The 144,179-nt window shown below is 44.9% G+C and overlaps 1 protein-coding gene across 1 annotated transcript; it reads right to left on the minus strand.

The window, feature by feature from the left end:
• Positions 1-23,065: 23,065 nt before the first annotated feature.
• On the minus strand, positions 23,066-104,836 carry LOC144720209 (troponin I, slow skeletal muscle-like). Its single transcript, XM_078596723.1, has 7 exons — positions 104,833-104,836; positions 74,639-74,677; positions 54,706-54,837; positions 40,003-40,092; positions 30,336-30,515; positions 28,743-28,822; positions 23,066-23,311 (listed from the first exon to the last, which is right to left on the minus strand). The coding sequence occupies exons 3-7, from the start codon at positions 54,829-54,831 to the stop codon at positions 23,305-23,307; spliced, it is 483 nt and encodes a 160-aa protein (XP_078452849.1). The 5' UTR covers positions 54,832-54,837; positions 74,639-74,677; positions 104,833-104,836; the 3' UTR covers positions 23,066-23,304.
• Between the last annotated feature and the right edge of the window lie 39,343 nt (positions 104,837-144,179).

The following is a 144,179-nucleotide window of genomic DNA, read 5'->3' on the forward strand; positions in this document are numbered from 1 at the left end:
TTGTGTTATAGTGCAAATAAATCACAATTGTGTTGCCATTAATCTCTTCACACAACTTTGGCAGATTCCTGTCTCTGTAGTGGTGTTGCATAACACATCAAGAGGTAGGTTTCCTTCCAATGAATTCCGTGTAAAAAAAAAACAGGAAAATACTTTCCCCCCCCGCCCACTATCCCCTTAAACTCACCAACCTCAATCTGCTGCCCTTTGTGATTACAGAGGTTGGAGAATAAATTCTGTTGAACGGTTCAGGCAAACCATTACACCGAGTGTAAACAAGGTAGCAGATGACATATTATCAATGGGAGGGTGTGGTAGTAAGGAAGAAAAACGTGCGCAGGCTGCACTGGCATTTCAACTAGGTCATGGAATGTGGTTTTAAAGGCAAATGTATTTGCTAATATTTCTGCATTTAGGTGCCAGGGAAGGTGCATTCAAAAATGTATACCGAAATTCACCGTTATTGCCCTATAACCGCGTGGGGTGGCGGAGGGGGTATGCGGAGGGACGTTTTTGAGAAGAAAAAACCCACTGTCTGTGGCTGGCTGTGCAATGCTAGATTAAGTAAATCATTTTATTGGCAATATAGCATATAAATTACATATTTATGTGAACAACCTGCATCGGCAAAAAAAATCTATTTTAAGTTTTCTTTCACCTTGCCGTGTTTAAGTACTGCAATTTAAAAGTGGGACCGATAGAGATGCCACACTCTGCCTCGCATTTAAATCACCTGGTACACGATGCATAGTGCACCATTTCTGCATGAAAAAACCTGGCATATTTATCGCCTAACAGGCTCCCATTCCTTTCGGCATCGGTTTTCCTGCCTCCAAAAGTTGTGATTTGCGAAATTTGCCACAACGGTATTTGCATATGTACAGATGGGCACTGTCTATTTAATGTCACGATCAAAAAAACAGAGGGGAAAATGTGACATACTGTAATGAAAAGGCAAAAATGTAATATCTAATTCATCCCCATTGCAAACAGTGCATTCCATTTGCTTAAAAGAAAAAAAGCCGATTTTTTTAATAATCAGAAAAAAATCAGGCTGAGATTTGACATTTAAAAACAACAATTTCAGATTATTCTAAGAAGGGAAGTGACATCACAAACATATATTTTACTTCGATCAGGTACGTGGGACAAGTGTTGTGGAAGTTGAATGTGTAAGGTGATGGTTGTCAGTTTAAAACTTCATCAGAATGTTCAGCCCATATTTCCCTTTGTTAATCTGGGGTGAGAAAAATGCTGCTCATTTGGGTTTTTTATTTATCCTTCACATTGTGACGAAAGTTCATTGGTTGTTCGACTCAGGGTTCATAAGTTTTGGCAGCTTACTCTACATCCTCAGCTTCTTTAATGACTTAGGTTACTACGTCTTTATTAGCAACACATTTAACCATTTTGTCTTTAATCTTGCAAACAGATGTTTTTATTTCGGTATTCTTGGATATATTTCTCATTTAAGAGCCTACACATTGCCTCTGTCCTTTGGGAAATTACATCCCAGATTGCATTGCTGATCCATTATTTGACATTTTCTTTTTATATACCCATGCACAGATGTTGCCGATTTTATAAAGAATGGATACTGTTTATGGTGGTGTTCCCCACATTTCAGTTTTCTAGGTATATTCTATGATATGACATTTTCAAATTCTTAGCTCCTTTAATACGAATGTCTTCTTGTCTATTGGCCATACTGTTGATAACAATATGGTTAACAATTAGTGAATGGCGTTACACTCTTAACTAAACTAGTTTTTATTTTAAATCTTGACTTTCGTGACTGCAGGAATTCATATTCTTTGGGTCTTTCAGTAAAGTCACGTAGAAAGGTTCAAAGAAATAACAAAAAAAACTACGACGTTTCGATCGCAACACAAGCGGTCGTCATCAGGAAAAGGGGGTGAGCTTCTAAAGACCACTGTCACCAGGTGAGGCCCACTGAGCTTATAGCTCTTTTTTAGAAGCGACCTGGCCACAAATGATAGCTCAACGAAGTGCCTTATCATGTGGAAATGTATAGCAGCCAAATAGTCTAACTGCACGTTTCTTAATGTGGATCCAGAGGACCCAGAGAAAAATCCATGCGACCACGGGGAGAACATGCAAATTCTAATTATACAGCATGCATCAGGGTCGGGATCAAACCCACGACCTTCTGTATACCAGACGAGGTAGTTAACATCTCACCACCGTGGCACCCCTTCACAGTACTCATGTAAAGGGAAGTTCAAACTTGATTTGAAGCTTTCGTGACAGCAGTAATTATGCTTTGGTTATTTCGGTAAAGTCACGTAGAAATAAAATAAATTATATAATAGAATACGACGTTTCGATTGCAACACAAGCAACCGTCATCAGGTAGAACTAAATTTGAGAAAGAGACAAAGCACAGACACGGAGACACACAGACAGACACACAAGCAGAGAGAGACAACACAGGAGACACACAGACAGACACACAAGCAGAGAGAGACAACACAGAGACACAGAGAGAGACACACAACATAGACACATAGAGACCCAATACCTCTGTGTCGAGATCTGTGTCGAGGTCTTAAATAGAGGGAGAGGTGGGGGGTGAGTAATGGGAGGTTACCAAATGGCTATTCTCCTCTTCTATTGCTGATTGTGCTTTGCCAGTATGTTCATAGCCTCGGATGCTTTCTTAGTGGTGTTGTTTTGAAGGGTAGGCTCAATATCGCGGTACTGCCTTCAGGAGTGCAGCTCAAGTCGTGCCGTTCACTTTCTGTTCTCCTACAGCTTTCTCTGTAAGAATATTAAAGTTTGTGCTCTTCCCTCTGGTCAAATATATATAACATGTTCTTGGATACATAAGGTGATGATGAAGTCTTCTTTGGTATGCCATACATTCTGTTGGTGACGTGTGTGATGCTTTACAGGGACTCCTCTACTTAAGAACATTTGACTTACGAACAAACAAGTCCATATGTCCAGCTCAGATCAAGAATCGTAAGTTTAACCGCTGTGCAATAGATGGCGGTGGTGTCATCTACATCTGCAGAACATGAAGTACCATTGTCATCTACATCTACAGGAGATTATACAACTTTTAAATCCATTCCCCGTATTTAGTATAGATGCCGTAGAGCATGTTTGGAATCGACAGGGGTAAAGTTAGACTTACAAACAAATCGACTTACGAACAGCCCTCTGGAACATAAACTCGTTCGTGAGTAGAGGAGTCCCTGTACTTGCTTTATGTAAGTCTGTGATTTATGCGATGTTGTTTATCAAAAGTGGGACAGATTTTCCACCAATCTTGGCCTGAAAGTTTGCCATCACCAAAGGGTCCTTTAGTTTGTCTGCATCATACTTGAAAACTCACCTCTTTAATCTTGCATTCACCTGCTCGTTCTGGCCTTTTATCCAGGTTTTATTTATTTCCTGATTTCCATACACAGCACATTGGGACCTACGAATAAAATGCGCCTTACAAATGTAATTTATTTTTTACTTCACTTCAGTAAATCTCTATGGCAACACCGAATAAGTTGAATTTCTTTTTGGTATCGATTCTGGACTTCAAAAACTTGGAGATTAGAGTGATAGACATTCAGCAATAATGTGTTGTTTACTGGGTGCATGCCACATTACTCTCCTGGTCAGCTTATGTGGATGGAATATGTTGGTCAGGATTTTTTGTTTTAGCCAGGACAACTACTCTAAACAGTGGCCTCAAGTAATTAATCTTACCCAGCCTGGTTTACCGGTGACTTAAGACCTTTCATGAATATCATTAAGTGTTGAAAAGTCCCAAGCCACTGGTGAGGAGCTTCATTGGTCAGAATTGATTAATACATTGGCACGTATAAATGTATTTGCGAACGTGACAATTTTGCCGGGTGGTTGAAGGTTATTGATATTAATTTTGACATAAAACTACCAAGTGGCCGAACCCAATATCATACATGGGTCATCATATGGGCTACAACAATCTACGTTGTAAGTGAATTTGTGTTGATATTTGTTGAAATTATTTCTTGCTCAAATGGACCATCCATAAATGACGTCACGCACCGAGTGGGGGGAGGGGGGTAAGACATTTGTGACGATGTGTGACGAGGGGGGGGGTTGAGAAATGTGACATCACATCAAAATGCGCAACTTTAAATGAATATTAATTAAATGTAATTGTTATAACAAAACACATTTTTATACATTTTCATTATTAACTATTTGATTATTTAAATTTACTATGGTCACCTTTTATTTATTCCATGAAGGAGCATTTTGCTTGAATATGTGATTGTTATAATTGTACTCTCCATTTTGCTTCGTTCTACTACTAAATTTCAAGTATTTTTCATAGTTATAATTACTTTTAATATTTTATAATTATAGAAGAATTTCAATATAAAATTCTGAACATCTGCTTTTTAGTTAGACGTTGAATATTTTGGAGTGAATTTTATCCTACATTTCAGCTTTCCAACGCCTCCTTTTTAATAAATGTTTTCTCCTACAACATCAGAGTGCAGCGCCACATTAAATACGCACTACAATGACAATAGTTTAACGTGATTTGAAGCATGTTTGTTTTCAATATGGCAATGGTTTTTTTTTTTTGGGGGGGGGGGGCAGAACTTTGTGACGTCATATTTGAGGGGAGTCTGACTTTTTGTGATGCCGTGTGACGAGGGGGGGAGGGGGGGTCAAAATCGGCCAAAATCGCGTGACGTCATTTATGGACGGCCCCATACTCTGTTTCTCCGCTGTAAAGAAACAATACCTTACTCTCTGGTTCTTTGAGTTAAGTCACGTAGACAGAAAAAATAATCAAATTAAAGTAAACACGACGTTTCGGTCGCAACACAAGCGTCCGTCTTCAGGTGTGAAAAAATGATCTGCTGTGTGGCTTTATTTAGGCACGGGAGGGGAGAGGGAAGTGGGGGGGAAGGAGTTTGGCTGTGGGAGTTCACATGGGAGAGGGGGGAGGGATTGTGGCGTGCAGGGACCGGTTGGGCAAGAGAAATTATCAAGTAAATGGACTTGTAGTACAAGTCGTAATCGGACGACGGCAACCGGGTGGGTGAGTGAGGACGACGACAACCGGGTGGGTGAGTGAAAATCATAGCAGTTAAAACTTGACGTGGTTTATCACAATGATTGCTCAATCTGAGTCCATCTTCTTGATTAAAGTTTTGTCTGTGTTTGTATATCTGGATGGCTTCATGAACAAATCTCTGAAGGTGGTCAGAGGGTTTGCAGAGCACCTTGGTCTCGGAGAAAACAATGTCATGTGTGCCCACAGCGTTATAGCAATGATCCGCCACTGCCGAGGAGTTGGTTCTGCCGTGTATCAAATCTGCTTTGAGTTCGCGAACCCGGTCTGAGACACGTCGTTTCGTTTCACCAATGTAACTGCTGCTGCAGACACAACTCAGCTTAGAGACACCAGGACATTGCATGTCCGGAATCGCATCCTTCACCGATTGGATAAAATAACAAATTTTGTGTATTGTATTGAACCGAACTTCCATCTTGAGTTTGTTTAAGATTTTGGCAATCCTTTTGGTGACCCCTGCTATGTATGGTAAGGTGATGGTTTTGATTGGGTCCTCAGATGGTTCGCTACCCATGGTTGGGGATGCAGCTTTCCGGATTGTGCGGTCAGAATATCCATTCCTCCTGAGAGCCTGGCATACTTGTTAAAGCTCACTGGCTAGGTGGACTTCACAGAGACATGCGATACACCTTAAAATGGCTTGCAGAATATCTCCTCCTCCTCGTTTGACTTATAAAGAGCTTACAAGTACCGTGGTGTAGACCTTTTTATTGGGGGGGGGGGGGGGGCAAGAAGAGAGCTTCAAGTGGATCTCTATGGGATGCCGAGGTAGTGTGGAAAATACTTTGAAAGAGCTTACACAATGCCCTGGGACCACGTGCATGCTCTGAAAGGGCTTCAAATAAACGGACTATATATATTGCAATGACACCATGCCATGATCTGTGAAACCCATGTTGATTTCTGCACAGTCTCTGATATAAAGCACGTGATATCCGTGTCACTTTTGTGTGAGTTTTTTTCCGTTCAAACCAATTGTTGCATATAAGTATCGTATTGACACTAGGGATCTTTAGCTGTTTCAGTTGAATGAATACGACACATTAACATGGCATATGAGTGTCTACGTAATATAATTGCATCAATACTTTTTGTAAAAAATGTATCACTTTGTATAGGCACAGATGGTCTTATTGCAAGTGCCTTGATAGTGTTTCCTGAGGTAAGTGTAAATTTCCTCTTGACAATTCTTAAACATTATTGGAAAATTCTAACGCTGTCACAGTCAGCACTGATGATGTATTTGACTTAAAAATTTAATTAAATAGTCCATTAGAATGTTAATCTTGGTAAATACGGGATCAGGGAGCCTCTTCCCAAGACACAGACTTAATATCATGGGCAAAATATTAATACTATATTTACTACTTTTCTATTTTACCAGGTTAAGCTCAATGAGCTGTATAGCTCTTTTTCAGAGGCAACTTGACTACAAATGATAGTTAAACAAAGTGGCTTATCACGTGGATATTTTTAGCAGCTAAATACTCTAAACGCATGTTTTTTTTTTTAGCAGCTAAATACTCTAAACGCATTCTAAATGTGGAGGGAAAACCGGAGGACCCAGAAAAAAACCATGCAACCACGGGGAAAACAAACAAACTCTAAATATACAGGAGTCAGGGTCGGGATGGAACCCACGATCTCCTGCATATCAGGCAAGGTAGTTAACATCTCGCCACCGTGGTGCCCTTATATGAGTGCCCTTAATAACTTCAGTTACGAATGCATTAAGTAGATCGCACACTTGTATTGCATATCATACACATTTTATCTTGAATATGATTATTACACACATATAGATGTTTGTTTTCCTTTCAAAATACCTACACCCTACCTACAATAGAGTTTGTAGTATCTACTGACTCTATCTACTGACTCTATATATACCTCAAAAGATTTGGTCCAGGTGATCGGCGTGGGTGCTAATATCTAGAGCCAATGTCAACATGATCTTCCTCACCTGAGAAATCACATCAATATCGACCACTTTATTGTATTTACATCTGCAGACACCGACGTTGACATTGTTTTGTTTACAGTGTTTTATATGATAGATATGAACATAAATCATCACGACACACCTTCGACTTACAAGAATTCACCAAACAATAAATTGTGAATCAGAGAAAAACGTGAGAATTGTTTCACAAAAGATTAATAAACCTTTATCATCGCACCTCCGATTAGCACAGTTGGCTACGTACGGTGCGAATAAGTTCAACATACAACATCTGAGAGTGCTGTTGCTGTATCACTTCCAACCATTGCAGTGCCCTGCATCACCAGGAAAGGGTGTGTGGCCCGATTTGAGAGGGATTGCTTACCTGCAGATTTGATTGAGTGTTCCATGTGTTACGCTATAAGTTCTGCCCATTTTTTTCACGGGCTTGCTGCACGTTCACTGCTATAGTTGAATCATGAGTAAGAGAGGGCATGCGTGACTGAGCCCCAGTACAGCCGGATAAGGTACATCGGGAAGGTTTAATAGATGTTTGATTGCGCTCGAAGGCAAGACGATCGCCGAGATTGTGAGTTACAAAACTCGGTTTTGTTAATTTTCCTGCTAAAAATGTGTGGTCACAATTACAGCTCAGTTGGAAATGTAGTGCCTTCTCCACGATGCCTGCGATGCCCGGAGTGCCACGCGAAACATTGATTATTTGGGGTGGCCATCAAACAATGCAGGGTCTGGCGTGGCAGAGGGACACAGGGTGGGTTTAGTCTATGAAAGGAGATTCAAATCGAAGCACGGTTCTGGAGATGTTATTGTTCCACCATCGGGGATGTCAATCCGTTACTGCGCACTATGACTTCACTATCGGGGAGTGATACCGGGAGGGGGTTATGTGTGTACATAATAAAGGGGATCACGAGTGGGTCCGTTTCGATTTAAAGCTTTCGTGACTGCAGGGATTCATCTTCTTGGTTCTTTCGGTAAAGTCACGTAGAATGGAAATAATAAAAAATAAAACATAATAAAATAATTCTCACGACGTTTCGGCCACAACGCAAGCAGCCGTCCTCAGGTGAAGAACACGTCTGTCAGAAAGACAGCATCTGAATGAACACCACCAGGCTTGGCAGCGTATATTTAAGCTAGATTGGAGGGGGAAGAGCGCATTAACAAAGGAATTTGCATATCAAGAGAAATTTTGCATATTTATGGGAAATGCAGGTATGTGATTAGTACTTCTTATGCCCGTGCATTATGCAGGATTAGCAGCATCAAAGGGAGGGGATATGGGAAATGCAGGTATGTGATTAGTACTACTTATGCCCGTGCATTATGCAGGATTAGCAGCATCAAAGCGAGGGGATAGGGTAGCATTAATAAGGTTTAGGGTGGTTTATAGCAATACAGTATATAATGTAATGTTGGGTTTGTCTATGGCAGTATATAGTACGGTGTATACTCGTGTGATGTAAGAGAATAAAGTTTAGATGGAAGCATATTATATTTTTTACGACGTAGAATTGTAATGTATTACTTACTGTTAGTAACTCAGCTTATTGTAGAGTATATTTAGTATACTGATGATACTATGTAGTTTATACTTTAGTTGTTTACGTGGTGGTTTTAGTTACTCCAGCTACATACTATTAACACTCCTTCCCTTTATTAATGCTACCCCTATTCCCTCCCTTTGATGCTGCTAATCCTGCATAATGCACGGGCATAAGTAGTACTAATCACATACCTGCATTTCCCATATCCCCTCCCTTTGATGCTGCTAATCCTGCATAATGCACGGGCATAAGTAGTACTAATCACATTCCTGCATTTCCCATATCCCCTCCCTTTGATACTGCTAATCCTGCATAATGCATGGGCATAAGTAGTACTAATCACATACCTGTATTTCCCATAAATTTGCTAAATTCCTCTTGATATGCAAATTCCTTTGTCAAGGCGCTCTTTCCCCTCCAACCCAGCTTAAATATACGCTGCCAAGCCTGGTGGTGTTCATTCAGATGCTGTCTTTCTGACAGACCTGTTCTTCACCTGAGGACGGCTGCTTGCATTGTGGCCGAAACGTCGTGAGAATAATTTTATTATGTTTTATTTTTATTATTTTATTATTTCCATTCTACGTGACTTTACCGAAAGAACCAAGAAGATGAGTGGGTCCGTGTTAATTTTTCCCATTTGTTTAAAAAACAAACTATATGATGCTGTACGGTGGCTGTATTGTCAGAGCACGTTTGTTTACATGTTGTGCCACAAGTGTGTGGTTAATGCAGACTTGATGCCTTGCAAAAGGTATATATTTGATGTTTGAACACCTTAACACCTGTTTTATTGCCAGAAAGGGTAAAACCTTTTCTTATTTTTTCAGCCGACCATTTCTATATTTGTTTCCTGTGTGCTGCCTACGCGAAGTGTCTAAAGCTTACGAGCCATGCCGTTGCATCCAAATTATAATTCAGAATGTGGTCTGAAGCTTCAGTTATTCCTTTACAAATACTGATGGCAAGTGTCCAACGCAACATATTTTTGTTAATCGTCAACCGTGTATTGTTTTGATCAACTGGCACAATCTTTGTCAGAGATAAATGTGTATTACTTCTTTTGGAATATTATTGCCCCATTAGACCACCAAGGCAAAGTTAAGTTGGTGTGGATAGGAACTCTGTTGTAATCATAATTTACTTATTTATGCAGAAGAGCCACAATGAGTCGTTGAACCCTCTTTCAGGAAACACCTGCATTGGGTTTTTATTTTAAGATGCTTTCAGCCGATTAGTGAAACCAGAGCACTTGGAGAAAACCCACAAAAGCAAGAGGGCAACATTCGATCCCCGTTCAGATGGAAACAGATGACGATTAGTCAACTTGTTGTACTGCCTTCTGCTGGCAAGCCAGGGCATAGCACATTGAGGCCCGCAGGAAGAGAGAGTTTCACAACATTTGTGCGATCCACCAACCCCCACCTGCCGCAGTGCTGGATCAGAGTCGTGTGACACCACTGAGTAGCGTAGATGAGCAGGCTGGCAGGTGAAATGTGGCGCATTAGTATGCAACCTTTTCCCCTTCCTCATCAATCTTTGTGCCACCGGGTGCCATGTCTCAAGTCCTCAGAGAGATTATCCGAGTTTAATTTTACCTTCGTACAGGCCCCTGCTTTTGTGAGTGACCCATTCCCTATAACTCTCACGCCGGTGACTGAATCACAGTACAACAGTGCCTCATAGTTCGGGATATTCAACTCATGAAAGTCATGGCCCAGGTAGTCATAATAAGAGTGACTAAGGAAGTGACTGAACGATGGTGAGAGATTAATTGGAGTGAATTTGAGACTAGGTACATCAATTAACTGAACTATTTTACATTGGCTTACATCAAACTGTTAGGTAGGAGCTAGGAGCCTAACTTTGGATGGTACAACAGAATTCAGACTCCAGCCAAATGTTTGCTTTGTACAACTGAAGTATTTTGAAGGCATCTGGCCAGCGCAGAAAATTAAACTATACTTTTGACGCCTCTTTAGCCAGATTAGTAACCTAGTCCACTCCATTACAGATAACATGGTCACATCAAGCAGATTCATCCATTCATTGTGGATGAGCTCATGATATCTTCGCGTGATATAAGAGGAACTGCGGTATTGACAACCTTAGATGTTACGTGTCGATTTTTCTTTCCTTTTGAACGTGACCATGATTGTGTTACTCCACTCAAGGATGTTTAAGAAAATATATAACAAAACATAAACAGCAGCGTTGCATTTGTGAGTGTCATACCTGTGCGTACATTATTGATGGTTGAGCTGCTTTCCGATGCCATGTTATTTGAGGCGAGTGGCTGCACTGGGATTGCCTGCGAATCCAGTTGTGTGAGAGGCTCAAATGCAGCCAATTTATTTATTCTCTATACGACAGTGTAGGGTTTGCAAGGACCTGGGCATTAGCTATGCATTTTTTGTAATTAAATTAAACTTGAAAAAAAAAGTTATTTCAATATAAATGTAGATTGCAGGTAGTTTTAAATCGTCAGACTGATCAGCAGACGTGTTGTCACTTGTTTTAGAGTCTGGCAATGCTGGGAGATGATGTTTGCCAATGTCACACCAGGTTAAGCAGTTTGCATGGACAGGCGACACAATTAAATCTGTAGAATTTTACATGAAAAAAAAAACAAACATGATGATTTTAACAATTACAAAATCCATCTATGTTAATTTCTCAGTCATTTAAGGGCCACTTGCTTTTAATTATTTCATTGTTGAATTTTTTGAAAGCTGTGGGTAATACATTGGCCTAAGTGTCCATCATGTGATTCTTTAGGCCATCGAGATAAAACTGTAAATATGTTTATCCTCTATGAAAGCCTAACCAAATTTCATGAAGATTTTTAGTCAGAATGTTTGGTGAGTTGTTTTTTTTTCAGTTTGTTTTGTCCAAAAGGGTTTCAATATCCCAGGATCACATTCCTAATTGGAAATGTATTTTAAAAAATATATATTTGCCATTCTACTGTATTGCCCAATTGCATATAAATAAATTATACTATATACGGTATATACTTCATTTCTTCACTGTGTTAATTAATTTCTAAAAGTGACACGACTTGTCCTTGGGGGGTGCAATTAACACCTACGAACAATACGCAAGAGCATTTAACCCTCATTGTTTCACAAGCACACATGGAGCAGTGTACCCTGTAATATGTTTCATGCTGCACAATGCAAAAACTGAGAAGGGCGTATATTTCAATGGTTATAAATAGGGACAATTCTGCAAAACTAAAAGGGTGCAACAGAATAAAGTTCAAGTCAACTCACCTGATAACTGCAGCATTGCCACTTACATTTTTAAACATCACCTGTGGGTACAATTATAACAATAGACAAAGATGAGAAATGCAACTTAAAAATGTATGCTGGCCAGACATGAATGCGTACGATATTTTGTCGAACTGTAATTACACCCAACAAGTGAACATTATTTTTTTCCCTCTATGATGCAAAAAGTTGAATGTACCGTATGCAATTAAAAATCATGCTCACGATTATATTTACTTGCAGATAGCAGTGTGAATGTTTAAGTCGTGTATTGAGGCATACAAGATCCCTTCTGCGGAATGACGATATGTCCAGTTAGCAAACGCCGAGGGGGAGCTGTCACGAATGATGCACCTAGAATGGCACGAATATCTTCCGTACCTTCACCATTAGTTTTTAAATGCCAGTCAGCTGCACATATGCCTGACAGGAGCCCCTGCTGCTACAGGCAAGTTGGCTTCTATTGTTTTTTTTACCATGCTTGCCGCCTAAGAAGTGACAGGGCCTTTTGCGCCACAGTAACAAGAATTGGACCCTTCCATTGACTTTCGGGGGTCCTAGCTTGGTGAGGAGCATATATCAGCCTTGCACACTGTCTGGAGCTAATGAAATCTTTTCTGGAGGACCAGTCTGCCAATGGAGGAGGGGGAAAAAAACTTTGATACAAAAAATAAAGATTCAAAAAGTACAGCAGTTTACAATAAGAAGATTTTTAAACAAAAAATTTAATATTCTGATATACATGTTGGAGTTTCAAATGTCTTATCGGTTGCATAAAACTGTAGTACATGCTATTTTTATCAGCAGCCCTCATGCAAATGCACAGAAAAGATAACTGCGTTGACAATTTAACATTGTGCTTTACCGCACACTTTTGTTACTCTCTGATGTTTTCTTTAAAGTGCTTTGCTTTAAACAACTTGCAACAGTTTGTATTTGTAGTCTTCTCACTTTGCATGTCAGTATATTACAGCTCGTGAAATGCGTTTGTTTGAACGTTCAGGATATTTCTGAACGTGCTCCTGTTGAGTTGTTGCAGCTCAGAACATGTTGGATAACTCACGGAAGAAATTAATCCCACTTGACTCTGGAACTGCCTTCCATTGTCTGCATTCGTGAGATCCTATAGCCTCGCTCAATTCAAGAAACATGTTCATTCTCTTATCTGCTTCCGCATAATCGGTGCTCACCATTGCTGGCTGCTTTGCACTGTAGGCCATTATAACTGTGCAAGGTAATCTAAAATTAAAAACACAAGTCTCCTGTTTACCACAGAGTCCAAGTTTGTTCATCACTATTCGTTTGGATCCCTCCTTGTAATCGGTCTGCGGTGTGTAGAATAGCTTGGGCGAATTATGTTGTCATTGGCATTATGATTCAAACAGATGCGCATGCAGTTTAACACGTAGGCTTTCGCGACCAATATTATCCATAATAGAGGTTTTTGGGTTCGATCACGTAAATATATAAATGTGTCATTAAACCCGCCACCACCCAACACATTCACACACGTGACTACCCTTTTTCATTGGCTGTGTCGAGTGGTGGCGGGTTTAACGACACATTTATATTTACGCGATTTAACCCAAAAAAACCCTATATTATAGATGCACAGGCATGGGTGGAGTTTTCTGGGGGGGACGATGGGGGGGGGGGGGGCAACTCCCTGCCCAAACTGGGCACGTTTATTAATTTATTTTCAGTAGTTTATAATTAAGATGAAAAAATACATTAATTATATGCACCCGCGATTCCTAATGTGAAGGACAAAGCGAATGCCCCTCCCCCTTCACCCCCAATTATAGAAGTCAAACTCCACCTATATGCACAGGTGATGAACTTAGTCGGGTGGTTCAGTGATCTGAGAACTCAAATCACAGCTTGGGAGGTTGCGAGCTCCAAATAGCAGTCACTTGTCAATGGCACACGTTGGCCCAGTGGTCAATTAGAACAAATCACTTGGGAAGTCGACAGGGGTTGTTGTCCTATGGAGGGACTGACCTCCTCTATAAAAATACGTTTTTGAAGTTTTCTCTACTGGCCCGAGGTTGCCAGCAGAGGGAAAACAACACTTATTTCTCGTGAGCACGTGGACACACTTTGACTTGCGTAGACATTAGGAACGGGACGGACCCCATGTAAGCGGAATCAGCTGATGCTCCGAATCCAACCAGAATCTGACCAAATCCAAAAATTTGCATTGATTGAATAAAAGATGTGTAACAATTAAACGCATTACAAAATCCAAATCAATCATGTGTGGAAGATACTGATACAAATTGCCAGCAATAGTTTTGAAAACAGTGAAATATATTCAACTTAACACGACATTTGAAAACATCATGTTTGGAACAAAAACACATTCAATGGAGCATTGCATTTCCTACTGCAAAGGGGCTTGATGACACGTTGACCATAGGAGGTCGCCTGAACAGTAACAGACTCAACAGACATGCCTGAGGAGAAAGGCCATGCTAAGTGGGTTCTCTTGAATCCTCAATGACCAACACTGTGTGGTGAGGTTTTATCACATGACCTTCGTGGCTTGCATGTCACAATCCGAGAGTAGCTTATGATGATTGTGATGATGATTAATAACAACATGTCGATATTTGGCAACCAGACAATAATGTTTACTCTATCACGACCATTAGCCATTCTCCATCCACGACTGGATGAAGGTTTCCCCAAATGAGCGTCTCCTCCCTTGATCCAGTGCTGCTGTAATCCACGACGGCTCCAAGAGCACGTTAGGAGTGAGATGGATTAGAACTCATCAGGTTTCATGAAAAAAAAACGAATTTGACATCGCCCTGGGAAAATTTCACCGCATAGAATTTCATGTCGATTTACACTGATCTTCAGTGAAGTAATCGTGAATTCACGACTAGTGATGGAACGGCAGTCAACAGGGGGACTGGTAGGAATAATGAAATGGCACCCAAGAGGGGGAACATGTCCTATGGATGACATCCACATAGATGGAACAATGTGATCAGGGTATATGCAGGAGTGAGATCGATTACAGTTGTTGATTACGCTCAAAGCCCAGTTAGCTGGACGAACAGAAGGCAGAACTGCACTCGGTAGCGGTATTTTCTGGAAAAAATGTTTAATGCCTTCAAAATATGTATAATGTGATCATATTTATCGTGAAAACCCTACTTTACAATCCAACAAATCTATCGACCCAACGTCACTACTTTGCTTCACTCACTCCTGCTCCTTACTTCCCGAGCTCCTGCCTCTGCCCTTTCTTCCCAATGAACCCCCCAACTTAGATCTCTTCCTCTCTGTCCAGCTGTGACCACACCACTTTGACCCATGACCTTGCAGGGCACATTGGGGTGCGGGGGGATGGATTCCTTCTCAATGCCACACTCCACAGTGCAACTCCACAGGTCAGCCAGGGCTGCTTCCCCTTGATCTAGGTCAGTGGTTCTTCACCTTTACTGCAGCCTTGCACCCCTTTGGTTCCTAATCGTCAAGAAATGTACGTGAATAAATTAACCTTATGGCGGGACCCCGGGGTTCCGAAAAAGCGGAAGTCAAAATCGTAATTAATGTATTTGTTTTTGGGGACTCCGTCTCACCGCGCACATGAACGCCGCGACCCACCAGAAATCAATCCTCTCGTTCTTCACCAAGCACCCGTCGTTGCCAAAATTGCTGTAGTCATAAACAAAACTTTGAAACTTTGGTTAGAGCATCGTGTAGAGCTCGTTGGGAGGAATGGATTTCCGTATCGTTCGCCTTCAACAGGCATAAAATGTCGTCGCAAAACGCAATTTATGTGAGAGCCGGGGGCTTATGGGACCCTGGGGTCCCGCCAGAAGGTTCAAATACGTAGGTTTGATTAAGCAACGTAGTTGTACTTACGTGCCCGTGCTTAATTTGTGTTTCGATTATTTATGGGCCATCCATTAAGTAGGTACGCAAAAATCTGTCAAAACTTGACCTCTCCCCCCTCCCTGTACGCACGCGTACGTTGTACACCCCCCCCCCCCCCACCTGCGTACGTCCACCGCCGCACTATCTAACTCATTTGAAGGCCAATGTTGACAAATTATTATTGAGGCTTCACCCCGCCCCCCCTCGTTTCCTTATACGTACGTACATTGTCAGTAGACCCCCCATACGCAAGCGTACGCATTTGGGTTAACCCCCCCTCCCCCCCTCCATGCGTACGGACTAAATGGATGGCCCCTTACCTTCTAAAACAATCTGGCCATGTCTTGCACCTCCAGGGGGTGCCTGCCCCCCAGGTTAAAAACCACTGCTCTCGGCAATGTTGGATCAGGTAGCATCGGCATGTTCCAGGCGCGCGTTTAACTACGACTCCATTGAGCGTGTGCTAAAAGGGCGTTGTGTAAACACGCGGTGTGTCACACGTGAGAGCTGAGTGTGTCTGTGCGTTAGGTGGTGTGTTGGGGAGCGGTAGTGTAGCGGTTTGCTACACTACCGCTCCCCAACCGGGGTTCGATTCCCGCACCAGGGCCAACACCAGGGACAATTATCTGAACCGGTCCCGAGCCTCCCCTAGGGAGACAAAGGCGGCCGGGCGTGGTGTTAGCCACCCACCTCCTTGTGTGCCGTGCCGGCCTTCATAGGTGCTCGCCAAAAGCACTTTCCCCAACAGTCTCTCAAGGCTACACGGGGGATCTTTGTATTTGTGTTGAGTTCATGCCGTGTGTGTGCACAGTGTGCGTCAGGAGTGGCGCGTGTGCTCTGTGCTTTCCGTTGTGGCTTTGTCTTGACCTCTTGCATAACAATTGAGGACATTTGGTAGTCGTGCCATTCTCATAGCGCACCTCCAATTAGCGCGGTTGGCTACGTACGGTGCGAATAAAGTCCAACACGCGTGCATACGTCGAAGATCCAGGCCCGTCTCGGTCTGTGCAGGCATTGGAGGTGTTTGCTTGGCCCTGTTGATATCCAAGTCTCCAAGTAACCCACGTGGTGCCGATTATTTTGGGTCGCGAATGTATGGCCTGCGCGTTCATTACATGCGTCCCAATGCGACAAAGAATCCTCCCACTTTTAGGAAAGATCTTGACGGAGTAACACTGTTTCTAATTGTATTTGTGCTCAGTGAAAAGTCTCTTGCAGTGCCATGAGTGGCTGGAGTGTGTGTCAATGTGTGGCCCACCAAAGGTATTTTGAAACCCGGTTTGACCCTCAGGAAAACAGGTTTCTCACTCCCGCTTGACACCATAGATTAAAATAAAAATGTCATGTTTAATTTATATATATTTCACAATATTAGACTGTGGAATGAAGCTCATATGTGTAGTTTTCCAGGTCGTGGTGGCTACGCACGCGTGTAATCCAGCACCGTAGAGGCAGCGAGGTTTGGTGGATCGCACAAAGGTTGTGAAACTCACTTCCTGTGGGCATCGAGGTGCCGTACTCAGCATTGTCAGAAGGCAGTACAGCAAGTGTGAATTCATCTCCCTCTGTTCCATCTAGTTGGCATATAGTGTTCTCTCCTCACAAGTGTTGGTTTTCTAAGGGTGTTCCGGTTGCTTTCCACACGTATCAATACTCATTATTTGATGGGAAAACATCTTAATACATAGAGGACCGCAGAGCTTCGGTAATTGATGGTTCTGGCTCACTGCCGACTACCTTTCCACTTGTCGTTGGCTCCTCTTGCCTCCGGGTTATTTTCTCTTTTCAAGAGTGAGCAACAACTATAAAACACTGTCGGCGTTATAAGTAGTGAATACATATAAAATATTTTAATATTAAACAACGCTCTCATTGTTTCTTAAGTACGAACTAAAGTATAATAATAATTTTTAAAATAATGAAGTCAATGAATAACATGCTTTTCATGAACAAATAATTTCATGAGATGATTCGATGAGTCGAAGGGAGAAAAAAATTCCTCAGTAAAAACAACACGAGAGAAGGTAATGTATTTAATCTTATCCTTTGCTGAATGATTAATCATCCTTCGGTGACCTCTCTGCCAAGGTGAAGGGGAGAGAGGAAGTATCCTCTTTAGTTGCGCCATTGGGGGTTCTCGCCACTGTCCTCTTGCCGCAAAAGAGAGGAGGTTCACATGTGGAAAAGGCAGGGTTGAGATAAAAGTGACACACCATCAGTCAGCAACCTTTAGCCTGCACAGCAGCAGCAGCCCGGGGGCTCTCCACCTCTCCTGGCCTCATATTCACAAGTGCTCTGGGGAGGATGAAACATCCTTGACAGGATGTTTCATTTGTGCGACTCGGGTTAAATAGATGGATATGTGGTGTAAATGCGGTCGGCGTCATTGTCTCGGGCGGTGGCAGCGCAATCGTCGACGCTCAGTGCGGTGAATCCGGCGGCCCGATTTCGTGACTCAATGTCTCCAACCATCTGAGTGATATCTTGAATCGGTCCCAGCCGCCATTCACATCCCACCTTCACCAATCCCTCATCACGGACGTCGTATGGGAGGGAGTCCCTCATCCAACGTAATACGGTGCAGGGCAACTTTATTTATTTATTTTGCGCTGCATCGGTGACTGAGAAAAAGCTTTGACGAGGACAACTGCCGAGATGGAGCGATGGGAATCAATTCATGTGCAGAAGTGAGATAGCTTGTGGCATTGCAAAATCACCAGGGATGGAAATGGGGTCAGGAGACCTACATCCAGCAGTGGATCGACAATGGCTGACAATGATACTGAATGTGATAATGTTGAGGATTATGATGGTGGTGGTGATGATGATGCTCATGGTAGTAATGAATGTGATCGTGATGATGATATGATGATGATGATGTTGTGATGATGTTACATCACATGACCTTAGTGGAAAATTGCTCCAATTATAATCAATGTTTGTCTGCTGCTATGTGCCACTGGGAAGTTACATCATGACTCGGCTTACCCGCGGCTGTTCTTCGCATATGAGTAGACAATTATAAGTACTGAAGCCATTGGCTTCAGTCTATGGCCAAACGTGGATAATAGGTTCCACGGACAGCACCCACTATAAGATCGCATGTGAGAAGCATGTAAACTGTTTTCTGTACAACAAATCTTGTCATACTACGTAAATAGGTTCATAAATGAGTGAGAAACGATTAAGTAGCCTGACACTTTATGTGCTTATGTTTAAACTGAGGAAGACGGAGGGGTTTTCTTTGGAGTTATTTGAGTCCGTTGGGTCATGGACGGAAAGAAATACTGTATAGTTCACAGGAGGAAAAAAAATCATTCAAAAGAGACCTTTGGGTATTCCGGTGATGAGATGATGTTGGTGTCCGAAATATCTGAGGGGAGTTGTGAGCAAAATTAAATAACATTCTAAAAATCCAAGAGTGTAAATCCTTGATTTAGACCCTTCATTAAAGTGGCATCTTAAGCTTGTTGAACAAATTAAGTTGTATTCTAATGTGGTTAAAACGAGCACATTGAAGATGCAGTAAACACGAAAACTTAATTAGATAATCTACAAGCTCACATTGCGCTGTTTCGCATCTTACTTGATTGCCAAAGCAAATGTGATGCGTTCATTTGCATTGCACACAGTTACATACACGCAAATTGTTGTAATACTGTCGATGGGAATATTTGAGGTATTTACCGAAATCATACGTGATCTTTACATACACATCGCCTTGGTAATGGTGCATATAAATTTTAAGTGGCAATGCATATGCGGAATGTGATCGCATTTAATTTGGCCATGCAATACAGCACAGTTAGAGCAAAATAATATAAGTGGTTGCCTGCTTGATACGAGCGCTCATTTGTTCACAACTCAGAGCCAGAGGTTTGTAAGTTCATCCCTTCTATGTGGCAAGCCAAGCCTATGTCCGTTGAACAAGCAGAGTCCAGTTTACGCTTAGTTATAAGCGTAAACTGTTTACGCTTAGTTATAAGCGTAAACTGTTTACGCTTAGTTATAAGCGTAAACTGGAACATAATAAAGAGACTGCAGCTGGTCACACTTGAGGTGAGAAGACTGATCCCGGTGATTTATGGACATTATTACCGGCGTTTGCAAGACCCATAGTAGCCATGATTTTGAAGAGGTCACCACGAGATAGCATTGCCTTCTCGGCCACTTGTCATCTGCATAGAGGTTTGCCATTTTCACTAATTAATTTAAGATAAGGTATTTTTTTTGCCATTGTTTATTGTGGGTATTGCTTTTCGAAACGCATTTCATGTGATTATGGAATGCAGTATTCATAGAAATGGTGCTCAATAAATGTATGTAAATATTCGGTTTCAAAATGCATTCACATTTTCTTGAAATTGGATAGAGTATTTAGGGGAAAGGTTTGCAACGCAAACTGATTCAAACAGTTGACATAAATCATTGCAATGTTTTATAAATCATTCCAATAATAAGCAATTGTGACTATTACACATAAAATACAGATACATATGAATAAAATGCATATTTTACGTAGAGTATTACTGGAACAGTAAACATGCATAAAATGTGCACGTTTTGCCAACTACAGTGCAGTATTTGTGAATTGTGGTTTTTGTGGCAAGTCACATTCATGCAACAATTCATGTTTAATACTACATTTGTAAATGAAATACAATGGCAGGATTCGTTATTTTTACGACAAAATAGTTTGCTTAAAATAATACGTGAAATATCTGAGGTAATATTGCATTTTGAGTACAAATTGAATTCGTTGCTCAATCCTTGCTTCACATCCTGCTGTTAATCGCACGCCTTAGATTTTCGCTGTTAGTTTTGGTGCCTCCTGCGCCCGCAAGGGTAGTCCCCACCCCCCCCGCATACCTCCCCCCCCGCATACCCCCCCACACCCTCACACGTACCTGCAGCCAATCAAAACGCCCGCTGCTCGGAACGCGGAGGGGCGGGGTGGGGGTACGCGAGGAGGGTCTCGGGACGCCGTGGGTTGTGGCGCGTATCGAGGGGGGTTCTCGGGAAGGGTGAGCAAGGTGAGGGGTGGGGGCTGAGGGAGGGGCTGCAGGTGTAGGGGGACCCTTCGTGGTGAATTTGCGATATTTTTGTGTAGTTTGTGGTACTTGGCGATAGGTTTTTGCGGTAATTAATAGGACTCGTAAAGTTGCGGTCGTTCGCGGTAATTTTTGCGGTAATTGTGCTGTGTATGTTATACTTCTTTCCCACCATACCTAGCCAACAGTTATGATTGGAGGTGCGCGGTGGGGAAGGACGACCCACTAAAACACGCCAGTGATCGAGAGACTCCAACGCTGGGCCCGGCTGGACAGAGCACTCTGTAACAGTAACCACCACGTTCTAAGACACGTTCTTAGACCACGATGGAACAGAGCACGTGTCCAGACACTGTGGCGTCCCTTCGGGCAATGAATACTTGGCATCACTGCAACGCCCATGCCCGAGGACCATTCTCCCGGCTCACACACGGAGGGTCTGTCCAGAGGTGGAGAGGGACGTAGCAGAACTCCGGAACTGAAATGCCCGAGCCCGTGATCCTTTGATGACCCATTGGTGATCGCCCCGAGCATTCCGCTCGCGGTACTCATATTGGCCACCCATGGCACGCAGTGCATTTGCATCTGGGGATTTAAATATTGCCGCCAATACGGAGCTATGGACTCGCACCACTCTCCCGTTTCTCCCTGGCTTGGCTCTCCTATGCTCTCCCCGCCATGTTTTTTTCTTTAGACACACAGGTAAAGGCACATCCCATTGTCCGAATTGCGATCCCAACTTGGAAACCGCTCCGGGCTCGTCTCGGTGTCACAGCGGACCCTACGGTGCCACACGCGTGCCGTAACCGTCCCCCTTGATCATTTACCGCCGTGCACGGCGATGAAATGCTCCAGCCTCTCCCATCCATACGCGGTAAAGGGAACCGTGGGGCACCACCCATTGAAGCTATCGGGCATATTGACCAGTTCGTACATGCTAACGCATGCCTGTCTGGGTTTGAACATGTATTGCGAACCACAATACCTTGCTGATATCGTAAAGGAACATAAACTATCACGCAAACTCCGGTCATCCTCGCAGCGGCTTTTGGCGAGCCACTCCATCGCACGCCTGGAACACTCTTATTTTTTGATATTAGGAAGCCACTGGAGCTCTGCACTTTTAAATCTCGATTTAAAATTAATTTCTTTAGAACTGCTTTTTGTGTTTAGTTTGTTGTCCTTCTGCACATCCGATTTGCACAGTTGGCTCCATACGGTGCGAAAGAATGTCAACACACGCAGTGCTCTCATGCATAAATGGACACTGATTTGTGCTCATGCACGACATGAGAGGCACATCTTTGAGAATAACTAAAGTTCACTCCAGAACATACTGGCTGATCCAGCCAAGCAAATGATGATGTTGACTTTGTGAAGTCGTGTGAATTTATGGGCCCATATTTTATGCTGAATGTAGCAGGCATAACAAAGCTCAGCTTTTGAAAAAATGCAGGTTCCGTTCGTCTACTAATTTTGCCAATCCACTGCTGGACGAGGGCCTCTGCCTGCCGTTTAGGTTGTGGGTGTCAATTGACCAGACCTCGCCTCTTTGGTCAGTTCGGGTTGAAGGTAGGGAGCATACACGTTGAGGCATCGTACAATACAACGAATTTGCTACACTCTCCTTTGTTGACAGAGTAGCCCCACAGCAGCCCACAGCACCTGTTTTACATACCGTGGGCAACCCAACCCAAGTACTATCCAGGCCTAACAATTATTCGCCTTCTTAGTGGATTCACCCTTCCTGTTTATTCACAATCTCAAAGGACAAGAGTAATGGCTCACTAGATTATTCCTGTTGTCCACGGCAAATAGGGACGGTAGTGGGATGATGTAACCTTGACTTAAGCAGTGATGACAGCATAGCTTCCGTATGAAGGGGGTGACGGTGATGTTAGCGGTGAATGATGGAGCAAGATGATTAAGATGGAGATTATCGACAAATATTGTAAATGACAGTAAAGTTAAAGGAAATGATGAAATTGGCAATGTTTGAATGATGTTTTTGACTTTGCTGTGGTTGCTGATGTCTCCGCAGCCACATGATACAATATTGCACGGTTGTAGCATGCTGAAAATTCATCATATCCACGGTTATCTGCAGATAAGAGATTAACATGCTGATGACAATAACGTTGATGTGTGAATGAACCTCCTCATCAGAAAGTCAGTCAAGGACAGTATTTAAAAGACGTAATGCACTTTTTTGGTGTATAAATGCACAAAGCCACAGATTGTGTGATCATGTTTTATTAAGCAGCGTTTTTAAAATGCTTTCTTACAAATGCAACATACTCCAGTTGCTTTTTCAAAAGGATAATTAAAAATATTAAATTGTAATTCGTACAGGAAACATAAGATACAACCTACTGGGCTAATGCTCAATTGCTTAAGGACTACCAAACACCAGTTATAAACATTGACTCCAGTCTTCCGCCAATCAACACAGGGTTGTTTTTCTTCTTCTTGAACTTTAAGCCCTGCAAAGTAAAATGATAATGTTCATAAAAATGAAGTTATTGCACGATGTAAACCAAATTCTTCACACATTTATATACTCATGTAAGTCTATTTGAAATACTGCCTGCAATTTCAAGATTCAAAAACGATATTTTACGGCGCACAAATAGCCATGCTTCCATCCAATTGCATTTGTTTCATAACTGGATCCGGGGTTCAAATCCACCCCATGAACCCCATAAACTCGAGTACTGCTATATGTTTGAAGAGGTCTACTGAATTGATGAAAATTGCAAAAACCTAAGAGTAGACAGAAGTGATCAAATTGAATCGTATTGGACTCACCTTAATGGTTCTTGCAAAAACCTCACAATCAATGTTAACTTATTTACATCTACTCACTCGGTCTTGCAAATATCACTGCAGTGGCTGGAGGAAGTGACATTATTCATTTTAATTAATTCAATCGCCTGACATCATTATGGCCTGGTACCCATATTCTACATTCAGTGAAGCCAGTGGTGCAAAATGCAATCAACCAATCAGGACGGAGTGAAGTGCGCTGGGTGTGAATCACCGCCCTCACTGAATTGAATTACAGTAGTCCAATGGAGTCCAAAAATAGCATCGGCTTAAGTCAAGTTCAAGGAATGACATGTTTGTGGTAATTTTAAAGGATGTGGAATGGATACAATTACGGTTGAAAGTGCGAATCAGATGTAAAAAAACAGCCATGTGCTTCAACTATAATCCACTTATGGATGGAAAACAATTTCAACCTCTTCAATTTACAGAATGTGAGATAAGATGCAGGGGCTTAATCCGATGTGATACCCAAACACATGTGGATCGAAGCACAGCCAGTAAAACACCAACACACGCTCATGCCTGTAACAGTTCATAAGGTTATCCAAATATTTAACCTACACTAAAATCCATACAAGAACCTTAAAAGCTTAATCTTAATCTAAAAAATATTGTACATCTCAAACAAATAATATTCCTGGCTATTGTTGGCTCGCAATTTTTTGTTATTTAAACCAATCATCTTCAATACCAATCATGTTCAATGTAGTCGACATAAAGTATGCTGTCATTAGAAAGGAACACAATAACTTTGTCAAATTAACAATTGTAAAGTATGAGGAATAATATGTTTCTAATTATGGACGATAAGTAAAAAAATACTCATGCGTTGGTGCAGAGTTGCACACAAATTGTGCTCAATATTGGATTGAGTGGAGCTGGTCTATGCGTTAATTATATTGCACTGGGGCATTTGGGGACATTGGTGCATTTGGTGAATGTTGATGAAATTGACACTTTGCTCTAGACGCATGTGTGACGCTGAGTAGCGTACTTTCACTCGTCGACCTAAAAGGGTTATAAATAGTAAAAAAAATCTACATTTAATTTTGTTTTAAATGTCACGTCTCCATATTTTGCCGATAATTCCTGACGGCGTTGGTTACTCGGTCGCGCTGCAACGGCTCGTGTCGGAGGAGCTACTGCGCCACGGGAGACTGCACTCCCCCTTCTCCCCTCGCTCACGCACGGAGGAGGGACTGCTCCGAGGTAGAGAGGGGGCGAGGCACAACTCGGGAGGCGAAGCCCCGAGCCCTCGATGACCCACGCCAGGACCCACTTACGAGCGCGCCCCGTCACAAAACGCCGCGAGCATTCGGCTCGTGATCCTCACGTTGCCCCAAAGGCACTGAGTGCGTTTAGATTTGCCAATTTGCATTTCACTGCCAGGACGGAGCGATGATTCGTACCACTCGTCCAATATTTATATCCTCCGATTAGCGCGATTAGCTACGTGCAGTGCAAAATAAGTTCGGACAAAGACGGTCGCTGCGTCGCGCGCTTTCACACGCACTTCTGCGACCGCTTGGAACACTCTTCGTTTTCGATGCTAGGAAGCCACTGGAGCTATGCACTTTTAAATCTAGACTACAACATCATTTCCTTAGAACTGCTTTTAATGTTGAATTTGTTGTTCTTTCCCCACATCTCCGATTAGCACGGTTGGCTACGTATGATGCGAAATAAGTTCAACATACCAACAAACAGTTAAACATACGGCTCCCCCTCGCTTGCCTCTCCTATGCTCTCCCCCCTCGAGATGGCCACGTTTGTCTCTGAGTCACAGAGACAGAGTCACTCCCATCGGCCGAATTAGGATCCTAACTGAGAAACAACTGTGGCTCGACTCTGGGCCACAGAACGGACCCTGTGCTCTTCCCCTTAACTGTTCCCCTTGACCCTTTCATCCATACACACCAGGATGAGATGTCCAAAGCCTTTCCCATCCACACGTGGTCAAGGGGAATCGTGGCACTCGAGTGTAGAGGAGTGTGTTTACGCACTATTGTAGAGAATTAACACCAATGCCTCGTAATTTCGGGCTTTGCTTTCGCTTGAGGAGAATCATCATCAGTGTGTATTTGCTCGCGCGCCTATGGTGGCCTTGAAAAATAAATCATTGCTAGTAATATTTTTAGAATGTAAATCGGTGGCTGATGTGGCAAATGGTAGGTTTCTGATTGATTGTTGAGTAAAAAAGGCAATTTTTCCAACGAACAATAACACAAACAATTAAGCCCTTTTTGATTGCACTGCTCTGTGGGCAGATACACAAAAGGCAGCGTACATCTTGATAACATGCCAGAACGCATTGACAATTTTCCTCCATTATAGGTAATTGAGATATCGCCACATAATAAAACTAAATATTCTCCACCAGATCTATCATGCCTAACGTCTCAACGCAACTCATGATCATCAGCCACAATCTTCGTTGCCATCTCTCGCGGTCTTGCGATGCCGTTAATCCATCTCGCTTCTGCACATTGCCTGATCGCATCGTTCTACCTCCGCGGTGGCTGTGGCGCTATAGGCATACTCTCTCTCTCTCCCTCCTCGGGCTGCCACTCCATCGCCGGTCTTAACCGTCAGTGATATTTTGGAGCGACGTGCATCCTGCCCAAGCCGACTTGCATTTTCACCATTTCATATAGTTCAGCAGTTCCACTGCTGGATTCTATTTTTTCCGCCTGAGGACGACCGCTTGTGTTGCGATCGAAACGTCGTGATATATTTTATTTTATGCCTACGTGACTTTACCGAACGAACCAAAGAGCACTGGTGTTCAGTATTGCGTTTCATTTTTAAATTCAATTCTCCAAAAGGCACTTCAACCTGCTCCCACTCACCTCTTAATTTGACCATTTTCATTCAAGTCCACCTTCAATTCATTCCTTAGATGTACGTACAATTTAAGAGGCTATTCATACATTCTAATCATGATCTCATTTTTCCTGAGTTACCATGGACGTGACAAATTAATAATTATCGTTTATCTTCAACTATTAGTAATGTTGTTTTACAATTTCGTAAAAAAAAAAATCCCGATTTTTTTTCTTTGATTATCAAAGTAGTTATACTGAGGTTTAATTGTTATATGGGTGAGAAAGTATAGCCTTCAACAGGAAATTATAAATAAAAAAATTATATAAATGCTGCCAAAATAATGCACTCTGTGAAGGTTGTTGGCCCATTGAGGTTGCGTAAAAGACTCATATTCTTATGTGGAGAGACAGATATATGAAGGAGACATTTAATACTGATCCATTTTGATAATTATAAGATAAAAATTAGCTGAAAGGTATCATAGGCATGGCACAACCAAGTTGAGGTCGTTATCCCCCAGTAGAAATACAAGGTGAATGAATCATGTTAGACCATAATAATCAATGCGATGATGATGATGAATGTCATGATGAACAGCGTGATAACATGAATGTTACCGTCGCTGATTATGATGTGTGATCACGAATTACAACAGCATTAAAGAGAAAACATCGCAGGAGACATTCCCACCAAGAGCGTATAAATAACGGCTGCTCATGGGCAACGGTGCTGATTGGGTTATAATTAGGTTACAATTGTAGATGTGCAAGAGGAAATGGGAGAACTGTAACATCGACACGAAATATGCACGGTCCCTGCTGGTGCAGCACCGTGTGTGTGGGCAAGACGACGTCAGTAAAACTGGCAAATGCGATGGGTAAAAAAACAGCAGCGCTCAAAATAGAAAGAGAATTGCAACCGATGTGTTTTTTTTTTTAAGTGTGCAAATAAAATATGATGGAGGGAAAAAAAGGAGACGACGCACTTTTTTGCATCAGGTTTTGTGTGGCGTTACAGAGAATGTGCAAAGTGAGTGCAAGCGCATTACAGATGTGCGCACGATCGTCCGTCTCCAAGTATACATGTAGCCTTCTGGCTGGCCATAAAACAAAGACGGTCACCGCCATCGCGCGGCGCTTTTGGATGCGCTCCTGCAGCCGTCTGGAATGCTCTTCCTTCTGATATTACAAAGCTACTGCAGCTATGCACTTTTAAATCTAGATTGAAAACGCATTGCTTTAGAACTGTTTTTTGTGTTTAGTTTGTTCTTACTTTTCCTGCACCTCCTGTTAGCATGGTTGGCTATGTACAACCACACCGCCAAACATCCCTTTGCAGAGTGATGCGTACATCTGCTCTCAAAATTCCATAATTGGCGTACAAATTGTGATTGAAATGTTTGCCCTTCTTTCATTCTTGCTCGACCACAAGACTCAATATGTCATGCCAAATAATGTTTTGCTTAAAAGACAACACGTATCTATTTGTATTGTTACACAGTAATAATATCCATATAGATAACCCATCGCTACAAAAAAACAAGGCTAACTCAAACGTGTTTGATTATAGTTGGAGTGGATTGATTGTGTGCTGTACTATGGTACTGTACTGTACTATGTACATCACTTTTGTTAATCCACTGCTGGATGAGGAGCTCTTGCTCACGACCTCTAGGTCATGCGGTTATATGTCCAAACTTCCCCACGCTGCTCAGAGGAAGTTGGTGAAGATGGGAAGCATAGATATTGCAGCATAGTACAGTACAACACTTGATTTTTCTGCACTACTGTCTGCTGACAATTTAGTCCAACAGCAGTTTACACCACCTGTTTTATACAGAGTGGTCTTCCATTCAAGCGCCATCAAGACTCAAACCTGCTTACCTACCTGTACCTGATGAGATCGGGGTCATTTTGGGCGTTTTAGTCATGGGGCATTCTATCGTGTAGAAAATCCAAGACTTAACGATTTTAAAAGAGCTCTCAAATGTGTGGACATTATGCACTCGCGATAACCTCGGTTATACGAGTTGCACGTTCATAAATGCACTTCTCGTTTATATTCAGTGCCGTTTACTCGCTCTTATGAAAAAAAAACTGTGTGCACCTGTAAAATGGCAACCCATTTTGTCGAATACGAAAGCAACCTTCTCCATCAGTCTCAGCAAGCTGAAACAGCCAGGGGGTTAAACTCACAAAATTACAAGTAGCCTAAGCCTCGAGGGCAGAGCCTCGTCCGAGTGACTGCCATGCCTCTTACTGTCCAGCGATGTCGAACATCTTTTTTCGACCCTCCATGCCGGACATAGCCTCCACGTTCTTGCGCCAATCTCCAACTTCCTGTGGATATATAAATTACATTTCTTTTTTAATGAAATACAGCAGTACAATGAGAGTCTCACAATCTTCCACACACTCATTCGTAGGCAAAGTACCCCCCCCCCGTGATACAGATTTGATCGGGAGGGATATGATGGCGTTGAGTGCCGGTGGACTAATCTGGTAACAAAAATGGCAGAGAATGGACAACTGATTCTATCGTGTCAGAGAATGTTTTATGTCACGTTCTCAACGCAATTTCATGACTAGTCTACTTATAGGACTTTTTTTCCTGCGGTGAAGCAACATATATTGAGTGCACGTTCGTTTTACAGTTTGTTCCCGATTAGAATAGTCTGTAATTTGATAGAATGAGTCAGCGTTATCTTTATCTGAATTAAAAATGTGTTCAATGCCTCCAGAAAGCATTTAATGGTATTTTAAAGAAAAAATATATATAAAGGACGCACACGTAGGCCTATTAATCTTGTTTGTGAGCATGGTCTCTTTTGGAAGCACAAATGCATTGTATCCATCCTATTTAATTTCGATACAATCTTCATTGAAATAAACAGCACTTATTTGAAGAAGAAACACCTGAAACCCAGTAAATGTTACCGTTGCACTTTCATACGGTGATAATGATATACATTCTATTGTAGAAAAAAATATATATACTTTTTAATATGCAATTACATTTACAATTGTGCTACATATACATTATTAAAATAGATTATTACAATGTTGACAAGTCATATGAATTCATGTATTGCTATCGCTATCCAATGTCAGTGTTTAAATGTACTTCTACGTAGATTTTTTTCTTCCAGACTTGCTAAATGTGTTACACGAGTCCATCATGCACGGCCAAAACACAGCTGAATTATCTGCACTCCAATGCAATTAAATTCGTTTAGCAGAAAGAAAAAAGTGGACTTCACTTGCCCTGTCCGTGCATTTATCGCAGAATAACAACAGTGGCAGGAGGTCATCATCACCATGAGAAAAAAAGCCTTCATTTGATTTTAATCACACCAGTTGGAAATCTTAATGAAATGTCAAGCTGAGCATTGCAGTGCAAACTGGACATAGATGAAGATAATTTGTGAGCTGGAATTCAGGACCAATGTCCAACCCACACGTTTAAGCTTTCCCACCGTCAGTGTTGTTTCTGGTGGAAGAAGCACAATTGCCTAAAGCGGTTATTGTAGGCGACTAAATTTTTATTTTTTTATTTTACCAGGTAAGGCCCACTGAGCAATATAGCTCTTTTTTCAGAAGCCACCTGACCATAAATGATAGCTCAACGAAGTGGCTTATCATCACACGTAAATGTATATCAGCCAAATAATCTAAAGGCATGTTTCTAAATGTGGAGAAGAAAAAACCAGAGGACCCGGAGAAAAATCCACACGACCATGGGTAAAGAGAGAGACGCAAACTCCACATATACAGGTGTCACACTCGGGGATTGAATCGACAACCTCCTGAAAACTAGGCGAGTCAAGTGAGCATCTCGCCATCCCTTCCTTACCTTCTCCTCCTTGTCGTCCTTCTTGACAGACTTGAGGTTGGCACGCAGGTCCATGGACACCTTGTGTCGGGAACCCAGCAGGGCACGCAGCATGGCATCGGCAGACATGCGCACGCGTCGCAGCGGGGGGCGCTTGAACTTCCCACGGAGGTCGTATATCTTCATTTGCAGCTCTTTGATCTGGAGGAGGATTAGGAGGAGGTGGTAGGGGGGGCAGTGCAAGGTAAATACGCCAACGCAATTACAGCAGCTGGTCGGCAAGCCGATAGAGTAACTCCTGCAGACAAAGGATTGCGCCCATGCTTGTACTCATCTGTACCAACCACTTAAAAAGCCTTATAAGTAATGAGGGAACATTGCTTAAATTGTAATTGTTATCAGACCCCATGGTGTAAAATGCAGTCTCCAACTCTTATTATCCACTTGATCTCTCTACTGGCCTCTGCTTATGTGCTATGAAGAATGGCCATTTCCCGAAATATCACACATTATCTATTTTTCATTTTAAGTGTTATTGGCAAATGTCTTTAGTTATTTTCTCATAAGTAATTAATATATGTATGTATGTACATATTGATTACAGTACTTATTTTCATGTAATTAGAATTATGTTTCAACGTTGCATTCATCATGTTTGAATAGGTGAATACAGCCCTTTTAGTGTTATGTTGCCAAAGCTCCATTGAGGGTTAAATGTCTATGTTTGGGAAATGTCTTTAATGGAATTGTACGAGGACGTTTAATATGTAAAGATGCTTCATATTATTCTGTGAGCTGTATCCCTGCTATTTCAGTCAAATACTTCACGGTGATTGGGTTACAATCCTGGTACTTGCGTAATATTTATCTGCCAGATTTTGCCGTGAGATGGAAGACGTACCAAAGCAATCAAAGATGGAGGAACCCTTGCACAACTGCACATTAGAAAAAGGAATTGTAATTCTACTTTTTCCTGTGATGGCATTAACAATTGCAATGTATTCATGAATTAAGATTCTGTATGACAATTGTATAAATCATGGCGATGTTCTCTATGGGTGGAATATCTGTGTTTACGCAAAAATGCATTGTCTGTACTTAGCAATATGGTTGAAAATCCAGGATAACCATGGACCATGTTTATTTCATGATGTGCAGTTCAGATGTTTTGCACCCAACATGCACATACTTTTCATACAGTCAACTAGTAATATTTTCTTTTATTAAATGTTTTACCCATATCCCCCATGACCGCTGATATGTGGTTAATTCCCACTCGTCTGTCATCCAAAATGAACCACTCTACATGACCCATATTGGCTGAAGTTGAGATAAACAACAAGTAAAAATACGTAAAACGCACACTGCCTTTTTCTTAAAAAACCCATCAGCATTTCCTGAAGATGTGCATTGTGGTCCTTTTGTCTTTGGTTCCCATCAAAATTCATGTAAGCAAATGTGACCAACTGACAGTGCAGTGATGCAGGATAGACAACTGTGAACGAATTTAATAATTCTTGGGACTAATGAGCATGGTAAAGTCACCAATGTTCACTGCTGCAAAGTCTACATCTGGAAACTATGTGTGTGGATATCTTCATCCCAAACATACTGACATCTTCATGGTAACCATTCCACACATTTGTAAAATGTTGACATAATTCATACAGTGATCATCACAATGCATCTTCATTCTTTTATAAATGTTAAGTTATCCTTACACCCATGGTGTATACCTTGCCGATCTCGTTAGTAGCAAAAACCATCGTAGCAGCTTTTGGCTGCCCATCAAATAAAGACGGTTACGCGCATTCAGATGAGCTGTTGCGGCAGTATGGAACACTCTTCCTTCCAATATTAGGAAGCCACTGGCGCTATGCACTTTTAAATCTAGATTGTAAAGTGATTTCTTTAGAACTGCTTTTGTGTTTAGTTTGTTGTCCTTCTCCGCACCTCCGGCTGGGTAAGTATGATGCTAAAGAAGTTCAACATATATACATAGATTTGTGCAAGGTCACCACCGTCTGTTGTAACATGATACATCCGCTATGAAGCAGCACAGCCTAGAAAAAGGATACAGAATGTAAGTACCAGGGTCATGTCCCAATCACTATGCAAAGTTTACTGCCATTGGACTCAGGTGACATCATTATGAAAAAAATTGTGAAAAGAACAAAATATATAAACTTTACTTTTTACGTACCTTTTAATAAGAGACTAAACTCTATGCATTTGCCAGTTACTCAAATATTCTAAAAATACCTAAATCACAAATAAACTGGTACCTGGAAAGTCGCAATCTCCTGCACAGTAAAGAGTCTGGCTTTCTACAGGATTACTGCATGACCACAGCTGCATCTATTATATTTTCTCTTCAGTAACCCGACTAAATAATAATCCAAATGTATAATGTGCATTCCATTCTAGGATACCAATGCGCAATTCATGGAAAGCAGGAAACAAAAACAGAACCAGGGCAACCGACAAGACTAAAGAGGGAAGGCCACTTTAAAGATATGGGTTTTTAAAGCAGGCTTGAATATATCTACCGACTCCGATTGCCTGATTTCAATCGGAAAACGCTAACAAAAGCTTGGTCGCAAAAAGAACGCGAACCTAGACCTGGGAGTGCTGACCAGTTGGAGATCAGAAGCTCTTAAGGACCTTGATGGAAATTATAAATGTATTATTTCCTGAGCCCTATTATTGCCTTATAGGTTTTAAAGCCGTATAGGTTAATATCAGTTTAAAGGCCACTGCTGCTGTGCACTATTCCTTCACTTGTCAAAAGCTTTTGGCAATATTGACCATGATATTTTACTCGCAAGACTTGGTCAACTAAAGATGCCATATACTATAATAAATGGTTTAAGAGTTACCTATCAGACCGTTCCCAAAAGGTAAATAGTGATAACATCTCGTCCACGAATATTAAAATCATGTGCTGGGTCTAATTCTGATGTCTTAATATTTAAACAATCTTGGACTCGGAACTAAATCTCTTTGCTGATGACACTGCCATGCTAGTATCGTGTAAATCTCCCAACGAAGTCAAACAGAATCTCAAACATGATTTCGACATAATTCAATATCAATTGTCATTCATAAAATTGATCCTATGTTCTTCAAACAAAAACGCAGTTTTATTCCCTTCACCTATTACAGATATCAGAAACAACATCAATTAATAAATGGAGTGCTTCAAATACTTGGGTTTACTGATTGATCCAAACTTACATTACGACCCCATATTGATCACATTTCAAAGAAACTCCTAAAAAATGTTTTTTAAAGAAACAAATGTTGTTTTCCCATTCAATTGTACCTGCAAATTGTTGAAACCATCATTCTACCACTGTTTGACTACGATTATGCTGCTTACAGATCAGCTCCTAATGAATCACTAAACCGACTAAACCCACCATGGGAACCTCATTTGCCAGTAAAAATATGATAATTGGTTTTTTACCCTTCTATCTGGCAACAAAACTGTGGCGCCTTTTGGCGTCATCTGGTCCAACCCATGTGAGACTAGGCTCTAAGGAAAGCTGTCTCGGGTATGGATCAATCAACTTCAAGGACAGTGCACATCATCAGAGTTATGTCTTTTGTTTGTATTATGACTGCAGGTATTGCGGTCTATGCAAACATGACTCCTTGTAAAAAGGTGTCAGTTTTGTTGCCAGATAGAAGGGTAAAAAAACAATTATCAGACTAAACCCACTTAATAATTCTGCGCTTCGATATGCACTGGATGTACAATACAGGACCCACCTTAAAATCGAATCTCACATCACTTGATGCAAGAAGAAATCTACATTGGGCCCTGTTCGTCCATAACATGCTTTTTGGCAAATCTGCATTATACTTAGCTAATTCATTAACCCCATTGTCAAACCCAAACAACCTAAGACGTCCATCTAATTGGCTTTTAACTATCCCAAGAACAAGAGTTGGAATCCGTGACAAAGCCTTTGCCGTTGCATCAACAATGTTTTGGAACAAGCTTGTTTCCTCCCTTAACATCGTAAATCTTCCTTCAAGAAAAGCAGAAGCAGAAGATAAGTGCTGGATACAACTGCATTTGCAAATATTATTTGTAACTTTCATCCTTACCCATGTACTGTATCAATAGTTACATTTTAATGTGCAATTTTATTGAGGGACTGTGTGCTGGCGTGGTGTGGGACTGTTTTTGCTGTTGTGTTGCTGCCTTATGCAATTTTACCCTATACACTTGATCTATTTTACGTATTTATTTTTTGCGATTTGCTCACTTTTTCTATACTTTGCACTCCTATCGTGTTTTGTATTGTTTGTTGTTGTAACTTTCTGACCCACCCCTACTGGACATCTGTGCAAAAGAGCTTAAAAGCTCATGGGATTTATCCAGGATAAATAAAGATTCTGATTCTGATTCTGACTGTAGAATTTGTTTTTTTTTTGTGCAAAAATAATGAAATTATAATACCACAGAACCGTAAAATGCAAAACAAGTTTCGTTTCTATAAAACACATTTTAAATGTTATGCAGTTGTCTCAATTGACAAACTGATTTCGCGTTGCTATGGATCATTATGGGTAAAATTTAATATAAGCAGAACTCCATTATTTGTCTCCAAATTTCAATAAAAATATGCTTTAGTTCATCAGCCTATTGGCTTTCCATGATATTGTCTGGAAAGCCAATAGGCGGAGGTAACAAATAATTCCACTGCACGAAGGCTGTGAGTTTAGGGCATATCAGCTGAAAGCTGCAGCTGATATATGAGGACACTTTTGTGCTTTCCTTGGTGGTCTGAGTAAGATCATTGCTTCTGTGTTGTCAAGATATACTGTATATATATTTATTTAGCTGCTGTACTATCAACATTAAAGACCTAGTTTGAATGTTGATATAAATGGACCGCCAATTAGCATGGTTGGCCACGTAGGGTGCGAAAGAAGTTCAACATACATGCAAATGCAGATTGCTAGGTTTTTTTTTTTGTCAAAATGTCTCAATACCCACTATTTTCTGTCCATTTGGCTTTCTTTTCTCTCCAAAGCATCATCCGCCAACATTCGTTCAGGCCATGGATCTATTAATCTGAAGTTAAACAAACTACAGACTTAACAAGTAGCCACGTCCAACATTTAGATATGAATTGTGGGTGTGCAAGGCAGGCACAACAGCTGTACTGTTACATGCATGCAATGCAAAGGTATGACACAGACTTGCTCTGACCGTGAATAAAAATTGCGTGAAAAATATTGAAATTATAATACCTGGTAGTATTTACTGAGTGTTCTGCCCCACGGCAGATATGGAGTATGTGTTTACACAAGAACTTCCTGATATGGTGGTGTTGAGTTGGGTCATGTGACCAGGAAGCTACGAGTTAAGAGTCTCTAAGTCACGAGGCCAGGCAGGGGTGTCAGCCATTACACAGAATACAAAATGGAGGCACAATTAGCGTCTTCGTGAAGACAGGTGCATCTGTTCATTGCGGGACTTTATGAAGCATTGTCTGTAAGTTTGTTTATGTTCTTATGATACTGGGAATGCTGTTATGATGTTCGGATTGCCGTTATAATGCTGTAAATGCCTTTATAATGCTGTTAAATTGTTATGATGAATATGGGGCCTAGTTAACAACGAAGCTTGCCACTTGCATTATTGTGAAAGCTATTTGTAATTCTAGATTTGAAGCTTTCGTGACTGCAATGATTCATATTCTCAGGTTTTTTCGGTAAAGTCACGTAGGTAAAAACATTAAAATTAATGAAAGTAAAATAAAACAAAACAAAATAAAATTCACGACGTTTCGGAGGCAACACAAGTCTCCGTCATCAGGTGGGACCGTCACAGCCGAATTAGCTGCATCAAGTGAAGCAATGATTCAAGATGTAATCCCTTATAAGCAAGTTGAAGGGAGGTGGAGAGGGGGGGGAGCTTATCAGGCTGTGGTAGCCAATGAATGGAAACGTATCGGGAGGGAGGAGGAGCGGTGATCAAAGACTGCACGCAGTGCTCAACACAATGAATGGAGACGTGTCGGGACGGAGGGCGAGCGGTGATCAAAGACATCACGTAGTGCTCAACACAATGAATGGAAACGTGGCGAGCGGTGATCAAAGAACAATGAAGAGATTACTGTTAAACACTGTGGATGTTAACACTCGGTGAAGTAAATTAAAATAGTGCCTGTCAGATAAGATGGTCCAAAAAGTGTAATTAAGTCTTTTTTGCGTGGTTAATAACATCTTTCCAGTGATTACTGAGTTTGTACCCATCATCACGGTTGAAATTATGTCTGTGTTTGTATATTTGTATGGCTTCGTGTACAAACCTTTGATGGTAGCCCGGAGGTTTGCAGAGAACCTTGGTCTCGGAAAAGACAACTCGGCGGGCTCTCATGAAATTGTCTTTTCCGAGACCAAGGTTCTCTGCAAACCTCCGGGCTACCATCAAAGGTTTGTACACGAAGCCATACAAATATACAAACACAGACATAATTTCAACCGTGATGATGGGTACAAACTCAGTAATCACTGGAAAGATGTTATTAACCACGCAAAAAAGACTTAATTACACTTTTTGGACCATCTTATCTGACAGGCACTATTTTAATTTACTTCACCGAGTGTTAACATCCACAGTGTTTAACAGTAATCTCTTCATTGTTCTTTGATCACCGCTCGCCACGTTTCCATTCATTGTGTTGAGCACTACGTGATGTCTTTGATCACCGCTCGCCCTCCGTCCCGGCGCGTCTCCATTCATTGTGTTGAGCACTGCGTGCAGTCTTTGATCGCCGCTCGCCCTCCGTCCCGACACGTCTCCATTCATTGTGTTGAGCACTGCGTGCAGTCTTTGATCACCGCTCCTCCTCCCTCCCGATACGTTTCCATTCATTGGCTACCACAGCCTGATAAGCTCCCCCCCCTCTCCACCTCCCTTCAACTTGCTTATAAGGGATTACATCTTGAATCATTGCTTCACTTGATGCAGCTAATTCGGCTGTGACGGTCCCACCTGATGACGGAGACTTGTGTTGCCTCCGAAACGTCGTGAATTTTATTTTGTTTTGTTTTATTTTACTTTCATTAATTTTAATGTTTTTACCTACGTGACTTTACCGAAAAAACCTGAGAATATGAAAGCTATTTGTAGTTTAATAAGACGAGGCAGATTTGTGCCCATGTAACTTTAATGCGATCTTGAGAGCAAGGATGAAAAAGTATCTCATCCACATTTCAGTGTTATGTGCAGCGCTGTACATTTGAGCTGCAGTATGGTGATTACACAAAGTGACCATATTTAAGACGGCTTATTCTCTTGTTGTATAGCTATTCAGTGCTAATGTAGGTGCCTGGTCCATCCAGGACCTAATGTTGAGATTCATGTTATCTAAGACAATGTTACGATGCTGCAGTGTTCATTCATTGTATTGATATTGCAAGTATTAACATATGCTGTATTGTGTGTTGTGTTTTTCCACCAGTTTTACCTCATTATATGCATTAAATAGGTTGGAGTCGGATGTTCACCCTGGCTCTGAAAGTTTATTGAACGTGAGGTTGACTACTCAGATAGTGGTGCAACGCAGCGCACAGCGAGGCCGAGGCACTGAGCATTGGAGGTAAACATAATAGTAATACGAAAATGAATATCTGATACGGGAAAAACAATCACACATTCCATATTGTTGTATATTTTAGGGAGCATACATGTTTATCTATCAGAGTACATTATCACACTCACGACACCTGGATTGAATAATGTTTGTCAGGATCAGTGGCTCTGTTTTCTATTCCTTTATCTGAATACCACTGTGGTTTTTATAATAGCATACCACAAAATCTTACATGTGCCATCAGGTGTAAACATTTGGGAAGATTATTCTGAGCCTCAATTATGACAGTGCAGAATATATTGGAGAAAATACATTTTCGTGTCCGTAAAATGTAAGTTAAATCACTAACTTGCCCATCTTTGCGGATGCATTCCCCACATAGCTCTGAGTATGAGGTGTGTTCATGCAATGTGGCGCCATACAGCTGTGGCCGAAGTATAACTCATGATCAGACGTGTGGTGACGCTTGTGAAGGGAGATTTGTGGCATCTCATCCTAGAGTCTGTGTGCCTTGATATGTGGTTTTCTTTCAGCCTGTCACACATATGCTCAAGACTTCCCTTGGGATGGTAATTCGCTCCTACACAATAGCCAGCTAAATGTCGTTGAACATGACTGCTCAATCCTTGTACCTCCTTTGAAATTTCCAAACTCTTTGAAAGGACACGATATTAACTGTGGCAAAACATGTGCCTACTTGAGCTTCTCAATAAATTTTTGATGCGCAATCTGGGTTCCCTTGCTCCATAATAAAAAAGCACTTGGGTAAATATTTGTCAAGGAGGATATTGCCACACATTTATTTTGTGCAGTTTGTGCATTAGAGAAAAAAAACAGTGGTCTACCCACCTCAATTTAGAATTAATCTTTGGAAAGCCTAACTGGGATCAGAGTAGAGTTGAGAAATATTCTTCATTGGGCCAAAACACGGATGGCGACGAGTTGATTGCAAGAGTTGTATATTTGTTTTTATTGTTTCGCATTATAACATATCTTATTTATTAACTTTTAAACAAGAACATGACTATTGCAATGTTGAGAAACACATTTGATTAAAAAGACGATATGCTTAAAATCTGGAGGACAAAAGGTGTACGAAAATTGTTAAACCAATTTGACGTATTTGAAAAGCACAATTTGAGGCTACAGCATTACAGTATTGATATGCGATGTGGGCATTTAATGTCAACGCAGCATCCCATTCCAATATCAGAGCAGTGGCTTTTGGCTGGCAACCGAACAAAGATGGTCACTGGCATTGCGCGCTTTTAGATGCACTTCTGCGGCCGTCTGGAACACCCTTCCTTCCGATATTATGAAGCCCACTTCAGCTATGCACTTTTAAATCTAAATTTAAAACTAATTTCTTTAGAACTGATTTTTGTGTTTAGTTTGCTGTACTTCCCCCGCACCTCGGATTAGCATGGTTGGCTACGTATGGTGCGAAAGAAGCTGAACATATGCACATTATCTTCTAAAATAACGCAGAGGAACATCCACTCCACAGGCGTTGTTATGCCCATATCCAAATAGCCAGATAACACACCAACATTGCATCAATATTGACTGATGAGCCAGTGATGTCATAATTTGCTGTGTATGGTTTGCAGCAGCTATATTGCTATATTTATTCACATTACTCGTGTAATGTGAATTATAACCAGGAGTCATCGTGTGTGCTTTTATTAGAATGGGCTTTGATGTTTGTGCAGCCATTGTATATATATGTATTGTATATGCAGTTGTATTGTATATATTGCAATATTATTGTATATATCTCATTATGAAGAGATGCATTATGTACGTATGTTAAACTTCTTTCGTACCGTACATAGCCAACCGTGCGAATCGTATGTGCGTGGGAAGGACAACAAACTAAACATAAAAATAAGTTTTAAAGAAATGAGTTTTCAATCTAGATTTAAAAGTGCATATAGCTCCAGATGCGTATTTTTCTAATAAAAAAAAATAACCTCCGGGTTTCTTTACCGACTCCAAATACTGTGCACAGATATTAAATATAATTGAAATGATTCACAACACATCAACAATGTCGTTTGTTCTGTCACCTCTTTGTCGTTTTTCTCCACCCTGACTTGCATGTCGTATCTCTCTTCATCCACCTTGTCGATGGTTTTGTGCAATTCCCTGCAGAGATCCTGCGCAGCGCAATTGACGACACAAATTTAAGCGCATTAGGGCACATTTCGCGTCATACGCGTTTCATTGTGAGAGCCAGCATTTCAAAAATTATATTTATTTTTTCTCCGCTATTCTTTTTTGGTCCTTATATGTTTTTGTTCCTTACATTTTTGGCTACCCCGCTGTATATTTTTTTTCCATTGAACAGCACACCAATTTCTGACTGACTTTAACATCTTTTAATATTAAAATACTCCACTGTACCGTTGTGTGGTATGTGCGTATGTATATTGAACTTCTTTCGCACCGTACATAGCCAACCATGCTAATCAGAGGGATGGGGGAAGGACAACGAACTAAACACACACAAAGTGTTGGTTAAGGCTTCCTTGGGCGGATGCTCTAGGTTGATATTTTTCAAGTACAATCCATGGTATCACAATTTGTTATCGTAACAGTCCTGTCCCTTTTTAATTTTGTTTATATTTACCACGAGGGAAATGGCTTGAACAACATAGCCAAATGTCAGTGCAGTGTAAATAAAAAACTATTTGTGTTCAAGAGAATTTGGATTTGTGTTTATGATAGTGTAAAGGTGTTCCAGCACGGGTGAATCTTGAACTTGGACTTTATTGTGTCTTTAGCACGGCGTAACGCATCAGGGAATTACTCCGTTCAGACCCCGAACCCCTTTTATCCACTCCTATTATGTTCTTCCAAATCCTTTGACGAATTGTAAACGACCTCGACTGGTATACAGGAGGCCGTGGGTTTGAATCCCAACTCTTGACGCCTGTATATTTAGAGTGTGCATGTTCTCTCCGTGATAGCGTGAATTTTTCTCCGGGTCCTCCGGATTTTCCCTCCACATTTAGAAACATGCGTTAAGAATATTTGGCTGCTTTGAATTTCCACGTGATAAGCCACTTTCCTAGACCTAACATTTTTTGCCAGATCCCTTCTGAAAAAGAGCTAAATAGCTCAGTGGCCTTTACCAAGTTTAGTCAATTGTTTTTTTCTCTGGACCTTTCTAAGATTCTCAACTAATCCCTTCTCCTAACGGTCCCCCAACTGAACCATCATTTGTAGCCTTTTTCAAATGACTGTACTATGACTGCCAATCTGATTTGAATGGTTCTCCAACTTTCAATCACATTGTGTGCTGCCCCTCTGATAGCTCCTCGCCAATGAGAGTCGAGTGCACTATGTGAACTCAAAAAGCCATTAGGCTTCTTGGTGTCCCGTACAATAGTAATGCAACATGGCGCAACATCGGAATAATAGCTGTCTATTGATATGTGCCATAGTTGATACAACACACGGATAAATTCGAATTGCTACTGAGAGGCCGACCATGTTACTTGAACGAGACTTAGCTGCTCACAAACCACACCACTATGCACACTGCCAAAATGGGTATACGTTATACCATCTGATTGAAACGTAAATGTTTCGTGAAATCAACATTCTGAAAATGCAGTAGGTGACTTTGGGGCTTATAAAATTATTAGGTATGCAACAGATCACATACCTGCCATGGAACGCGTGCAAACGGACAGCCAGGAACTTTGTCAAGGCCTCAGATTGGTGCAGGGAGGCCTCAAAGAGGATTGGCTAAGCACAGAGAATTGCATAAATTATTGGGAGAGAGATTCAAACGTAAAAGGCGGGAAACGAGGGTTGACTGTCAGAGGAAAGGTTGACAACCACTGCAGAAGGAGGACGGGGATTGGCTGAGGGTAATGGGGTGAGCGAACCTTCTAGAAAGGTGGCTCGAGGGATATTAAAGGGGATAGCACAAGGGGAAGGGATGGTTGGAGAGAAGACCAAGTTGGAACCTGAAGAACTGAAGTCCGGGCCTAGGAAGAGTGTTGGTATCCACAATGAAGGCTCTTAGTAAAGCAGGAACGTGTGTTGGCGTCACCACCTACGTTGCACCTAGGGTCCGTTCATAAATGACGTCACGCGATTTTGGACGATTTTTGACCCCCCTCCCCCTCGTCACACGGAGTCATAAATGTCTAATCCCCCCCCCCTAGGTGCGTGACGTCATTTATGGACGGCCCCCTACATGCATATTAATAATTAAGGCACTGCATCGATAGCGGTTTCCAAGCTTAATACTGTATTTACAATTATATAAAATCGTAACGCACACAGTATTGACTCACTCTCGAAGAGATGGGCACCCCAGTGGCGAGATGTTAACTACCTCGCCTGGTATGCAGGGTGTCGTGGGTTTGACCCTGACCCTGACGTCTATATATTTGGAGTTTGCAGTTCTCCCCGTGGTCGCATAGATTTTTCTCCGGGTCCTCCAGTTTTACCCTCCACATTTGGATCCAACATGCGTTTAGAGAATTTGGCAGCTCTCCATTTCTACATGACAAGCCACTTCGTTGAGATATCATTTGTGGCCAGGTCGCTTCAGTGGACCTTGCTTGTTAAAATTAATATTACTTTAATAGCCTAGTTTGAAACAGTTTAAATAGAATGACTAGTAGGCACGTGGAACCACAGACAAATGGGAAGGCAGCGAGGTGATGAGCTGACGTCACCACTTGCTCAAATTCTGTGCTCAACTATATATTAAGATGTTTTCAGCCAGAAACCGGTGCACTCAGAGATAACTCACGTGTGCGAGCGGGCAACACTCTATCCCATACGGACGGAACAGTTTGAGCCCACATTGTTTCTGTACGGCATTCTCCAGACAAGCCAGGGTATGGCTCATTCCTCGACGGCCACGGGAATGAAGTTTTCACAACATGTGTAATCAACCAACCCTCGCCTCCACCGTGCCAGGTTTCAGTAGTGCGCCAACACTGCCCGGCTTGTTCTAAGGCATCGTCAATAGCAACAGTAGTGATTTTGTGTGTGCTTGAGTAGCCGGTGTGAGCTCGCTTGTGATGAACCACACGTATAATTGTGCACTGCTAGTTGCTACGGGAAGCCAGGTTGGATTTTTTTTATGATTATTTAAGTGAATACAATGGTGATGAAGGATTAGGAGGCACGGCTCGAATTTAGATTTGGGTGAACATGGTGCCTGAGCAATTGAGCTGCGGTGTTGTGATGTGGAGGGTGTTTCTGATCGATTTTGCAGATACGCAAATTGCTCCTTCTGAAGAGGACTTTTGAAATCAAATTTTTCCGTTTCACAACCCCCCTCTCCCCCACCCTGGTGCTCAGCTATTGTGGAGTCGGCCCACTTCTCCGGAGGACAGAACACAACGCAGAGTCACTCCGAACTTAATTATTTATTGTTATTGTTGTCTATTTAGCCGACCTGTCCCCCCCCCGTCTCGCAAGCATTCACAATGGGAGGAGAGGGGACGGCGTGGACCAGCTACACTTGTTACCACTCTCAATGCTGTCGCTTCAATTTTTTATTTGAATCTCAGCACAACAACTGTGTACATTTATTCTGAAGAAGACCTTTCTGCCAATGCGCCCCAAAGTTTTTGAGAAATTATTTGAGAATGAGATGCACACTTTATTGTCACTTTTCCAAGAAAATGTGTTTTGTTCCTTACTCTGAAATTGTGTGACGTCAACCACTGTATATATATATTTCTGTAATAGAGCAATAATAGCGAACTACAAGCATGCATTGACACGCAACCTGTGGATTAATCCTCATCTGACAACGAATCTAGTGGTGTAGTTTCCTCTACAGTAACATATTTATCGAGACAAGAGCATGAGAGGAAGAGATAGTAAGAGGAGTCGTAAACATAAAACGTGCAACTTCCATTACGCGTTGGCTTGAAGCTTACTTACCTGAACAAGATACAAACCCAGTGGAGTGGGTGGGGGGGTTAGCGGTAAGAAATCAATTGCTCTCTCACGTAAAAGAGCTTAAATTGCCAATAACGAGGCTGGTGGAGTGTCTCGGCCACTATAATCCGAACACTAAAAACGTATCAGTATTTGCCAATTAACACCATTGGCTAGATTAATGCAGCCATTTTGTCTGTAAATATGCCTCTTTTTTGGTGGAAGGATGCCAATTTTGTTTTGTGCAAATGCGTGTACGTTATCTCAATTTGCGATTCATGCGTGGCCATTTATGCACGCAGACACCGCCGCTGCTTCTCGTGCCAAAATGTAGCGGTGGGACGGCCCAATTCAACAACGGCATGGCCATAATGACATCTTGACCTTAAGCGCTAAACACTGTGTAATTCAACTGCACTTTTGAATGAAAATTGATTTAACAAAAACTGCACTGGCAGTATAATAACCGCAAGCGTGTTTTTATTTTCTCTCACGAAGGTGGTGTATTAAACAAGCATTATGATGATACTATATGTGATATTATTAATTCGCTGTATAATCAGAATGAATTAATCAATCCAATATCTTTAATACGCCATATTCAGAAAACATTTGAGACGTGAGCGCAGATGGCACTGAGCATATTAAATGAAATTTCACGAAAGAATAAAAAAAAATCCGTCCTGTCTTAAAAGCGCCGATAATCACGGCTGTCGGGAACTTCATTTGGCAAGAAACCGCATGAGATGGATGTAAATGTCTGCGTGTGAGACAGCAGCAGAGGAACTTGGGACCAATACATACATTGGACACGAATGAGAGTTCAAGCGAAAGGAACCACAGACAAGACCACGCAACACGAACGCTTCTTTGGCTGACGACTGAAGAATGACAAGGCTGACCGAAGCAAGAACCCCGATGCAACGAAGCTCTGTCTATAGCCCGTGGATACTGCGGCCGCTGCCGCCGCGAGAGCTTGCTCGTTCCCCTGCTGTTTTTTGCACGATGTTCAACGGAAGACTCCCTCCCGTCGGCTTCGTATATTACCTGTGACGGGGTAGGGGGGGGGGCTATTCGGAGAGGAGTAATTGAAGGTCGGATAAACTACGGTGTTCACGCCAAAATAAATCAGTATTACCGGGTAACGCACACGAAAGGTGGCGCCCATCACCACGTCTGTGCAAATTGTCACCGTGATTCAACGCTTGCATGAGCCAGAGCGGGAGCTGTACAATTACACCTCACGTTTGTGGTATCGTAGGGCAAGATGGTTTACATCCTCACGTTAGCGGTCCTCGCAATTTCTGGTCTCTGGCTTAATAATCATCGATTCTCCCGTTTACTGGCACGAGTGATTTGGTAGATAATGATCTCTATTCTAAAGCCAGAATTCTTGACTCCTATGTGGACATAATTGTTTTTTAAAGGCAAAAATCCACCATTAGCCTGTTAATATCTCAGTTATAGATTTTGTATCATGATGGCTAATATTTCCAACTATACAAGAGTGTATTTGTAGAAATGTCCAGCTGTGCAGCAGAACAATTGATTCTTGACAATTGGACACATTGTGAAATGCTTTTACAAGGTCAGATTTTTCATTGATTTTTTGTTTTTTTGGTGGGGAGTTGAATCATACCGTGAAAACTGAGTATACTAAGCCTTGCTGATTGTGAGGCAACACAATGTCTAAAATCATCAGGGACTGAGCAACTGATGTTTTCGTGTGCAGCACGAACAGCACACAGCACCGTGGCTTCCTGCTCCAAGGGTCAGAGGAATCGCCGACAGAGATGCCTCACACTCTTTCTTGCCAATTGGCATGTTGGGCTTTTGGACCTGTGTTTGTTTTTAATGAACGAAGAACGTCCATTAACGACTGAGCTGATTTGTAGTTAAGAATTTTGGAGATGAAGATCGCCCCATGTAGATTTTTACGTAACTCCACACCTCATACTCTTAAGCCCCGCAGTAATTTAATTAGCCATTTAAACTAAAGTTAAATTAAAAAAACACATGTTGCTCTGGCCACTGCAAGAATATAAAAACACAATGCTAATTAGCCTAGCTATACTATGTAAGGTGTGGATTAAGCGTGTGCTATTTATAACCATCACCACAGCATAATTTCTAAATTATCACTTCCCTTGCCGTGGGTTTTGAATGCTATTTAAAGCAAGAGCGACAATAGTGTTGTACACCACTTCACCGTTCAGTTTGTTATTGCAACGATGCTCTGACTTGTTATTTGAATAACCCACGCAGCATGGTAACGCATTCCCAATTATCACTGTTGTAATTAGGGGGGAGACTAATGGGATGCCTTATTTAAAGCGGCGATGATTATGGCTGTGACGCGGCAGCAGAGGTGACCAGCACCACCCCCTCGTGCGCCAAGGCCACAAGGACAGCGAGTGGAAAGCACACCTTGGCTGCAATACAATGTGATAGTGCACATTTACACTCACGCTCACGCAAGACAAATATCCCTCGTGTAGCCTTAAAAGACTGTTGGGGCAAGTGCTGTTAGCAAGCACATACGAAGCCCGGCACAGCACACGAGGAGGTGGCTGGCCACCACCACGCCCGGCCGCCTTTGTCTCCCCCAGTGAGGATGTTTATGTAATGTAGTAACTCGGCGGGAGACGACTTCACGGGTAACACACTCTTTATTTTATCAAACTTGGTTACAGGTGACTAACACCTACTTTGTATCTCGGGTGACAAACACCCACTTAGCTACTTGGCGACTAACGCCCACTGAGCTACTCGGATGACCAACATCCACTTAGTACTCGGGTGACAAACACCCACTTAGCTACTTGGCGACTAACGCCCACTGAGCTACTCGGATGACCAACATCCACTTAGCTACTCGGCGACTAACGCCACTGGGCTACTCGGATGACCAACATCCACTTAGTACTCGGGTGACAAACACCCACTTAGCTACTTGGCGACTAACGCCCACTGAGCTACTCGGATGACCAACATCCACTTAGCTACTCGGCGACTAACGCCACTGAGCTACTCGGATGACCAACATCCACTTAGCTACTCGGCGACTAACGCCACTGAGCTACTCGGATGACCAACATCCACTTAGCTACTCGGCGACTAAGTCTTCAGCTCCGTCTTCGGGTCTTCAACTGGGTAACTCTCCCCGAGTGCTCTCGCGCGTCCCCCTTTATACCCCACCTGCGGACGTCGCTGCGAGCACCCACTTATTCGACCAATCGCCGGGCGCTGGCTACGATCCTCTTTTCCCACATCTCATCGTGCCTCACCACTCACTCCGCGCCGCCCCGTCATCTGTCACTCCCGGCGCGCGCGTCCACACCACGCCCACAACGCGTGCCCAACCCCGCACCCCGCGCCGCCCCGTGATCCATCACTGTCACAGTCGGCGCACGTCAATACCACCACTACATCACCCCCTACCACATAGCTCGCAGCCGCCCCGGCTGCTATAAAAATATACAAACCCCCCCTGTGTGCCCCGTAACACAACACAACAACAAGAACAACAACTAAGCTAACAACACAACACGACGCGAACACTACCATCCGCAACCCTCAACCAATGCCAGCGCGACAATAGAACAATATATACAAACCGGCGAGTGACAATAGCAATGTGTATGCAAAAAAAATAAATGGAAATTTTTTTTTTTTTTCTTTCGACTCGTGCAGTGTCCCCTTTTCTTCCGAGCGTCCCTACAACGGGACATTACCCCGGCAGAGGGGAACACCGGGCGAGCTCGGTGTAGAGCAAAAAAAAAAAACCGTCTTCATGAAAATTGTTGAGACCTAGCCCGAGTCCGCCTTGCCGGTCCGTCGTACGGCACCAGACGCGGTTGAACGTCCGGTGGTGCCGGCGGTTCAGGGAGACATCGGCCAGGCATCGAGGACTCGTGCGTGCCCCGGGGTTCAGGCTCTCGACGGTCAGCAGCCGTCAAGCCCGAGGCACCTGGGGGTGGGTCAGGTGGAGACACGTGAGGATCAGCCTGCGACACCTCCCTCCCCGAGTCGACGGTCACATCACACGCCCGGTCGTCACGGCACAGAACGGGGTCACACGGTGCCGCATAGGGCTTCAGTCGGGAGGGGTGCACATACCAACGGCGTTTCCCCCATTTAATCTGTATACTCTGGGGTCGTGCAACCCGCACAATTTCCACCGGTCCCCTCCAAGGTCTCAACAACTTGGGGGACGTAGCCAACGGTGCATGTGGACAATGCAGCCAGGCCTTATCGCCTGGTTTCCAATCATGCGTATGCACCCTCCGCTCATGCAATTTCTCGTTTGCAATTTGCCGCGACCGCGAATTCAACCTTGCCGCCTCCCGCGCTTCAGTCAATTTGGCGATATTAAATTTGATGTGGTCTGCCAATTTAGATTTTGCACGTGGCTGGGAAATCCCCAGTTGGACGTCCATGGCCGGATCGGCCTCCCGCCCATACATAAGAAAAAATGGGGAAAACCCCGTCGCCGCATGAGGGGCCATTCGATAGGCCGCGAGTACCCCCGGCACCTGTAAGTCCCAATCAACCTGATCGTCGCAGACCTGTTGGCACAACATAGACGTAATCGTCCTGTTCAGACGCTCAACCATCCCGTCAGTCTGCGGGTGGTAGGGGGAAGTACGCACTTTCTTTGTACCCAACAGGTCGCACACCTCGCGCAACAAAACGCTCGAAAAATTCTTCCCTTGATCCGTCAGCAAGCGTTCGGGGGCGCCCTTGTCCAACACATAACCCTGGACAAAGGCGTCCGCCACCGCCGCAGCCGACTGGTTGGCGAGCGGCCATGCCATAGGCCATCGGGTGAAGTATTCCACGCCAACCAGCAGGAACCTATTTCCCCTTGGTGTAACCGGAAAGGGCCCCAAGATGTCCAACGCTACCAATTCGTTTATACGCGAAACCTGAATGGATTGCAGCGGTGGATTAGCTGCCAATGGTGGCGGTTTCCTTTTGGCGCACCCTACGCATCCCTTAAGAATATTCGCCACGTCGTTACCCATCCCCGGCCAATAATAGTCTCGCTGGATTAGGGCGAGCGTTTTGTGAAAACCCAGATGCATGAGCCGTTCATGAGCTGCCAGAACAACCCTACCCCGCATAGCAACAGGCACAACGAGCACGTGACGCCGGGACATGTTGTCCCACCTCATCAAAAGGCCCTGTCTGCACACCCAGGAACCGACCCGCGCCTCCCCTTCTTCGGGAGCGCCAACTTTCCGACGCAGCGTAAGTAGGGAGCTGTCGGACATCTGGAGGCGGCCCCACTCAATGAGGGGCAACGACAACAGCGAATCCCTCCCCGTGGGGGCGTCCTCTCCCGGGGTGTCAGTGGCGGCGAGCGCAATTCCCGGGGTGCCGGCGACCGGGGGTTTGCACCGCGCTGATTCCAACAAACATGTGCAGTCCGTGCACGGCGGCAACCGCGACAAGGCGTCCGCGTTTGAGTGCCGCAACCCCTTTCGGTAAATCGTCGTGAATTGGTAGTCTTGAAGGACCTCCAACCATCGGGACAATTGGCCCGATGGCTGTGCCACGCGCATAGCGTATTGTAGAGCCGCATGGTCCGTCCGGACCGTAAAATGACGGCCGTAAAGATACGGCCTGAATTGCTGTGTAAAAAACACAATGGCTAACAATTCACGACGAGTTACGCAATAGCGTTGTTCTGCGGGGGAAAGAACCCTACTACCGTAGGCGACCACCCGTTCAACCCCCCCGACCACCTGTGAGAGCACCCCCCCGATACCCGTATTGCTGGCGTCCGTGTCAAGCAAAAACGGTTGTGTGAAATCGGGGTAACACAAGGGGGGAGCCTGCACCAAAGCGTCACGGAGGGAGCAGAACGCAGCCTCCTCTTCCGCCCCCCAGTGAAACCTCACACCCTTAGCCGTCAAAGCGTGCAGGGGCTTGGCTATGGTGGCAAATTGCTTGACAAAACGACGGTAATAGGAGGCAAAACCAATGAAACTACGAACCTCCGTGACCGAGGTTGGCGTTGGCCATGAGCTGACGCAATGCGTCTTAGCAGGGTCCGTCGAGATCCCTGAACGACTCACGATATGGCCCAAATACCTGACCGATTCCCGAAGCAGAAAACATTTAGCCGGTTTAAATTTAAGCTTAGCGGAACGCATCCTGAGGAACACCGCTCTCAGTCGCTGGAGGTGCTCCTCGAAAGTCCGACTAAAGACGATAATATCGTCAAGATAAATCAAACAGGTATCCCATTGGAGGCCCGACAAAACCAATTCCATGAGTCTCTGGAACGTGGCGGGAGCGGAATGTAAGCCCATGGGCAAACGGTTGAATTCAAATAGGCCCCCAGGTGTCCGGAAAGCAGTTTTAGGTTTAGACTCGTTATCGAGTGGCAATTGCCAAAATCCAGAAAGCAGATCGAGTGTGGAAAAAAACTGCGCTCCCGCCAAGGCATCCAGCGACTCATCCATCCTGGGGAGCGGATACGCATCCGCCATCGAGATTTTGTTTAAGCGGCGGAAATCGACACAAAACCGCAAGGACCCGTCCTGTTTCTTTACTAGGACAATAGGAGCACCCCACGGACTAGAAGAGGGCGAAATGATATCTGCCGCCAACATATCATTAACCGCCGATTGCACATGTTCCTTCTCGGCCGGGCTGAGCCAGAAGGGATTCTGACGAATAGGGGCCGCGTCCCCTGTAGCTATGTGGTGGCGCAACAGGTCAGTGCAGCCGATATCGTACTTATGTTTGCTGAACACGTCAGCAAACTCGATGAGCAAACCCCTCAATGCTCCCAATTGCACCCCGGACAAGTTAGCAGAACCCGCACACAGCGAGTCCAACCACTCAGTCCCCTCATCACTTTGAGGATGCGACTTGACAGTGAAATCTGCTTGAGCCACGAGCCGTTCCTCAACGGGTAGCGGCGCGGCGTGAGCCAGCACCGTTCCCTGCGCAATTACGGCCGGCCGCGACCCCGTATTCAGGACCATTACGAACGGCTCACTGTCCCCTCTCACCATGGTTTGAGCAACCGCTAAGTCGAGGCCCTTACTGGCTCTGTTTGACGGCCCCAACAGCACCCCCTGTGCCTCCGCACCCACCTCGAGTGGCTTCCTGAACCGAAGGGGTACTAACATTTGCGATCCCGGGGGCACCCGTACAGTGTGAGTCGCCAGCGCCTGCACCGTCGCACAAACCGTGCGCACTTTGGTAGGGCTCGACAAGAAGGCAACCCGCCGACCTGACGGAAGCTCTATGCAGGCCTGATCTATAAGAATTTTGATGGGCATTTTTGACAAAAAGTCCGTACCTAGCAAACAGGGAACGGCCAGCGATGATGATACAAAAATAGGGCCCGCTAATTTAATGTCACCAATGCAAATAGTCGCCCGAATCTGGCCGATGATCCCCAGGGATCCCCCATTCGCCGCATAAAATGGCACGTCTACCGGCAGAAGGGGTCTACTTTGGACGGGAAGAATGTTATAAATAAGGTCCGAGATGATGGTGGCCGACGCACCCGTGTCAACAAGCACCCGGACCTCAACCCCGTCAATGAACCCCGTTACCACGGACGACCCGGCCGACGCAGCCACGATCCTGTGGGCCAATTCGGACCACTCGACTGCTTGCGGGCTGCGTACGGACCCCCCTCGCCGAATTGAACCCCCGGCACCCAGCCGCGAACCCCCTACCGCAAAGCGGCGACCCGAATGTGCCGTGTTTGTGGACCGAACGTGTGAGGTGCCGCGACTTGCCGGGTTTTGTTGGGATGACTTGTGGCCCTGGTCGTCGTCCCGACGTGGTCCTGCGGCGCGCTGACGCGGGGCCCGGCACCCGGCTGCGACGTGACCCCGAAGGCCGCAGTTGTAGCAGACGACGGACGTCGTAGGTTTCGGTTGCTCCAGCTTGCGGGGCGAACGTGTGGGCGAACGACCTCCCGTTCTCCACTCCCCCGGACGCGATGCAGCGAAGGCCTGCTCCTGCACCGCAGCTGGCTGAGGTTCGGCGATCGTGGCGGCCAGTGCCGCGTTCCCCGGCCATTTGCAGACGACCCCCGGCTTGCGTTTGAGGACCTCGTACGCGTGAATGCTCGTGGCGATCGCCAGGGAGCAGATCTCCATCTCGTCTGCCACGTTGATGGGGACCCCCAACTCGTGGGCCAACACCAGCAGCTGCTCCGTCACCATGGCGTCCTTCCCCTCCTTATCCATGCGGGGAAAAGCCGCGTCCGCCAAGGCGAGTAGTGCCGTGCGGTAGGCTAGCGTCGTTTCCCCAGCCACCTTCCGCCGATCGTAGAACTGGTGGCGACACGTGGAGGGCGGCCCGAACACCTTCGCCATCAGGTGTAGTGCGGCCTGGAGCGTAGAGCGGGACGACCTTGCAGCAGATGTGAAGGCTGCAAGCGCGTTGTCGTCAAGCATCGCTGGCAACGCACGCAGGGCAGTGGTGTCGGACCACCGCGACATCTCCTGATGAGCGAGGAACCTTCGTTGGAAGGCTCCCCAGTCGCCCCCATCCGCCTTGAACGCCGACAGCGCGGGCAATCTTTGCTGGAGGACCCGATCGTCGTCGACGTCGGAGAGATTTTCCCGCGCTCCGCTGGAGTTGTGTAAAATGTCGGCTCGGTTGTCAGGCGCAAAATGGAGGGCTCCGGCGCGCGCTGATGACGTGGGCTGCGCTGCGCGGAGGTGTCCGGCCACGTGGCGTCCGTCTTTCCCGCCAATCGGTGGCGGCCCCCCAAAAACGGCGGCAACTTCCAGACTTTTGGCGCGAAGCGCCTTTTGGCGGGAATCCTCCAACGTCGCTTCCTCCACGACCCCCGCAGCCGTTTTTCCGCTCGCCGGAACGGAGATGTCGGCCAAGACAGCGGCGGCGGCGAGTAGCAACTCCGCCAACCGGGAGTGCGCGTCCTGGAGGCTGGTGTCGGGGGCCAGCGGAGCGTCGGCCATCACCGCGAAGTGCTGCATCGGCGGCAACTCCTCGTCCTCTACTCCCGAGGTCGGTGTCCCCGGTACGCCGTCGTCATCCCGACCTCGCTCGTGGGTACGGGTAGTCTTCCTTGTGTCCATACTTCTTGAAGACAGGTTTACTTCTGACGCCAGTTGTAATGTAGTAACTCGGCGGGAGACGACTTCACGGGTAACACACTCTTTATTTTATCAAACTTGGTTACAGGTGACTAACACCTACTTTGTATCTCGGGTGACAAACACCCACTTAGCTACTTGGCGACTAACGCCCACTGAGCTACTCGGATGACCAACATCCACTTAGTACTCGGGTGACAAACACCCACTTAGCTACTTGGCGACTAACGCCCACTGAGCTACTCGGATGACCAACATCCACTTAGCTACTCGGCGACTAACGCCACTGGGCTACTCGGATGACCAACATCCACTTAGTACTCGGGTGACAAACACCCACTTAGCTACTTGGCGACTAACGCCCACTGAGCTACTCGGATGACCAACATCCACTTAGCTACTCGGCGACTAACGCCACTGAGCTACTCGGATGACCAACATCCACTTAGCTACTCGGCGACTAACGCCACTGAGCTACTCGGATGACCAACATCCACTTAGCTACTCGGCGACTAAGTCTTCAGCTCCGTCTTCGGGTCTTCAACTGGGTAACTCTCCCCGAGTGCTCTCGCGCGTCCCCCTTTATACCCCACCTGCGGACGTCGCTGCGAGCACCCACTTATTCGACCAATCGCCGGGCGCTGGCTACGATCCTCTTTTCCCACATCTCATCGTGCCTCACCACTCACTCCGCGCCGCCCCGTCATCTGTCACTCCCGGCGCGCGCGTCCACACCACGCCCACAACGCGTGCCCAACCCCGCACCCCGCGCCGCCCCGTGATCCATCACTGTCACAGTCGGCGCACGTCAATACCACCACTACATCTACACATCACAGCAGGTACTCATTTTGAGTCTGAGTGGTTGACATACATTCACATACTCAGTCGTTTGCAACGACAAGGCAGGAGCAATGAATGCATTCGATTATTATCAGTTGTGGCTCATTGATGCACATTACAGTACTCTGTGTGTGTGTGGACATCACCGCCTGTGTACTTGTCAACGACGGCATGACACACTTAATGCATTTCAGTGCCGCCTGCACGATCGTGTGAACAGCCGCGCTGCCTAAAGGTGTTCACGCTTCGCCAACTATTGGTGTGGGGCGGTTTGCTCTGCGTATAACTGGGTGAGAGCGCATTGCGACGTCTCGCCAAGACCTGGAGCCTAACTCAGCCACGGTTTGCTTTTTTGCTGCTGTTAATAAAAAAAAAATTGCTATCGACGTTTCGGGATTGCGTCTCGTTTCATTTATTGCGGCAGACAAGAACGGATGGCGAGGGGTCATCACACAGTGGAGGTCGGGTGTAATTCCGCAATCCGCTTGTATTTACTGCGTTGAGCGAAGGTCGCGGCAAAACATTGCACTCGGGATTTTGCTGAGCGTGACGTTTTCACACGGCCACACATGCCGTGGAAGAAGTGGGCGCATTTTTGTTTTTTCCCCAAACTATTCCCGTACGCGATGACTGGTCAAGACGTAGGCTGTTTGTAAAACGACAAGACGGACGCAAAGGTCGTTGCCGTCATTTTCAGTGATGGACAAAATAAGCTCGACACTAAAGTTATCTTGTTGTCAACAATTGATCATGGACCAGGCATTTTTTTGGGCAGAAAATAGAATGAAGATTTTCATTATTTAATTAACCCACCAGCGACAGGTCGTACTCTTCTTATACCTTTGCAACAACAACAACAACGACTCGTTTGTGTACGATGAATTCCAAATGAACACTCCGCAGTACCTGCAACTCCTGGCCGGAGAGATGGGAGAGCTCCAGCGGAATCACATTGTCAGCCATGTAGGCGGATTTCAGTTCCTCCCGATCATTTTTCTCTTGTTCCAGTCTCTCTTTGGCCACAAGCAGCATCAAGCCCTACACACACACAGCCAGGTGATCATTGCCAATGAGGCATAATGATCGTATTAAGTGCCAATTTAACACGGGAAAGTGGAATAAACAGTAATGAGATGCAAATGTCTTACCTCACGCTCCCTCAAGAGAAATGCATGAAGTTTATTCTCATTATTTACACTTTCGCTTTATAAGGGCTGTTAATAATGGTAATGGCTTTCGCGAGAATCAACATCCATATCTCGGTTTCCCCATCAATTGCTGCAGAAGCCCATCTGCTTGAATGAGCTGATGCATCTTAATAGCTGACGGCTAACCCTTTACTTTACCCAGTCACGCGTATTACCACCTTATTTTCCAGTTTTTCAGGCAATAATAGCAAAAATCTTTCACTGCTCAAACAAACGTTGTGCTATGCTTACAATCCTGAGTCAGTGATTGGAAATAATAATGTACGTTTTTTTATGGCGCATATCATCCGTAGGCCACAATGCTTCCACATTAGGATATATCCACTTGCACGTGGAAGGTGCCACCAGTCACTCCAAGAGGATGGCTGCTGACCTTTCACAAATGTGTATTGACCCCAGGAGTACGGTGGACGAAGTCGATAGCTTACTGAGATTTGTACCGCCCACTTTAGCATTTGTTTCTTGCTGTGGTTGTCCCACCTGATGACGGACGCTTGTGCTGCGCCCGAAACGTCGTGATTTATTATTTTATTTCCATTATGATTTCTATCATTTTATTATTAATTTGTATTATTTATTTTTACCTACGTGACTTTACCGAAAAAACCTAAGAGTATGAGATTTGAACCCGCAACTATTCTCACTTTGAGTTGGACACTACAATTAATGCTATCTCTCCATTTCACGGATTGAGGAAATTATGTTACCACTAAACCGCCGCTCAGGAAAAGTGATTTCCACCTTTCTCGTTGCCTACAGCTAACGCGAGTCGCGTGCACACCAATATATCGGTCTGGATAAACCTTACAATTAAACATGTACTGTGTTACACAGGACAGCTGCCATGTGTGGTTTAAGTAGCAAATGAACCAAAACCTCGGAAAGCACTCCCACTGGAATTGCCTACATGTGAAACCTTGTTTACCTTTAAAGTGAAACCGCAAATTAATTTGTTGAACGAGACATTTGGTGATTAAACTGTGGTCATTTCACTGTTGCGATGATGATGGCGGCAGCAGCAGCAGCAGTTGCTCGCTGTGTTAGATATATAGAGTCGTGCTATCGGGTGTTTTAGGATAATGCTACGTATTTTAAAGACAATTATGCAATGATCTTGAATGTTATATATTTGCGACCTTTCTCCCAACGCGTAGGTTTATTTAAGGTAGCTGACAACGACTGCTGCGGTTGAGTTCTTATAGCCTGCGGTGGGTAACGTTTGAGGCGCGATCTCTGTTGACGTTTTCCTATAAAATGGTTCGTTAGAAAAAAAAGAGAACGAACAACATTGGTGAGGCCCTCCCAGAAGGCAGGCAATGACATGAGCTGAGCATAAAATGAGCAAATATGGAAAATACACGATCCGGAAGAATAAATTACAACTCACAAGATGTGTGGATGTCACTGCGCCAAACAGCTGTGACATCGTTACCGTGTACAGGGAACACCATAGGCCCAGAGGTCAAACAGTATTACAATACGGCATCGATAGACAATGCATACACTGCGTTATTTATCAAGAAAACGCATATATATACGTACATCGCACTATCCTGCTTTACTATATTATCACTCCGCAGGTTTGCCGAGACATTTTTTTTACGATACAATACAAAATAATCTTACTTCGCGAGCTAAAAATGTTCGCGATGTCATTAACCTTAACTGTGTCATTTTACTTAACGTTTTTATTATCTTGTTGTGTGTATGTGTGTATGTGTGTTCTGATATACTTCAAATGTGAATAAGCATTGCTTGACAGTTCTTCAACTGCAATCCACTCAACGTAAGACTGCCACGAGTCCTTCTCATCATTGTAACCGTCAACCTTTGATGCTCATAATACCCTTTGGCGAGGCGGTGGTGGCTACGCATGTCTGTCATCCAGCACCCTTGAGGCAGCGGGGGTTGGTGGACTGCAGAAAGTGTCATGAAACTCACTCCCCGTGGGCATTGAGGCGTCATATCCTGGCTCACCAGGAGAAGGGAGTACAGCAATGTGGACTCCACCTGTTCCATCTGTATGGCATATTGTCCCCTCGCACGCGTGGGTTTTTTTCCGAGTGCTCCATTCTCCTCCCGCGAAGTAAACATGCAATAGTTGGCCGATAACACCTTCATATATCGAGGACTGCAGAGCTCGGGGGAGAATTTGCCGCCGGCCCACTGTGTGGGTGCCTTCCCGCTCCCACTTTGCTTCGTTGTCTCTTCGAGAGTGAGTGAATACTGCGCAACGCATTGCACGTTGAAATCATTATGAATAATGATAACGTAAATGCTGTCAAAAACTGATGGTGGTATCGAATCATTACGCCGTCAATCACTCTGTTAAACGTTTTACAAAGCACTAATTTAATCGGTAATAGCCATTGTGTTTATAACATTTAGTTATTATTGTGAATGTAAATTTTTTTTCGAAATAATTTTGTGAGGAAGTTAAATATTTGGGAAGAAGATTGAATGAGTCACGATGATCTACGAAATGACAGTATTTTGCGAAACGGTTGGTACGGACGGCACGATCATCGTGGAACTTCTACGATACGTCGTCCTGTCGGCTGTTTTGGCAACCCTAGCACTCAGGAGTCGGGCCATCTCAGCCAATGCCACATCACAAATGCTGCACAGTTGACACCAAAACCATCTGAGATCTGCTTTTTGCAGTTCTCTCACCATCTCGCTGGAGACAGAGTCAAAGTAGTGTCTTGCTCAAGTGAGCAATGGTGCCAGTTCTCATCCCTCATTTACCACCCTGAGCCAGTGGTGGACATTCCACATTCCTATGGCGGGGGCGAGCCTAGCAATGCGATGACTGCTGTGAACCTCCCCGCAAAGTGGTACCAATTGTATTTACCCCAAAGGGGTGATAGACTGAAAGCTTTAGGCCTTCCCAGTGGTCAAATACGTCAAGGCGTCACTCCAATGCTTTTGTCTGTGAACTGCCCACCACCAACCTGCCTCATCAAACATATCCTCCTATTGCTGAATAAGTATAACCTTGTTATCCGACCACATTCTATTACAACAGGTTGCATACGCCATCCAGCCATGATATTCTCTCACATCCTCCAACAGAGTGATAGTAGGATACGTATTTTTCTGCTTACTCTTAGTAAGTAATGAAGCATAGTCTCTTGATACTATATTGTAATATTGTTTGACCTCTGGCTCATGGCGTTCCCTACACACGCTAACGATGTCACAGCTGTTTAACGCAGTGGCGTCTTTTGAGTTGTGAATTATCCTTCCTTACGGTGAATATTCCCATATGTCCATATGCTGTAGGTGTCATTGCCTGCCATCTGGCAGGGTCTCTGCGATGTTGTCCGTTCATTCCTTTCGTAATTTATTTATGAGACACCTATTTATAGAGAATCCATCAATAAGGTTCACACCTCACACAATACACAGAGCAAGAAACAAGAACCATACATAACACTCATTGACACTTACCATAAATAAACCAATGTGTTTGAAATAAAACCACTAAAATATTGCATTGCAGAAAACGATGATCTAATTATATTGTCGTTAGCCACACAAAATCCGAAAACACTTTGATAATTGTGCAAGGCAATCCAGGTAAAACATTTGGTTAATTGTTGCTGTCCCATTCATCATCACTGCATCTCAAATGACCAACGTTTAATTAGCAAATGTCTTGTTAAAAATTGTAATTTCGCATTGATGGGTAGAAAACTGTCCTTTCTAGCGGGAGTGTGATCCGAGTCTTTGGTCCATTGCTATAGTGTAACATCCTTCATCGGTAACCACGTGGCAGCTGCCATATAGACTTACACATTCAATTGTTACGTTTATATGGATATGGTTATCTTGACATTCATGGGTCCATCATTAGCTATGGACATAAGCAGTTGTGAAGAAGAAAATCCAGCCAGGTGGCTCAGTGTTTGTGGTTGGGATTTGAGGAGAGACTCATTCCAGCCATAGGAATGTGGAATTCCGACCAGAGCCTGATTAAGGTTATGAGGGGCCTAAAGCTAATAGGAGGGAAAGGCATAATAAGTATGTCTTACATTCCAGCTTATATACGCTCCAAGCTTGGCAGTGTTTCATTCTTCACCTGAAGACGGCTGCTTGCGTTGTAGCCGAAACGTCGTGAGAATTATTTTATTATGTTTTCTTTTTATTATTGTATTACTTCCCTTCTACGTGACTTTACCGAAAGAACCAAGAAGATATGTCTTACATATTGCAAAAATAAGAATTAAGTAATCAACATTTATTTATTTACCTATGTCAAATTAACAATTTTATTTCATTCAAGGTAAATTCATCAAACACAAATCACTCACTTCACAGAATTGTTTTTCTCCTAGCTTCAGCTGTGGCAAAGTCATGAATGCTGTCATTGTAATTCGACGACAAAAAATGTCTGATGGCTGCGCTACCATCGCTCAGCTGTTACTTCAACATGAAATGGAGGGGCTAAAAAGGATGGCCTACAGCATATGAGTGGCTAAGGCCTTATTAGTCTAAGGGTTAATCCGGCCCTGATTCCACCACTGGTTCAGAGCCGTAAGCAAGATATGAGCACCAATGCCTCAATGCTTATTTCAGCAAAACGTCACTTTGCCTTTCAATTCATCTTTACCGATGATTGAGCGATGACAGCGTCACCCGGTCCACGGGGTGGAGATGTCACATTCATTGGGATAAAACTTGACATATACCAGATGTTACTGATAGTTCATCATCAGGAGGCTCTACTCCCTTCCAAGATTCTTCTCAAGAGAAATAAAATGAGGAAAGGCCCTAAAGTCAATGACCAGAAGTTATTTTATCGTTGCTCTGTTAAATTCCACCTCTGACCCATACAGCAACTCATACATTATTGTACTGGGTTCTTGTGTCAAATACCCATTTATTAACACTAATGTTAATACAGTGAGGGAAAAAAGTATTTGATCCTCTGCTGATTTTGTATGTTTGCCCACTGACAAAGAAATGATAAGTCTATAATTTTAATGGTAGGTTTATTTGAACAGTGAGAGACAGAATAACAACAACAAAATCCAGAAAAACGCATTTAAAAAATGTTATAAATTGATTGGCATTTTAATGAGGGAAATAAGAATTTGACCCCTCTGCAAAACATGACTTCGTACTTGGTGGCAAAACCCTTGTTGGCAATCACAGAGGTAAGACGTTTGTTGTAGTTGGCCACCAGGTTTGCACATATCTCAGGAGGGATTTTGTCCCACTCCTCTGTGCAGATCTTTTCTAAGTCATTAAGGTTTCGAGGCTGACATTTGGCAATTCGAACCTTCAGCTCCCTCCACAGATTTTCCATGGGATTAAGGTCTGGAGACTGGCTAGGCCACTCCAGGACCTTAATGTGCTTCTTCTTGAGCCACTCCTTTGTTGCCTTGGCCGTGTGTTTTGGGTCATTGTCATGCTGGAATACCCATCCATGACCTATTTTCAATGCCCTGGCTGAGGGAAGGAGGTTCTCACCCAAGATTTGACGGTACATGGCCCCATCCATCGTCCCTTTGATGCGGTGAAGTTGTGCTGTTCCCTTAGCAGAAAAACACCCCCAAAGCATAATGTTTCCACCTCCATGTTTGAGGGTGGGAATGGTGTTCTTGGGGTCATAGGCAGCATTCCTCCTCCTCCAAACACGGTGAGTTGAGTTGATGCCAAAGAGCTCCATTTTGGTCTCATCTGACCACAACACTTTCACCCAGTTGTCCTCTGAATCATTCAGATGTTCATTGGCAAACTTCAGACGGGCATGTATATGTGCTTTATTGAGCAGGGGGACCTTGCGGGCACTGCAGGATTTCAGTCCTTCACGGGGTAGTGTGTTACCAACTGTTTTCTTGGTGACTATGGTCCCAGCTGCCTTGAGATCATTGACAAGATCCTCCCGTGTAGTTCTGGGCTGATTCCTCACCGTTCTCATGATCATTGCAACTCCACGAGGTGAGATCTTGCATGGAACCCCAGGCCGAGGGAGATTGACAGTTCTTTTGTGTTTCTTCCATTTGCGAATAATCACACCAACTGTTGTCACCTTCTCACCAAGCTGCTTGGCGAAGGTATTGTAGCCCATTCCAGCCTTGTGTAGGTTTACAATCTTGTCCCTGACATCCTTGGAGAGCTCTTTCGTCTTGGCCATGGTGGAGAGTTTGGAATCGGATTGATTGATTGCTTCTGTGAACAGGTGTCTTTTATACCGATAACAAGCTGAGATTAGGAGCACTCCCTTTAAGAGTGTGCTCCTAATCTTGGCTCGTTACCTGTATAAATGACACCTGGGAGCCAGACATCTTTCTGATTGAGAGGGGGTCAAATACTTATTTCCCTCATTAAAATGCCAATCAATTTATAACATTTTTGACATGCGTTTTTCTGGATTTTGTTGTTGTTATTCTGTCTCTCACTGTTCAAATAAACCTACCATTAAAATAATAGACTGATCATTTCTTTGTCAGTGGGCAAACGTACAAAATCAGCAGGGCATCAAATACTTTTTTTCCTCACTGTACATTTACTCTTTAAAACTGTTTTATGTAACCCCCTACTATCTCCACATGTTCAATTCATACTGACGCCGGCACCATCAAATTACTATAAACTTAGTTCGAGGAAAACTTAACATTACGTAACAGCCTCCAGGATCAACACTCAAAACTACCAACGTCGTGTTACCCCGGCCAAAGTCCTAGCTGACAAATCTCCATCTTTTGCATCCTCCAATTATGTCTCTCACGTTCAAATGCCTCATTGTCATTTCAGGATTTTCCACTACCTCTTCCTTTCACTGAAACATGGTGGCGGAGATGTTAACTCCCTCGCCACCATTTGTGTGTTCTCCCCATGGTCCCGTGGATTTTTCTCCGGGTCCTACGGTTTCCCTCCACATTTATAATCAACATCATGATAAGCCACTTCGTCGAGCTATCATGTGTGGCCAGGTCGCTTCTGAAAAACTGCTACATAGCTCAGAGCACCTCACCTGGTCATAATAACTAGGAGTAGTTTAACTCCTATTTTAAACACACAAGTACAACCCTGCCCAAGCATGGACATGGGGACACAGGCAAGGGCACGCCGACGTGCGGAAACGTGCAGAGACAGAGGTCGAGACGAGCAAGAACATGGGAATGTCGAACGCAGAAGGAGGGCTCAGAGAGACAAACAGGAAACAGGGAGAAAACCCGGGAATAAGTGGTGGGTATTGGGAGATAAGCAGAAACGGGGGGGGGGGGGGGGTTAAACATAGCAAACAACGCCTTTGTGATTGCCCCATTATCCACACTGTGAATTGTTTACAGTGGTGTCATATAATTGAAATTTCTGGCAAATAAAAAACATCTTTAGAGAGGCGCAGATCAATAGATAACCATTGGACATCCAAGGTTAACACTTTACATTGATGGCCCTGTTTTATTACTCTAGATTATAAGGTGTGATGGGCATATGTCTGTAATATTGGCAATTTGAAGGACAGGTTGGTAGATTGTGCTGAAGTCAATGTGCATGAAACCCCGTGTTTTAAGCATCGGTGAGGTTGCTGCAGGATGCCAGGAAATAAAGCAGTCGACATCGCAGCGTTTTGTGTGTTGTTGTCTCCTGCGCATAGGGTTTTCGCCGGGCATGAATTATAATTTCCTCCCACACGAATAATACAACGGAAACTGGCAAGTAGCTCAAGCTTGACTCATGCAGCCTTTGTCGGGCGCATAATGAAATAAAATTAAAACATTCTTCATCAAAGTGTCTGCGTGCACCCCACTGCACGCGTTATTGACGTAGATGACATTGGGACGTACAGGACATTGGCGGTACAGCGGTGCAGCAGAACACACCAGTCGCCATAAAACAGTTTCAATTCAAAATTGTAATCAGCAAATCTGTGTATCAGTCTTTACTTGACCCTGTAGTCAAATTGGACTCATTTATTCAGTCTACCGAGACTTGCTAAAACGGTAAATTTTGTCAAATCTGCCCTTGGAACACGGAGCCAATCGTCGTCAGGCTGGATGCTTACGATTGTGAAGCTTCGTGTTTGACTGCTCATAACATTCGTCGTCTGACTGCTTTGAAATCACTAGAACTCATTTTGATGCACACCACAAGATTTTCTGATGGGGTTTGCGAATTGCGGAAAATTGTGATAACTTTTGCAAATTTTTTTAATACCACACACCAGTGTACTGCCAATAGGTTCAATTGAATATTTGAGGAGTGAGGCAGAGTGGTTATTGCGCTGCCCTCTGAACCCAATCACAAGAATGCAACACGTGGGTTGTGGCAGGTGGTCAAGCGTGTACAACACACATTGGCATATTAGTCACGCCATCTGACCCAAAAATAAATGATACACCAATCATGTTAGTTTGATGCCTGGCCATGGTCAACATAAGTGGCGAGTGTTATATCTGAAACGGTCCTGGGCTCCTCTATCAACCCCTCACTGACCAATATGGTGAAGTATGGTCAAGCAACCTCTAAGACCAACCACACATGGAGAGGTCTTCTCCAGCAGTGGATGGAAAAGGGCTTTAGATTATTTTATTTGTATATTTGTGAATTTTTTGGTCTCATACTTTAGCTGTTTATATCACAAACTATATGTGTGGTGCCTACAAATACCTTAATATTTTAAGAGTAAAAACTCGATTCGAAGCTTTCGTGACTGCAGGAATTACTCTTTGGTTCTTTCGGCAAATTCACGTAGAAAGAAAATGAATGTGTTGTATTGCATTATATTTCTAAGTTTACTATGTTTGTTTTCTCATTCATTCTTACCTGATGATGGTTGATTGTGTTGCAATCGAAACGTCGTATTCCATAATTATTTAATTTATTTTCTACGTGACTTTACTGAAAGAACCAACGAGTATTTTAAGAGTACTGTATATGAAAAAAAATATATTTGATATTACAGTCACATTGGAATTTTAATCTCTTCCTTAGGCTACCTCACAGTTCTTCAGTACAAACCTAAAATATCACACCTCACCAAAAATCACATTTTCTGTCGATATTATTTGTCAACAAGTGATCAATTGAATTTACAAAAAAGACAAGGACTGATTTCTAAGACTAATGGCGCAAAGTATAGCTTTGTATTTTCTTAAAATGCGGCATTCATGGCGGTATGAAGACATAATTCTACTACGTCTATGAATGACCAAGTGCTTTGAACGTATCAGCTGGCGCAATGGCGAAGGAGCTGTGAACCCATGCATGTGTGACCTCTTTTACCGCGTTAGCTTCTCGGGCAGATATCTCTAGATGTTACTTTTGAAATTGGTAGATATAAAATAAGTGAGTTCTACTCCGAAAAAAAATATTATTCTGCTTTGACATTAAGCAGAAGTATGCCCATGGCTAATTTGGATTACTGGGTATCCAGTGGAGCATGGTGAAGGATGCCTTGCTGTTTGGACCTAAGGCAGCAGTGATAACCACACACTGCGGTGACTACGTGCTATGTTCATATAGGGCTCGCTTTTATAACACAGCTAAGAAACTGAGATTAACTATTAGCAAGCATTATCTCAACAAACCAAATTTTACACGCGATTTCAATAAGAGGCTCGACAATCCAAACTTAAGTGATGTCTTCTAGAAGGACAGATAAATGTCGACATATTGGATAAATATGGTCTGCACATGCCATAATACAAATGGCTGCAAGTAATCAAAGATGCTAACAAAGGTTACATTTGTTATTCGAGCCAAGCGTGGTCACATACATGCTATGTTTCACAGATAGGTATCGTCTGCCACCAGTAGCGCTCAGTGTGGCTCCGTCGATTCATATTGGCCGTGTGATGCTGTAACGACGCATGAGCAGCAAGCCATGCCAAATTGTATATCCAGGAACAGAATGGAACAGCTATTATCCATAATCAACTTATCCATAAATCATGCGTTTCAAAGGGGTCAGGAAATCTGTCATTTATCCTGCTATGCGTGGACCTCTGGGGGTATGCAGATCGGGTGGTTGGAAGCACGGGATCAGAAGACAAAGCACAACATTTCCATAAAATTATCACACGATGCGCCGGATCAACGAAATTAAATGCAGAGGCTTTTAAATTCTGCACCGCATATCAAGCAATATGAATATTTCAAAGTAAGTGTTTAATTGCCTCGTTTTCAAGCAGATGAATATCCTGTAAAACACCACTTCTATCAGACTCTTTGCCCTAACAAAAAATATATATATAAAATGTCAAGGGTTTAACCAATCCTACGATTTGGGAAGGCTGCAGAGTGAAGACATATGCCTTAATGCCGAAGCACTGAAAAACCACCGTGCACCTTATCCACAGCCATACACTTTGCTACTGTGGCCACCAGAATAGGAGTGGCGGGCTATGTGGCGTTGTGCCGGTGTGAGAGATGCGAGGCCGCCAAGCCATCACTCCCGATCGGCGTGATTGAAATAGCAATAACGGGGATGCAGTGCCACTTCCGTCGAGAGAGATATCGAGTTGTGTTGCCCACTCTTGGAGCCAGGGAGGAGGAAGGCTGCTCCATTTGAGCTCCATGTCACGGTTGAAAATTGCACCTGCTCCCCCATTTAAGGGTTAAGCATATTGTTGACAGTCCGCTGTAACTATAATTCATCGTGATGTTGATGCATCTGCTGCCATTGTTGCTGGTTGTCGATGGATCCGCTCTCTCTTCACAAAGCCGGATGAGTAGCCATCAAAAAAGGTCAAAGTAGTTTCCAGCTGAGCCGGGAGCAATGGTCATCTCATATTTATGGTGAAAAGTGAAATATTCAACATCCCCATTGCAATTCGCCCAAACTGTCTTTTTTCTGCCGTGTGGATTGGGGCGCCATGGTGGCGAGTTGTTAACTACCTTGCCTGGTATACAAGAGGTCGTAGGTTTGATCCTGACCATGACGTCTGTATATTTGGAGTTTGGATGTCTCTCTCTCCTTGCGGTCGCGTGGATTTTTCTCCGCGTTCTCCAGTTTTACCCTCCACATTAATAAACACGCATCTAGAGTATATGGCTAATTTAAATTTACACGCGATAAGCCACTTAGTTGAGCTATCATCTGTGGCCACGTCGCTTCTGAAACAGAGCTAAAGAGGTTAGTGCGCGTTACCTGGGAAAATAAAAAAATAGTTGATATCATGGGACCTCCTTTGCTAGTACCAAAATATGAGAATAGGTTTTCCCCTTTTTTTCTGGCAACAAAACAGGTGTTAAGATGTCAAAACACCAAACTGAAACCTTTTACAAGGAATCATGTCTGCATTAACCACAATGCTTGTGTTCAGAATGCAAAGAAAAAACATACTCTGATATTATATGCTTTGTCTTTGAAACGGATTGGTCCACACCAGAGACAGCTTTCTTTGGAGCCTAGTCTCAGAACGGCGTTAGACCATTAACCACATAACTTGATTCCTTGTAAAAGGTTTCAGTTTGGTGTTCTAACATCTTAACACCTGTATGTTGCCAGAAATAAGTTTATAGTTTCTGCCTTTTTAAATCCTCTATATTAAGTTCGCTTGCTTGCTTGCTTGCGTGCTTGCTTGCTTGCGTGTTTGCTTGCTTGCTTACGATCGTGCAAATCTTTCGGTCGTTTTTTAACCCACTTCCCGTGATCCAATCGAGCTGACATTTTCCACACAGACTCGTTGTGCGAGACAATTAATGTTCGTGAAAACAAATTCCCAAAATTTTACACTTTTTTGGCAAAAAAAAATATTTTACATATATTCAAATAGAACTCATTCATGGCTTTGGCTGAACGTCACAGTGTAAGAGCCCAGAGCGTAAACCCTCCACAGGCCGTGGCGGAGTAGCGCAGTTGGTAGCGCCCTCGCTTCCCATGCCAAAGGTCGCGGGATCGATCCCCGCGTCCTCCACAGGCGAATATATTTTTAAATCCTTTATATTAAGTTCGCTTGCTTGCTTAGGACCGTACAAATCTTTCGCTCGTTTTTTAACCCACTTCCCGTGATCCAATCGAGCTGACATTTTCCACACAGACTCGTTGTGTGTGACAATTAATTTTCGTGAAAAATAAAATTCCAAAATTTTACACTGTTTAGGGAAAACAAATTAAATATTTAATTACCAATTGCTTAATGGTGGCAGACAATCATCTGACCCATAGGTGGCAGCCATCTCAAGCCAGAGGACGAGAGGACTCTAGCCGCCACGCATATAAAGGATATATAGTGAAAAACGTTGTTTTTACGGGTTTATCTTCTTGGTTCTTTCGGTAAAGTCACGTAGAAGGGAAGTAATAAAATAATAAAAATAAAACATAATAAAACAATTCTCACGACGTTTCGGCCACAACGCAAGCAGCCGTCCTCAGGCGAAGAATGAGACATTATCAAGCTAGGAGCTTATATAGGTGTAGCGAGGAGGAGCGCCTTAACAAAAGAATGTGCATATGAAGAGGAATTTAGCATACCAATGGGCAATGCGTAGGAGGTGGGCGGAGGGGTTTCAAAGTTCCATTATGCCCATGCATTATGCAGGATCAACAGCACCACGGGGGGGCGCAAGGAACAGCGTTAATAAAGGAATGGAATGTTAATGATATGTAGCTGCATTTACCAAACAACCATGTAGAAAACCAAAGTAAAAAACTACATAAACTAAAATATAAACTGATACTTACTATACTCTACAATAAGCTGAGTTACTAACAACAAATAATAAATTACAATTCTACGTCGTAAGAAGTATATAATATACTTACATCTAAACTTTATTCTCTTAGCATATACAGTACTATATACTGCCATAGATAAACCCAACATTAAATTATAAACTGTATTGCTGTAAACCACCCTATAATTTATACATTTTAATATAACACTATGTATTATTCAACTCACCCTAATGTGTATCGAAATGGTTTATTACGTCCTTCCAATGATTGCTAAGCCTGAATCCATCTTCTCGGTTAAAATTGTCTCTGTGTTTGTATATGTGGATCGCCTCATGAACGAATCTCTCATGATAGCCAGATGGCTTGCAGAGAACCTCCGTCTTGGAGAAGTCAATGTCATGTGAGCCCACTGAGTTGTAACAGTGGTCTGCCACGGCTGAGGTGTTTGTCCTACCGTGTTTTAGATCAGCTTTATGTTCACGAATGCGGTCTGAGACGTGTCGTTTGGTTTCACCAATGTAACTGCTACCACAGAGGCAACTTAGTTTGTAGACGCCAGGGTACTGTATGTCTGGAATCACATCTTTTACAGACGGTACCAGATCACGGATTTTATGTACTGTGTTGAATCGGACCTGGATCTTGTGTTTAATCAGGATTTTGGAGATCTTTTTTGTGACCCCAGCAATGTAGGGTAAGGTGATGGTCTTGAAAGGCTCCTCAACAGGATCCTTCTTGATGGTTGGAGTGATGGCTTTGCGGATTGTGTAGTCGGAGTAACCATTAGCCTTAAGAGCTTGGCGTACGTGTTTGAGTTCACTGGAAATGTGTTCATGGTCGGAGATGCATTGGGCTCTATGATATAGAGTCTTGATGAGGGAATTCTTCTGGGATGGATGGTGGTGGGAATCCGGTTTTAGATAAGCATCCGTGTGGGTGGCTTTCCTGTAGACAGAGCGGCTCATTGAACCATCAGGTCTCCTTTTGATTAGGACATCCAAAAAGGGTAGCTTGCCATCATTTTCGACTTCCATGGTGAATCTGATGGCTGGGTGTATGGAATTGATGTGGTCGAGAAATTGGTCTAGAGCAGGCCGGCCATGTGGCCAGATGACAAAAGTGTCGTCTACGTAACCTCTTCCATAAGGTCGGGCGTAAAGTGGCAGTCTGGATGGCGTCCGTCTCAAATTTCTCCATGAAGATGTTGGCTACAACCGGAGATAGGGGGGAGCCCATTGGGGTGCCCTCAATTTGCTTGTAGAAGGTTCCATTCCAGGTGAAGTATGTATTGGTTAAGCAGTGTCTCACCAGGGGGGGTACCCCAGCATTTAGTCCTTGATGAACCAAGTCTTCAATGATTGCGATGGTGTCAGGCACAGGCACCTTGGTGAACAAGGAAACCACATCAAAACTGACAAGCAGGTCGTCTGGGAACAGGGCAATCCCCTTGATTGTCGATACCAGGTCAGTAGAGTTTAGTACTGCAGAGGTGGTTTTTCCAGTGAAAGGCCGTAGGATTTCGGACAAAAAACGAGCCTGTTTGTAAGTGGGGGAGTTGATAGTAGAGACAATGGGACGAAGAGGTGTATCTTCTTTATGTATCTTTGGCAAGCCGTACAATCTTGGTGGCCTGGCTGCAGAAGGTTTCAACGAGAACTGTTTGGTCTGATCAATTAATGCGGTTGAAGCAGAAATGATGTTGTTGGTTTTGGAGACGAGCAATGGGATCGTCAAGGCATTATACGGCGAACTGTACACATCCTCGTCTCCAAAACCAACAACATCATTTCTGCTTCAACCGCATTAATTGATCAGACCAAACAGTTCTCGTTGAAACCTTCTGCAGCCAGGCCACCAAGATTGTACGGCTTGCCAAAGATACATAAAGAAGATACACCTCTTCGTCCCATTGTCTCTACTATCAACTCCCCCACTTACAAACTGGCTCGTTTTTTGTCCGAAATCCTACGGCCTTTCACTGGAAAAACCACCTCTGCAGTACTAAACTCTACTGACCTGGTATCGACAATCAAGGGGATTGCCCTGTCCCCAGACGACCTGCTTGTCAGTTTTGATGTGGTTTCCTTGTTCACCAAGGTGCCTGTGCCTGACACCATCGCAATCATTGAAGACTTGGTTCATCAAGGACTAAATGCTGGGGTACCCCCCCTGGTGAGACACTGCTTAACCAATACATACTTCACCTGGAATGGAACCTTCTACAAGCAAATTGAGGGCACCCCAATGGGCTCCCCCCTATCTCCGGTTGTAGCCAACATCTTCATGGAGAAATTTGAGACGGACGCCATCCAGACTGCCACTCTACGCCCGACCTTATGGAAGAGGTACGTAGACGACACTTTTGTCATCTGGCCACATGGCCGGCCTGCTCTAGACCAATTTCTCGACCACATCAATTCCATACACCCAGCCATCAGATTCACCATGGAAGTCGAAAATGATGGCAAGCTACCCTTTTTGGATGTCCTAATCAAAAGGAGACCTGATGGTTCAATGAGCCACTCTGTCTACAGGAAAGCCACCCACACAGATGCTTATCTAAAACCGGATTCCCACCACCATCCATCCCAGAAGAATTCCCTCATCAAGACTCTATATCATAGAGCCCAATGCATCTCCGACCATGAACACATTTCCAGTGAACTCAAACACGTACGCCAAGCTCTTAAGGCTAATGGTTACTCCGACTACACAATCCGCAAAGCCATCACTCCAACCATCAAGAAGGATCCTGTTGAGGAGCCTTTCAAGACCATCACCTTACCCTACATTGCTGGGGTCACAAAAAAGATCTCCAAAATCCTGATTAAACACAAGATCCAGGTCCGATTCAACACAGTACATAAAATCCGTGATCTGGTACCGTCTGTAAAAGATGTGATTCCAGACATACAGTACCCTGGCGTCTACAAACTAAGTTGCCTCTGTGGTAGCAGTTACATTGGTGAAACCAAACGACACGTCTCAGACCGCATTCGTGAACATAAAGCTGATCTAAAACACGGTAGGACAAACACCTCAGCCGTGGCAGACCACTGTTACAACTCAGTGGGCTCACATGACATTGACTTCTCCAAGACGGAGGTTCTCTGCAAGCCATCTGGCTATCATGAGAGATTCGTTCATGAGGCGATCCACATATACAAACACAGAGACAATTTTAACCGAGAAGATGGATTCAGGCTTAGCAATCATTGGAAGGACATAATAAACCATTTCGATACACATTAGGGTGAGTTGTATAATACATAGTGTTATATTAAAATGTATAAATTATAGGGTGGTTTACAGCAATACAGTTTATAATTTAATGTTGGGTTTATCTATGGCAGTATATAGTACTGTATATGCTAAGAGAATAAAGTTTAGATGTAAGTATATTATATACTTCTTACGACGTAGAATTGTAATTTATTATTTGTTGTTAGTAACTCAGCTTATTGTAGAGTATAGTAAGTATCAGTTTATATTTTAGTTTTTTATGTAGTTTTTTACTTTGGTTTTCTACATTGTTGTTTGGTAAATGCAGCTACATATCATTAACATTCCTTTCCTTTATTAACGCTGTTCCTTGCGCCCCCCCGTGGTGCTGTTGATCCTGCATAATGCATGGGCATAATGGGACTTTGAAACCCCTCCGCCCACCTCCTACGCATTGCCCATTGGTATGCTAAATTCCTCTTCATATGCACATTCTTTTGTTAAGGCGCTCCTCCTCGCTACACCTATATAAGCTCCTAGCTTGATAATGTCTCATTCTTCGCCTGAGGACGGCTGCTTGCGTTGTGGCCGAAACGTCGTGAGAATTGTTTTATTATATTTTATTTTTATTATTTTATTACTTCCCTTCTACGTGACTTTACCGAAAGAACCAAGAAGATGAATCCCTGCAGTCACGAAAGCTTTAAATCGAAATTTACGGGTTTACTTGTTAAATTTCTAACCCCAAGACCCGGGGGTAGATCTAGGGTGGTGCCAGGCTGGGTTTGTAAAGCGACCGTACTTTTGCACGAGAGATCGGTGGGGGGGGGGAACAAAACTCGGTGAGAACGTGTTTATGCTTTCAACCGATCCGACACCTGCCCCACGCCCCACATGCGCTCATTCGGACCCCAGCAGCCCCACCCCCACTACCACCAGCACTCAGCCCACAGTTGCGGAATCGTGGGAAGAGCGACCCATGAAATGCACCATCTTTCTTGAAATATGTTTCATGTTTATTAACATGTATGCCACGTAAGTAATCGCCGTATAATGCCTTGACGATCCCATTGTAATTTTCCAGGCACCACTTCTTCGCCCTTGGAACAGTTTGAAGCCAAAGCGAACTGTACACATCTTACGAAAACATATGAATAGGTTGAACCCTTTCTGACAATACAACAGGCGTTAAAATGTTAAAACACCCAATAGAAACATTTATCAAGGAATCAAGTTCGCATTAACCACATGTACTTGTGGTGAACATGCAACCACACGTGCTCTGATAATTATCATTGCATTATAATCTAAGCATTGTCTTTGAAACTGATTGGCCTACACCAGAGACAGCCTTCTTTAGGTCCAAGAAGGGTAAAACCTATTCTTATTTTTTCATACTTTGATACTGGCAAAAAGGTCCCATTTTGTACCCACCTTCACAGTCATTGTGAGCATCGTGCGGCCATTTTTTGGCACTTGCCCTTGATGTCATTGTTACCGATTTCGTTTTGCTTAATGGAGAGACCATTTATTTATTCTTTAAGGAGTCCAGAACGTAAAAAGTGTTAAGGTGCCAGATCTTGGCGGTAGGGTGGTTGAAGGAGCGTAGTTTTTGGGATGGCCTCTGCTTGTCTACAGGCTGTTTTCTATTTCGGTAATGAGATGAAGAGATTAACATGCATGGCACCCGCTGGAGAACACAATGCAGAGCATCCAATATTTGCGATTACGGTCTTTAACGCTAAATGCCGGATGCCACGCGTCTCCTTCAACTTGCAACACACAACGAAACACTGTGCAGCAGTTCAGGCATGTAACATTTCACACCTCCGTAATTCATTCGTCACAATTTGGATTTATAATTTGATTCAACGATTGATTTTCTTTTACTTACCCATGCGTAGCATTTATAGGAGAAGAAGAAGAAATGGCAAGTATCATGAGCATAAGGATTAATTTTAACACCCAATCCGAACCCTATCTTCTTTCCAAATGATTGGTAGTCGTGCGCTAGTACATTAAGCCAACAAAAAAATCAGCACATTACTCAATTACGCTGTGGTATTAAAGAGACAAAATATATAATAAGTGATGTCTTGGGCAATGGCCCTTCTTCATAGCACATAGAGAGGCCAGTATACCAGTGGTTCTCAACCTTTGTTGGCGACTCTACCCACCTTGCTGAATTAGGTTTCAACCGAGCAACCCCCCTTGCCTGACCCAACACGGTTCTAATAAATACATGTATGAATAATGAACGTCAATATTTTAACCCAATTGTCCATTCTGTGAGGTATCATCACCAGCTAAGTAACTGCAAGTGAATAAAAAACTAATATATCTGCATGCGTGACGTAATTTGTTCTCGCTCGCTGGTTACTCTTGGAAACCGATTGTTTATGATCAATGAGCTTCGAAAGGTCTTTTATATCGTCCTAGGTTACCACATGGATTCAAATTATGTCGTAGTTCTTTTATATTGGCATATTCGTACATGATTATTCACCAATGACTATCATGTATGATGTAATTTTGCACATTTATAAATCACCTCACGTACTCCCTGGGACATTGCCACGTTACCCCCAGGGGTCCTCGTACCTCCGGTTGAAAACCACACTGCAGTCAACAATCAGAGTGGACACTGCACTTTTGAGCATGTGGCCTGATGAGAATAAACATTTTCTCGTATGTTTTCTTCTTTCAGGTCACCTCCTATGCCGGTTTAACATATTGTCTTTACCCGGATAGCTTTTTTGGTACCATTCCACAGTGAGTGCTCATTGGCGAGATACCTTCCGCCCCTCTCACCCATACGCATCATTACAACGGCGTCCAGCACATTTCTGCCGCGCGAATTGGATCCATTATCCTCATCATGGGGCCCGTTGACCAATTCAAACGCTGGTTGTTATTACCAGCTATGGCGGACATGAATCCTGCCCTCAGTCACTGTTAAGCACCTTCTTCATTGAGAAGTGGATCTCTGTTGTGTCTGTTGCGGTCTATTAATACAATCCGTCTTTTGGCTCGGGCATGCGCGACGTTTAAGGGCCGGTGGCGACATAGGGAATTGCTTATCCTCTTCCTAGACAATGCTGGGAGAGAGTGATGTTTATTTCGGTTTCTGTGTACGCGTAAATGTGTTTTCGTCAAAATTCTTCCATCGCACATGAAGGAGTTCCTACCGTTTCTGAGAGATGTTTACGCTTGAGGGGAAATTAGGGAACGATATCCACATTTAAATGTGCCAACGCCACATCAAGGGTGGCCAGAATATATCCGGTCAGCTCGTGGAATCAATAATTTGTATGAAGTCATCCACCCCAGTTTAGCAACTCATGCTCAATCATTTCACCAACATGAAAATTGCACCCATTTCCTAGATATATTAAGAGTGAAACCCAATGGTTCAGCCTAACAATCGAGTTTGTATTCATATACACTGACAGTGTTTTGCCATTTTATACCCCCTTTCAAAGAGAACAAAATATATAGTTTAGGTAATTTTCATAATTAACGTTCAATCTTCTATGCAGTTAAATATTATTAATGTGCACAGTATTTACAGAGTGCAAATTCCGTGTAATTGGTGTAACACGTATTAATTCGTATTTTGATGATGCACAATGTAAATAAAAAGATAAATGGGCATGGAAAAAGCAATTTCATTATTTGGCTGCACATTTAGGTAAGAAGCCAATTGATATACACTGTGAACAAGAAAATGAAAAGCAATACACGATTCATCTCAGCGTCACTCAAAACATACCTTAAGTTGCACCTTGCGTGACGCCGACAGCTTTGGTTTCTGTTGCACAAAATACAGAATGGTTAATACCAAGTATATATATATTTTTCATTATTAAATTGACAAACATAATTACAATACCAAGCATGCACCATTACATTCCCCACGTTTTCGCACAGATGCGGTGAATCATTTGCAAGTGGGATACCAAGCTGTAACATGCATCAGTTTCAGTTTCATTTATTAGGTATAGCCCTGTGAGCCATACGGCTCTTGACTCGGGTGCAACCGCAACAAACAAAAACATGAACAAAGAACATCTTAAAGTGACGATGCGCAACAGAAACATCCAGGAAAAACCAGCAAGATCTTCAAGAAAAAAGCACCGTATATGAAAGCTGCGTGCAAAAATCCCAGTGGAATGCAAGTCGAACAATAACAACCATAAGATAATTTAGATTAAAGTTATCAGGCTAACTCTGTACTACAACAAACAAACATGGCTCAACCATACATTTTCGAAATCACCTAAATAAAGCTATTAAAGCAATGTAACAGTGATCATAGGAACTGTGATTCAAATTTAACAATAAACGATATACATTACATGTACGACCCATCTTTGCAGCCATAGCTGGCAGCATGAGTCACTCCATAACTGCAGGAGTATCAGCAGGAGTATCAACATTTTTCAATGCACCTTTAAAGATCAGCGCACTATAATCAAAACTCAAGGTCATCCTTTGCAGCGGACTTCCGGAGAGATGCATTTGATTTCAGGCCACTCTGTATAGCAGTGGCAGCGGGGGGTGCACAGCTCCTCACGAGCAGTTTAGAGTGCAGATCTCACAGGTAATGATCCAAGTTGCAGTTTATTGGCGATAGCATTCCAGACCCTGGGGGCATCAACAGCAAAGGACCTTCCTCCAGTATTTGTACGGCAATAAGGAATGTGAAGCTGGTAAATGAGCAAGGACCTTATGTCAGCAGGTAGTCTACTGATTGTTTTGTAAGTACATCGTGAATAAATAAGATCTGATGCACAAGCCATCGATCATTAGGAGATGTTAAGTTTGACCTAATGTAGAGAACGCAGTGGTGGGTCCTATATGGGCAGTTCAATGCAAATCTTAAGGCCGAGTGATAATTTGGGTCAAGCTTCTTCAGTACAGTACTGAGGGCTGATTAATATATGATGTCACAGTAATCAAATAGAGGAAGTATGGTAGCTTTTATCAATTCCAAACGGAACATAGGGGGAAGCAATGTTTGTGTCGATACAAAAAACCAATTTTTTATTTTACCAATATAATCAATGTGATTTTCAAAATTCAGTTTTGAATCAAAGATGACCCCAATATACTTATAGATCTTGACTTGCTCTATTTGATAATTATTTAAGGAATGTAATTGGGGAAAAATAACTTTCTGCTTTAGTCCTGGTAAGAAGCATAACACCTTGGTTTTGGAGGTATTCAGGACTAGTTTAAGAGCAACCAGATGATGTAGTTTGTTGAAATCACCCTGGAGCTTAGCAATCACGTCATTCGGAGAGCGGCTAGCAGTAATCAGTATCTTGTCATCTGAAAACAGATTTACCCTGGAATGATCCAGGTTAGTGCCCAAGTCTTTGACATGAAGAGAGAACAAGAGGGTGCCAAGGATGGAACCCCGTGGAACTCCTTTTGTTATCTTAACACGGTTTGACCTCCAACCATCTATTAATACAGTTTGGGTGCGAGAAGAGAGGTGATCTTATAATCATTCCACTGCGTGTTTGGAGAAACGGAGACAACTAAGTTTACTAAGCAGGTGTTGTGGTCGACTGTATCAAAGGCTTTGGACAAGTCAAGAAAAAGACTGGCGCAGTACTGCTTATTTTCAAGGCTACTGTAAATGTGATTTAGAGAGTATAATGCAGCAGATGTGGTGCTGTATTTTTTTCGGAACCCAGATTGGTTTCGATGTAAGAGATTATTGTTCGGACAGGAAACTGCTAATTTGGTCGTTCAATAACTTTTTCAAAAATTTTCATCAACGGGAACAAAATTGACATAGGTCGGTAGTTATTTGGATAATCTTTAGGGCCCCCTTTGTGAAGTGGATGAACATAGGAATGTTTCCATTCTAGAGGTCCCGATGCGTCTTTGATGGACAGATTGAAAATATGGGATATAGGTTTGTATATTAGGGGACCTACAGTTAGCAGAGCAAAGACAGGAATACTTTCCGCTCCGGTAGAGGAGGACCTTTTGAGGTAGGACAGTTGTTTCAGAACATTAATTTCGTGGATAGGCTTGAAACTAAATTCGTTTAATGTTTGGACAGGGGTGTAGGAAATTTCATGAGCAGGGGTGACTCCCAATACATTATCAAAAAAATGAAGGTTAAAATTGTCGACTATTTTTTGGGGCTCTGAAAAATAGTCCCTATTTCGGTTAAGCGCAATGGGAAGATTATCTGTGTTAGGTGCCTTTTGACTGTTTTCCGGAAGATCCTGGCATTGCCATGTGATTCCAGGAGAGTGGGGGAAAAGTAAGCATTTTTGCATGCCGTATTTTTTACATATATATTCCTTAAAATCCTGTCCTCTAGCCAGTCATTGATCAAATTACTTTTCTGAGCACATGCCCAAGCCTTGTCCCTAGTTTTCATGAGCTTAGTAATCAAAGGATAAACCATGGTGGGAGGTTGCCTTCAATTTTAAATCTAACTAACGGAGCATGTTTGTCAAGAATTTGGAGAAATGGGTACCTGAAGGTCTCCCAAGCCGTAGTCAGGTTGGGGATATCAATATGCAATCATAACCGAACTTTTAAGTAGGTTTTGTCGCTGTAAAAATTGATTGCCTAGATTCCTTCCTTTTTGTGCAGATGAGAATGCCGTAGATGGCTGATCATAGTGAAACGTCACTCTGTGTTGTTTTTGTTTTAGTGCACGTGGTCGCATCAGGCTGCCTTGGGTCTGGTCGCAATTTGAGAAGTGGGCATCGAACAGTGCCCTCAAAAAATGCCAAGGTAACTTTTATTTTTTTAACTCCGTTACATAATTCGCTAGCTATGCAGCTCATAAAAAACTGTGCATTTGATCAAGCTTGAGTGTTCAACGAGCAATAGCAGGTGCTCATTGTGCTATGTTTTTAGTAAGATTGAGTGTTTTTTGCAAAAATGATCCTCTTTGTCCATGAATTCTGCATTGGCAAAGGGGACTGCAAATGCCCAGCTCATTCCGTTGTCTTTGGATCCTGAGGATTCACACGTTAAGTAAAAAACACACCCTAACAGCGCACCGCGTGACGCTTGCGAAAACCAACAGAAGACTCCACCTGTGTTCAGGCAACATCACTGAGACATCCACCACATGGCTCTTACATACGTTCATGTTCGACGTGATGTGGGTGCTGAAAAGTTCCTAAAACAGCTTCCGGTCTCCACGTTGGGTGTAAAACCTACCACGTACTCTGTGTAATAATCCGTACAGCTTGCATAGCTACGGCCCTTGATACAAAATATCAGTGTGTGTGTGCATATATATGTTTAATATCGGAGGCCTGTTTGCCCAACCTCCATGGAGATAATGTCGATGGAAAATATGACTTGTGCACAAGCTATAGCCATTTATACCAGGACTGAAAGAGAAATGACAGAGACAGTAAAGATGGCAGGACGCTGAAATATTGATTGGAGGGGGTTTGTTAAGTTATTGGGAGCTGTATAACAATACATCGATGTATTGATTGATACAAATGCTTAATCTCACGATACATACATATAATGCCTGTGGAAGAATCGATGAGTTTCGCTGTTTGTGTTGTAATGGGATCCCAGGACTCCTGCTCTCACACTAATGAATCCGAGAATGATCTCACTGTAAATAAAAACTAAATTTTTCATTGAATTGTGACCCTGAATCGTGACAATTCATCGAATCGTCAGGGTTTGTGGGTAAATCATTAAGCCTCTAGAGGAGAAGTTGGATACTGGATATTAAGAGGGGGGGAGGTGGGGGGCTAGACTTTGGGAGGCTAAATTAGGGTCTGGAGACCTCAACGATTTGAAGTGAGAAGACTGTGAGGCTCAATGGGGTAGTCTCGACAGGAGGAGTCTGGAGGCCTAATGTGGAAGGATTAAGAGGACTGAGTGGAACGTCTGAAGGTCGGGTGAAGAGGCTCCGTGGGCGAGGCAGAGCCGCGGGGAGGGCGTGGGGAAAATTCGCCGAGTGCCCGGCTCTTTAACCGTACAGCCCGTGGCTCCGCGACAGCCGGGAGTCAACGAATGTCCGTGCGTGCACAGGCGCAGTGCACAGTGCACTTCACTCGTGTCCAACGGCGAATTAGGGCCATCCGATGCAGTATTTATCCCATCATTGTTCCCGGTTGCATCATTGCAGCGCCTTTATTCGCGACCAGAGGAACGGCAGCAGGAGGGTCCTGACACAAGTTACAGCGGGCTTTTGTTTTCTTTTCAGCATAATGACTGCACATCATCATGCAGCCGCACATAATTTTGTTTGAGCACAAAAAAGAGGATATCACTCTATGCATTTGTGACAGTACACGGACAGTGATGCGAGTTTAATGGAATGAAAGCAGCAATTAGATCGCATTTAGACATTTCTGCACTCGAAAAATGTTCGACCCCGTTCCAGTGTGCACCTCCGCTGCCTCGACAGTGAACTCACACAGAGTGGGCCAACACCTCAGAGCAGGGGCACAGCTTCCACCAATCTCAACTGGGTGGGTATGGCAAGATCGGACCGTGGGAGTTACCCTCCTTTCTCACGCTCTCACTTTAAACGGAAATAGCCACCACGGATGTTTTTAATCGCGTACACAATAATACGTAGGCTAGATATATATAAATTAAGTCGCACCGTGTATTTGTGTTTAGAGGAAGACAGTCTCACAGTGACGGTATTAATAAAACAAATTAAGGTAGCAATGCTACTCACAAGTAATCGTGCGTCTTGCTTTCATGCAGGTTCTCCCCATCGCTCAAATTGCGACCCTGAATCGTGACAATTCATCGTGCAACTTCATTCTGCTTTATTAACAAGATAGCCAGATGCGTTAATCGGGCTTGATCCATGGTTGATTACAGGTATTTTTTTATGAAAACATCAAAATAATTTTTAACATGTTGTTACTTGTTTATCTATTGATTCGGCGGCCCCTTGTGGCCGACAGCGCCCCTAATGCTGCCACCCCCATCCATAGTTCAATCAATAAAATATTTAATTCTATAGAACTATTTTTTGCAAAGGATGCCATTCAAAGTGCTCTACAGATTAAAAATAAACATTGTCAATAGATTAAAGCACAAGAAGAATAAAAGCAAAGTCAATACAAAACAAAATTGCATTATAATATCTTACTATCGAAGGCATATAAAAAAAATAACACTATAAATATATCTTAAGTAAAAGCAAGTTTTAAAAGGTGAGCTTTTAGATTCCAAAGAACACAGGATGAGATGTTACTATCCTTTGTGCAAGCACTTCCAAGAGTTCATGAACAGTGAGCCTGGTGAAATTTGGGGAGCGCATCGTCAGTAGTGAACCTTTGGTTCCTAGGGTGTTTCGGCCTTTCATACTATACACCCTCCCCAAAGGCGGCCAGCGACAGGGTGATCAATCCTACGCTTGCGTCCCATTCCCAATTAGTCATAGGAGTTGCCTTGTTGTTGATAGCCAACATCCCATGGGACTATGCATGGCAGGGGTGTCCTCCTCCCTGAGTCAAGCATTGTTGACTGCATACCTCCTGGCCCTCTCACTTTGGGGCCCAGCTGGGGTCTTTCCTCTTCATCCAGAGCCACTGACTGCTGCCTTCTGCCGCCTCTGATACAGCTCTGATTGCCGAACGCTGGCTCTGGCCCTTAATTCCCAGGTCTCTAAGCAGTCTGGTTGTAGATGTTGCCACAAAACCTCTGCAGCCCACCTCCACTGGTCAGACTTCTGTGTTCCAGCCATGATGCCGTGCTTCGGCAGCTAGATCGGCATAGCGCAGATGTTTTCGCTCATAAGCCTCATCTACTGAGTCCTCCCAGGGTACTGTGAGCTCAATGATGAAGACCTTCTTGAGCGAACGGGACCAGAGCACCATGTCAGGTCTTAGGGTGGTGGTTGCGATCACCAGAGGAATCACAAGTTGCCGGCCAATGTCAGCTAGCATTTTCCAGTCGCGGACCAAGCGCAGCTGGTCTCGCTCTATTGGTGTAGAGCCGCTCTTCGGTGGTTTAGCCCCTTCGCGGACAAAGGTCGTCCGTAACTTGATGATTGTGAAGCCCTCAGATCCCCTGGCGAGGACCATGCACACTGAAGGCCGCATCTCCGTTGAGCCCCTGCCTCAGAGTTGTCCTCGATCCTGAGCCCTCACTGTCTTTCCACAAAGTCTTAGCTCCTGTGCAGGCCTTCCCATACCCATCTGTGCAACATCTCCCACATTCGCCAATGCCTCACGCCAGCTGCCACCGAGACCATCACAATCCGTGACTTAATCGCATCTTGGCTCGTCTACTGTGGATCTCTAACTCCCTGGTCTCCTGCAGAGGCAGATAGAGAAGCTTCGGTAGCTGACAACACCACTGACGATTATCTGAACTAGTCCTGGGCCTCAACTCGGTCCGCTCAGCCCTCAAATTTGTGAGTACCTGGTCTGGTGTGTTAAAACATCACCACTGATGAGACAAAGGCGGTCGGGCGTGGTGCTGGCCACCCACCGCCTCTTCTTGCGTGCCGGCCTTCAGAGGTGCTCGCTAACAGCACTTGCCCCAACAGTCTGTTAAAGGTACACTGGGGATCTTTGTCTTGGGGGGGGGAGGTCATGAAATGTCATGGTTTCCTCAAATCCCTCACCTCCAAACTCCAGATGCAATATTCAAAATGCCGCTGCTGCCAGACGTTTCACTCATACCCCTAAACAAGAGCACGTCACCTGAATATTCCAACTGGCTCGCAATCCACTCTTGTATCAACTGAACTATAGCTGTCACTGTCTTCAAGGTTTTCTTTGGACTTGCCTCGCCTACCTCGTATTGCTCTACACCCCCTCACACGATCTCTGTTCCAGCAACCTAGGCCTTTCTGTCAATTTCTTGAGTCAGCCGTCGCTCAGTGGGAGGTTGCTGCTTCTCCTCTGCTGCCATCAGGGTCCAGAGACATCCAATCTGTTGACTCCCGGGCGCTGCTCAAGTCTAGGCTCGAGATATCCCTCCTAGCTTCTGCCTTCGACTGGCTCTGCTCTTAAAAATAAAGTGTCTCTTCCTCCCCATGTACGCAACGTATGTTGAACTTCTTTCGCACCGTACGTAGCCAACTGCGCTAATCGGAGGTGCGGGGGAAAGGCAGCAAACTAAACACAAAAAGCAGTTATGAAGGGAATTAGTTTCCAATCTGGATTTAAAAGTGCACAGCTCCAGTGGCTTCCATGTCACACCGTTCTGTGTCTCTATCTTTTTGCATCTTTATAATAGTTAATTGAAAGCAAATTGCAATTTACAAGTAGAAACATGGTTAGGATGTTCTGCAGATAGAATGACAAATACTGATAATTGTAGCAGAATAATTAGCTATGCAAATGGTCAACACCGTGCATATGTAAAAGCACCAATGCATTTGCTTTGAATATTAGTGCTGGAACATAACGTACTGGGGGGTACACATCGGAGTTTAAAAAATATATACAATCAATTAGCCCAGATCGTATACAAATCTGATACTAACAAAGCCGATCTGAGCTACACTTCTACAGAATCAATGATACTCAGTCAATCCAATCTGGTGACTAATAATAGACGTAGAGACGAAAAATATAATTACTTCTATGTAATTCAACAATACGACCATTTAAACATAAGCAGACTAATTAAAGAGCTAACGTTGACGTTGAGGGTTGCAATGCGTTTCACCCACTATTCCAGTTGCAAACAATCCCAGGTAGCAAATAACGCGGCCCAATCGCACTTTGTGCGGACGCTGTGGACTGGTGCAGCTCGCCGCTACAAACGACCCGCCCCTGCACATGCAGCACATCTTGCTGGATTATGGGTCAGATATTCTTAGGTTTTTTCGGTAAAGTCACGTAGGTAAAACATCAAAATTAATGAAAATAAAATAAAACAAAAATCACGACGTTTCGGAGGCAACACAAGTCTCCGTCATCAGGTGGGACCGTCACAGCCGAATTAGCTGCATCAAGTGAGGCAATGATTCAAGAAGTAATCCCTTATAAGCAAGTTGAAGGGGGGAGGAGAAGGGGAGGGAGCTCATCAGAATGTGGTAGCCAATGAAAAAACAATGGACTACGGCTTGGACGAGGTTGCTGCTGTACACGCCAACACAATGGACAGAGAGGGGGGAGGGGAGGTCTGATACACATGATAGACAAAAGAACGAAAATGCCCATGTTTATACCAATGCTGGCTGAACAATGAAGAGAGCACTGCCAAAAAATAACTGGGGATGTTAACACTCGGTAAAGTAAAGTAAAATAGTGCCTGTCAAATAAGATGGTCCAAAAAAGTGTAATTAAGTCTTTTTTGCGTGGTTGATAACATCTTTCCAATGATTACTAAGTTTGTACCCATCATCACGGTTGAAATTATGTCTGTGTTTGTATATTTGTATGGCTTCGTGTACAAACCTTTGATGGTAGCCGGGAGGTTTGCAGAGAACCTTGGTCTCGGAAAAGACCATTTCATGAGAGCCCACCGAGTTGTAGCAATGATCGGCAACGGCAGAAGAATCAGTTCTGCCGTGTTTCAGATCTGACTTGTGCTCGCGGACACGATCAGAAACATGACGTTTCGTTTCTCCAATGTAGCAATCACCACAAATGCAACTCAATTTGTAGACTCCAGGATACTGTAAGTCAGGAACGACATCCTTCACAGATGGAATCAGATCACGGATTTTATGTACTGTACTGAATCGGACTTGGATCTTATGTTTGTTTAGAATTTTGGAGATCTTTTTGGTCACGCCTGCTATGTATGGTAACGTGATGGTTTTGGTCGGAGTTTCAAGTGGCTGTTTCTGTGTGGTGGGAGAGACAGCTTGGCGGATAGTACGGTCAGAGTATCCGTTCATCCTGAGGGCCCGATGTACATGTCTTAATTCACCGGTCAGGTGGTGTTTGTCAGAAATGCCATGGGCTCTGTGGTATAGCGTTTTGATGAGAGAATTATTTTGAGATGGGTGGTGGTGGGAATCCGGTTTCAAGTAGGAATCTGTGTGGGTGGCTTTCCTGTAGACAGAATGTCCCAAGGATCCGTCAGGCCTCCTCTCAAACAGAATATCCAAGAATGGTAGTTTACCGTCTTTCTCCACTTCCATGGTGAATCTGATGGATGGGTGTCTAGAATTGATGTGGTCCAAGAAGTGGTTCAATGCTGGGAGGCCATGTGGCCAGATGACGAAAGTGTCATCCACATACCTCTTCCACAGGGAAGGACACAGGGTAGATGTCTGGATGGCGTCTGATTCAAACTTTTCCATGAACATGTTGGCTATAACTGGTGACAAAGGGGAGCCCATAGGGGTACCCTGATTCTGTTTGTAGAAGGTGCCATTCCAGGTAAAATATGTGTTGGTGAGGCAATGCCTAACCAGCCAGCATTGGTATAAACATGGGCATTTTCGTTCTTTTGTCTATCATGTGTATCAGACCTCCCCTCCCCCCTCTCTGTCCATTGTGTTGGCGTGTACAGCAGCAACCTCGTCCAAGCCGTAGTCCATTGTTTTTTCATTGGCTACCACATTCTGATGAGCTCCCCCCCCCTTCTCCTCCCCCCTTCAACTTGCTTATAAGGGATTACTTCTTGAATCATTGCCTCACTTGATGCAGCTAATTCGGCTGTGACGGTCCCACCTGATGACGGAGACTTGTGTTGCCTCCGAAACGTCGTGATTTTTGTTTTATTTTATTTTCATTAATTTTGATGTTTTACCTACGTGACTTTACCGAAAAAAACCTAAGAATATGATTCCTTGCAGTCACGAAAGCTTAAAATCTAAAATTATGGGTCAGATGGTGGCATTACCCCCTCACATTGCTTGGGAGAGGGCTGAGTTGAAACATCGCTGCCCAATTGTGTCAAGGTGAGTCTCATATTAAACACCCCCCCCACCCACGACTTAGCTGTATAGCTCTTTTTCAGAAACGACATGGCCACAAATGATAGCTCAACAAAGTGGCTTATCATCATGTCGAAATGTATAGCGGCCAAATACTCTAAACGCATGTTTCTAAATGTGCAGGGAAGAACCGGAAGACCCAGAGAAAAATCCACACGACCACGGGGAGAACATGCAAACTCCAAATATCCAGGCGTCGGGGTCGGGATCTAACCCACAACCTCCTTTATACCAAGCGAGGTAGTTAACATCGCGCTATTGTGGCACCCACAGTGGCGAGATGTTTGTATGAGGTTCCCAGAGGCATATGGAAGCAGCAAACGTTGATGGCTGTAATTAAACTAATTAATTGGCAATACTGCGTTGGCAGTGGTGCACAGACACAAATTACAAAAAAAATCAACACATTTGTCAATAACACTGTGTCCTTAAAGGAAAAAAACATATATAAAATGTGACATTTTCGACAATGGCCCTTCTCCATAGCACATAAATGAAGAGGCCAGAGATACAGAGTGAATAATGTTGGATGCTGCAATTTACAGCATGAGGCCTGATCAAAATGTAATCGTTGAAATTTTCCTGATGATCGTTTTTTACATTTCAAAGAACACCTAATCGTAGCTGTTTACTAACAAACCCTTCACCAATCAAAACGCGTTATGCATGGTGACTGGACTGTTGTGATGAGTCCTATTCAGGACAAAATCGGTCAACGACTGGGGGCTTTATTTCACTGCTGTTGGTTGGCCACGTTTTCTCAACTTGTGGAGTTCGTGGTCTCAAACGACAATCTGGCCACATGTGCAGTTCTCTTGAACAGATGGTTTGGCTAAGGCTGAGAGACTTTGTACATGACATCTTCGTGTGTTCGTCAACATATGGGAAAAGCATATACACCATTGGAACCTCATTTGCCAGTAAAAATATGAAATAGTTTTTTTACCCTTCTATCTGGAAACAAAACTGACACCTTTTTTACAAGGAGTCATGTTTACATAGACCACAGCACAATATTAAAACACGCTCATGCAGCACACACAACAGCAAAAAAAAGACGTAGGCAGACACACGGGTAGATGCACAAGTTGCTCTTTATTGAATGTCACACTCCTGCCTCCTTTTCCTGCGAGCAGTCTCCCCCCCACCACCAATGCCATTGTGATCCCGCCATAACGCAACTGTGGTCTGATCGGTGAACTGGGCAGAGTCGGTGGGACGTGCATGTTGATGCCTGCGACGAACGCCTCCATTTAATGACCCGGTGGTGGCTATGCAGGTGGCCCTGTCGTCCAGCACTGCGAAGGCAGCGAGAGTTGGTGAATCGCACGAAACTCCCTTCCCGGGGGCACTGAGCAGCAGCCCACGTCCTGGCTTGCTAGTAGAAGGCGGTCGAGCAAAAATGTGGAGTCCAGCCTGTTCCGTCTGTGCGGGATAGTATTTCCTTTCGCATGCGTGGGTTTTCTCCGGCTGGTTTATGGTTTTCTTCCCGCATGTAGACTCTCATTAAGTGGCCAATAACACCAAATGATATATATAGGACCGTAGAGCTTTGCCAATTGTTGGTAGCTCCAACTCATCGTACGGCCGCTGCCTTTCCCGATCGTCTGTGGTTCCTCGTTCTCTGATTCGTTCCCTCTCTCTCTACGAGACGAGCAAATACTAGAGTGGCGCGTTCCAAGTGCACGTGATTATTATGAATTACATTCAGCACCGTCTCCACATGACGATCGGCTGGAGCAGCGGTGGCCAACTGGGATCTCCCGAGCCGCATGCGGCTCTTTAATCCACCGCACGTGCGGCACTATCGAAGGGCATAACATAGAACTATCACAGTAGTAGCAAAGAATAATGAATGTCTCCCTTGCTGTGCCGAAAAAACTGGCAATATATTTCTACACACACACACTTGTATATACACTTGGCTCTTTGTAGAACTCGCGGGGCACTTTAAGGCTCTTGGTCTGTTACAAGTTGGCTACCCCTCGGCTGGAGGGAGCAACGTGAGCAGGGTAAGGGTGCCACGCTCACCCCACGCATGCCACGTGCCCGTGCCCAAGTGATCTCGCTCCTGGCAAGCGCGGATTCGATGGATTGTTTTGGCGGCGCACTCTTCCGATACAATTGTCCTGGGTTATATATTTTTTTGGCGCGAACAGGTATGCGTATAATCGGTCGCGTAAAAATGTGCGAATGAATGCCCATCGTCGTTGTCATACTCCCGAGTGCAATGCGTAAGCATGCATTCAGTCGTGGGAGTCTCATATGATATGGAAACAGAGTTGGGATTTTTTTTATTTAAAAGGGGCCCGCAGACAGAGTTTGTAAACTGTCTTCAATGTGACGTCATATTCTTAATGCAATAAAAAAATGTGACCTTTCAGTGTAAGACGTTTAGAAGAAAAAGAAGAAACGGCAGGTTGCCCCTCGCTGTATGCGGCAGTAGTCGTAGCTGCGCAGTAGTAGATGCGCAGTAGTCGATGCGCAGTAGTAGTAGATGGAGTAGTAGTAGATGCATTCCAAACAAAGAGCGCACAAAGCGAAACCGCACGACGAGACAGCTGCCTATCGAGTAGCGCGTGCAGTACACACACAGTACACACACACAGTACACACACACTGCACACACACTATACACACACTGTACATAAGTACACACACACAGTCCACACACACAGTACACACACAGTATACACACAGAACACACACAGTACACACAGTATACACACAGTACACACACAGTACATATACAGTGCATACACACAGCACACACACAGTACACACAGTATACACACAGTACACACACAGTACATACACAGTGCATACACACAGTACACACACACAGTACACACAGTACATACACAGTACACACACAGTACACACACAGTACACACAATACACACACAGTACACGCAGTACACATACACAGTACACGCAGTACACACACAGTACACACACAGTACACACAGTACACACACAGTACACACACACAGTACACACAGTATACACAGTACACACACAGTACATACACAGTACACACATTATACACACAGTACACACACAGTATACAAACACAGTACACACAGTACACACACACAGTACACACACAGTACACACACAGTATATACACACAGCACACACACAGCTCACACACAGCACACACACAGTACACACAGTATACACACAGTACACACACAGTACACACAGTATACACACATTATTCACACACAGTATAAACACACAGTACACACACAGTACACACATACAGTACACACACAGTACACACACAGTATATACACACAGCACACACACAGTACACACAGTATACACACAGTACACACACAGTACACACAGTATACACACAGTATGCACACACAATACACACAGTATACACACACAGTACACACACAGTACATACATACAGTACACACACAGTATACACAGTACACACAGTACACACACACAGTACACACACACAGTACACATAGTACATACAGTACACACACAGTACACATAGTACACATGCAGTACACACACAGTACACACACAGTACACACACAGTACATATAGTACATACACAGTACACACACAGTACACACACAATGTTATCCCACGGCCAACGGCACAGCCACATGTGGAGTAACTTCAGATGAAATCGCACAAACCGAACCCGCATAAAGTGAGGGAAACCTGTGTATAATTGTAACTTATTCACAATTTTATTATGTTATGATTCAGTAGGTGACCATGTTTAGTGTGATGAAATGCTGTTAAACCAATGACTTACGGCTGCTGAATATGTTTTATAGAGTTTGAACTGTTTTTATGTGCGCAAAATCAATATCGGTTTAAAAAAAAGAACAACATGGCCGATCAATTGCAGTTGTAGCAATGCTAAGCCCATCTCCTGAACCGGTAGATGAGATGAGTCAGGGATAAAGCAATTTCCGATCATGATCCAATCCGATGGAACATCCATGAAATGTCCTCGAGTGATACACCAGTTGAAACACGGTAAACATCGCGACAATTGCAATAATGTTGGGATGAAATAACGTTACTACAATCAGGAGTAATACATACAGTGAGGGAAAAAAGTATTTGATCCCCTGCTGATTTTGTAGGTTTGCCCACTGACAAAGAAATGATCAGTCTATAATTTTAATGGTAGGTTTATTTGAACAGTGAGAGAAAGAATAACAACAACAAAATCCAGAAAAACGCATGTCAAAAATGTTATAAATTGATTTGCATTTTACAGAGGTCAGACGTTTCTTGTAGTTGGCCACCAGGTTTGCACACATTTCAGGAGGGATTTTGTCTCACTCCTCTTTGCAGATCTTCTCCAAGTCATTAAGGGTTCGAGGCTGACATTTGGCAACTCGAACCTTCAGCTCTCTCCACAGATTTTCTATGGGATTAAGGTCTGGAGACTGGCTAGGCCACTCCAGGACCTTAATGTGCTTCTTCTTGAGCCACTCCTTTGTTGCCTTGGCCGTGTGTTTTGGTCATTGTCATGCTGAAATACCCATCCACGACCCATTTTCAATGCCCTGGCTGAGGGAAGGAGGTTCTCACCCAAGATTTGACGGTACATGGCCCCATCCATCGTCCCTTTGATGCGGTGAAGTTGTCCTGTCCCCTTAGCAAAAAAACACCCCCAAAGCATAATGTTTCCACCTCCATGTTTGACGGTGAGGATGGTGTTCTTGGGGTCATAGGCAGCATTCCTCCTCCTCCAAACACGGCGAGTTGAGTTGATGCCAAAGAGCTCCATTTTGGTCTCATCTGACCACAACACTTTCACCCAGTTGTCCTCTGAATCATTCAGATGTTCATTGGCAAACTTCAGACGGGCATGTATATGTGCTTTCTTGAGCAGGGGGACCTTGCGGGCACTGCAGGATTTCAGTCCTTCACGGCGTAGTGTGTTACCAACTGTTTTCTTGGTGACTATGGTCCCAGCTGCCTTGAGATCATTGACAAGATCCTCCCGTGTAGTTCTGGGCTGATTCCTCACCGTTCTCATGATCATTGCAACTCCACCGGGTGAGATCTTGCATGGAGCCCCAGGCCGAGGGAGATTGACAGTTCTTTTGTGTTTCTTCCATTTGCGAATAATCACACCAACTGTTGTCACCTTCTCACCAAGCTGCTTGGCGAAGGTATTGTAGCCCAATGCAGCCTTGTGTAGGTCTACAATCTTCTCCCTGACATCCTTGGAGAGCTCTTTGGTCTTGGCCATGGTGGAGAGTTTGGAATCTGATTGATTGATTGCTTCTGTGAACAGGTGTCTTTATACAGGTAACAAGCTGAGATTAGGAGCACTCCCTTTAAGAGTGTGCTCCTAATATCAGCTCGTTACCTGTATAAAAGACACCTGGGAGCCAAAAGTCTTTCTGATTGAGAGGGGGTCAAATACTTATTTCCCTCATTAAATGCAAATCAATATAACATTTTTGACATGCGTTTTTCTGGATTTTGTTGTTGTTATTCTGTCTCTCACTGTTCAAATAAACCTACCATTAAATTATAGACTGATCATTTCTTTGTCAGTGGGCAAACGTACAACATCAGCAGGGGATGAAATACTTTTTTCCCTCACTGTATTGAAGCACCTGACTTACAATGAGAATGGTGTGAATGTAGATCACACATATTGACTCAGCATGTCATCTTTCTGACAATTATAACGTTCACCACTCCTTTGGAAATCAACAGTGGTTACCCTATGAGGAAAATGGCAATCGTTGCAGCAGTGCTTCTTAACTTTTACTGCAGCCTGCACCTCTTCGGTTCTCAATCGCTAAAAAAGTATAATGTTAATAAATACACAGGTTTGATTAAACAATGTAGTTGTACTTACGTACCCATGCTTAATATGTTTATTCGATGATTTACCTTCGAAAATGTCACGCACCCCTAGAAAGGGCATCTCGCACCATCAGGGGGTGCGTGCAGCCCAGGTTAAGAACCACTGCATTACGGGAATGTGGGGAAGTCCTGTCATTGGCTGAGGAGCGCCAACGGATATAAGTGCCATCCCAAGCCTAAGAGGACTTTTTATTAGAAGAAGTTCAACATACATTTACATAATGGTCCCATAAACCATATCCACAGCAGTAAAACATAGAGGGATCACCTTAAACAGTGGGCGGCCTGCAGGATACACTCCTGAAAGATGTCCACACTCAAAAAAAATTCTCCCCTCCATTTTATTTACACTCATAACCTGGAAAAAACAAAAACACCTGAGGTACAACCATCTCTCTCTCTCCCTCCCAGAGCCAGAGGCTAACCCCCAGATCTCATCTCTGGTGGAACCCCTCAATCAGGTTTTGAAAAGTGGTTCTTGATGGAATGATTGGTATTTCAAGGGAATTTTAAAACGAGGAGACCTGTTGCCAACCCATGGGGTGCTTGCCCCTTTTGACATGGGGGCCACGGTGGCGATATGTTAACTACCTCGCCTGGTATGCCGGAGGTCGTGGGTTCGAACCCGACCCTGACGCCTGCTGAATATTTGGAGTTGACCATATTCTCTCCATGATTGTGTAAAAAATTCCTCCGTGTTTCCCTCCACAGTCAGAAACATGCGTTCAGAGTATTTGGCTCGAATATATGTCCACATGATAAGCCACTTCGTTGATTGAACTAACATTTGTGGCCAGGTCGCTACTGAAAAATATCTGTATAGCTCAGTGGGCCTTACCTGCTTAAATGAAAGGTGTAAAATAGTTAATAGTTTGAGATGATGAAGGAGACATGTCAGTTCCCAAACTGACCAGATGTATGTATATTTACCTACGAGTGCCATCTCCATTGCAAAGAAAGGTTTTAAAGTAGCTCCAGGCTTTTGTTTCATTGGAATTTAACCCCTTTGCTCCCCGTCGCCGAGGTTATCCAATATTTACTCTATCGGTCCACGCCAGCGGCACTGGCAGTAAAAAACAATGTTTCTCGCGGATAACCTTTGGCATGACTGCACAGGCATGGAGCTGGACAACAGTGAGTGAGTTCGAGTGTGGGAATCTACGGCAGCTATCGCCGTGGTGTTTTATCCACGGATCCTCCCATGCAAATGCATGAGAGGATCAGGACACCCACACCTTCTTCATCTTTGCTTTTTGCTCTCCCACTATTGCCTCTCATCCTTTCCTCCCTCATCCCTTGCTTAGCTCTTTTAGCTCCTCTTCCATTTTCGGATATCAGGGTCACAGACTACAGCGTTTTTAACCCTCATTGCTGTACTTCACCCGTCGTTACTTCTTGCGCTGCTGGAAAGCCTAACTAAAAGATAAAGAAACAAAAATTTGCAGGGAGGCAAACGCAACCTATTATAAATGTTGATTGTGGTGGTGGTGATGGTGAAACAGGTGTTTCTGTAATGTCCTTGCAAGTATTTCTGTCCACTTTGAGTCAGTTACTATTTGTGAAGAAGGCCATATCATGTATTATTCTGTTGATGAGACCCGGAAGGTTGATACCAGTCCAGATGTTGGCTACTTAAGCAATTGCTGCTTGATGATATTCGTCTGGAGGCTAATAGGCTGATGGACAAATATATTTTATTTAACATGGAGAGATGGAATTTAATGTCTGTTCATCATTTATGCATTACCCAGGATCCATAACTGCAGCAGACAATGTTAATAAAATAATGCTGCTTTGTGCTGATGCACACGCTGTTGCTTATATGTATGCATCCCATTAAAAGAGCAAATGGAAACAGTTACATTTTTCTAAATAGGTCTGACTGCTGATGAAACTCATGAAGTTCAAATCCAGTCAACGGTTTTTTCTCTGCATAAACAAATGCTGTTGGCTAAATATTGGTCCTTACTGTCCACAAACTGATGGGACAATGTTGACAGTTAACAGGGTGGTGCCTTAAAAACACTTTGAAGGAAATTGATACCTGAACAGTTTTGATTTGATATATGAAGAGTGCATTTTTTCGAAAATTGTGCTCATGCACGACTGTCGCTGTGGTGCCTATATTTAGTTTGGCTTTGTTTCCCCATTTTCTTGTTATGTCAACTCTCGTTGTTGTGGTTATTTATTATTCCCATTTAAAGTTATAGCTGTGCTATTCAACTCTGGCTAGATACCCAATCTAAAATTCGGTGCTTGGATGGATAGCAAAGTGTTAGTTTGCACGATCTCATTTCACATTGGTTCTGCAGTAACCGCATGTGGTTATTGCCTTGACAGTTAACAATGTCTACGGAATAAAACATCTGTTTTTGTGCCAAAGGCTTATTTTAACAGAGGAATAGCAAAACTACATAAACTATCTCCTGAAGCCGTCTCATGGCCAGCAGACATCGACGTTGGCTTTTAGCTCCTGAACAAATTGCCAAATGCACAGAGTAGAAATTCACAGGGCACGTGATTTAAAAGCAGTTCTGTTCAAGGTGCACGATACGTCCTGTGTGTTGCACCCTCATATTCCCCATTAGTGGCTCCCGTACAACCTTTACTTTGCTTTGTCATCTTCAGAGATAGTTTGCATTGTATCATTCAACCAGCATATCTGATCACTGATATTATAGGGTATTCAGACAGAATGGGTAACTTATAAATGTATATCAACACTGAGGCTGTTTGCAAACTGAACACAATCAGCTACCAGTCCACAAATATACAATGTTCGTAATACAGAATGAAAAAGCTGTCATTGCACGTACAATTTAGTTTATAATGGGGATGTCAGTGTCTCAGAAGTGTCAATCGAATCATGTTATTCCTTGTAAAGCATTGTGTTCTAAAAGCACATTGATCGTAATGTGTAAACATATCACTTATAGCTTCATTTCTAGAATTTAAAGTGTTTTTATGTTTCATTGGAGGAACCCCATGCAAGGAGCAGGAATCCTACAAATGCTGTACCCAGCCCAGCCCTCACGAAGGTAGTGCTAAAGACGACCCAAACAATTGCCGCCCTATCTCTATCATTTCGCCTCTCATCGAGATCTTTGAGAAGATCTCAAGTCACAAATGTAATCGCAGAACATGCCCTAATCCATCCTAAGCAATCTGGCTTGCTTAGGAAAAGCAATTTGGTTTTCAAGAAAAAATATAGCACATCCGCCGTGGTACTCGATACTTCTGACCCTATCTACAAGAGTCTTGAATCTCATAGTCGACTTGTATAAAGAATTTGACACTGTGGATCACGCTGTACTGTTCCAAATGCTGAAATGCCCACATTTTGTGGATTGTGCAATTACACTGGATTTGTAACTGCTTATCTGACCGATTTTAAATTGTCTCCATTCAGACCTCAGGGCTCTGTGTTTTGGCCCTGTCATGTTTTGTCTGTACTGTACATCAATAATCTAGGCATCTCTAATATGCACATTGACATTACGATTTTTAGCTGATGACACGGCTATGATGGCGTCTGGAAATTCCATGGCGGAATTACAAAGTAAACAGGACTTCCATTATCTTCAACTTCAACATAATGCCCCATAAAACAGGTCCTCAGCACAAAAAACAACGACGTTGACTTTTTCTCCGGCTGCCCCAAACATGTTGCCCTACCTCCTGCCCATATTTGATGATTGTGACATCATCTACCACCTGGCTTCCGGAATCTACCTTAAATCAACTCATTATATTCCACCACTCCGCTCTCCATTTTTCCGTTGACGCCCCCTATAGAACTAAGAATTTCAACCTGTACATTCACTCAAATCTCTCCTCCCGAGGATATCCGGAGAGACCATCATTAGGCTGTATTTAACCTACTCGTCTTCTTTACGAAGGCCACCAATTAATGAACGGACCACTTGCGCCTCTGACTCCCTCCGCCCACAGACTTAGACGTCATCATCATAGGCCTGTGTGTCTCGAGATAATTATTTTGCGCCTTACGAGGTCAGCTGTAGGTTTTGCAGCGCCTAGAATGACTTAGTAGGCCAATCCTTGAGTGACAATCCTTGCCACAGCAATTGCAAGGGAATGCGGTGGCAGCTCCCGAGGTATTTATTGCTTTTTCTTTACGTCGCTCCCTCTTGGTCTGCCAAGCAGTGTGCATTTTCTCCTCGCCTCTCCCGAGCCCCGTTTTCACAGCCTGCTGCCAGCTGAGTCGGTCACCGGCAGTTTTCTCTCAGTCATTTTTATGTCACAGCTCTTCATGTCCCGTTTACGGACATCTTTGAAGCGCAGGACTAGGCGACCAGTGGCCCGTGTGCCTGATGCCAGCTCGCCGTACAAGGCATCCTTGGGTATTCTGCCATCCTGCATGCGACGCATGTGTTCAAGTCATTCCAGGTGCCTATGACTGAGTAGAGAGTACATAATGGGAATGGTGAATGTTGGCCAAGTTGAGTACTGAGGTGTTGGGAATGCGATCTTGCCTTCTGACACCGAGGATGTGCCTGAGACATCAGAGGTGGAATGTGTTTAGTCGATGTTCTTGATGGGCGCATGTTGTCCAGGACTCAGACTTATAGAGGAGGGTGCTAAGGACACAGGCCCGATACACCTGTACTTTGGTGTTGAGCGTTAGGAATTTGTTCTCCCACACTTTTTTGGTCAACCTGAACATAGCTGTAGATGCCTTCCCAATGCGCGTTTCAATCTTTGTGACAAGGAACAGATTGCAGGTGATGGTGGAACCCAAGTAGGCGAAGTCCTGAACGGCTTCCAGGGTGTAGCTGCCAATGTTTATGGAAGGGGTGTCTCTGACATCCTGGCCTATGACATTGGTCTTTTTCAGACTGATTGTCAGGCCAAAGTTGTTGCAGGCATTGGTAAGGTGGTCGATGAGTGTCTGCAGACCTTGTTCTGTGTGAGCTGTCAGCGCGGCATCATCAGCGAATAGGAGTTCTCTGATGAGGACGTTGCGAACTTTGGTTTTGAATCTGAGACAGCCAAGGTTGAAGAGTTTGCCATCAGATCTTATATGGAGAAAGACTCCCTCTTCTGCTGTCCCAAAGGCATGTGTGAGCTTACGTGAGAAAAAAGATGGGGCAAGCACGCACCCCTGCTTTACACCGCTGAGTATGGGAAATTCCTCTGAGGTAGTGCCGCTGTCTTGTATTGTTCCTTTCATGTTCTCATGGAGGAGATGACTGCCAGCAGCTTCGGTGGGCAGCCGATCACTTTGAGGAGTTTGAAGAGGCCTCCCCTCCTTATGAGGTCAAAGGTTTTTGTAAGATCAATGAATGCCAAGTACAGGGGCATTTTCTGTTCTCGACATTTCTTCTGTAGCTGACGCAAGGAGAAGAGCATGTCAATTGTGAACCTTCCTGCTCTGAAGCTACACTGAGCCTCAGGATACGTCCTCTCAGCTCGTATCTGTAACCTGCTGAGGACCATACGGGCAAAGGTTTCCCCCACGATGGTTTGCAGGGAGATGCCGTGGTAGTTATTGCAGTCCCCACGGTCACTCTTCTTTGTATATAGGGTGATGATGTTGGAGTATCTCATGTCTTGAGGCATTGCTCCTTCTTCCCAGCCCTGGCAGATAAGTTCATGGAGTTTTGTGAGAATGGCGGGTTTCGCACATTTCAGTACCTCAGGTGTGATGCCGTCCTGTCCCGGGGACTTGCCGCTGGCTAGTGAGTTCATGGCGTTGATGTTTGGACCAAAGGCTGTCTTGATGCCTTCATACATGGCACGGATATTACCAGTGTCAGAGGCGAGTTGGATCCTACTGTTGAGGTTCAGCCAGTAGTTGTTGGCGCAGCATTTGGTGGTCGTTTGAGCTGCACTGCAGGCAGCTTTCAGAGCCCTTAATGATCCTGTACTTGGGACTTGCTTGTACTTCAGGAGCGCCATGCGCTTGGCTTGGATGATGGGTTCCAATGTCGCCAGGTGTTCCTCAAACCAGTCTGTGTTCTGCCTTGTCTGCTTGCTGAAGGTATTGATGGCTGCATTGAAGATGGCGTCTCTGATGTTCGCCCACTTTGTCTCCACGCTTCCATCTGGTGTGTCGTGTAGGGACTGCTCAAGGCTGTGTTGGAATGATTGAGTGAGCTCTGGGAGGGAGGTCTTGGCAGAGTTGATGCGTAGGTAGCGCTTTTGTTTGAGGCGGTGTATCTTTTTGGGGCGTAGTCTGACCTTGCAGGATACCAGCAAGTGATTGGTGTCACAGACTGCACTGTGGTAGCTGCGTGTGATGAGTACTGAGTTGAGAAGGGCTCGTCGGGTGATGACGAGGTCCGGTTGGTGCCAATTAAGATACCTTGGATGTCACCATGATACTTTAAGGCATGGTTTTGTGAGAAAGAATGAAGTTGTGATACAGAGATTGTGGTATGAACAACTGGCATTCATCTTTCCGATGCAATAATAGCCAAGGCATGCGGGCCACACGTCGTGGTCAGCCCCAACCCTTGCATTGAAGTCTCCCAACAGAAACACGTGCTCAGAGCAGGGGGTTTTGCGAATAATATTGTAAAGCTCTTCATAGAACTGGTCATGAATTTCCGGAGGTGAATAGAGTGTTGGGGCGTAGACACTCAGGATGTTAACATGGCCAGAAGCAGTGAGCAGTCTCATGAGCAGAATCTGCTCGGAGCCTGCGGTCGGTGGTTCTATCATGCCAAGGAGTGTGTTTTTGATGGCGAACCCAACACCATGTTGGCTTGGTTTGTTCTGCTGTTTGCCTTGCCAGTAGAAAGTGTAGTCACTCTCTCGTAATGAGCCACTGCAGTGCTGCAATATCCACATGGAGTCTCGCCAGCTCCCTGTCAATAACTGCAGTCTTGCGGATGTCCTCAATCTGCAATAGATCTTCGGAGAGTCCAAACCACATTGTACGTACATTCCAGCTTGCAAAATGAAGGGCGGTTTTGTGCCACTGTGCGTCACAAAACCGCCTGAGGGGCCCCACTCCTGATTTTCTGTAGGGGTTTACTCCCTTAGCCATTGACTCTCCCGAGACACTCACAAGGCAGTGAGAAAACCGCGCAACCCTGGGAGGGGCACTGACCAGGAACTGACAGCCGGGCCAGCTGTGCCTGGGACTCGTCTAAAGCAGGGTCGTCACGCCCTGAGGAAGTTTATCGCAAACTACTAAATATTCCTTTTGATAAAATGTTCTTGGGTAAATATAATTTCCACGTTGCTGTTGCACATTTATGAAACACCTTTGCCGCTCATCTACAGCTTGTTTCCCTCGCTTCACCCCCCTCTTTACGTCCCCATTAGTCCAAAACACAGAAACATCCTTGGACCTATGCTTAATGTTTTTTTCTGACACCACTTGCCCCCACATTTTTGCACTCTCTTTTTTTCTCTGTGTGTGTTTATGTCACTGTTAACCTAACATACAGAGATTCCTTGCATATGCACCTTTTGCTGTCATATATTCGCACTTTTTGGATTAATGTGTTTCATTTACTACTATCAAATACCTCGTTTGTTAGTTGTCACATATGCTTACCCTGTACTGGTTCTCTACTATAGTGATGCTTTTTTGTTGTTTCTGTGCTCACTGAGTACGAATCTCCCCCTTGAAAAAATGCCAGGGAACTGGCTAAACGGGACCATCGATGTAAACTTAAATTCAACGCTGTAATTATCTTTTGGGATTTTTATTGTGACCTTGTATTAAATTTGAATGTGATAATGGAAAGCAAGATACCAATTTGCCTGAAAAGGAACATTTTAATTCAATGCATATTACCTGCTATGACATAAGGATCAGGCACATGGCCACAAAGGGGCGACACGCTGGCGAGATGTTAACTACCTGAGCTGGTGTACAGGAGGTCGTGGGTTCGATTCCAACCCTGACGCCTGTATATTTTGAGCTTGCATGTCTCTCTCCCCGTGGTCTCGGATATTTTTTTTCGGGTCCTTTAGTTTTTCCCTCTACATTTATAAACATGCATTTCTAGTTTTTTAGCCGCTATAAAATTCCACGTGATAAGCCACTTCATTGAGCGATCATTTGTGGCTAGGTGGCTTCTAAAAAAAGAGATATATATAACCCAGTTGGGCTCACCTGGTAAAATAAAAATTAAATAATAGTAAACTAGTTTCAAGTACAGGCGTAGTATATAGGTTGTGGCACGACACAACTGTGAGGATGTCTTCAGCATTGTGGGGAGATAATTTATCAAGCACTGGCTAATGATGATAAAATATTATTTCTATTACTGGTAGGAACGAAGTGGACCAGACACCAATAGATTATATCGTCCGTCCGTTTGTCCGTCCGTCCGTCCGTGTAGCAACATCGCCCCCTGCTGCAAACACTTGGCATGACCCTACAAAAACCTTTAGACTCAGTGACGCTATCCTGGCTAAACAAGTGTAACATTCCCTTATAATTCCCTCAGATAGCTTTTAATTAAAACATTTAAATTAATGAGGCTTTCCTGGCTAAACACGTGTAACATTCCCTTATAATTCCCTGAGATAGCTTTTAATTAAAACTTTGAAATTAAATAAAAAAAACTCACAGCGCCCTAAAGCCTACAGCTAGGCCTAAAGCCTATAAATAGGCCTCAAAGTCTCCCTTCGTATCGTCCGATTAGGTGTAGCAACATCGCCCCCTACTGGCAGGACCCTACAAAAACCTACAGTGGGGCTTTCCTGGCTAAACAAGTGTAATGATACATTATGTTTATATTCTTTGGTTATTCGTTCCTACCAGCCCACCCCGCAGGGTCCTGTTTATTGCTGGTAAACACCTCAATAATGTAATTACATCTCATTCATGTCTTAATGGAGAGAGTGGATATATTAAAAAACAGAAGTTAAAAAGTGAACGTATTACTGAGTGAATAAGACGAATATTGACAACTTAAAATGTTAAGAAATCAGTGATGGAAGCATGATAAATGAAAAATCTAATTTAATATTGGTCTTTTCAACTCGTGCCCTAGGGTAGGAGCAGCATTTCTGATGCTTTCAAAGAATGTTTGTGGAGCTGTCTTTGTGGGTGTGTGGGAGCAAAAGGATTTACCGTCATTCATCCAATCTCACCCCCAACCTGATCACTCATATCCCTGGGCAGCGCTGCGATTAAGCTGCCCTCTTCAGCATTCATGAAGCCTCTCACATAATACACATACAGACCATCTCTAGTATGACTCACACGCAGCAGTCATGAGCATATAATTGAACACTTCAAAACTGGGCTAAAATATTAAGTGTGTCCACAACAATATGCCTAGATATTTTTTTGTTTTGTTTCGACATTGATGTATTTTTAATGTCTTCCAACGTTAAACTTGTGCATGTGATGTGTGGATTTATAAGCGATTTATAACGCAATCATTTGTTTTACCATAGTGGCACGGTGGTTAGCACACCACACTATTAACCTGGTAATCTGAGTTTGATACCTGGCCGGCTGCAGTGAGAATGAGTGACAAAAGTAATGTATTAATTGGTCCTTACTCGGCATCCCTCCACACCAACGCATACTGACCAGTGTGGTGAGGTATGGTCAAATAACCCCACTGATAACCGACAGTGCAATCAGTAGTGGATTGACAAAGGGCTGTAATTGAAAAAATATATATTTCGCCAATAGCGATGGATGGTCTAGGATTGATATTATTCAAAGCTCAAATGCTAAATTATGTTTCACGTAAAAAAATGTATCAGATTTAAATAATTATGAGGTATGTCTGCCACTTCATACCATCCATCTAAATGTCAACAATAAAACGCGTATATTGTATTACTCACAATTCTATGAATGTATAGTTTTCTCTTTTAGGTCACCAGAACATTTCTGGAAACTCTTTGGGTCTCGACTTGATTTCGTCCCTCTATCATCGTGCTTCCCGAAAGACGTTTTTATTTACATATCCCGCGACACTCACTCGCTCGCGTGCCACACCGCTCGCCCAACCGCGCACTCGCCAATGCCGGGGGAGCTGAGAGGGCCCAGGGGGTGGGTGGGTGGGGGAGGCTGCCTGCTGCCGTTGCTGCTGCGCCTATGGCAGCCAATGGATGAGGCTGGGATCGGCCACTGAACTGCACGGAAAGTTTGTCGCCTGGCCTGGCTTGCAAAGAGTGCTGGAGTGACGAGGTGCTTTGCTTGCCTACAACTCCGAAAACACAGCGGCACACCTGGGACTTGTGAGGCACTGTGCGAATGCTTCGTGTGCACTGTAACGGACCGCTATGATATCTATCTATCTCCATATATATAAAAGGCAAAGTTGTGATTATGTGTGTCTGTTAAAAATGTTTAGCATACTTCCCGACATGCAACAAACTTGAAATTAGCCATGTGGGTACTTTCCAGACTGGGGAGCTCAATAATGCATATATTTAATTAGACCTCCTTTGCCAGAACGAAAATATAATAATAGGGTTTTTCCCCTTTTTTGTTTGTATAAAAACACACTATGATAATATATGCATATATGCATATATTATCATCGTGTGTTTTTTGTTTGCATTTTGACTGCAAGTATTGTGGTTAATGCAGACATGAATTATTGTAAAATGTTTCAGTTTTGTTGCCATAAAAAAGGGGAAAAACCCTATTATTAATGCATATATTTTTTGCACGGCAAGTGAATTGTGACGTCACATCTGTCATGTGACCCGCGCATGTGGAAGCGTAACGTAGTGTCGTGGTTAGCGCGCTGCGCTACGAACCCGTCGACCCGAGTTCGATTCTCGCTCAAGGCCACCGCCGGTGACGATTATTTGAACCGGTCCTGGGCCCTCCCCTAGGTCGATTCAGCCTCAAACAATTAACTGGTGTGATGTGTGAACATCGCCACTGGGGAGACAAAGGCGGCCGGGCGTGTTGAATCCAAGTCCCGGGTAGTAAAGCTAGTACTATATATGATATTTACTTTTATACACACATGACTGCTTTGAAATTAATTCTAGATTTGACGTTTTCGTGACTGCAATGATCCATACTCTTTGGTTTATTCGGTAAAGTCACGTAGGTTAAAAAAGAAAACAAATAAAATAATCACAACGTTTCGGAGGCAACACAAGCTTCCGTCTTCAGGTGGAACCGTCACTTGATACAGTAATTTTGGTGTGTCGGTTCCACCTGAAGACGGAAGCTTGTGTTGCCTCCGAAACGTCGTGTTTTAATGTATTTGTTTTCTTTTTTAACCTACGTGACTTTACCGAAAAAAACAAAGAGTATGCTTTGAAATTATATTGAACATTGTCAACAGATTAATGGGGGACTCCTTTGAGTTCTAAAATCACAAGCAACCAAAATAACGTTAAATGTTCTCTTAATGAATTCGCGAGAGTTAGAGCTGGGTCATCGTTGAAGCAGGTGAGGAGAAATTATGTAGGGCCCCGCTGCATCACGGCCGACATTCCTCAGCTGAGCCAGCGACAAGTAACATATTGTATCGATTTAAAGCTTTCGTGACTGCAGGGATTCATCTTCTTGGTTCTTTCGGTAAAGTCACGTAGAATGGAAATAATAAAATAATAAAAATAAAACATAATAAAATAATATAATAAAATAATATAATATAAAGTAATATAATATGTTGTATTTTTATTATTTTATTATTTCCATTCTACGTGACTTTACCGAAAGAACCAAGAAGATAACATATTGTACTTGTTGCGCTTCGTCATGTCTACGTGCAGCCCTCGATCGATCAGCTGTTGGATGGAGGCCTCACCCCTACGCCTTTCGATCGGTCGTGGGAGGTTGTTTGAGAAGAGTTTGTTATTTGTTGAAAAGTATTTTTGTGAGGCTTTGGGCCTGCGGCAAAATGTGGTTAGAGCTCAGCGAGTGCAGCCCAATGTTGTGTCCAGTTTAACACGTAGGCTTTCGCGACCAATATTATTCATAATAAACGTTTTTGGGTTAGATCGTGTTATTTATAAATGTGTCGTAACCCTCTACCACCCGACACGGCCAATCAGCTATGGCATTGTGAGAGAGGTGGATGGGATGGGGAGCTGTAATTTTGACGAAACTTTGGCCGAAGCCTCCAGATGTAAAGTGGCAATGCGTTTCTATGCATGTGCATGGACATTGTTATGCAAGCTGTCAACAGCAGATAGGAGAGAGGAGGGCTGAAATTAAACAACTCAAACTATAGCAACAAAATTTTTTTTCATTATGTACGTGGATAATTGGACCACATTTTAAGGAATTTCTTCACGAAACTGTATGCAAAGCGTGATCAGTTTACCTTACGATACAGTATGCGGAATCCACGCGATACATTTTACTATTCTGCTGGCACTCCAGAAGTCAGTCAGCTTTGAAGAAAAAATTAAGGACATAGAGGCTCAAGCAGCCGTGTTGGCTGCGGGCCATCATCAAGGTCCTACCGTATCTGTGTAGATTTAATGGCACTCTTTGCCAAGAAGTGGAAGAGGTGGAGCGCAAAGGAGGAGAGAGCGGGGTGATTGAGGCGAGGAATAGGTAATACATGATAACGTGTTGGGGACACGTTCACTTTATATGAAGCTGTTGTACAGCAGCTACCCGTGCGTGTCCTGCACCACGAGTCTATTTACACGACTTTGCCTTGGCTCTGGAAGTAGTGCAGATGTCACGTAAGTAAGACATCTTTTTTGATTTTCCAGTAAACTGGGGATTTTGTCGCATTTTAAGCAAAGACAAAACCTACAATATAACAAGAGGCAATTACATAAATATTGATTGTTAAAAACACAACGGAACCATTTATAGTTTATAATTTATCTTTTTTTGCTGTAAAACATTGTTTTAGTAGCCTATGAGTGTCACACAATTAGATAATTGCACCAACATAATTCCAGCATAATGAACCGGATTGGTGTGACATGTCAACACTTTCACGCAAATTGTATTACAATGTATTGGTACTGGCAGTAGCGTTATTTCTCTGATTAACACATTGTAATTGAGCAGAGATGCCATTCTCATTCAATAAATCTGAAACTTAAAATACCAGAATCTTGAAAAACACAAATCTCAAAATGTGATATGTTATCTATCCAAAGTAATTCCCTCAGACTCCGTGAACTTTAAGTGAACATTCTATTTTACATTGTCCCTCGATGTCATTTAAATAAAAAAAGAGAAAACATTAACCTTCATTTTTGACAACTTGTGTTTCAACATTTATATTTAAAGGGTATCTTTGTCAGTGAATGTGAGTTATACAATACAGCATAAAAAACCCACAACTGTTCCACGTGACAACAACCTACATTTAAGCATCCAATGCGTGAATATTTAAAATAAAATAAAACTCATTTAAATTTTGAAAAAACTGTTCACATTTTTCACTCGATAAAGAAATTCCTTTATGCGTTCCAAAGCGTCGTTTCCTCTTCTTTCACACATTAAAACATCTTGATCGTTTCTGTATTTTACAATACGTTAGTGTCCATCTAGCGTCCGAACACTGACCGTAAATATAAATACCACAGGCTGAAATACATGATTACGAACAGGAGGGAGCAGCCACAGAACAACAGTACAACCTGTAAGTCACGGTACGTTGTTTTTAGTGTGCTTTTCTCCGAACGGGATGGCGATTTCAAGACGTCCAGGCACTTGCCTTCCTCCGGATATCTCGCGTTGCTGTTAGCAGCTGGCAGCATGCTTGTTACTGCGTAAATCAAGCTAGACGGATTGGCACATTACGCAAGCGCATCAAAATTGCGATCCAGGCAGGCTCGGAGGTCATGGATGATGCCGCAGTATGTTTTAATGCAATGCAAATGGCATGAAATGGTCAGAGGGTCCACATGTCTGAAAACACACAAAAACATGTTAATGCTTAAAAACATGGCATTTACGGTTGGAACATAAATGGCATGTTTGTTGCAAAGCCCACAATTGGTCATATTAGTATGAGCAACACTTAATAGGTGACGTTTATGGCAATGGCCCATCTTCACAGCACATGTACTCTAAGGAAGGATCATTGCGCGTTACATATTTGTCCTGTTCAGGCCACAGCGTTATTGAGGAATGCGTTGAGGGTTTTTCTCACTCGTGCTTGTGTGCACAACTCCCAACGCCGTATCGCCAAATAATTTACACGGCATTTGCATGATTGACGAAAAGTATTTGTACGCGCGCAATGTGTTTAAAAATGAATCTATTCCGTTAAAAAAAAAACATTAGTGGAGACAGATGTTACGAAAATATTACTTACTTGGTCTCCGCTACGAGATGGAAAGACAAAGAAAACACGTCTTGGTTAAACAGACGTTTGACATTTCAATAAAACTCCTTAACCCATACGTTTGACATTTCAATAAAACTCCTTAACCAAAGTCAAAGATATCACAACTTTTTTACGAATTTAAAACATGACTGACCTATACGGTGCACAAATACCATGGGCTGGGCGTGCACAAGCATGCAGTGGTGAATGTAAAGTTAAAGTAGATAAAAAAAAATCTTCACTGGAAAAAGGTAATAAAATGTAGTTTGGGTATCACAGTCACGAAATAAAGGTTATAATATTCATACAATCATATAATACTAGCAGCCAGACACGATTACACCTGGTTGTCTCATCACACTTGGTTGTCTATTGCATCACATCAAGGGAGTTTCTTCGTCATCTGCACAACCACAATTGTCACTTAATTTGGTACATTTCAGCAATGAGCACTTAACATGTTCGGTTTGCCAGGAAACAAATTTTTCAAGGCAAATAATAAAAGTCAGTATTTTTTGTCAGTTTATAAATACGGTACGCAACTGATGTTACATCTTCTGGAGGCCGCTCCCTGACACGAGGTGACGTTGCACCGTTCGCCGCAAGAGTTCCATACAAGAAATATGTTCATGGCGTGACCCCAATAGCACGACTGCAAAATAATTGGGGGAATAAGAGAAAAAAATTCGATAGATAAAAAAATACATTTCTTCAATTGAAGCGTTTAAATACATTTGTGGGGTGTAGTTTGATTAAATGTGCTCAATTTTTTTTAATACGCATACTGTATATAAAGTGCTACTAAATGTTAAACCCATTTGTATGCATCAGTTTGTCAAAGCTTGGCCAATGTCGGCTATCTCAGTCGATGTCCTTGCCTCCACCTCCACCATGCCGATCGTAAGAGTGGGTCGGCAGCACGCGGTTGTATTCTCACACCTACTTGCAATGCAAACGCATTCTGTGCAAGATGATTGCAGCAGGATGCACAGCTGCCAGTGGCGATGTAACATCTCGCGTGCGATGTCACCCGAGTGCAGGAATACGGGTCAAATTATGGCTTTGCAGATTGGCTTTGTAGTGAGGTTGTCTTTACACGTAGCTTTGGTGGAAAGTGTTGACAGGCGTAAACTACACTGATGGCTAGGGCAGTGGCTTTGCGTGAAAGTGTAATGACGTGTAAACAAATTATTTAGTGATGGTGCAGTTTTGCGGTGGTGCACAATCACGATTTACAAATACTCAACACACTCGTCAACAACACTGCCTTAAAAGGTGGAAAAGAATATATATATCAGCGGCATTGTGGGCAATGGCCCTTTTGCTTGTCATTATAATCATGTAATTATATATTGATTCTCTTAAGGCGGTGTTTTTTTTATGAGTGCGTTGAGGTTTTTGGTAATTATATATGTAATGTATACCAATTTCCCTCAAGCTATCCATTACATCATACATTGGCTTATTTATACCTCCTGTAGCTTTATCCTCATGCGTACATTTTATGAAATCCCATAGCAAGTCTCGGTGTGAGTCAATACACTTAAGACATTGTGCAAAAGAAAACCCATAAATGTACAAGGAGTTTAATAACAATAATTTGCTTCACCTCACCATCTCTCGCGGTATTTATCTCCGGGAATGACAGGTCCTCACGCAAGTGGATTGCTCTTTGTATTACAATAAAGCTTACAGTCAGCTATCGGCCTGTTCTGCCTGCCTGCCTGCCTCTGGGTCTTCAGGCAAGTCCCTTTTAAACGAGGCTGGTGAAAGTGGCAATTTCCATTCAGCCAGCAATCTGCACGTGTTTGTGAGTGGGGGAATTATTCCAGAGGGGCAGCAGTGCCACATACAGTAACATGACATTATGCTCGTGTCTTTACTAAGAGCCATTTCATGTTGGTCAAAAATAATCTGAGCGATGCTTTTAAAGGGTTAAATTTTTTAAATTTAAATTGTACTAAGGGCGAAAAAGAAGTGGCTGAAAACTGCATTTAAACATCATAATATGTTCAGCCGTGTGATTATTGCAAAAAAAAGTCTCGATTCGTTGCAGATAAGATTTGCGACCAAAATGCATCTACCCCTTTAACCATCAGTGATATTCACAAACAAGGCTGGTTTTGTTTCAACATTCCATCTGCATCACCCATCTCCACAAATTGGATGACAGATGAACATCTGCTTGTCAGTGCAAGTCGGGTATAATTTGCATAGTGAATGGCCCATGAACCTGGTACTTATTTGCTATATATATGTTTTTCCTCAGACGCAGCATAAACAATTATCTATCCACTGTTGAATAATGCCAAGAAACCGGAATAGAGTACTGTGTTGTACCGTACACAGGAGGTGTTCCACTAGGGGGCTACAGACGACGGTTTTACGAGAAGAGCTCCGTGCCCTCCACAGTCACGCTCGAGTGAGCAGTCATAGCAGTGGACAACAACAGGAGCCTGGTGAAGATGAATCACTCGATGTAGAACGAGGGTCGCCACTTTTGGACTACAGATCAAACCCGGACACATGTATCACTCAGCCTAGGTCTATCACAACTGCGTGAGTAGCCTAGGATAAAATTCAAACGGAATAGCACTCACCAATACGGATCAAATCATGCCACCCAAACACAGATGATGATTCCCGGACTGTCTGGGTCAAAACCCGGATAGTTAACCTGGACAGCTTGGCAACCCTCTATACAAAATGACACTTACATTGTGGGGTAACTGAGGATGGCAGCTGAAATATAGCACACAAACTTCTGCAATAAAGTGTATGTATTATTACTACTACGCTTGTTAACCAAGGATAGCCTCATTGAGTGTCAAATATTTTTCAGGAGGGGTTCTGCCAAGTTTTTGCAGTAGGGGGCGATGATCGATGATGCTGCTGCTGTGTGAAATCCCAACTGAGTACTGTAATTTGGAGATAAATGTTCAGCTTTGGGATGTTTTCAACCAATACTAATTGCAGTGTATGAGTTTTTTTAGCTACTTGAGGAAACCGGGGATCCCAGACGAAACCCACGCGTAACAAGGGGGAGAACATACAAACTGCACGCAAAAAAGATGCCACACTTGGGAATCGAAGCCAGGTAATTGTTGCTGTGACGCACAAATGTCACCACGGTGCCACCCAATATATGAGTTATATAAAATACTTTGAATTGTGATAATTCACCAAATAACCTGAGAGTGCCTTTCATTATAATAACACTTGTATTGGCCATAATCATCCGAATACTGAAACGTTTCAGCATTCGGATGATTACGCACAGTAAGAGCAAAATCGGCCCCGACTGCGAAATACTTGCTAGGATCCTCCTGAAAATTAGTCTTGAGCCTCAGGAGAGTCTTTCTTGTATACAAAAAATGGAGTGGATCGAAAGTCCCGTGCGTCACATGTGGCGGAGATCGGTGGGCGAGAGGGGTGTGTGTACTGAGTTGGTAACTCGGTGAGGAGGGGTCAAGCTGGGCAGGCAGTCTAATTCAGCGCCCTAAAGACAGGGGAGGAGTATTCTGGAATGTTCAAAAGACGTGGCCAATTAGGCATTAGCCACATAGCGCAGGCGGCTCGCGACAACAACAATAACAGGGGTGAGTTGTATTGACTATGTTGAACTTTTGTCCCAACGTACGTTGCCAACTGTGCTAATCAGATGGCCGCAGAAGCGCATCTGAAAGTGCGCGATTTAGTTATTGAGGTAGGAAGCTAATCGGGTGGTCGTGCGGTGATGTTGAAGGTGGGGTCTTAATTTTTGCCCTCAAAGTCTGGGTTCAAACCGGGTAGGGCTGGTTGGCCGAGGGCCGGTTTAAACAGTGTTCAGAATGTTCAGGACGTTCATCAACATATCTGAGAGCTCGTGGCGAGATGCGTCGCCCCCCCCCCCCCCCGCGGGTCTACCCTGCGGGCGAGGCCACCTGATACGGCTCGGCAGAACCCTCTCCTGCCCCTTTCTAGAGGGTTCCAAGCCAATATCATTATATTTTCACGTATTAAATTCATGTATTTCACATCCTTGTTGAAATTACCAAGTTGAAATTAACATACGTCGATTATTTATTAAGACAGTCGCGTCAACCGACGAGGTCACATTTTAATCGACTTGAGGGGAATTTTTTTTAATGAGATTTGGGATTTATTATGATGTAAAGCAAAGCCAAGAGAGATAGACGAGCATCTAGCATGGGAAGGGGTGTTAGGGCGCCGTGGTGGCGAGATGTGAATTACCTTTCCTGGCATACAGGAGGTCGTGGGTTCGATCCCGACTCTGTTGCCTGTATATTTGGAGTTTGAATGTCTCTCCCAGTGGTCGCGTGGATTTTTCTCCGGGTCCTCGGGTTTTCCCCTCCACATTTAGAAACATGCGTTTTAAGTATTTGGCTGCTATAAATTTCCACATGATAAGCCACATTATTGTGCCATCATTTCCGGTCAGGTTGCTTCTGAAAAAGAGCTAAATAGCTCAGTGGGTTTTATCTGGTAAAATAAAAAAAGAGTTTAGTAGTTTAGTTTAAATATTAATTTGCTGAGCCAGTGACCCATCTCCACCTCCCTAACCACTTACACTGGAAGTTGGAGAAAAATGCATCACTCACCTAATACACTAGTTAACCGGATGAATTGAAAGTTTAACTCATTTACACATAACACGGAAATAGTTAAACGAACTGATGTTATGCTCCACGTTGTCAACATAAAACTCTGGCCACGTGTGGATTGAGTTACTTTGAGCAAGTTGCAATGTGTAAAAAAGGGTGTAAAAATTATTTGCATACAAAATGTCAGAGGCCATTTTGTAATAAAACGTTTTTTTACATCCTAACATTGAAATAGCCACATGTGTTCTTTAAACCTTATAATATCATTGTGCTGTTGTCATATAAATGCCAATACCATTAACTTAATATTGTTGGTAATATTTTGTTGTAATATACATTATTACTGTGCTTCAATATTTTATTAAACATCGAGCATTGGGTGAGAATCTTTTCGACTGGTTGCTTATTAGCCACTGCTGGAAATTAGATTTTGCTATGGCAGGGACCAATCTGTAATATATGAACAATTGCTAAATTCACACCAAGTGGTAAATATATTATGAGATTTGAACCAATCATTGTACCGTCAAAGACCCAGTATTATATTGGTATCTAATACAGTACCTGCCGTATTGAATGAATGCCGCACGAATTCCATGCTGAGATCTCCCTGTAGCCCTATTTCAAATGAGTGTTATGCGCATAAGCGTAGGCCTGCGGGCTTGCATATGCTCTCACCCTTATCAGCAATGTTAACTGCACTGCTGAGCAAGGGTGCAAGTCCTGCACGCGGGGACCAGATGATATATCGGGTGGCACTGAATGCATAGAAACGAATTGTAGGTTTGCTCACCAATTAAGCTGAGATCACCGTATGAGAAAATGTGCCCCGAAGTGGAATGCCATGGGTAAATGTGCATGCATTGCCTGGCCCCACAAGAACAAGCCCTGAGACGCATTTTTAAATGTCACTCTTTTTTCCCAGTCTTGTTTGTGTATTTTTGAACAAGGCCAGGTTGTATGGAGTTACTCGGAGTGAACTATATGCACATTTAATATACCGTTGCACCTTTGACTGCAGCTGCAACAACCGTGGAATGAAAAAGAACAACAAATCTTAGAGGTGGCCAGGTTGCTTGTTGGGTTGAATCCATGCCGGAGCATTGATCCAGCAGCACTGAAACCCTGGGTTCAGTCCACCATACGGATGCCTACCTGCCTACCTAAAACCTGACTCCCACCACCATCCATCCCAGAATAATTCCCACATTAAAGCTCCATTTCAAACTTGCGCTTTCACTCGGTTCACATTAGCACAGTCACTTTGCGCGTTGACCCCTTGGTTGCGGCTCTGCGATCTTCCATTAACATGCTAATCTCTCTTTAACATACTAATTTTCACCTGGCAGCCCTTTGATTGGTGAAAATCAACTACCTTCGTGTTGGCTGACCACCACTTACATTATCATTGGCTGCTGACATTTGGGCTACGCCCATTTCAAACCCGTGATAAACATTTTGCCTTGGAAGCTAACCCCCTTTTCCTGAAGACGACCGCTTGTGTTGTGATCGAAACATCGTAGAACCTATCTATGTGACTTTAACGAAAGACCCAAGAATATGTGTAGTTTTGTTGTGTGTGTGTTTACTTCAACGGATAATATTGTGACAGTTTAAATAGGAGAGGGAACGGTGTTTGCGAAAAGGGTTTGCGGTTAACTTGCAAAGACATTCAACGTGAAGATTGGTACTCACTCGCTCATGATTGCGGTGTGCAGGGGGAGTTCTGAAAAGAAAACAAACATGACGCTGTTATAAGGCATCACTTCACGACGTTGAACGCATCTTTAGGCTTCTCATGTCATACCTAAAACTGGTTTAAACAATACATGAGGTTGTATCTGAGGAGTGTAGAAAAGTTAATCCAACAATCCCCCATTGTGTCAGAGCAGTTGTAATTACAGTGCAAATACGCAACGTGTCGACTTAATACCACATTTTAATGGTGGCTAAAAATTCCAACGTTTGAAAGTTTGCGCATGTCATAATAACAAAAAAAGCGTTTTTTTATTAATGCAGAAAAACACTTAACGCTGATGACAACTCCATTTTCCTGAGTCGATGATTTTTTTGGCAGAATTGGAATGCCAGTATTTCAAAGTCAGGGACTAAAAAGATGTCAACGCTTTAATTTTCACTTTCAATTACATCCGAGTAACGCTGTTTTCCATAGCTCGTGTGTCCACAATTAGCTAGCCTATTAACACTGGCTTGCAGCAGATGTAAACCATTTTACCCTTACTAAATTTGGGGCACTACATAATTATACTCCGTCCAGAAATGCTATCCCCACCATTGAATAGAAAACCTGAGGCATTCTATACGATTCCATACTCCACGATCAGAGTTTATAAGATTCAGAGTCAATTACAAAGGTTCAGAGAGCCAGAGAGAGTCACATTAAAACAATATAAATATCTTATGATGCTGAAAATGTTTGATTATGATGTTGAGGATTTTTGAGTTTAGAATAATTACTTGAAGCTCAGGGGCTCATAACATAACATGTACAATAATGTTTAACGTGATATGGTGGAGTCCTTCTTATCAGAACTGATTTGGCGAAATGGGGTCACACATGGGAACATTTGTGGATGAGCCGAGCTGCCTTTTGGTTTGTATATAATAATCGTTGGGCCAAATTAACTAGACTGCAGCATTTCCCGATGCTCTCTGAACAATGTAGGCTCAGGAGCCTGCAGTTATTCGAGTAATTTTTGTCTCGATTTTCAAAAAGAAGCTCTGATACAGTAACATAGATATTGCTCGCTCCCCAAACATCCATCATTTAACAATACGTTTGACTTCTCTCCCCTTCCAAAGTGTTTTTGTAGTCCAGTAAGAACCCTCACCTGCCGACGTAATGCATGTATTTTCACAAGCCCAAACATTCCTCTGCTCTCCTGCACATTCTCACTTCCAAATGACACTTTGCCTCACCAATGCCATCACGTTCGTTTAACGAGAGCTTACTTTAAAGGTGTAAGTGTCCAACGAAAGTGCCCACGGGCTACAAACTCTCCACTAATGTCCAAGCTAACAGACATGTGTAATCTGCATGCTGTCCTACAGAATACTCTACACCATGGATGAACACCAATCGTTAACTCATTAAACGTATCCCTGTTTAACAGTTATATTTACGTGTTTGAATCCCAAGAAAAAAACTTTATCATGAAACGTATCCCTCTAAAGGTTAGGAATTTTTTTTCTATTTTCTCTTTACGTAAAGGTAATGTGACTTTTTGCAAAAGAAATGTAGTACATGTTCCCTTCTCATGTAGTTTGAATTGCCACGTTGCTGTTGCGTTCGAAAATTTCTCAGGCGACTGTTGTTGCCTTATCACATTTTACATTACGTACTTTTATAGCTCTTTCAGTTGTTTCTATTGCGACAAAACGCGAACCCGGTATAATACGCCGATCGACATTCTGGAGGGGGGGGGGGTTAACAGAAATTCTGCCAGAGTTTAAATTCGGCGCGACAGGACCGTATGTAAGGGGCGGCTGGGAAATTAATTTGTCCCCAGCTCTTATGTTTTCTCTGCCTTTTTTTACATTATTTTTCCACAACCCCGATGTTTGCTCCACGATTCACCCAGCCGCATGATTCCGTGTGCTTTGCGAAAAGCCGACGAAAACAGCGCTGCCGAACTTCCACGATATCCTCCGTGTCTGTGCTCATTGGGGTTTTTATTTTCTCTCTCAGTTCATATCTTGAAAAATATTAAACAAAAACACATCCTGTGTTTGGGAGTGCCCATCGAACAGATACAAGTCTTCTAAACTGTAATAAGAATTCGCTTTTTGCGATTAGCACGGTTAGCTCCGTACGGTGGGAAATAAGTTCAACATACAAACATACAACTTGTAAATACTTTGATAGTCATTGCATTTTGTATCTGCTTTGTGTCAGGCAGTTCATAGGCGGAATTGCCTTCTCCATGTTTTTCATGTGGTATTTTAAAATGGCGGGTAAAGCACAGTGTCACGAGAAAACCGATGGATTGATCAATCTCGGTAATGATTTTATATCACAGAGGTATAATGGATGCTCCTTCATGTGAGAGTTGAGCTTTTGTGATCCCATGATGATGCTGGCTGTGATACAATTGTCAACATTTTGCTAGCATTTCAACACTCCAGTTTGCTGAAAAACTAAACCAATTGGTACGTTTGCCCACGTGACAACTCGATTTGACTGGCTCTGTGGGGGTGGTGCAGGCTTTTACATTAACAAATAATTATGAATCCTAGATAATGATAATAAAGCAATCACAGCCGTAATGTTAGCTCTGCCATAATTAAACATTGACATTAATGCGAACATGAGAGTGGTTACTATGGCTTATAATGTTCTACAATATTAACAGAGTATTGACCGAAACTCATTAGTCATTAGTGGGGTGTGTTTAACAAGACAGAGAGACAGCGGTCAGCAATGAAAGCCAATGTTTCCCGTCACGTCACTTAATGCACTTGTTATTTGTAAAATGAATGAGCATCGGGGTTTAAATTAAAATAGTCAAACACCATCTATGAGCAATACTTTTGGTTTTAAATCTTATTTGTTATTTACTTCTGTTATGACATTTGTGTTTATTAATTTCTGATCGCTGCATATGAGGCAATTTTTTGTTTGTTAAATATGTAACAAATACTAACAAAAACAGCAAGCTCTCAGCCAGTGGCTGATATTCTGTACTCCATGACAGGGATGGGTATTATATCGACAAGTATTTTTGCATCTCAACAAATCCTACTCAGGGTTCAGTGTGCCAATCACGGAAACATCTGGCCTGACCCTTAATCTTTCTATGGCCCACCCACTGTGTCACTTTCCGTTGCTCATTGCGGAGGTTAACTTCTACTCACGTGACAATGAATCGATTTGTAAATTAAAAGTGAGTCACACCGTTTGCGATGTTTACGCCTTTATTTCTCCCATCCAGTTTTTTTGAACCACATCTCCGTATGCAGACTCATCTTCTGGTTATGTTCATTGGTAAACAATATAAATGCAAGTTTTATTGTTACTCTATAATTGTAATAACACTAATTTATCCTGACATCCTTCTCAGAACCCCCACCAATTCCTATATTCTTCCTCTAATATCCTCATGACAACTGTTCTAACCACATCAACAGGACGCTATATGCAGGAGCCATATTGTCCACTTATTCATTTGTATAATTTATATTCTCCACAAAGATTATTTTCAGTCAAGGGCAGGTTGCTCCTTCTATCTCCTAAGCTGCCCAAGAAGTCTGGAACTCTTGCTCTACCCCTTGTTGTGAACATTATTGACTCGAGATTTGAAGCTTTCGTGACTGCAAGGATTCATATTCTTAGGTTTTTTCGGTAAAGTCACGTAGGTAAAACATTAAAATTAATGAAAGTAAAATAAAATAAAAATCACGACGTTTCGGAGGCAACACAAGTCTCCGTCATCAGGTGGGACCGTCACAGCCAGATTAGCTGCATCAAGTGAGGCAATGATTCAAGATGTAATCCCTTAAAAGCGAGTTGAGGGGGGAGGAGAGGGGGGGGGAGCTCATCAGAATGTGGTAGCCAATGAATGGAACGCATCGGGAGGTGGAGGGGGGGCGGGGCCAAAAGAATGTACGACGTGGTACACGAGAGTCGGCGGCGTGGACGTGGTTGTGCGCAAGCAACTACTGCTGCACACGCCAACAATACTGTTCAGCCAGCACTGGTATAAACATGGGCATTTTCGTTCTTTTCAATCATGTGTATCAACAGGTGCTTGTACACACACATGTCCACGTACACTTGCACCCCACACTCTCTTTTGGCCTCCCCTCCCCTTCTCTGTCCAATGCGTCGGCGTGACTTTACCGAAAAAACCTAAGAATATTATTGACTCGATTGTCCTGCTATTGCCCTTAAGACTATATCGTTCTTCTATGCTTATGCGTGTGCCAACTCCACACTCAGTGGCTTCGATGCTGTTCATAGTCCCTGTAAGTCTTTCTCCTCCCCACTGCAACTTACCTCCCAACCCTCCATATCTATTCACGTGCTCCTTTGCTAAAGTACCCCACTGATGTACAATCCCATGGGGTGTTGTTCCATTTTGATGCGGAATCAATGCAAGTCGTTTCACAAACTCTTCCCTTTTATCAATGTGTAGGACTTGAAATATGACGCGCCACGCGTTCGGTTGTTCTGTTGCTATGCAAGCGAGCGGTGTACAGTGGGGGGTATCTGAGAACTGGGTTGTTGTTGTCGAGCGTGAGGGAGACGTCGTTAAGATGGGCGACAGGTGTTAGGGGGTAACCAAGGATGCAGGCCGGTGATTGGTTAGGAGGGTGAGTAGTTAATGACCGGCGCCGCTCTGGCGGGAATAACAAGGCCACGTGAGGCTGGGGGCCTGGGGGCGAGTGACGAAGCGGGGGGGGGGGGGGTGAGATAATTGATTGGGACTGATTGGTGTGGGGATAAGAGGATAGCGTAACGGAGAGACGTTAGTCTTGATTGGGATTGGAGTTGGAGCGGTTGGTGCTAGGGGAAGAGACGGAGCAGTAGCGAGTAGAGAAGATACGATAACGGTAGCAGTGTATAGAGATAGCATAGAGTACGGTAACAGTGGATAGAGATAGGACAGAGTACGGTGGCAGTGGAGAGAGAGAACGCAGAGTGCGGTAGCAGTGGTAGCAGTGCATCGGTGGAATAGAGAACGGGGTAGCAGCGGAGTAACGGACCTTGGGAGAGCAGGAGAGCGAATGGAGAGACATAGAGTGTCGTTGATGGCGGATAGTGTAACGGAGCGAACGAGGAGACACGGAGCGGTGATGAGGAGAAGGTGTGAACTATAAAGTGCGAATAAACAGAACGAGAAAGACAACCGGAGTACGAGACCTACAAATGTAAGCCTCGATCAGTCTCGATGCTCTATTTAAGAAGTGTCCTGCATTGGTTTGTCTTAAGTTAGGTATTTGTAGAAGTGTATATACATTGTTTGTCGAGTAAATAGGCCATGATAGATCATTACTGTTGACTTTAAACAGTGAATAATCTTCAGTCATTGAATTTATGAATTAAAAGAATGTAAAATTAATAGGTGCATTTGGTGAAATTCTATTTCACGATGAAAATCGCGTAAAGGCACCCACATCGCATCATATACAACTGCTATCAAAACGAAGCCGTCACCTCTTTAAAGGTTAATTATTAAGCAATGTTTGTATTCGGCACCTATAATGAGGGTGTTTACATCACACCCGGGGTACACTGTGACTCCAGGGATGCCCGTGTGATTAACGCTGATGCAGGCAACCGTAGCCACGCTGGGGCAAATTACCCCTCCCCCCACTCTATAACCCCAAACACATAAGTACACACATCTCATGGGCGCGCGGGGGCAGAGATGTTAACTACCTCGACTGGTATGCAGGAAGTCGTGGGTTCGATCCCGACCCTGGCGCCTGCTGTATATTTGGAATTTGTGTGTCTCTCTCCCCGTGGTCGCGTGGATTTTTCTCCGGGTCCTCCGGTTTTCCCCACCATATTTAGAAGCACGCGTTTAGAGTACAGTATTTGGCTGCTATACATTTCCACGTGATAAGCCACTTTGTTGAGCTATCATTTGTGGGCAGGTCGCTTCTGAAAAAGAGCTATAAAATATATATATATAATTTCATTTCTTCACGTCTCAGAGAAACGTAACAAATGGCCACTAAATGTTGGCCACTAAATATTGACCACTAAATATTTACCGTAGTTCCTCACACAGCATACCAAAGAGGTGGCTGCTTCCAAGTGTAAGTGTTTCAAACGATGTTATAAGTAAAACGCAGTTTGATCCGATCACGACTGCTGAATGGTATTGAATGGTATCCCCAACCTCTTCTTTTGGGGGATGAGCCTTCCTATTTTAAATGTTTCAGCTGCCTTCTTTGCACAACCATTGCCATTTTTTGTTATCGTTGTCACAAATAGATGTACAACCAAGTAACGTTATGTTGTATCGGCCCTAATTATCAATAACAGCTAAATTTACCTGACTGCAATATGCAAATGTATTCAGCATGGAAAAACAGTTTTACTGGAGCAATGCACAGAGATAACATCGTGAATATAATACTTTAATTGAATTAAAAATAAAGTAATGTGTTTCATGATATCAACGATCCCAAAACGATTAGAGCAGATTCTTAACTCACGATGCATGCATGAATTGACGATTCAATTAATCAATTTCAACAAAATTATATGCTAACGTGATGATTAAGCGAATGAAGTGAGAAAGACTGCATATGAGTACGTACAAATGAGAGAAAATACCAAGGAGATGGTAAACGTGAGGGAGGCGCAATGACACTGACACAGACCACGGAGCTTTTCTCAGCCTCTAGGCTCCAGGAGGACCTCATCATGGCCACATAATCATCATAATGTGCCTGGTGCTAGATGACGACCGTGGTTGTAGGACCCGAGAAGAAGAAGAATGAGAGATTATGGCAGGAGCTCAGTGGCCGATGGAAGTGGAGTTTGAAGGGTGCAGCGATGAGCGAGGCTGTTAGGGGATGGGGAAGAATGCTGGAGAAGACGGTGAATAGAAGACGAAGCAGGAGTGATTGTAAAAGAGGTGGTCGGAGATTTCGTAGTAGAGATTGCAAGGGGGAAGATCATACAGAAATGAGGGAACTGCTTCATAATCAGTATTTGTAGGAAAGGGAAATCCATGAAAATGTACACGAAATTTTCAAAGTGAGTCATATATATATTTTAAAAGTCATTATACATCTACTTGATTTCTTGATAAACAAAACAAACTGTCTCAGGAATTGATGGCTATTGCAGTATTTTTAGTTGTACATTGTTGGGAGATATTTTGTTTCCGAAGCAAAGAACCCTTGAACATGTTCCTGTCATTATAAGAAACAAAGCAAATGTGTGCCAACAGTGTGAGCGTATGGAACATCGCACAGACGTGCGGCGCTGTCTCACACACACACAGGGAGAGATGGACACTGCTCAGAGTAGATGAGGGGTAGGACCGCGTGGAATGGGGAGAGTCGACGGGGTGGTTGGGGGTGTGTCGGCCAAGAATGAGGGTGGGATTAAGGCAGTTAATGGAGAAGGTCCTCGGGGACTGGATGTGTGGCACCACAAAAAAAACAGGGGGGTACGGGGTTGTGTGTTTGAAAATGTTATAGCCTACAACACAACACGTTTCTGCCCCACTTGCTCCAGTCCATCACAACGCATCATGCGTTCGTGTTCAACCGCGAATTCAATGCGTACCTTCACATTACATTGGGAGTTTATGTCAACGGTAAACTGCCAACGTCTCGTTTTTCTTTTTATTCGTGAAGGTATCGGTGGCACTTTAGCAGCAAACATCTACATTGGTTTGTCTCGCACACTACCCACATGCTTTCGTCTTGAGATGTACTCGAGGTAAGATTGTCGTATATTAAACGGGGCACCCGCCATAACGAAATGTAAACCTCGAGTGTATTTAATATGTGGATTAACTGATTGCTCCGCAACCATTCTGGCATGTAGTTATTAAAGTTGTTTTGCACGTGCGAAATTGTGGGTGTCATTTTAACAAGTTGACTAAATGATGCTATACAGCCAAGAACCCCCCCCCCCCCCCTATCGATGTCAATCTCAAGTGGCTTACATTGGCTTTTACGCAGTCTTGTAAATTTATGAGCACATACATTACTCGTACTCCGAATGTCCATTATAAATGTTCGCTGATTTAAACCAGAGTTTTGAACAAGATACACACTTTGGCTAAAAGGTAAACATACAACCGAGTACACAATCCGGATAACATTTGGTGGAAACACCAAAAAGCTGAGCATGAAATATTCCCATTTGCATGAAAACTGGATACGGTTTAAAGTATATTCGAGGTCATACACGGCGCCAAATGTAGAGTTACCGCAACGCAGGGTGCCTTCACTGCAAATGCCTTTTGTAGGAGATTAGTGCGGAGTTAGCAATGATTCCTGTGTGGAGTGCCCTTTGGAATTCCAATCGCAACAGCTGAGGCTGTGCAGAGGCGCTAATTAGCAGCTCTATAACGCACTCCCTTCATTCACAACGCGCTCCTGTCAACAGTGGCGGAGGGAAAACACACGGCAACCTCCGCCAAAGCCACCGACTCCAGAGCCATCACCGTCGCGACAAGGACAGTCAAGCACGCATTCACGTGCATTGTCAACGCAGCAGCGCACACATTTAGAATAATCACGCAACAACAATAATAATAATCGTATCAAAAGGCAACGTAAATTCACGAGCGTAAAAGAGTATTACAAGATTGTATCACGTGTGCAATTATTCCTCTGGCATTATACAACAAGCAGCGTGATTGCAATAATCGAATCTGACATCTAAAACAATGCTGCCATCACATCTTTAGGCAAACGAATGAGAGGAGAGAGCGTGCTTGTACCTCGCAAACCTTGCGGCGTTGATGAAAGAGGCTGCAGACGGTCGCGCAGGTAGGCGGCTCTGCGAACGTGCGAGGAGAATGTGTGCGGCTGGTACTCCTAATAAGCGAACTATAACGACAAGAATTTACCAGTCGTATATACGTGGGCCCTGGGGGCCATTGAGCCACGCAGATGCCAGCCCCCTGTCTCCGCCTTATAAGGGCCAGCTATTTCGCCACGGACTCCAAGGAACATTTGCTTTTACCTCATAAACCAAAACTAAATATAAATCAGCCATCTGTCCTTCTGATGTTCTCAAGCCGTTGAGTCCTACAATGGCCACACCGCGTATACATCGCCGCTGTTTACTGCATTTTAAAACAAGTGTGGTGCGGCTGACGCAATGTCTTAATAAAGCAGATGGACCGATTTTACCAGCCTTACCATTCTTGGAATTTAATAAGAAGCATAAATATTTAATATCTTTGGCATATCATTCTTATTAGCCATGTACATCTGAGCTGTGATTATTTACTTTTGTTTGACAGCAACATTGCCATGTGTTGACAATGCCCATTTCTCCTAGCCCCGATCATGTTTGCATCGTGGTGTTGCGAAATAATGGTGGCATGTGGAGCTATTCATTCAGCAGTGGATTGACCTTGACTGACGATTAAAATAAGTTTATTTATTTATATATAACTGTAGAGGATGGGCATGATTACGAATGCAAGAGACATGGTCATGTTCGGAAAAAAAAACAACAGTGCAGATCCATATCAACGATCTAAAAATAAAGACTTTGTTGAAAGTTTAATGACGTTTAAGGAAAGACTCAGTGGTTACACAACCGTATATGGCACGCTTGCCCATGAGGTGAGGTGTACGGTTAATACAGTAATCATATGCGGCGAAGCAACCACGCAGAAACGTTAAGATCTGCATGCAAAAATGCACTGCTGGTAAAACATCCATTGATTTTGGAAATAAATTAAATGTAATGTGCATGAATACGATGCGTGCCGCCGTGGTCTCGCGGTTATCACACTGTGGACTTGCAATCCAGAGGTCGTCGGTTTGAACTCCTGGCACGCCGGCTAAAACAATGGGGCACGTTCCTTGAAATGCCTCATTTTCTCCGGTACCCATCTGCCCACCCAGAACTATAAATGGGTACGGCCACAATTAGTTAATTGGCACGTCGCAAGTGGTGGGCTAAACTGTGGGGAGCATATCCTTCCAGATTAACCTGCTTAGACTGTTATTAAGATTTTTTATTACATGTCGCTGCCACAGACGGATATAAAGGTATGTCTTCTCTGAAGCAATGCACTCTTCCCATTGCCACGCTTAAATGTGTGTGCCAGCAAATAGACATCATTATGATGAAATTAGAGCATTTGATTTAAAGTCATAACCTTGGTTCATGATTTTATCAGGCTACAGGGTTTAAATATATATTCATTTAACAGGCAAAAAAATCTGTCCAATTAGCAACATGTAGATGAGCATTACAATTCAGCCAGGATACTTTGTCTGAGCATTCGTTAAAGGTGTGGCTTTTTAAGCCCCTGGCTCACTCACTCGTGCCACTGATTGATGGAAGGGCCTCCGCCAATCCAGTGGTGATTATCCATTCCCTACGCAGGTGTGTGGGCCCGCGGGAGGCAGGGATGAGTGGCCCGCAAAATACCTCGTGTGAAGCGATCGAGGAGAGATGAACGTCTTTCATTAGAGCCAGAGCCCTTCCCATAGCCTTTGTCAATAATGCATGGCTTGCGATTAGTGCACGGTATTACGGCAACACTTGCCCTCTGTACAGTAACCGGTCACTTTACTTTGTGTATCGTGTGGTTCCTGAGCGCAGGCCCAAACGACCGAAACACCAAGCGACCAGCAATCAACAGCGTTGTCGAAAATGGAATCGACAGGCGCTCACGTATTTTTTTGATCGATCAAGGTCAGAGAAAGTTGGGAAAAGTGACGATGACAGAGGGGGAATTCCAAAATCGAGCAGTGCGAGGGAAGAAACAGAACGTAAAAGAGCTTCACAAACTCCAATCCTCATGACCCAGCACGGTTCGTCTTTCCAAGTTTACCAATCCGTCCATATACAAACTGAGCCAATGTCTGATGATTGCTTAACATGTCCTGCATAATGTGGGACAAGCGTATAAATATTTGTTTCCCACGTGCTTTGAGAGCGCTGATACATATTAAGAGCACTTTGGATGCGGAGAGCACTTTTTTGCCTAATTTGGCCACCAATTCTTCTCAGGAATAGAAATACAACCTCCCCCAGCTGCCAACAAACGTTGAGGATGTGCAAACATCGCTGGGCCAGACACCCCTTTCTTGCCCCACACGGTTGTTGTTGATGGGTACTGCCTCTCCTATCATCTTGCAGGAATGCTCAACACATTTGCAAACCTGTTCCTGGGGGTCAGAGACTAGATCCCCATTCCTCTCGTCAAGTAGCATTAGCCATCATGCAAACTCTGGTCATTCTCGCAGCAGCTGCTTCTGGCTAGCAATCAAATAAAGACGGTCACTGCATCACACGCTTTCAGATGCGCTTCTGCGACCGTCTGGAACGCTCTTCCTTCCGATATGAGAAAACCACTGGAGCTATGCACTTTTAAATCTTGATTGAAAACTAATTTCTTTAGAAGTGATGTTTGCGTTAAGTTTGTTGTCCTTCCTCCAAACTTCCGATTATAACGGTTGGCTACGTACGGTGTGAAAGAAGTTAAACATACATAAAAAGTGTCACAATAGGAGTTGCGCTGCAAGTCATTTTCTGGTATTAAAAGAGTGATTTGTGATCTCAGGCTACCAACGCAGTTGCTATCTCAACGACTCTTCCACTCATCCTTGCAATGCTTGATGGCTCTCTTAACCTCCATGCAAATGCTGTAGAAAGCCTTTTCATTGTGTGACACCACATTTTGTGAATGTAATAACGGGTCTGCTGCTTTCTATAAGCCAGATAAAACACCTCCCATCATTCAGAGCTACGACGGAGGTGTGGACTGGGTACCCAGCGCAGCCATAGCAGCTGCATAAGCCGCCATCGTGAACCTCATCCGTTTCTTGTCACATTCTTTATTGTCACTTTGCTCATTCCTCCTGTATTCTCTCCATGTGTTGCTTATTGGCTGTCCCAGCCAGTTACCGTTTACTTAACGCAGGGGTCGGCAACCTACGGCTCCGGAGCCGCATGCGGCTCTTTACGGGCTGCTTCTTGACGATATGAGTACATACTGTACGTATGTACAGTATGTACTCAGATGCATTGCGGCTCTTGAAATACTGAATTTTGTACCGAATTGTAAAGAAATGGCTCTTCTTGTTATTTTGGTTGCCGACCCCTGACTTAACGTGTATTATTGTGCGTCATCAGGTGCGTGGGAATGTCAGAATCAGAATCTTTATTGAGTCTGCAGGAGGAATCCGATTAGCTATGCAGCTGTTTGTCAGAGCTATCCAATATGAGTGGGTCAGCAAGTTACAACAGCAAATACACAAAAAAATGAAGGGCTTTCTAAACATATAAAATGGGAAACGAGTCACTAAATATTAATAAATACGTAAATACACTAATTGTATAAGTCTGATTTGTGTTGTCAAATGTGTTGTAGTTTTCTACCATGAATGTGCCCTATTTTTGTAATCTGTGGACATGATTAGCATGGAAATGACCCGTCACTCTGTAACCACAGCCCAATCGATACTTTGCCCCCACCCCCGCCACCTCAATGGTGGCAAACCCGTATTTTGGCTCAGCAAAAACGGCATTATAATCAGTGGCCAAATGTTTGCATCCCTCAGTACCCTTGGCCCAGCGATGTGTTCATCCTAAAACCATTTGGGATTCACCGTTTAGAATTCTTCTTGACGAGCGTCAGCACAATTGTCCGCCGAATTTGACTTTTTTTTTTAAAATATCACGCATTTTGACATTAAAACAAATATTTTCCCTGACAAACACAGTGCATTGTATTGCATTGCACCGGCAGCATTATAGAGCAAAGACAAGTGCTGTTAGCCTTAACAGGCTGCTGGGGCAAGTGCTGTTAGCGAGCACCTATGAATTAGAGAGCGCGCACACACACATAGTAGACCCCTCTTAACGACGGTGATTGGTTCCACGAAACCGGCCGTTACGTGATTTCGTCGTTAAAGGAGATGGCTGCACTTCAAAGCGCAGCAGACACTGAATGCAAGCAATACCCCAACACTCACGCGAATGGACGTCGCTGATTGGCCGAGGCCTGGTCAGACCACTTTGGAGCTTGCCGATTGGTCAAAATTCGTGCTCGTCGTAAGGCCGTCGCTAACAGGGGGAATGGTCGGTAAGCGAACACATTGGGCTCTACGGAGGCCCGTCGTTACTATACACTACTATACATTATACACTACACTATACACTACACATTGGGCTCTATGGAGGCCCGTCGTTAAGCGATTAGTCGTTAACAGGGTTGGTCGTGAAGAGGGGTTCTGCTGTATTTGAGAAGTAAAGCATGGGGTGGCAATGGCTGGAGAGCCGAGTTTTTCTTTTGATTTTTTTCATGCATAAGATGCTCGAAGCACTGACAGCCAACTAGCGTTTTGACCAGAACGTTAGACGAAGCAATTGCAATGTGTCCCAAAATGACACACGCGGGGGGGGGGGGGGTATTTAATAGATTCAACTTACATCGGTGGGCACCGCCCTCGCAGACAGCGCTGTGTCAACGCCAGTGGAATAAGTGCCGGGTCTCGCTCACCACCTACGAGGTCCGAGCACTAAAACCGAACCCCCTGCCATGAGGGCACTTGAGTCTTGGTCAATAATGAGAAACCCCCCAGAATAGATTACCTTTTGACTTTTGTATTTTTGTCGGAGTGTGTGGTTACTCTCGCTGCGCCCTATTCCCCGTTTGCGGCTCCTCTTGCACACCGCTCGATCGCTTCTCTCTGCAATGCTCGAGGCTTTCTGCCTATAAATGGCACACCTCTCGCGAGCCAATCACAAAAACGAATTTGCGATATTGGAATGGGTCACTGTGCTATGGTAACAATATTTGCCGATTAATTTGTATTTTTATTTTAGTGTCAGGAGCATGCTATAGGATTTGTTACAGTGAGTAAAAGGTTTAAAATTATCATGAAATAAATGAAGTGCCTACAGACACACATACTTAATACAAACAGGCAAATCAGTGGCGACACACACGACCTGAAATCCAGCACTTAGGGGGCAGCCAGGGTTCGTGGATCACTGCACAGATTCTGTGCAACTCCCTTCCCGTGGGCGTTGAGGTGCCGTAACCCTGGGTCGCCAGAAGGCGGCACAGCACTCTTGTGGACTCCCAAAGAGCATTTCTCTCTCACTCGCAAGAGTTTTCTCCGCACGCTTCGGTTTCTTGCCACACGTATAAACACTCTTTAATACATATGTAGGGCTGTTACAGAGAGCCCGTTATGCATGGCAGCCTATGGTAAACAAGCACAGTGGGCGGGGCTACGTCAGTGCACGGGCAGGTGCCCTCTACGACGTCCGCGCTTCGGACGTTACGATCCCCCGGGGCCCCACCCCTCAGGGAGGGGGGTGTATAAAAGGGGAATGTATCGGGAGGCTCGGGAGTGATGTTTAGCTAAAGAAGAGGAGGCGGAAGACGTCTGAGATAGAGCCCTGGACTCCCCCTGGTACGCCGTCCTTATCAGGACCGCGCAGGCTCGAGCCAGTGGCGTGGTACCAGAGCCAGAGCCAGTGCTGGTCTGGACTCTGGGTACCGGGCCCGACTGACCAGTGTCGGGCCAAGATAGCCTCCCCTAGCCCATTAGTGGAGGACTCAGAGGCAGGCTAAGGTTAGCCTAGAGGTGTGTCCTCAGATAGACGGGTGAGGGGGCCGATACCCCCTCAATTGTGTATGTCACAAAGTTGGTATTCAAATAAACAAGTGTGCCTCCAACTCCGGTGTCAACGAGTCGTAAGCGTTACTACATCTGGCGTCAGAAGTGAAACAAAGTACGAACATGGATACACGCCGGACGACTCGAGTCGGAGTACCAGGGGCGGAGGACACCGCTGCAGTTGGAGAGCCCGAGACGGCTGAAGATGCCATCGAGCAGCCGGGGCTGGGTGCATCCACGCCACAGCAGCTGGAGGAAGGGGAGCCGTCGACGGAGGGGCTGAGGCAGGCGCACGCGAAGCTGGCCGAGCTGCTGTACGCCGCAGCCGCCATGCTCGATAACATCACACGGCTGGGGGCTGCGGGACCGCCACGAGGCGACAGCAGCCAACGACCACAGCGCCTTCCCGCCATTTCAACGGAGCAACATTTTGAAACTCCCGCCATCGCCGCAGCTGCTGTTGAGGGCGTGGCCGCTCTAAGCATCGCGTCCAACGGCGGGAGTACAGTACCTGCCGCGTCACCACGGGTGCGACCGGCGATGCCATCGCTGCTTCGGGCCGACGCTGAGTCGAGTGAGGGAGACGAGGGAGCGCGATCGTCCTCTGCAGCCGCTGCCTTACATCAGCGACTGCCGCCGCTCAAAGAATTTGTGGGCGAGGAGGGCGACTGGGGCGGCTTCCAGCGGCGCTTCCTCGCTCACCAGGAGATGGCACAGTGGACAGACGCCGAGGCTCTCCGAGCACTGCCAGCACTCCTCGACAGCGACGCCCTCGCCACACTAACATCGGCAACGAAGGAGAGGCGTTCCACGCTGCGTAAGGCGATGCAAGTGCTGTCCGCTGTGTATGGGCCACCATCGGACTGTCGTCAACTCTTTTACGATCGCCAGCGGGGGACGAAGGAGTCGCCCCTGGCGTACCGTACAAGCCTCCTGGCGCTGGCAAAGGAAGCCTTTCCACGAATGGACGACGAGGGGATCGACGCCATGGTGACAGAAAAGATACTTTTGCTGGCGGACGACTTAGACATCGTCATTGTCGCACAGGACGATGCAGAAATGTGCTCCCTCCAAGCGGCCCGTCTCCTCCATGCAAACCTGTCCTCTCAACGACGGAAGGCCAGCAAGGCGGCGAGCGGGCGCGCCGTCGCTGCAGCCACCCTCCCGGCGGAAGAGGTTTGCGCCATCAACCATCGACGGCAGCACGGAGCGGGAGCGCGGGAGGACCGGGCCGGTTCAAGCCGTCTACAACATCCATCGTCGCCACCAGCGCTTCCACGCTGTTATAACTGCGGCATCCGGGGCCACGTCGCCTCGGGGTGCCGCTCTCCTCGGCAGCGCGGGACGACACCTCAACGGGACGCCGGCCCTCGTCACAAGCTCCACCATCATAATCCGGCGAGTCGCGGCACCCCTCATGTTTGGCCCACGCACACGCCCGTCACACACTCGAACACCGCAGCGAAGGGGGGGCCAATATCGCGTACCATGGCACCAACACGCACCACTCTGGGTACTCACATTGAACCCAGCCAGTGGTCCGTGTTGGCCCATCGGGTTGTAGCCGCGTCGTCGGGGTCGTCGGCCGTTGTGGGTCACATCGATGGGGTCGAGGTGCGCATCCTGGTCGATACAGGGGCATCGGCGACCATTATTTCGGAGTTGATTTATAACATTCTCCCTGCCCAGAGCCGTCCTTTGATGCCTGTTAATGTACCATTCTTTGCTGCTAACGGGGGTTCACTTGGCATCATCGGACAAATTCGAGCCCAGATTTGTGTCGGGGATATTAAATTATCTGGGCCGATTTTTGTTTCCTCCTCGCTGGCGGTTCCGTGCCTGCTGGGGACGGACTTCCTGGCCAAAATGCCGATTAGGATATTAATCGACCAGGGATGCATTGAGCTCCCATCGGGCCGACGCATGGCGTTTCTGCCATCCCCCGCTACGAGCCGGACGGCGTGCGCGACGGTGCCGGCGTTCGTAGATAGAACGGTGCGCGTTCCTCCGGGGGCGCAAATGTTGATCCCCTTGAAACTTCGGCGGCCCTTCGCTAAGGGCATTGGGGCTCAAGGGGTTCTGTTGGGACCGTCTAGGGCCGGGGTCAGTGGACCTAATTTACTCCCGGCCCAGACCATAGTGAGAGGGGAAGGAGAACCCTTCATCGCGGTCCTCAATGTGGGCTCGCAGATGGTCGTGGTCCCACAGGGGACCGTGCTTGCTCACGCAACGCCGGTGCCCTGTGAGGAACCCGTCGCGAGTCATGTCGGCGCTGTCCCTGCACCGCGGCCACATTCGGACAGCGATGAAGGGTGGCTCGAGGCGCTTTGCGCGGGATCGACGGACCTCTCAAATTTAGAGCGCCAACGTCTTAAGACACTACTGCGGGAATTTTCCGACGTTTTCAGTCGGGATAAATACGATTTGGGCTGCACTCATCTGCTGCGTCACCACATTGATACGGGTGACAGCACGCCAATACGCCAGAATCCTTTTCGGTTGAGTCCCGCCGAAAAGGACCATGTCAAATTGGCTGTTGATGACATGCTAGCCGCCGACATCATTTCTCCCTCCAACAGCCCTTGGGGAGCGCCGATCGTCCTGGTTAAGAAGCAGGACGGTTCGTTGCGGTTTTGCGTTGACTTTCGGCGCCTTAATAAAATTACGGTTGCCGACGCATACCCGCTCCCACGGATGGACGAATCGCTTGACGCCTTGGCGGGAGCGCGATTCTTCTCCACATTGGACTTACTTTCGGGATTCTGGCAGCTTCCTCTGGACGATGATTCAAAGCCTAAAACTGCTTTCCGTACTCCGCACGGCCTGTTTCAATTCAACCGGTTGCCGATGGGCTTACACTCAGCGCCGGCAACTTTCCAGCGGTTGATGGAATTGGTTTTGGCTGGTTTGCAATGGGAGTCGTGCCTGATTTATTTGGATGACGTCATTGTCTTTGGCAAAACTTTTGATGAACATCTCCAGAGGTTGCGGGCGGTTTTCCTAAAGATGCGGGCTGCTAATTTGAAATTTAAGCCCCAAAAATGCCATTTGTTACGCCAGTCGGTGCGTTATTTGGGGCACATCGTGGGGCGCTCAGGTATTTCTACCGATCCCGCCAAAACGCAGTGTGTAAGCTCCTGGCCGACTCCCACCTCAGTGGGAGAGGTTAGGAGTTTTATTGGGTTTGCGTCGTATTATAGACGCTTCGTCGCTAATTTTGCGACTATCGCCAAACCCCTACATGCTTTGACATCTAAAGGGGTTCGGTTCTGCTGGGGTCAGGAGGAGGAAGCTGCTTTTTGCTCCCTTCGGGACGCTTTGGTAAACGCTCCTCCCCTGATTTACCCTGATTTTTCAAAACCGTTCTTGCTCGACACCGATGCGAGCAACATGGGTATTGGGGGCGTGCTCTCCCAGGTGGTTGACGGCGTGGAACGTGTGGTTGCGTACGGCAGTCGGGTGTTGTCTCCAGCGGAGCAACGGTATTGTGTCACCCGTAGGGAACTGTTGGCAATTGTCCATTTCGTCCAACAGTATCGCCCATATCTGTACGGTCGGCATTTCACCGTCCGCACAGATCATGCGGCACTGCAGTACGCCCTGAGGGTTCAACAGCCATCGGGACAATTGTCCCGATGGTTGGAGGTCCTCCAGGATTACGATTTCCAAACCACATACCGTAAGGGCGTTCGCAACACCAACGCGGACGCTCTGTCACGCTTGCCAACCACCTCCGAGTGTGCATGCCTCCTGGGGTCTGGACGTTGCAGGCCTCCAGGGGACACATCGGTACCTGTCTTGGCGGCCGCCAACGACGCAATGGTTCCTAATTCGATCGAACAACAGGGCAAAGATTCCCTGTTGGGGTTGCCCGTCATTGAATGGGGGCGCCTCCAGATGGAGGATGTCTCCCTCCTCGGGTGGCGACGTCGCGTTGGCGGTGCGGCGGGGGGAAAAAGAGGTGCTTCCGACGCATGGGAAATGTGCCAAGGTCTGCTAATGCATTGGGACCGGAAGTCACGTCGACATCGGCTGGTTGTCCCTACTGGGTTGCGGGGTAGGGTGGTATGGGCCGCTCATGAGCGCCTCCTACACCTGGGGACCCAAAAGACTCTCGCCTTGCTGCAACTTGATTTTTACTGGCCTGGCATGACGAGGGATGTTGGGGATTTGTTGGGATCATGCCCTCAATGTGCACAACGCAAACCGCCGGCACGGGAGTCTAACCCGCCCTTGCAATCGATCAAAGTGTCCAGGATAAACGAGCTGGTCGCTCTGGACATTTTGGGACCATTCCCCGCCACCCCCAGAGGGAATAGATATTTGTTGATGGGTGTCGAGTATTTTACACGCTGGCCTATGGCCTGGCCTCTGGCCAACCAGTCGGCAGCAGCCATCGTGGAGGCCTTTGTTCAGGGTTATGTCCTGGACAAAGGTGCTCCGGAGAGGCTGCTGACCGACCAGGGCAGAAATTTTTCCGGTAAACTACTCAGACAAGTCTGCGATCTCCTGGGCACAAAGAAAATTCGGACCTCCCCATATCACCCACAAACTGACGGGATGGTCGAACGTTTGCATCGCACCATCTCGTCCATGTTATCACAACAAGTTTCGGACTCGCAAACGGATTGGGACCTACAAATTCAGGGGGTCTTGGCGGCGTACCGGATGGCACCCCATGCGGCTACGGGGTTTTCTCCCTTTTACCTCATGTACGGCCGAGAACCAGACCTGCCTGTTCGTGCCCAGTTGCGGATCCCTGTGCCGCAGGGAAAAACTAATCTGGCTGACCACGTTAAATTTAATCTGGACAAATTGACCGAGGCACGGGATGCTGCAATGCAAAACTCTGACCTCCATCAGAAGGCAAATGAGCGCCTCAGATTGAGTCGAGCGCACATGCTGCAGTGGAAGCCGGGGGACAAGGCATGGTTGCACTGCCCCCAGGTGCCACTGGCAACCTCCTCTAAACTGGTGCGGCCGTGGCGGGGCCCTGTGGAAGTGGTGGAGGTGTTACGTCCGCAGTGCGTGCGCATCAAGTGGGGGAAGCGGCGATGGTTCGTGCACCCCTCCAGATTAAAACCCTTCGCTGCGGTACACAACCCCACTTCACACGCGCGTGGCCAAACATGTGGGGGGTCGGCCGACTTGCTGGGTCCGTCTCCGTCGCTCTCACCTAATGCCTTGCCGGCTGTGCCACCTTCAGGAGCATCAGGAGTGACGGGCTCACGCCCGATCACCCCTCCTGCGGATGCCGAGGGTCACGCGGAGTCAGAGGAATGCTCACCTCAAGACGGACAGTCGCCACCTGATGGTCCGCCACGCGGGGTTACCCCGTGTGAGGGGCCCGCTGCAAGGACGCGCGCTAAAATGCGCAAACTGTTGTGAGGCCGGAAAATGTGTACATAGCTGTTGTGTTTATTGGGTGTTGTGTGGATGGTGTGTTTCCCGCTCCTCGGATGTACATATGTTGGGTTCACCGTTTGTTGTGTGTGCGGGGTGGGTTCCCTGCTGGTTGTATATAAGCTGTTTTTTTTACGGAATTCGTATTTATTCGGGGGGGTGCGACGGGTTGTTTCTCATCTTGTTGTTGTGTCTTGTTCTGGTTCCTGTTATGGTTCAAAAATAGTGAGGCACACGTGAGGGGGTGAAGGCACCTTTATTGTCAAATTTTTGTATGTTGGCAGCCGGGACGGCTGCATGCTATGTGGGGGGGAGTGATGTAGGGCTGTTACAGAGAGCCCGTTATGCATGGCAGCCTATGGTAAACAAGCACAGTGGGCGGGGCTACGTCAGTGCACGGGCAGGTGCCCTCTACGACGTCCGCGCTTCGGACGTTACGATCCCCCGGGGCCCCACCCCTCAGGGAGGGGGGTGTATAAAAGGGGAATGTATCGGGAGGCTCGGGAGTGATGTTTAGCTAAAGAAGAGGAGGCGGAAGACGTCTGAGATAGAGCCCTGGACTCCCCCTGGTACGCCGTCCTTATCAGGACCGCGCAGGCTCGAGCCAGTGGCGTGGTACCAGAGCCAGAGCCAGTGCTGGTCTGGACTCTGGGTACCGGGCCCGACTGACCAGTGTCGGGCCAAGATAGCCTCCCCTAGCCCATTAGTGGAGGACTCAGAGGCAGGCTAAGGTTAGCCTAGAGGTGTGTCCTCAGATAGACGGGTGAGGGGGCCGATACCCCCTCAATTGTGTATGTCACAAAGTTGGTATTCAAATAAACAAGTGTGCCTCCAACTCCGGTGTCAACGAGTCGTAAGCGTTACTACACATATATAAACACCCAGCTCTGGCATTCTGTCATTCTGTGACTGGGTCACGTAAACGAAACGTGGCCATTAGTTGCTACTTCAGCCCACCGGTGTGTTGGAGAGTAAATCCACAACATTTACAATTCGCATTTACTCTCCAACACATCGGTGGGCTGAAGTAGCAACTAATTTGCACGTTTTGTTTACGTGACAAACCTTACTGGATGTGTCGGGTGGTGGAGGGTTTAACGACACATTTATATTTACGCGATCTAACCCAAAAACATATATTATGGACAAACGGAGTTATGATAAAATGTACCTATTTTTGCATTTATCCATAATGCTCCATTGGCAACGCGTAATGTCGTTATATTAGTTAACATACGTTTGGATCATGGTTAATACATTGAAAATAAGAAAATCAAAACAGTACGTGTTTTTACAGGAACCAGTACCACAAAATGTCAGTCCCCATTTTTCACGGCAACAATTTTTACATTACAGCATTTCATATCGACCACATGTAGTTATTGCACTTTACATATTTACTACGTGTGAGCACTATTACATTTTACCGAAACGAATTGCACATTTCCCCAGTTTTTATGTTATACAGAGCCGTGTGCACTATAAATGTAACTCTTTGTAACATTAATGCATAATATTTCCATTGTTTCAAATTCAATTCCTTCAGGGTTATCCAGCCATGCACGGTGGGGGCATGTAGGCCTTCAACAAGAATCAGTGACATCGTCTCGGTTATCTTCAGCTGGACTCCAGATATACAAACTTATTCAGGCACAGAAATTGTAATTTTCAATCCCAAAATAGAAACCAATGGTATAAGAATGATCCGTTAATGCTGCTGTTGCATTGGCAGTGGTGCACAAGCATAATTAACACAACTCATTGCTTTTTTTATGGATGTAATATATAACTTATTTCAGAAAAATTGTTTTCCACTTAAGACAGTGTTGTTGGTGAATGGTGAGTTTTAAGTCTTAACAGTATAGGCTGTAATCCAGTGTATACTTTATTCGCGTACGTTACCAGAACAACATTATAGTACAAAGGTGCAAATATATTGTGCTGCATATTAAGACGTGCTCCCTCACTCATAACGGATGGCTTGGCCAAATGAAGCCCACTTTCATAATGCGCAAGAAGTGAAGAACGTGTGAACTCGGTGCGCGGGCAATGCTTTAGAGAGCGGGGTTTATGTTTTCTTAAATATTTGACAGTATTCACTGTACAACACGATCTGAACAGCTCAGCAGCCAGATGTATTGCTTGTTATGCAGCATAGAGGCATCTTGAAAAGACATTTATTTTTTGTAAAGCAAACATTAACAACATTAAATTAAATGTCATAAAATCTTTCAAAATTACGCGAGAAAGTAAACGTTACATCTAAAGTCATTAAATATATATTGGTCTCGTAAAAATAATAATTTTGGCCATATGCTGGTACATCTTTAGATCGTGTGTGTTTAATTTGAAAATACAGTTCACCCTGGCCACTACAGTGGTGTGCCTTGTGTTAAGTAACAAAGAGTGTGTCTCCACATTTTGTTCCCTTATCATCAGGGCAAAACATGCTTTAAATCGCCTCTCTGCAGAATAAAACCTTCTATCGACACAAGCCGCACGCGACAAAATGGGTACAAAACAGCACTTTGCCATTTAAGATGTCAAAATAAAACCAACAATCTTTTTTTGCGTAATATCATCAGCCAACTACTAGGTTATTACATGTTTAAAGGCAAAAACGCACAAGAAAAATATACTTAAAAGCATTTTAACGACATACTATAAAATGCAACATTTTAAGCGTCAAGAGCATTTTATATTATTATTTTCATTTGATATCGTCATTGAGTAAAAACAGAATTGCAAGCAGGGCTTACCGCGTGCTCCGAAGTGAAATTCTAAATCTTGTAGCCCTCCAAGCGTCACGTTTCTGTAAGCAGTGAACTCTAAACAAGAGCGACCATGTGGGTTTCTCAGCTGTTGATGTCTTGACAGGTTTAATATGCACATACATACACACATATACACATATATATCCATTACAGCAGGAGATCCACTGCTGCAGTCCAATAATCCTTTAATGCATATGATAGGTACTGGATTACCATTAATACATACACATACATTATTAAATTGCTTTATTAACCTTGTAGGTCACATTTTCAAATGCTAATGAACACCATTAATGCAAGACCACGACCAAAATGCATTCACATGAAATATACACATCAATACAGCCATTTTGCGACGTTACTTTCATTGCCGTCAGATGCATTTATTCTAACGTATACTTTTTTTTTTTAAAGGAGCATCATATGCATTTTAAAAGCATTACTCAAGCCAGAGTGTCTCGTCGAATCTAATGCTCATGTGTCACATCAGCTATTTCGGTGCAGATTATTTCCGAAATGAGCCCCGGACGATATGACGTAATTGACAAATTATCAAATGCAAAAGGGGCGATGAACCCCGAGCAGGACAAAATGGAGAGGGCATGAGGGCCGTCATTATCCATTTTGTTGCGGTCGCTCGAACAATTATTTTTTAAATGAGGACAATGCCGTGAAAAAAATGGCAGGATGGACAGTTTGTAAAGCAAAAATAATGTTTAAGGTTTCCAAGAAAATACAAAGGCCAGATCATTTTTTTTCTATCGGTAAATATGCTGAAATTATTTTCATTTACCGCGAGAGATGAGTGCCTGTGTAATGCGAGCAAGGATATGGTCACGTGAGTGTGGGCGGAGTCAGGGTCACGTGCGGAGGAGGAGGAGTCAGGGTCACGTGAGGGGGAGGATATAAGGGGAGAACCGGAAGGGGATCGGGAGTGGAGACAGAATAGAGAAGGGAGAGGCCACGCGGAGAGCTGGCGAGGAGTGGCGCGATTGCCACGAGGCAGGAGTCACGGCACCGTCGGCCAGCGGTGTTCGTGGAGCAGCGGGGGTGTCTGCAGAGTGTGCGGGAGCACACGGAGCAGCAGGGTGGCTGCTGGGTGCGCGGGGAGCACACGGAGCAGCAAGGGGGCTGCAGAGTGTGCAGAGCACATGGGCAGCGGGGTGGCTGCAGGGAGAGAGTGAGTGGGAGCGGAGGATTCAGACGACGTGCGGAGGCACGAGGCGGAGAAGGTGCGGGTCGGAGCGGAGACATCGCGGGGTGCGAGCAGACGGTGCGGGTCGGAGCGGAGACATCGCGGGGTGCGAACAAGAACCCAATAAAGGACACGGAGAACAACATCGGCTGAGAGTCCTTTATTACACTGGGGTCAGAAGTGAGACATGTCGAAACAGCTCAGAAGGAAGGCCATACCTGCACCATCTTCTGCGCCAGCTTCTGAAGAAGACGACGACCCTTCTTTGGCGGTAGCGCTACCAACAATGGAAGGCGGAGGCGAGACAGGGACGGGCGACGCGCCGAGAGTGCTGGATGCCGCCGGCGCACCGGGACCGTCTCCGGGGGTGGGCGCCGAGGAAGGGTGGCGACACGTGGCGGCCCAACTCGAGTCGCTGAAGGTGGTTTTAACTCAGCTTTGCACCCTGGTGACGCCCACGACGAGTCCGGGGAGCCCGAGCGGAGGGCAGCCGAGTGGGGCCTTGTCGTCGCTTCCAGCTCTCTCCGCCACGCGGCACGGGGCCGCCATCTTGGGCGTGGTCGGGGAAGAACGGCGGGAAGACGCCATCTTGCCGCCTCCGACGCGGGAGGACGCCATCTTGGGAGTGGTAGGAGACGAACGATGGGGAGCCGCCATTTTGAACACGTTGCAACGTGACGCCATCTTGTCGCTACCACATGGAACATCTTCGGTGAATGAAGGCGGCGTGGGGACCCGCAGCCAGCGTCTGACGACGGTGAAAGAGTTCTCCATTGGTGGAGATTGGAGCGCATTCGCCTGCCGTTTTCAAGCGGCGGTACGATCCGCTAAATGGACTGATGCTGAGGCTTTGGAGGTCTTGCCAATGGTTCTTGACGATGAGTTCGTCCGGTTCTTTCGCTCCATCAAAGCCGCTAAGAAGACGACGCTACAGGGGGTCTTTGAGGAAATGGCGGAGGCGTACGAGCCCCCGGACGATGCACACCGCAGGTTCGTGCAGCGGCAATGGGCACCTGAAGAATCGCCGGTGGCATTCCGGGGCGCGGTGATCGAGTTAGCAATGGCCGCATATCCGGAGACTGAGCCCGATTTGTTGGAACCCCTGATACTGGGCAAAATGTTGGAGTTATCCCGGGATTTGGGCATCCCCATGCCCGTGTGCGGCCACGATAAGTTGACGTCCCGGACGGCGGCCAAGTGCCTGGATGCCCAATTCAATCATCGCCGATGGAAACAGGTGACGGCGTGGACAAGGAGCTCTACAGTCGACGGCGGTGCAACAGGAGGGGTCCCAAAGGAGGCCGTCTACGTTCGCGACGAGAGGGGTCCTGACGGGCTGACGGCGGCGTCGACCCAGTGGCCGACTCGGGAGAGAGCGGGGTTGCGACCTGGGCCGCCGGCGCGGGAGCGACAAGACAGAGGGGGTGCTGCACGGCGAGCCGATCTGGCATGTTTCCGCTGCAGCCGTAAAGGCCACTTCGCCAGAGAATGCTGGGCTCGCGTTCGACCGCCGCCCCAGCAGGAGGCCTCGGTTACGGACGCAACGGGGAAGGACCACCCACGACAGGCAAGTCGGTACGCATCAGACACCCGGCAAGGCCTGTCACCTCATGCATCACCATCGATACGCGGGCCGGGTGCCATTACTGACGGGGGGGCATTCGGTGGTCAGCATCGCTCGCTGACGCAGTGGCGCAAATTGGCACGGAGAGTAGTTGCGGCCGCTACGGGCTCGTCGACCGTGCCGGGGTCGATCCAAGGGATCGACGTGCGCATTTTGGTTGACTCGGGAGCGTCAGCGACCATTATCTCTGACGTGATATTTCACCTCTTGTCCATTCCGCCGGGGCGCGTGAGACCGGTTTACGACTCTTGCATAGCAGCGAACGGGGGTAGTATGGGCATTGTGGGTCAGGTGGACGCCAATATATATCGGTTGGGGGTGTTTCGGCTACTGGGACAGTGTTGATTTCCAGGTCCCTCGCGGTGCCCTGTTTGTTGGGAACCGATTTCCTAGCCAAGATGCCAATTCAAATAAGGGTGGATCATAATTGTATTGAACTGCCGGGGGGTCGGCGTGTTGCATTCTTGCCGTCACCCTGGGGCCGGACAGCTCCTGACCGTCAGGTGCAGGCGCTGTCCGAGGTATCGGTCGATATTCCGCCTGGCTCGCAGATGCTTATTCTGCTGTGGTATCGGAAACTGGTGCCGGGAATCGAAGGAGCGGCGGGTGTTTTGTTATCACCATCTGCTGCTGTAACGGGTGGCTTGACACTGGTGGGGGCACAGACGATTGTCCGGCCAGGTCAACCTCCGTTTTTACAGGTATTGAATGGGAGCGCAGAAAATGTTGTTGTACCGGCCGGAACGGTTTTGGCTCATGCTACAACTGCCATCACGAGCCATGGCGATCATGACCGTCGGGGCCTCGTAGGGGGGGTATCGGTCTCGACGTCACAGGATGATCAATGGATTGCCGAATTGTGCAGTGAGAATACGTCTTTGACTGCGTACCAGAGGTCCGCGCTCCGTGCACTGTTGGGAAGGTATCAGTGCGGACGATTTCGATTTGGGTCGCACCTCCTTGCTTTCCCACCACATTGATACGGGGCATGCCGCTCCGATTCGGATGAACCCGCATCGGTTGAGTCCGCCGGAGCGGGATCACATTCGCGGCGCAGTGGAGGAGATGCTGGCCGCCGACATTATTTCCCCGTCAAATAGCCCGTGGGGCGCGCCGGTGGTCCTTGTGAAAAAAAAGAATGGGAAACTGCGGTTTTGTGTGGATTTTCGCAAATTAAATAAGGTGTCAGTTGCGGATGCATACCCCCTGCCGCGTATGGACGATTCCCTCGATGCCTTGTCTGGGGCGAATTTTTTTTCTACTCTTGATCTCTCATCGAGATTCTGGCAACTTCCCCTAGACGAGTCCTCGAGGGAAAGACGGCCTTCCGGATGCCGCAGGGATTATTTCAATTTAATTGTCTTCCCATGGGCCTGAACGCCACCCCCGCAACATTTCAGCGGCTGATGGAGCTCGTGTTGACGGGTCTGCAGTGGGAGACGTGCCTGATATATTTGGACGATGTTATCATTTTCAGCCGCACGTTTGAGGAACATTTGCGGAGGTTGGACACGGTGTTTGCCAGAATGCGTTCGGCCAATTTGAAATTTAAGCCCAAAAAGTGTCACCTCTTACAACGATCTGTGCGCTATTTGGACCACATTGTTAGCTCCGACGGGGTCGCCACTGACCCGGAGAAGACGGCGTGCGTCCGTAACTGGCCGACTCCGGCCTCAGTGGGCGACGTGCGTCGGTTCGTTGGGTTCGCTTCATATTACCGCCAGTTCGTTCCTAACTTTGCCACGATCGCGATGCCGTTGCACCTCTTTACGGCTAAAGGCCGGAGATTCAGTTGGGGACCAACGGAAGAGGCGGCGTTTCAAGGCCTGCGCGATCATTTGGCATCGGCACCGACGTTGGACTATCCAGATTTCACTCGACCTTTTATTCTGGATACTGACGCTAGTGACACCGGGATTGGGGCTGTTCTCTCCCAGTCTAAGAACGGCGTTGAACGCGTGGTTGTGTACGGTAGTCGCATGTTGTCTCCTGTGGAGACCCGTTACTGCGTTACTCGCCGCAAACTTTTGGCCATTGGACATTTTCTTCGCCAATATCGGCCGTATTTGTACGGCCGTACGTTTATTGTGCGCACGGACCATTCGGCTTTGCAATATGCCCTGCGAGTCGACCAACCGTCTGGCCAATTGGCACGATGGTTGGAGACTCTGCAGGAATTTTTGTTCGATATTCAATATCGGAAGGGCACGCGTCACGCGAACGCGGACGCACTCTCCAGATTGCCGCAGGGGTCCCCTTGCGCTTGCGCTTCGGGCACGAACAGTTGTACGCGGGTTCAGCAACCCCCTCTGCCTGTTGTGTCCGCTGTAGAAGTGCCCGAGACTCCCGTTTGCCCGGGACGGTTGGGGTGCCCGAGATTCCCGTATGCCCGGTACCAGCTGAGGTGGCCGAGGATCCCGTGTGTCCGGGACCGGCTGATGGCGTTTTGAACCTGCCACGTTCGGTATGGCTTCGCGAGCAATTGCTCGATGAGTCGCTGGGAGCCATGCGGAGTCGGGCTGCAAAGGGGACGGGGGGCCCGCTGTCCGGTGGGACGCCGGGAGCCGCTCTCCGGGATGGGTTGCTAATGTGGAGAGAAGGGTTGCACGATCGCTGGCGCCTGGTGGTGCCGTCGTCGTTACGGTACGAGTTGGTTCGGACTCTGCACTCCGAGACGTTGTTACATCTCGGGGTGCAGAAAACCTTGTTAACATTGCAGCGGGAATACTTCTGGCACGGCATGATGACCGATGTCGTCGGCCACATTCGGGCGTGTCCCGACTGTGCCCGGCGGAAGCCGCCTAAACACCCATATGTTCCACCAGTGCAGTCCATACAGGTGTTCCGGATTAACGAGTTGGTGGCATTGGATATTTTGGGGCCTTTCCCGCCGTCCGCTCGGGGGAATACATTTTTGCTGGTCGGGGTGGAATATCTCTCCCGCTGGGCTATGGCTTGGCCCTTGCCCGACCAGTCGGCGGCGTCTATCACGGACGCATTCCTGTTCGGATACGTAATGGACAAAGGGGCGCCGGAAAGGTTGCTCACAGACCAAGGGCGGAATTTTTCTCCTAAATTATTGGCTGAGGTGTGTGCTGCACTGGGGACCAAAAAAGTTTGAACGTCGCCCTACCACCCTCAAACTTACAGCATGGTGGAACTGCTTAATCGGACCCTGTCGGCTATGCTCTGTCACACGGTTAGCGAAAAACAGGTTGATTGGGATTTGCACATCCCTGGAGTGCCCTCTGCATACAGGATGACGCCTCATGCGTCGACGGGGTACTCACCTTTTTTTTTAATGTACGGCCGTGAGAATATGCCGCCGATGGACGTGCAGCTGGGTACGGGGGCGAAGGGTCCTGTTAAGCCTCTTCCGGAGTACATTCGGGACGCCGTTCGTCGCGTGACGGAGGCACGGGAGGGGGCCAGATTGGCTACGGCTAAGACCCAGGCCCGGAACGAACGTTGTGCTCGGCGCTCGGATGGGGAATCCCCCTGGCGAGTGGTGGACATGGCCTGGCTGCACTGCCCGCAGGTGCGGGTGGGGACCTCCCCTAAGTTGCACAAACAATGGCAGGGGCTGGTTGTGCTTATCGAGGTGCCTAGTCCGCAGTCCGCGCGTGTTCGTTTCGGATCGCGGCGCTGGTACGTACACACATCTCGATTGAAACCATACGTGGCCCCACGGCCGGATGCGTCATCTCCTAAAGTTGCCTTGCCGGTGTCTGTTGCGTCCGACGCGCCACTGACTTTGCCTGTTCAACCTGCAAGCGCGCCTGTCGTGCCTTCTACAGACGGACCAGCCATGACACGGACGGAGACAGTGAGTTCTGCTCCGGGTGGGCCTACCACGGCGACGGGGACACTTGGCCCCGCCGCCCCTCCAACCCCGCTGCGGACGCATTTGCTGGAGACCCCGGCGCCGGGTCTCCCGGGGGTGCGGGACTCTGACATTGGCGGGACTCCAACAGCAGCGGGCGGTTCCAATCCCGCCGCTCCTAAAATCCTGTCGCGGTCACGGTCTATGCGGGGGCCGCCCCCCGTTCAGGACGGGCCGGCGACCCGCACGCGTTCCAAGTCCCTTTCCTTTCGTTAATTGTGCTATTTATTGTTGTGTTGTTGTTGTTATAATCTCCGTTGTCTTGTTAGGCCTGTTGCTGGACTTTTGCTCGCATTATTTTGCTCTGTTGCAGCCGGGGATGGCTGGGTTTTTCTACACGGGGTGGGGGCTCATGTAATGCGAGCAAGGATAGGGTCACGTGAGTGTGGGCAGAGTCAGGGTCACGTGCGGAGGAGGAGGAGTCAGGGTCACGTGAGGGGGAGGATATAAGGGGAGAACCGGAAGGGGATCGGGAGTGGAGACAGAATAGAGAAGGGAGAGGCCACGCGGAGAGCTGGCGAGGAGTGGCGCGATTGCCACGAGGCAGGAGTCACGGCACCGTCGGCCAGCGGTGTTCGTGGAGCAGCGGGGGTGTCTGCAGAGTGTGCGGGAGCACACGGAGCAGCAGGGTGGCTGTTGGGTGCGCTGAGAGCACACGGAGCAGCAAGGGGGCTGCAGAGTGTGCAGAGCACACGGGCAGCGAGGTGGCTGCAGGGAGAGAGTGAGCGGGAGCGGAGGACTCAGACGACGTGCGGAGGCACGAGGCGGAGAAGGTGCGGGTCGGAGCGGAGACATCGCGGGGTGCGAGCAGAAGGTGCGGGTCGGAGCGGAGACATCGCGGGGTGCGAGCAAGAACCCAATAAAGGACACGGAGAACAACATCGGTTGAGAGTCCTTTATTACACCTGTAAGAGTTATTGACAAGATTTTTTATTTAACTTGTGAGCGAATTGGAGAACCATTTGTTTGATGTTGGGCAGGCGAACATTGAGCGGTGATTCAGCGCAAAATAAACTAAACAGTCATTCTGAAGAGACTACGTGGCTGTAGATAATAAAACGTTATGTATAATCCGTCATTCAGTTCCACTTTGGCAAAATAACAACTATGTTTGAGGCAAGTTATCCCGTTACCGCATTTTATGTACCATGTTGAACATCTTTCCCACCTTACATAACCAACTGTGCTAAGCGGAGGTGCGATTAGCACGGTTGGTTACGTGACAGGCACCTCCACCAATAGGGAACTGCCTTCTAACGTGCCTCAGGCCACACGAGACAAAATGCGTCCACGTGGCCAGGGCTAGAGGAATGCAAAGCCACGGTGGAAGCACACAATTGCAGCATATCTTGACATCTCAATACATTATTGCATCCCAATTGAGTGGTCATTCATATAAACACCAGTGTGGCGTTCACCGGGCAAAGGGGTCCGAAATCAAAATAAGAAAGGCAATTTTTTTTTAAGTCAGTCAAAAAAAACCCCCTCAATATTTCAAGCGCCGGCAATGCACGTGTTGAATACGAGATGGTGGTCTTAAATTAATAACGTCACGAAGCACTTCCTTCAATTGACGCAATCGGCTCCAGAGCCGCAGGTTGCCAACTCCTGACCATGCCCATAATCGTGATCCTCTCTTGTTTGATAACTGAGTTATCATCGTTCTCAGCCATGGTCAATCCACTGCTGGATGAAGGCCTCCCCAAGTACACCCCCCATCACCACTCAAACACACTGTAATAATCTACCCAGTACCTGCACATGGACTGCTCCATCTCCTCAGTGGGCGTGCTCTCGGATGCGGTCTATTCCTTGGCTGGGATGAATGAGTAGTGAGCGCCATTATATAAGCAAAAGTCATGCAATCCCCTGCTGTGGCGAAGTGAATTTGTGGATACGTTTTCTTCCTAAGAATGAACAGCCTCGTATGCACAATATGGCAAACAGGTTGAATTTTCCCTGGGAAATCCTCTTGTGCAGAATACAAAGCAGGTTAAAGGGATATTTTTCAAAGAGTTATTCCTCTTATTCAGCATTATTATCCGTGGTTAACTGCATGGATAACAAAGACAAGGAATGTGCAAAGAGAGGGCATGTTAGCAGAAGATGCATATTGTACCAATGTGCCCTTACATTGAGACCTTTTGAGCAGTCGATGTATTTATGGGTGCCCAACCCAGCAGGCATACTTGCTGTAGCCCCAAAGGCATGTTTGTGAGGTTGTTGGCAAATGTTTTCTTTAGTAACCGGTCAGTAGCCATCAATCATCACAAAGTGATAGAACGCAGTGTGACAGAGTTTGAATATGGTGGATCTTGGCAAAGTAAAATTTACACCCCAGTCAATATTAAATTGTCACCCCAAGCCTACGTGTTTCTTATCCACATGTCACAGGAGACAATACACACTATTTCCTATAGGCGCATTGATATGTTGCCATTTCGCTAAGTTCAATTGTTCGAAAGCACTCCAACCTGCCCCCATCCATCTTTTTATATTGTCCCCTAGATTCCAGGCCGCCTTTATCAATAGCCACCGGAGACATCCATGCTCAGCGGTGTACCTCTTGACATACCTTCAGTCGCACAGTAATCGTGTTCATAATTTAATTATATTGAGCTCAACTGTGTCGCCTTCTTCATGAAGCGTTTCGATAACGTTATCATTAGTATGTCATGAAACAAAACCGAATGAGGAACGTATGGATTATGGAACATAATGCAGGTGAAGTAACTTGGCTTGGCAAACACACACCTCGAAGAAAGGGTGGTTGAGACCGATGACAAAGTGGCATCCAAAGGAGGGAACACGCCCAAGAGAACATCCACCATGGAAATATTATAGTGCCACTCGTGTGCAATGATAATAATGATTTCAACTTGTAAGGCACCGCACAGTATCCGCTCGCTCTCGTAGAGAGAGAACGACTCGGAGGCGCAAGGAACCACAGACGAGCAGGTAGGCAACCACACGATTAACCTTTGCCTATCGTTGCCCAAGCTCTGCAATCCTCTGTGGGAGGAAACTGGGGCACCCGGAGAAAACCCCAAGATTGAGTTGAAAACACTCTATCCCATAAAGGTGGACCAGGTAAAGTTCACTCGACTTAAAGCTTTCGTGACTGCAGGAATTCATATTCTTTGGGTATTTCGGTAATTAAGTCATGTCGATAGGTTCAAATCAATTAACACAAAACTACGACGTTTCGATCGCAACACAAGCGGTCGTCATCAGGTTGACGACCGCTTGTGTTGCGATCGAAACGTCGTAGTCGAGTTCACATGTTTTTGCTGTGCTGCCCTCTCCTGGAAAAACTAGGGGCATGACACCTCTACGCCTACGGGAAGCTACGTTTCACATTAGTGCGATATCCAGCTATCCTCGCTGCCTCAACACAGTCCTGGATTAAGAGAGGCATGCGCCACCACCTCCCGGCTCAATGGCTGCTGTTTATGTATCGTTGCATCGAGTGACCACGAGGAATGCTGACTTGCGGTGCCTTCTTCCACCAGTGAATAAGGATCGTGGCTGA

The sequence above is a fragment of the Lampetra planeri genome, chromosome 8 (assembly GCF_965212315.1).
Source record: "Lampetra planeri chromosome 8, kcLamPlan1.2.h2, whole genome shotgun sequence".
Taxonomy (NCBI): Eukaryota; Metazoa; Chordata; class Hyperoartia; order Petromyzontiformes; family Petromyzontidae; genus Lampetra; species Lampetra planeri.

Excerpts from the sequence above, each read along its gene's own strand:
- LOC144720209 (XM_078596723.1), bottom strand. The coding sequence starts at position 54,831 with ATGCTGCTTGTGGCCAAAGAGAGACTGGAACAAGAGAAAAATGATCGG. Across the intron at positions 40,093-54,705 it reads TCTCCGGCCAGGAGTTGCAG|GATCTCTGCAGGGAATTGCA; the intron begins GTACTGCGGAGT and ends TGCGCTGCGCAG. Across the intron at positions 28,823-30,335 it reads AGGACGACAAGGAGGAGAAG|GAAGTTGGAGATTGGCGCAA; the intron begins GTAAGGAAGGGA and ends ATATATCCACAG.